Below are 132655 nucleotides of genomic sequence, written 5' to 3'. Positions count from 1 at the left end.
TAAATGAAGGGGCAAAAGATTACAGCTATTATTCCAAGACCCATAAAGTATATTCCAGGTTGGACTTAATTATGGTAGTACAGTACTATCTGGAACACATGAGGGCCGTCAAAATCGTACCCATAACAATCTCTGACCATGCACCAGTGGTGATGAAGTTCTTTCCGGTATCTGCGGGTCAAAGGGAGCGAATATGGTGATTAAATGAGTCGCTGCTAGATGACGAACAGATAGCGGAGGACTTACGGTATAAACTGACAAAATACTTTGAAGAAAATACATTAGAAGGAATTTCAGAACAAACGATATGGGAGACCCATAAGGCAGTTATCAGGGGGGAATTAATAGCTCATGGATCCCGAGTTAAAAGAAAAAAAAGGGAGGAGATAGAAGATATATTAAGAAAAATACACAAGCTAGAGATCAAACATAAGAGTAAACTTGACGCTAATGACGCCAAACAGCTGAGAATGCTTAGAGCAAAACTTTTAAGAAACTTAGATAGAAGGACCAAAGACAAATATAGATTTTTTGCACACAGATTTTATGAACATGGGAATAAGAGTGGCAAGTTATTAGCCAGATAACTAAAAAAACAACAGGAAATTTCCCATGTTCATAATATCCGAGCAAACAATAAACAGATAATAGACACAAAATCCATAGCTGTAGAATTTCAACATTTCTATAGGGACCTGTATAACATCCAATCAACCGTATCAGGAGTAGAAGAAGGGAGCAAGATAAAGGAAATAAAAGACTATATTAAGAAGACCACATTACCAGCTCTTCTGTGGGATATGGTGGAGAGATTGGAGGGGCAGATCACTACAGAAGAAATAAAAAAAGCGATAGAAAATCTACCACCAGGGAAAAGCTCGGGCCCGGATGGCCTAAGAAATGCGTATTCTAAAAAATGTATTAACATTCTGATTACACCACTATACAATTATTTTAACAAAATTACAGCTACCAATCTGTTACCCCCAGAAGCATTACTGGCTTTTGTGACAGTAATACCAAAACCTGGGAAAGACCCACAATATTGTGCAAATTATAGACCTATTTCCCTACTTCCCCACTCAGATACTAAACTACTAGCAAAGATATTAGCAACTAGATTGCAGGATAAAGTAACACAACTATTACATTCTGATCAAACGGGGTTCATGATAGGACGAGAAACAAAAGATAATACCATCCAAGCCCTTCATGTGCTTTATTGGATTCAGAATGGACCCAAAAAGACGCCAAGAGTAGTGCTATCAATGGACGCCGAAAAGGCATTTGATAGAGTGAACTGGACATTTATGATGGAAGTACTAAAGGGAATAGGGCTGGGAGAACGGATCATGGGGTGTGTATCAGCATTATATGAGGGCCCAAGGGCAAGGGTTAAGGTCAATGGGACCCTGTTGGGTTGCTTTGACATATGGAATGGCACGAGACAGGCCTGCCCATTGTCCTCGATTCTCTTTGCCCTTGTGTTGGGACCATTTCTATGTAGAATAAGGGAAAATGAAGGAATATTTAGAGTGGTAATTGGACCTAAAGAGCATAAAGTATCAGCATATGCTGATGACTTACTATTTTTTCTTTCAAAACTGCAAGAATCAATAAAAGTACTGATGCAGGAAATAAGGAGGTATGGGAAATGATCCAACTTTAAAATAAATCTAGAAAAATCGGTAATACTACCCAGTCATGTACCACCCTCACTAGCTACCCTTATGCAAAAAAAAACTACTCATTTATATGGAACAGGGAGTCAATATATTATCTGGGAGTACATATAACTGCAGAGGAAAAGCTCCTATATGAATGAAATTATGGCTCCCTGCGCACTGAAATAACAGACGACTTGCACCGATGGAAGGGGCAAACATTAACACTGTTCGGTAGGATGAATACTCTCAAAATGAACATAATACCCAGACTTATATACATTTTGTATACAGTACCGATACCACTCCCCCAGATCTTTTTTAAAAAGATACGTAAAGTCTTCCTATCCTTTATATGGAAAGAAGGAAATGCTAGAATAGCATACAACATTTTATGCAGAAGTAAAAAAGAGGGAGGAGTTGGGCTACCAGACATTTCTCTGTATTACAGAGCAATGTCGTTAGTACGTATCTTAAACTGGTGTCATGATACTGAAAATAAAGTGTGGGTCGCGATTGAGAAAAATATCGCAGACAGAGATCTAGCAGGAGCACCATGGATACCAACCAAAGATAGGGGGTTATCCAAATGGACATCCCCATTAACGCGAAATACACTGGCAGTATGGGATAGAATAAATAAAAATGGCAAATACACACCGAGAATATCCCCACTGACCCCGTTGGAAGGCTATGCATGGTTCCCTGCTGGAGAGGAAAAGGGAGCATTAGGCCCATGGGAATCAGATGGGAATACTATGTGTTTAAAATATGCCCCTGAGGGCATATTCATTTCCCTAGTAGAATTGGTATCATCAAAGGGGAACATGGGGTTGGCAGGATGGAGATATAAACAAATGCAAAACTTTAAAAAAAAAATAGAATCTCAAGTAAGAACTCAGAACTCCCTAACCATATTTGAGAAAATGTGTATGAAACTATGAAAACCTAGCGATCTATTATCCCAAACATATAAATTAATGTCTAATGAACAGAATTTTACAACACCTTACTTTATCAAAGAATGGGAAAAAGAATTAAACTGTACATTCACTCCATCACAAGTGAAAAAAACTGATAGAAGCAACACACTTAACGTCTGTAAGCTCATCCATCCAGGAAATGTCGTATACGTTTTTAGTGAGATGGTATAGAACCCCAGCGCGATTGGCACAGATATACCCAACTGTAGATAATCGCTGCTGGAAGGGATGTATAGAAAAGGGAATGCCCTTCCACATTTGGTGGTCCTGCCCCAAAATTAGGGTGTTCTGGGAAGAGATAACCCCATGGATAGAGAAGATGTCAAATAAGTTTATAGGACCATCACCAGTAAACTTCCTATTCCATGGGATTACCGGAGTTACAAAATCTTACAAAAATAGTGTAATCCCACACCACTTAAATGCAGCAAAAAGGTTAATACCCAGACACTGGAAACAAGCCATATGCCCAACATTAGGGGAATGGAAAAAAGTGGACGAAATTATGGAGGCAGAAAGATGGGTCTATAAGACCAAAAATCAACTAGGAAAATTTGAAAGAATATGGACAAGATGGAAAGATATTGCTTAAGAATTAGACAGGATAAAGTAGATTAGAAGATATTGCCGAAACCTTAAATAATTTTCAAAGGGAATCCGAGGATAGAAAAATAAAGGAGAAATGATCCACAACATTTTTTTTTATGTAAAAAAAGGCATAAAATAAGTAAGCGACAAAAGGGCATATGTCGGGTGTGAGGGGTGGCACCCCCGCTGGCACTCCTTCGATGTCTACATCCTACTCTCCTGGTATGGTCTCCCCCCACCCCCTCTTCCCCATTTTGGAGAGGGAGGGGAGAATTTTGGGGGGTTTTTCGCCCCCCCTTCTTTTTTTGTAATTTTTTTTTTCTCCCTCTCTTCCTCTTTCTCTTTTATTTTACATCACATTTTTTTTTTCCAACAAGGTAAACAAATAAGTTAAGGCACGAACATTGAGAATAATACTGAATTATATCACTCATTATAACACCAACACATAAAAGACACGAACACAGAAAGATCTCACTAAATATATAACTCATTTTCAAGGTACCAAATTATTTATGGACACTTTATTTGATTATAATTTTAACACAGTGATATTTTATTAACTTTTTTATTACGAATTGATTTTCATTATATATATATTGCGTCTATTTATTTTCTGCTTAAAGCAAGCGGATCCACCTGCTCAGTGGGAGATCTCTCTCCACTGATCCTCCCTCTGAGCAGGCTCTTTACCCATGTGATCAGCTGTGTGCAAGTACAGCTGATCACGTGTAAACAAAGAAATGCTGGTTACCGGCTCTCCTTGCCTCACACTGACAGCGTGTGAGGAGAGGAGAGCCGATCAGCGGCATTTCCTCACAGGGGAGAACTGCACAGATAATCAGTTCCCTGATTATCAGTGCAGCCCCAACAGTGCCCATCAGTGATGCCAGTCAGTGCCCATCAGTGATGCCAGTCAGTAGCCATCAGTGTTGCCAATCACTGCCCATCAGGGATGCCAATCGGTGACCATCCGTGATGCCAATCTGTGCTGCCTATGAGTGCCTGCCTATCAGTGCCACATCTCAGTGCCCAACAGTGCTGCCTATCAATGCTCATCAATGCTGCATATCTGTGCCACCAATCAGTGACCAGCAGTGCTGCATATTAGTGCCTCTTCATCATTGCCACTTCATCAGTGTCCTTCAGTGCCATCTCATCAGTGCCCATCAGTGCAGCTTATCAGTTTTCAACAGTGCAGCCTCATCGGCACACATCAGTGAAGGAGAAAAATTACTTATTTACAAAATTTTCTACCAGAGACTAAAAAAAAAAACTTTTCAAGCTTTTTTAGTTTATTTAGCAAAAAAATCAAAAACCCGGTGGTGATTGAATACCACCAAAAGAAAGCTCTATCTGTCTCAAAAACATGATAAAAAATCATTTGCATGACCGCACAATAGTGATTGAAAGTGTGAGAGCGCTGAAAATTGGCCTGGAAAAAGAAGGGGGTAAAAGTGTCAAGTATTGAAGTGGTTAAAGGGTTTGGTTTTGATTCAGTGTAAATAAAGTACAGATTGGATTGTTGATTTTAAAAAATGTTCTATTTACTTCTGTAGATGGATTGATGTTATTTTGAGGATCTATGTGAAAGCGTGTCCTGAAGAAGCAGAATATCTGCAAAACAGATATACTATCAAATGGTATATTATATGGATGTTAACCTTTAAATGTGTATTATGCAATCCAATGTTTTTAACTTTATGAATAATGGATTTTAATAACCATTTTGCAATAAAAATAATATGGTTTTATATTAAAATATTATTGTGATGTTGAAGCAATACATTCCTGGAGTGCATATCTATAAGTCCCTATCAACACTCTGTACTAATGTTCATATTTGATGATGCTGCCATATACTTTAAAGGCAAAAAAAAGTAAAAAAAATGGAAAACATGCTTGTGTTACTTTGGATACAAAGTACACTTTTTTTAAAGTTGTATATTTATTTTTGTAGATGAAAAAAGAATAGTTTACAAAACCTTTAAGTAAATAAGAGTCTATAAACAATAATACAGGGTCGTATGAAGTGTTCAATACAATTAGTAACACGGACATAACAATGTGTGTAAGGGTATCTTCAACACTAGTAGCAGGTGCTTTTAGATTAGTTCAGATACTAGGACCCTGTTGATTAGAAAGGCAAAAAGAAGACCTAAATAGAAATGAGAGTATGAAAGTGGACAGAATGATCTAGTGGAGGGAAGGGAAGGAGGGTGAAAAAGAAAGCAAGGGTGAGCCACTGTGGAGCACTACAACTGGGCCAACTTGCAAGCCCTGCAGAAACCCATCTTCACCCTATTTCTGGATTTGACTACTGAGATAGCATGGAGTGATAATCTGAAGAAAAAGTAAAATTAAAATTGAACCAGTAAAACCATGGTTTACGAAATAGTTCCTCTTTCCCATTGGCAGACACCACAATATCTTCCATAAGTTGGATCTCTTCACAAAACCACAGGCTTATAGGACGAGCGATCGTCTGTTACCAGTATAGAGGGATACAAGCTTTTGCAGCATTTATTAGGTAAAGCAACAGAGATCGTTTGTACTGTTTTGTTGCAAGATGCAGGAGAAATGCAGCCAAATCATCTCCCAAAATGACACCTGTCAATCTAAAAGCTGTCTATGCCCCTGGCTGGGCAGAGGTTATTGATAATGAATCTAAACAGTTTTTGGGTTGACTACACTTTGGAATTTTATAGTATTTAATTGATGAACTATGGCTTGAGAGCAAGAAAGGGGTGCTAATATTATATACATATTAGAGGTGCTGTACAAATGTCTGTTTTTCATGATTACCTCTCGTTCATATGTGATGCTGCTGCCGTGTATCCTCTTGTGACTAGTATGAAGGAATGAAATCATCACATGATTATTAATAGGATGTCTCTGACCTGCAGAGCTGCACAGGAATGCATCTTGTTTCATTTCCTGGCCATAGTTCACTGCATACAGTCATGAAAAAAGAGAGGAAAGCATTGCGCCAATAGAAGTGGAGCAAATATAGGGATTTAAAACAGTCAATGTTAAAAGTTCTAAAGTGTTCATGGACGAAGGGGAGATAGTCCACATGGGCTGCCGATCCATGAGTAGAAGCAAGCTCTGCGCAACTGGAAACAATAGAAGGAACAGGCGCCTCTGTAGTATCTCACAATTCATTTTTAGTAGGCAAAACAAAATCCACTCACATGGTGGAAGAGTAGTATCAGGCACATCAAAGGTACATGGGAACTTCCACGGTGCTGGTGAGGTGTATGCAGGGCTCGTGCTCTTGGCGGACCATTAAGTGAGGCTGGGGGATGGCCAGAACCTCAGGCTAGAGTAGGAGGAAGCCAATGGCTGTGTAGAGTGTTGGAGCACAGCACCGACCGGAAGCAGTCTAGTGACTGCTTCCAGTAGGCCCTGCATACCATGCTGCACTCCAACGCTCTACACAGCTATTGGCTTCCTCCTACTCTGGCCCTGAGATTCCGGCTGTTCTCAAGCCTCACTGGATGGTCCGCCGAGAGCACGAGCCCTGCATACACCTCACCAGCACCGTGGAAGTTCCCATGTGCCTTTGATGTACCTGATACTACTCTTTCACAATGTGAGTGGACATTATTGTGCATACTAATAAATGATTTGTGAGATATTACACTTAGCCTGTTCCTTCTTCTCTTATATGCAGTTAGTCATGGCTGAGCAACAAACAAAATATTTACCCACTGTTATAATTTTTTTTGAGGGTTCTGATTAATTTATAAATGTGATAAATAACAAAAGTGCAACAACTAAAGGTAATATGACAATTTTGTTTCCTCTGGAAATGATTTCCTGCACTTGGCCTATTCTCCTTTGTCAGCTTACTTTCAGCAAATACATGATGTGAAAGGTTTGCAACTTTTTTTGCTTTTAATACTAAAAAAGTGAACATAAATAAACATATGCAACACGAGTAATATATTAATTTATGCAACTGATCACATTTTATTAATTTTATTAGGATATATTATATCATAGATTTACATTGTCTTTTATATTACACATGTACAGTTCAAAGATATGACATATTTATTAAAACATAGTATCTTACTCCAAAGAGTAAATTTAGAGGCAACTATTTTTGGCACATGATTTAAAGCTTCAGAACCAAACTGAATTAACAATTGCTATATACTCCTCTGTTTAATGTGTTACATTATAATATTCATTCAGTTTTGAATATTTGTTCATTTGCTCGATGTTACTTTAGAGGCAATTTGAAAATTCTCACATTTACAATGCTCTGAAAGCTTTTTTAATAATAAATTAGGCTATTTGTGTAATTATATTTAGGCACATATCCACTGCAAATTACTTTAAGTAAATCTTTATTACTGTATTTAATCTTGCATACAGCTTTCTAATGTTATCTCAGTCTGGTCCTGAGAGAGGCGCTGCCCCATTCAACACTGAAAAGATTCCGCAACCATTTAGCATGTAGTGTCTTGTTATGCAATTCATAACTAGATACAATAAACTTTTTTTTTTAATCAGCAAAGGGACAGAGCGTCTGCACCCACAAGTCCTGAGCCCAAACTGTCACACTGGAAACTACTGATCCAAAGCAGCTCCATAGTAAATTCACAGAGATTACTGGCACAGCACAACAATAAATACTTGATGTATCTGTGGTTGCTTCAACTTTTCAGTGTTGGTATAAGTGCTATGTTGTTATCTCAAGGCTGTATTCCTTTTTTTTGACACAGTGTATTTCACAGTGAGTGTTAATAAAACTGAGAAATATTGAGCGACTTTTCCTTGTCTCTTCATTTTATTCCATCCCACGTTTGTCATTCATAACCCAGAAATTATTGGGACAATCACAGTTAAAATACAATATCTTACTAAAAATGCACAGAGAGCATTTACTAAAGCAGCAAGTTTCCCTTTGATTTACAAATTCCTGTTGATATTTAAAAGTTAGGCTGGGAATAACATACAGTACATAAAAAAATGGTAGAATCCAATACTCAAAACAAATGAAAATATAAAATATTTTTTGTTTTCTTTGCTGTTTGATTTGAAGCGTATTTCCATTGTTGCAGCCAAATTTGAGGAACACCCACTATATGTTTGTCCATCCACCTTTAAAAGGTAACTCCACTTTCAATAAATAAAAAATATAACAAATAAAAAAATCATATAGTATATACAATTTCTTTTCAACATAACTTTCCTTTTCAATTTGCAGCACTAACATTTCCTTTAAAGTGGTTGTAAACTCTCCCCCACAACTTTGTCCCATGTAAATCAGCATAAAAAACCCTAATAAACACTGCTTGTAGATACCTCCTTACTTGCTTAGTATTGTTGTAATCCTTTTTGTTCTTTAGAATAACGTCACTGAGCATGCCCATATCTCCCCTGATTTACGGCACACTCTGTGTGCTTGTTTGTCTATTATCAGGACTTCCTACGGCACAACACTGAAATCCCACGAGACTGCATAATCACTCAGAGCTTCCTACTACACCCCATGTGACCATGTCCTGGGCATCGGACAGCATTACTGCAGTCTTATCAGCTGAAGCTGATAAGACTGACATAGGCAAACACTAGATAATCGGCACAAGTAAATACTATGAAATAATGAAACAAGTCAGCTATGAGCAGGGAAGCAGGGTTGCCATAGAAACATTGGATTGAGAAGGAGTTGTACAGGAAACAGTACAGGAAGTGCTCAATGTAAGGGCGGAAATACACTCTACTGTGGACTCAGAAAACAATACTTAAGATGGCACTGCCTTACCCCTGAAATGTGCATTTATTCTTTTTTCATTGGGTACAATGCAGGGCTCTTGCAGATTCTGTGTGTTAGCTGTCTGGCTGGACATAGTACGGCCAAGAAGTTACACACTAGCAGAAAGCATCAATGAACTGCCACAGGGCTCAACAGCGCTATGGTAGTTCATTGAGAACTACAAGCTGACAGCCGCAAAGGCTGGACCTTGTAGTTTTCTATTGACAGAATTCTGTGAATGAGTGATGTGGCAGGCGGGTGGAGTCCCGCATTGTCACATTCTTTGCAGAGAATGACAAAGCGTCGGGGAAGAAGATTGCCTGTCACCTCAATCAGGGTTAATGATATGGTAAATCTAATTTTCCAGGCCCTTTCTTAACATTACATAGAAGGGGAAAACTAAGATTGTATACATTTTGGAGTTTTTCAAAGGCGAGCAAAAAAGAAAAAAATGTAAGCAGCAATTTTTAGATTTTTTAAAAAAGTGGTTGTAAACCCTTTCATATACCCAGTGAAGTGAATAGCTTCAGGTGATATACAGAAATGAAACAAATACTCCTACATACGTTGTACATGTTTATCTGCAATCTTCTCTTCAAAGGTGCAGATTTGTGATAAAATCCTTCTGCATTTGTGAGGAACAGATAGGAGGGGCGGAGAGCTGCAGTTACAGTGTTGAGCTGGAGGGACACACCCCTCTTCACACACTGCACAGGAACAAAGGAAGGATACAGATCTGTGTTCTGAATAGACAAGCTATGTGCTGAGCTCCCTCCCCCGTCACAAATTTATCTCATGTGTCAGGAAAACTTCTCAGAAGTGACTCATGCTCATAACAGAGGAACGAACCCCCAGAGAGAAACGACACTTAGAGCTTTGGAGATAGATAAGTAAACACTACAGATATATGCGCTTTGTTCATATTTCATTACTGAGGTTTACAACCACTTTAAGTTATGCTATGTGCATGGGGTCATGTAACAATTATAAAACAGTTGTTACCCCAATTTGGCTGCAAAGATAGAAATACACTTTCAAGGTCTGCACTGGTCTAATTTAAAGTGCACCCCCACCCTTTTTATTTATAGTCTTGAATTGGGTTGGGAAGAGTTAGAACCTCTATCAGATTTTTACTGCTGTCTGGGACACCACTTGGGAGATTTCCACATTTTGTTGACAATATTATCATTATCACTAGGACAGGAAGTGGGAGGAAATCTTCAGCAGTGACACACATATCAATAAGAGCACTTCTTTAGTAGTGTGGGGTAAGTCTAGAACCCCCATCAGCTTATTCCTGTTGCAGGTTTTCCAACACTTCCTGTCTGGTGGTAACATTGTCACCTGAAAAGAACTTAGAGAAAATCTTCTCAGAAAAAAAACCAAAAAACTGAAAGAGTTTCTAATCTTTCGCTACTCCATTCAACGCTAGATATTTTAGGAGCATTTACACTTAACATGCTTGAAAGCAATTTAGAACATAATAAACCAAAGAGGGAAAGGCTATGGTAGCCAAATATCCCTGTTGATATAACATTTTCCCAGTTTCAAGTAATTTGTGGGTATTTTACCCAGTGTAGTTTTCTACTTTAATGTGACTACTAAAATAAACTGAACTAATTCAAAACAAACAACTTATTTTCAGTTTTTTTTTCTAATTACTTAAAGTGGAACAACATTTTTTTTCATTTTTCATTTTGGATAAGGAGTGAGAGGATTGATTTTATGTCTTTGTTCCCATTTAACCAGTTGTCGCCGTTATACGGCGGCAGGATGGCTCCCCTGGGCGAGCCGTCGTAGCTGTACGTCGGCTCTTTAAGACCCTGTAGGAGGTGCGCAGCATGTCCCCGGAGCCGATGCGAGTGCCCGCCGGACACCCGTGATCGCTAATGACAGAGGGAGAACCTGGATCTGTGTATGTAAACACACAAATCCTGTTTCTGTCAGGGGAGAAAAGACAGATCATGTGTTCCTACTAAGTAGGAACACCGATTGGTCTCCTCCACTAGTCAGTCCCATCCCCCCACAGTTAGAACACACCAAGGAAACACAGTTAAGCCCTTGATCGCCCCCTAGTGTTAACCCCTTCCCTGCCAGTGACATTTATACAGCAATCAGTGCATTTTTATAGCACTGATCGCTGTATAAATGTCACTGGTCCCAAAAATGTGTCAAAAGTGTCCGATCTGTCTGCCACAATATCTCACTCCAGATAAAAATTGCTGATCGCCGCCATTACTAGTAAAAAATTAAAATAATAGAAATGCCATAAATCTATTCCCTATTCGGTAGATGCTATAACTTTTGTGCAAACAAATCAAAATACGCTTATTGTGATTTTTTTTTTACCAAAAATATGTAGAAGAATACATATCAGCCTAAACTGAGGAATTTTTTTTTTTATTATTGGGGATATTTATTATAGCAAAAAGTAAAAGATACTGGGGTTGATTTACTAAAGGGAAATCCACTCTGCACTACAACTTGAAAGTGCACTTATCATCCAATCATGTGCAAGCAAAAATGCTGTTTTTTATTTTCCTTGCATGTCCCCCTCAGATCTACAGTGACTTCACTTGAAAGTGCACTGTCAGTGCACTTTCAAGTGCACTGACAGTGCACTTGTAGTGCAAAGTGTATTTGCCTTTCGTAAATAACCCCCATTGTGTTCTTTTCAAAATTGTCGCTCTTCTTTTGTTTATAGCGCAAAAAATTAAAGCCGCAGAGGTGATCAAATACCACCAAAAGAAAGCTCTATTTGTGGGAAAAAAAGGACGTAAATTTTGTTTGGGTGCAACATTGCACGACCACGCAATTGTCAGTAAAGCGACGCAGTGCCGTATCGCAAAAAATGGCCTGGTCAGGAAGGGGGTAAATTCTTCCGGGGCTGAAGTGATTTTATTGCTCATTCCCTATATCTGAGATTTCCCTCTTTCCCCACCCTGGAGACTACCAGGACAGGAAATAAGAGGTTGTTTCCTTAATAGGGACACAGCGAGCAATAAAAATATATACATATAATATTACAGCATTTAAAATTTTTCCCACTCTGTAAAGTACAGAAAAATTACTTTGACTGATTGACACCTCTGGGGCCATTTATAATTTTTATTTAACAGAAGATTTACACAACTTTCACCAATGATTCACACGTTTCCTGTTGAGTCCAACAGAAAAACATTTGTGAAAACTGGGCTAATGTAATGTGAATCTTGAGTGAAAAAAATATTTAAATAGACATTCTAGTGACTCCCATTTCCTAACTTCACTGAATATTTTTTCAGTAGATTTAAACTGCTCAGAAGAACTCATTTGTAATTGCTACCCATATAGATTATCACAGGAGCCACTAACATTTTGTCATATTGGACAGTCAACCTGTCTATGCCCAGCATAAAACATGTGTGACTCCATTTAAAGAAGAAAAAAAGGTTAACACTAAAAGGTATAGACCAGCTATTAAAATTATATAGATTCAAATCTTCCATAAAAAAAAAAAAAACTTCAGTGATACAGCTTAGCACAAGCTAACACATGGGCAGAGGTCAACAAATACCCAAAGTAGCAATTAATAGAAAAGATTAAATATGTATGCATTCAACTGAGATATACTAAATAATTCAGTGTTGCATTTCACATGAGTTGTCTATTGCTTATAATGAGCAAATATGTTTGTACCAATTTATTAGTCTATGAAAATACTTAATTCTCAGCATCAATTCAATTTTATTTGGAAAATTATGTCTATTGAACCTCTTGCTAATGACAAAGAATGGCACATTGATATATCAAGAGAACACTGCTCCTCGAAGAATAGGAATACCTCCTAACCCTTTGGCTACCAAAATGGTATGCTCTGCAATGGTAACAATGCTTACATGCTTCATATATAGAGCTGCATTATACATATCCTTTATTGCATGAGTCCAGAACTAAGGCAAGCTGAAACATCATCTTACTATGCAGAAGTCCTCTGGAAGACTTGAAAAAGTAATTTTCTTTCATTTTGACAATAACATGGAAAATAGTAGGTTTTTTGGAAATAGATTTGGCACAATATACAGATAAATCCTGCTGTACACAGAAATTTACAATGTATGATTTGTTTAAAGGACCACTAAGCCATGAAAAATGATCCAATACAAATGTTATACTGTAAAAAGGACCACCAATCCATGAAAAATGATCCAATACAAATGTTATACTGTAAAAAGGATCACTAAGCCATGAAATACGACCCAATACAAATATTATACTGTATAACTAACACTGAAAAAAATTCTTATACTGATGATTACAAATCACTGCTCTTTGTTATATGTAGGCTTTAACCTCTGTTGTGGTAGTAAGTCCTGTCATTAGTAAGGGCCTACAGCTTTTGTGTCAGAACTGCTTCTCTCCATACAAGTCTATGGAAATGCAAAAGCAGACTGAAAGTGGTCAAATGCAGCTTGGTAGGAGACCAAGTGTATCTTTCAATGATTTTAGAAGCTACTCAATCTGATGTTTGAGCACATTGCATTTTCCCATCGATGCAAGTCCCAAATTTGTCAACATATACGCTAATAATGCCTCACCTATGAAAAAATATCAACTCTGTTAACTGTGACTCCTGCAAAGCTTACATTCCCAATGCGAGTAAATGTTAACACCAGCTCCTTTTATATAAGGCAACTTCCATTTCAAGTTTAATGGTCCTTTAACCAAAGAGAGAGAACGTGCAGGCTTTTTCAGTTAAACAAGACAGAGCTGTGACAATGTGGAAATAGCATTAATCCCTAGGATCAAATCAGACTTCAGCTATTTTAGTCAAACCAATAAAAGAAAGACATTGACTGCTTGCGATGGGTGGCTGCACATTTCACTTTGCTCTTTGCATGATTGAATAAGCCTAGTAATGCGTTGCTGTGCTTCAGAAGAGCTTATCCAAGATTCACATTGGCCAGGATAAGAAAACCCACAGGCAATGAACATGCTAAGTCTGATAATACATTCCAAATGTTGGTATTTAGATACCATAAGACAGTATTATAAAAGTGAAGTATTCTCAACTCTTCTTTATGCTTAAATTGCTCACAGTGAGCAAATCCCCCCCCCCCAAAAAAACAAAAAACAAACAAAAAACAAAAAAAAGCTCCTCTGTCCAAATGTAAAAAAAAACCCCTCATCTTGCTGTTTTTACTTTATATGTCAATCAATTCAACGTTCCTTGAAGTCCCACAACAGCTGGCATTCCCAATGTTTTTAGAACTGTGATGTCTGGGTGAAAGATATGGCATCTGACTTATCTACAGCAAATCCTCCATTCACATAGGACTTCTTCCCTTCATCGTCTTCGTCTTCGTTTGAAAGTATACCTTGATCAATGGCAAAGGGATTGGCAATGTTCACTTGTGATGAGACGTCCATTTGTTCCAGTTCTTTCTTTGAGAGCTTCTCTACTATCCCAGTTCCATAAGCATCACCAAGAACATTTACCATGGTTCTAAATCGGTCCCTGGAAAAGATAATGAGTTTTCTTAAAATCCCTTTCTGTTGTTTTTACCCATATATAGAAAAGCACATATTAAATATAATTGTAATTTACCCATATAAAAATAAGTACATATTAAATATAATATTAAAAGTAACGTTAAACTGCAGCTGGCAGTTAGGTAGTGTTCATTACAAATGTTTTACACATTGTTTGTACAGTTTGATGTTATTGCTGTACTATTAATGTGGTGATAGCCCGCTGTATAATCTTAATTTTGATAACAAGTTTTTTTATCTTTATAATAACAGAAGTAGGGGTTAGGTTAACTTGAAAGATTAGGCAAGAAAGCAAGAAAGTAAGTTTAAGGAAGTAGGTTAATGCAGATAAAAGGTTAGGTTTAGGCAGTAGTCTAAGATTAAATTGTATATACACCCAAAATCTAATTAAAATGAATATAGTTAGACAACATACTCAACATAAAGGTCAAGTTCACTGATTTAGGCACTAACTTCAAGTGTTCCACTACCACTTTTTTCACAAACATTGCAGCTTCAATATGTATTTTATAAACTGTGGGGGAATTTAATAAAACTGTAGCAAACAGAATCTGAAGCAGCTATGCAACGTAACCAATCAGCTTCTAACCTAAGCTTTGAAAATGAAAGCTAGAAGCTGATTGGTTGCCATGCACAGTTGCTACATATTCTGTGTGTTCCAGTCTTAGTAAACTCCTGTGTTTTTAGAGAGCCATAAAGCTAACTATAGATAATATTAGTGTGTTTTTCCACAAAAATAAAATAAATATAATTTGAGATTGTTAAAATAATAACTAAAAAGAAAATTCTAAAGCTGCAAGACAAGTTATGGGTAAAGCTGGAGAAACTCTGGGCAACTTACATGTTACTGCTGTGATTAAATCTACATATTAAAGAGAACTTGTTTGCCGAATCAGAGAAAAGTGACATTTTTTTTGACAGGCCACCCTCCTCCAACAAGTGAGGTTTCTAGGGTGCCCCTGCTATTATATTTGTCTTTTGGAGCTCTGAATGGGTAAAGTGACAGATTCTCTTTAATTGCATTATCCATACTTAAAAAAAGTTTGCACACATAGAAGAAAGCAGAGCTTTCTTTATGAAATCTAGACACTTGGTAATCCTAATCACTCATCAAACTTGACTTTCCATTCTGCAAAGCTAAAAAGAACATCATTAGGTATACAGTGTTTTGTGTAATTATGTCACTGTGCTCTAACAAGCAAAATGTGTTCACACCTTGCCCATAGGCAGAGGTGATTTCACAAAAAAATCCAAGGTGTACATATACTGAGCAGTCTTTGCATACTATTTTTGCAAGGTTGTCTCCTGTTGACACTCCTACATATGTCGCCCTCTATCACTCAAGTCATTAAAATAGCAAGTATAGAACTAAAATGTTAATTTTGTGTGGGGGCATTTTTATTGCATGGTTATAAATAAGCCTTTTTATGGGTTACTTCATATGTTTTTTTTTTATTTTCTCATATCTATACAATTAAATTACTTGAACAGTGCTCCTAAAAGTCCTATCTGTCCTAAAGTCAAAAATCAAACTTAACCAATATAGCAGCACAAATTTCAAGGGTAAAGCGAAAAAACTAGTCACATATATCACCAATCAATAATGTTACAGCTCTTTTGTATCTATGACTTTGGTAAACTGATTCATTGTTAAGGGGTATTACTGCATATGCACATCATGATGCCATGATGCCTCAAAAAGTGATTCTAAACACAACATTTTTATTTTAAAAAATAGCAAACATGTCATACTTACCTGCTCTGTGCAAAACAATTGTCCTAGTTCTCCTCTTCTAGGGTCCCCCAATGATGCTCTTGGCCCCCTCCCCCCTGCCGACTGCCCCCATAGCAAGCTGTTTGCTTTGGGGGCACTTGTGCATCCTCGTTCCCGAGCTAGCTCTGTGTGTCCAATGACACAGCATGCTGCTCGGCCCTGCCCCTTGCTCTCTCCTCACTGGCTGTGATTAACAGCAGCATGCAGCCAATGGGCCAATGGCTACTGTCCAATGAAGAGAGAGCGCCAAGAGAGCTGCTCTCATGCCCATCGCTGGATTGAGATCAAGGTCAGATAAGTATTGAGGGGGAGGGGGCTGCATGCAGAAAGTTTTTAACCTTAATGCAGAGAAAGCAAGCATTAAGGTGAAAAACCTTCTGCCTTTAAAACCACTTAAGGAACCTGTATGATTTACATTGTGAATAAGGTAAAAAAAAATAGTTAATTAAAACCGTGAAAGTAGCCGGGTAACTCAGCTAAGAACACTTTTGCATATACAAGACAGCATCTAGACCACGTAAGATAAAATGTTTTAAAATTTTTAGTATACAAAAATTGCTAAAAGACATTTTGGTGAAAGCTAATCAGGATTTAGAAATTGTTACTGGTTTACCAGACAAAGGTTTTTCAGTCCTGAGATTTAAACAGCAACCTAAAGCTGACCATACATTATACATATTTTCTATTCAATTTCCTTTAGATTTGCCTTAAAGGGGGTTTCCGGCCACAATTTTTTTTTTTAAAGTCAGCAGCTACAAACACTGTAGCTGCTGACTTTTAATAAGGACACTTACCTGTCCAGTGAGCCCACGATGTCGGCCCCACGAGGCAGATCCGTCCATCGCCGGCGCCTCCATCTTAACGAAGGGAAACAGGCAGTGAAGCCTTGCGGCTTCACTGCCCGTTTCCTACTGCGCTTTGTGAATGGCCCCATGGTTTTCTGGGACACACACAGTTCCCAGAGGGCAACGGGGCCGCTCGCCGAAGAGGAGGAAGCGCCGCGGAATAGGAAGAGGCAGATTAGGAAGACTGCCTAGCGACAAGGGTTTCAGGTAATTTTTTTTTTCAAATGTTTTTTTTTTTATTTTTTTAAGATTTGTGATGCAATTTTTTATTTTAGGGTGGCCCTCCACTTTAAACTATGTGTTGCAAGGGCCTGCTTGATTGCATACAAATTGAAAGTGTTTAGGTTTAACCTCATATTATAAGGTTATGGTAAATCCAAAGAAAAATTGCACAAAAAATTTTATGACCAGCCTTACACAGGACAGCCTGGTGAATTATACCACTTCAGTTTAGAGATACAGTGATGTCCTCTCTCCACTGCCAACCTTTGCTATCCTCTCCTATTAGCATGATTTTTATCAACGCATTTGCAAGCAGCAAGCCCAGTTGTCTCTCAGTCCTGCCCATCCCTCTCCCAGTCTATGTGCTGCTTTATAGGGGATTGCATGAGACTAAAGAAAATCATATTCTGAAACTTCTATTAGTCGAACTATAAAAGAATACATTTAATGATTCATTAACTATTACAGAGCTGCATTAATTTATGTATGTATGTACATCTGAATGGAGTTCAGCTTTAAGTATTCTGAAATATATTAAATGTGCTAGTATTTTCAAGAACAGTGTAGGTTAATAAATTCCTTGTACTGTCTACACTACTTGTGTCACTGTGTTCCTTAACTTTCCTTTAATCTATTTTTACTACATGTACAAAGCTTCAATTACAATGTTTAATCAGCTGGTTTATAAACCACATGGCAATACACCAGGTGCAGGCCAGAGGTCAAGGATGTATGGTAATGGCGATTAAAAAGGAATGATCTGTTATGGGTATTATCCTTTTCAGTGAGATAAGCTACAAATGACGTTGTTTTAAAAAGCGACTTACAATTGGGCGACTGTGCTGCAGTACTGGCATTTTGTTAACATTGCGTAATTGGAAAGGAAAGATGCAGAATAGAGTAAGTAATCGTAAGTAAGTAATTGATGGGTGGGAACTGTTTGTTAAAGTTCATTCCTTTAAACATATGCAATTATTAGAGATCATTGTTGCTTTGAAATATGGGCCGAAAAATGATTTTTTTTTAAAAGGTCTTATTTTACTTCCCATCTTTTCATATCTATGGTTGGCAGGGACTGGCCTTTCATGGTTCATTAATCCTGTAATTTGGTGTGGTAGCTGTCCGAGAGGGAAGAGGCAACCCTCCCCAATTATGGCCTTTGGCATTCAAAAACCCTGAAAGTTATAGATAAGATAATACCACCCATTTAATCATCAATCTTTCTAGAACAGACTTGTAAAACCTAGTTTATGATGACAGATACTCATTATAAACATCCAGCTGGTATGGATAATTACAGTTATATCAGACAACTCTATTTCAGAAAGCTCTGTTTAATTGTGGTTCTGCTTTCCACCTTTCAGATTGGGAAAGGTCAGGCTATAGGCATACAAATCTGATTAGATCAACCTATTATTATGTGTTTATTAAAGGAATCACAGATCATTATTTAGGATGAATCTACAGTCTGTAGTTTGTTTAGATACACATTAAGTGCCGATTTACACTACAGCGACTTGGAATCCGACTTGTAAGTCCTCTAGTTGCCCCAAGTTGCTGGACATAAGAAATGCCATAGAAGTAAATGAGAGCCGTCTTAATGTACACTACTGAAGTCGCTCCGACTTCAGAAAAGGTTCCTGTACTACTTCAAGGTGACTTCTAGGCAACTTGTACCCATAGATTTCAATGAAACTCGCCTCCAAGTCAGATCTCCATCTATATTGAAGTGACTTTACAGGAAAAATAAAAGAATTTACCCAGGTATTCCCTATGTTTACCCAGGCAACCCCCTCCCTCCCACAGAGCTGATTATTCTGTGATTGGCCACAGCCAAAGTCGCCTGTCCTGGAGACAACTTTAAGTCGCATTGTTAGTTGCGCAAAGTCGCGCTGAAGTCGCCTCCAAATTGCCTTGCAAAGTCGCTCTGAAGTCGGGTTGCCCCTGTGTGAACCGGCACTAACTGTAATCAAAGAAAAAAATAACCTTATCCATGAGCATGCATGGCTTAAAAATACTTCTTTGTATGTGTCCCCTATGTATATTTATGGGAAGCAGCAATACTTACGCATTTCATATGCGCGGTTATTGGACTTTCCTATTCTGCTGTGTAATTGCAATTTTATCAATTTTACTCTGCTAAGACAGAGTGGCCAACAGAGCAGTCCCTATGTGGTTTATTTATTTTGTCTAATAAGTCTTTCTAATAGGATGGGACCTACAACTATTAAAATGGCAAAGCATTCACAAAAAGACATTCAGCATATGTCATATCATAAAAATAATTAGGGAAAAAGGTTTACAAAGATAAATCGAAATGTGTATTTAATAAATAAATATATGCTAGAGTATTACTTAAGGTTTGACAAAGAAATTCCACCTATGTTCCAAGATTCCCAGTGACTAATTAAAATGTAACATGGCAAGAAAATTAAGTCTTATGATGTTGCTTTTTAGGAGCTTTTCATCTAAATATTACAGGTAAGAAGGTGAAGTGTTGGACAAAGTGAGCAGCCAGATGCAGGGGCGTTGCTAGGTCTGCAAAAGATCTGTGGCTAGAGCCCATAGCAGCGGTCACCAACCTTTTTGCATGCCAGCAGGGGGGGAGGCACGCAACGCTAAGGAATTTTTCACGGGCGATGGCTGGTGTTGGCGCTTCAATCATCATGGCACCATGGTTGATATGGTGTCAGGGTCATTGAAGTGCATTATTTCTATTGTTACATTCTAATATACATTCTCATTCTAATATATAATGAAGTGGTTCAACTCACCATAATGCAGAATCAGTGGGCGTGTCATTTGCCACATCTCCTGCCACCAGATGCAGCGTGTCACTTGCCCCCGTTGCCTGTCACCAGATGCAACATGTTACCTGCCATCGTCACCTGCCACTAAATGTGGATTGTCACTTGCCATGTCGCCTGCCACCAAATGTGGGTTGTCATTTGCCAACCGGCAATTTTCACCTGGCAGCAGATGTGGATTGCTACTTGCCACATCACCTGCCACCATTTGCAGATTGTCAATTGCCACGTCACCTGCCACCATTTGCATATTGTCACTTGCCACGTCTCCTGCCACCATTTGCAGATTGTCACTTGCCATGTCTCTTGTCACCATTTGCAGATTACCACATCTCCTGCTACCATTTGCAGATTGTCACTTGCCATGTCACCGGCCACCAGATGTGGGTTGTCATTTGCCAACTGATGTGGATTGTCACTTGCCATGCCAGCCAGTGCCACCAAATGTGCATTGACACTGCATTGGTGGCAGACTGGCAGCACTGGTCCATTTGGTGAGAGCAGGAGAGCGGTGATGCGGGGCAGGCAGTGAGAGATGATGTCATCTCGCTGCTCCCCGCCGCACCTCCGACAGTGAAGCAAGGGGGTCTGGCTGCAAAGTGGAGCTCCACCGATGACAGGAAGCACGTGACTTCCACTCCACCGCACAGTGAGGGCGGAAGAGCGCTGATGTGTGGCAGGCAGTGAGAGATGATGGCATCTCTCTGCTGCTCGCCGCACCTCGCTCCCAAATTGAAGAGGCCTGGTTGTGAAGAGCACTGATGTGGAGCGGGCGGAGAGAGATGTCTGCTCGCTTCTCTCCTTTCCTCCGCCTCTCTCATGCAGCCAGCCCGCCACAGCAGCCATGATCCGCTGGTTAGGCAGGGACCCTGCGGCAAGAGACTCGGGGCTATGGGCCCCAGATTCGGGGCTATAGCCCCAATAGCCACCCCCTAACAACGCCCCTGGCCAGATGTAATTTTTACCTAACAGAAAAAAAAGTGAAATCTGACTGCTGTCGCATCCACTTCTTTTTCCATGAGCTTTTTTTGATTTGGAAATTCTTCAACTTCTTCAGCTTCAACTGCACCATTTCCAATTAATACAAAAACTAGTTATTACTAGCTATAAACTAGCTGCGCAACTAGCTACTTGTAATGTATAGTTATAAGTAAACCTATAAAACTAAAAGGTGATACAAGATAAATGGTACAGAAGGGATATACTTGTTACTTTCAAGGCATTCATCTCTATTATTCTTTCTAAAGGCATAAACGTCAGCAACCAAAGTTTGAATGATTTATTGCAATCAGGTCAAATTATGATAATATACAAGTTTAGGGTGGCCATAGACAGGCAGATATCTACTAAAAATAATCAACCTAATTTTAAATTAATTGCATGAGCTCGGCATTCAGCTTGTCTCCTGCCAAGGTACACCCCCTGATGCATTTCACCTTCCCATGGGCTTAGCCACTAAGCCTGTGGGAGGATAAAATGCAACAGAGGGGCGTGGCTTGGGAGGAGACAAGCTGAAGTGTTTTTTTCCGCACATGGTGATTGGGATGGCAACTGGTATGCGGTTCCATAATCTCTTTGATATTTAGTTTCGGCAGGCTGGATAAGCCCTGTTGGATGCCGACACCCAGCAAGATTGAAGTCACTGGATTGTTTCATGTTTGTGTTTGGAGCGGTGCTCTTCATTATTTCTTAGGGTCACAATTCTGTGTTATGACAAGATAAATGGCCCATTTTGAAATCATCCAAACTGACATGGTTAGCTAAACTAATTTAGGCTAATTAATATGCTCTGCTCTGCTTATTTTCATGGATTATAATAGCACAAAGCTGTTTATATTTATAAATAGAGCCTATTAGTTTTTGACTTGAGTTTCTGAAACCAAAAGGCAAATAAACCAATCTTCACCACTAGATATCCGGACTAATTTTCTGTGGCCACTGTACTAAAGTGGAACTATAGGCAAAACTTTTTTTTTCATTTTGGATAGCGTAAGGGGAGACAACACCTGTAAGTTTTATTTTTGCCATCTTTGTTGGGGAGATTTGCCTTTACTTCCTGTCTTATAGTCAAACCGGAAGTGAGAGGAAATCCATGCAAATTAAGGGAATCTCTCGGGGACCCCTAGGTCACCAGAACTAGTGTCCCCACCTGGATATTTCCCCTCTATTACTTTTCTGGGGACAACCCAAAATATGGGATTTTCTTTTATTTTCAATTTCAAAGATAATGGTAAATGGGACAAATAGAGAGGGTGAATCTCCCTAACAGGAGCACAGACAGCAATAAAAACAGACAGGTATTCTAATCCATCTCTCCTCTATCCAAAACTAAAAAAAAAGTTTTGCTTAGTTATACTTTAAGGATTCTGTCATCATATTCTGTATCAGCAATTGTTAATTGGTTCATTGGGGCATACCAGAGTGAAGATTAGGGGAATCAATTGGTATGGCTGTAAAATATTTGTGAGCCTGTGTTTCTGGAGAACTTTGGAGGTGTGTGAACTGGGACTGCAGATAAGTAAAAAAGGCCTACCATGTTGACCATCTAAGCCCAGGCATGGTCATTAGGCTATTGACAGCTGCAATATAGGAACAGGAACATCCATAGGTCACATATCATAGAACAATAGAACCTGTACAGCGAAAATAGAGGACCCGTGTTTCGGGACTGACCCTTTTGCCTGGATGTGAGTAGACTGCAGAGAGTGGTGAGCTCTCCTATGGTCCTTTATTGCCTTACAGAAGCTGTGCAACTATTTTTTTTTTTTTTTGGTCCAATCTCATTCACCTATCTCTACAGTTGGTGTATGCAATACAGCATTTAAAAAGTAGTTTCAAGTGATTGTTTTTCTATTTTGTTACCATGTTATGCTGACAACTCACCCTCTGTTGGGAGGCTTGAAAAATGGAACTTGAACTGTTGTAATGAAAGTGAGGGGGGCTGTTTTAAGGCCCCCCGAGCTCATGGGACTGTGACAGCAAGGGAGTTTCGAGGCCCCCCTTTAGTTTAACTGGTCAGTTAGGTAGGTGGGTGGAGTTAGGCTTCAGTTAAGGTGGTAGCCTTTGGTGATTCCTGAGGTAAGGTGAGGTGACCAGTAGAAGGTCAGGTGGCTAGGGATAGGTCAGCTGATCATTAGGAATATTCCAGAAGTTCAGCTGACCTTTGGGAACATTCCAAAAGGTTATTCTAGAAGGGGAAAAAACCCTATTTTAGGCAGCTTCATCAAGCCCGCGCTGCCAGTCCTCAAGACCTCTGCCTGTGAGCTCCTAGGGCTATAATACAGGCTATAATACCGGAGCTCATAGGTGAGGTGCTTGGGTCACATGAAGAGTCTCGTTCAGCGCCTGATTGAAAGAGCCGGGGCAGAAGACGGAGAAGAATGGATGAGAAGATGCCTCTCCTTACCACAGCCTCCGGAACATTAGGCTTCAGCATCCACCTCTGCAGACCCAGCCATCGCCACCGCCTCCACCATCGATGCCGCCCCCCCTTGGATCCTGCTGTGTCTGTCCCATGGAGGGATGAAGAAGCTCCGTGTGTCCCAGGAGGAAGTGATCTCGGCAGTGAACAGGAAGAGGAAGACGCACTTGAAGGGTCAGCGGTGTGTGGAGAAGCGGGCGTGCTTCTGGCCAAATGAAGGAGGGCTTGGAGGAGGAGGTTTTCCCCTTCATCGCCCAGCTGAACTGATGGCTCCAATAGCTGGGGGTATGTCAGCATAGCTCCAGGGGGCGGAGCCTCCTCCAAAGTGGGCGGTGAGGCTCCAAGCAAGAAAAACAGAGAAACGCCAAGCAGAATTACATCAGCAGGCCGGTCTCCACGGCAACTGGAAGTGTCGGCGTCTCAGGCAGTCCTCTCAGCTATTAACCCCCAATGTGACAGCCTGGCTACGGCAACTAGCAGCAGCATCAGCCAGTCCAGCAGCAGAAGACCTGGGGAAGACTCTTCTGGGTCCAGCATTGCTAATCCTTTAGAGGCACCACAGATTCCTGTTGTGTGCTCTTCAGCAGCTTCAAACATAATTCCAGGGAATGGTGTGTTGTCTCAATTGCAATTGTTAAACTCTTTGACTGCTTCTTTGTCACCTCTAATAGATAATGTTAAAGCTAATCCAGCTTTTATCAATCAGAATGTTCCAAATTCCGCTGCAGCTTTGGTCTAGCTCAGCTATGTCAAATGGCAGCAATAGTGCAGATTCCTTCCCACCAGCACCTGTTATTACAGGGGCAGTGTTTCCATCACTTTCCTCTTCTGATAGTGTATCTCCAGTGCTGTCTGTTCCTGATGGTTCTAATGTTGCGGCCAATGTTCCTGAAATTTATGTTAAAGAAGCCACGCCTTGTACACTGTCCCTGTTAAGTTTTCATCTGTCATCCTTTATCAAAGAAAAAATTATTCGAGGAGATTTTTTTGGATCTACTGTCTCTTCTTCCTTCCTCAAAAGAGTTTTTATTTAAAAGGGACAAAAAAAGAAGATAAAGCAGAAGAGGATAGGTGCAGACCTGTGGCTAGGAATTTCAACAATTAGTTACAGGCATTCTGCATCTATTTCAGTATCATTTGCGAAAAGACTCCAGAAAAAAAGTATAGGCTTATTTCAACATCTTGACATTGTTTTAGAAGCCTACAAGAATTTTAGAGGAATATCCTGGTATGTTTACGATGAATCATTTAGGTAGAAGCTATCAGTGCATCCCAGTTTAAAATGAGGTTGTAAAGACATTGGGCTTTGGCTCAATCTTTTTCTGCCTCAGAGATCGTTTATTAGTAAACAACAACACCCTGTTCCAACAACATCGAACGCATACAGAAAGGGCATGTTTTGCATTCAATGACACCCAATGCAAATGGCCAGGTTCTTGCAGGTACAGACATGAATACGCATTTTGCACGGGAGCTCATCCCCGTTTCAAAATGTTTTTAAAAAATGGCTATTACCATTCAATCACAAATTAGGGAGCCTTTTTCTAAAAGCTCAGATTCCAATGAAGTTGCGAAAAATGTTGCCTTGGCTTCAATGGTATGGTGGTTTCAGTGGTTATCCCACCTAAACTCACTTGGTGAACTTCAGTCTGCTTTTTCCGAAACTATAGTTTTATCCTTTTTAAATATTTTAATGTCCCAATCGTTGTCCCGGTCTCATATCAATAAAAATTTAGGGGGCATTCCTTTTTTCTTAAAATTAAAAAATTATCCATCGTGCACTACTTTCTTTTCGGTTAGACAGGCACTGAAAGGTTACAAAAAGGCCTCAATTCATCCGGATACTAGAATGGCTATAACACCAGTTATTCTTACCCAATTATGTACGGCAGTGGATATAGCCTGTTTTACCTCCTATGAGGCAATTCTCTTCTGGTCTGTTTTTTCACTACTCTTTTCGGGCCAAATAAAAAATTCCAATCTCGGTCTTCTTTTGTTGCATGTTTTATTAGATGACATGAACATTAAGATTTTTATTCCCAAATCAAAAACGGACCAATCTGGTAGAGGTATTTGGTTACATTTAAATTCTTTTCCAGGTTCACCTATTTGCCCTGTTGTCTTGTTACAGAGATTTTTGCAGGTCAGATCTCCTAATAGTAATTTATTGTTCATCCATCTTAATGGCTCGCCCCTGACTAAATTTCAGTTCAATGCCATTTTTTATAAATGTTTGTCTATTCTGAATCTGAACAAACTATCTCTATCATTGCATTAAATTTGTATCGGTGCAGCTACTGAAGCCAACAGATTGGGTTTAGATGTTGGCAGTATAAAACGGATTGGGAGATGGCGGTCAGATGTGTATAAGTTATACATTGTCCTAACTATCTATTCTAAATTACAGGTCAGTTTTTGTCCGTATGGATCCTGGGACACTCTTTAATATTCTGGGCTGAAAGGAGAGCTTTGCAAAGAATATATTCCGAAAGCTTGAATTTTAAACCCTATTTGGTCAATATTTGCTGGCATGGTAGAAGTGGTATGAGTTGGCAAGATTTCTTTGTTGAATTAAGTTTAATGTTTCAATCATTACCTGTTCCTCATGTATTAATTTTGCACCTAGGAGGAAATGACATAGAGCTAATAAAAACACTTGACTTAATTTTTCAAATTAGGAATGACCTCCATCATTTTTGGATGTCATTTCCGAATACGGTTTTGTTTTTTTCCAAAATTATCCCAAGGTTAGTGTGGTTAAACTCTCGTTTTGTCAAAGTTGAAAACCACATTAATAGGGCAATTGCAAAGTTCCTACCTACTATTGATGGTTTTTCTTTCAGGCATTTAGATTTGGAAGAGGGTATAGTTATACTTTTTAGAGAAGATGGAGTTCACTTGTCAGACATTGGTCTAGACATTTTTAACAATAATTTACAAACTATAGTGTAGTTGGCTACGATGCGGTGTGGTTGGGCCAGGCTTGTTTAAAAAAAAAAAAAAATCCTGGCTTGTGGGGACAGTTAATAAAAATGGTTCTACTTTTATGTCAACCTGAGTCGTAGTGGCTCAGTTACTTACCGGAATGTTGTGTTGAGTTAATAAGTTATTTGAAAATTAATATATTTAACTGCAAATTGTTACATGTTTATAAATTTGAATACCAATAATAAAGGCTGTGGCCATTTTAACTCCACTATTTGTTTGATTGTATTCATTTCTGGGTACTATTGCTGTCTATAGTCACATTTTCAATGCTGGCACTCTTGGTAACACTAATGTTAATTAAAAATGGAATCAAATATAAACCCCTCAAAGACTTCTGCATTCTGTTTGGACTTGTTAGGATGTTAGGACTACATCCCTTTATTAGGTCGCATACCTGCATCAGAAGGGTGCCACAACAGCAGTTTATTGAGGATAGTTTGTGAATATGCTGCGATGGCAATGTCAGGGTTGTATTAACTATAGGTCTGCTATAGGTAATATAGATGGCATAACATGTCATGATATGTTAGATATATGGAGAAATAACTGTAGCTAGAACCTATTCATAACAAACATTTCCCTCTACCAAATGAAAACGTGTTCTCCCCCACAACAACTACTTACAAAAGCCAGTCAACAGCAATTATAAGAGTGACATCCTCAGCTGGAAGACCCACAGCGCTCAGAACAATCACCATGGTAACCAGGCCTGCCTGAGGTACTCCTGCAGCTCCCACACTGGCTGCTGTTGCAGTTACACTGTAAAGTATGAGACAAGAGTTAATAAAGAATACAAGCTAACATATCATAGCACATTTTAGTTTTTTTTTTTTTCCATTACACTTTCTTGCATTCTTTTTAGATCAGCAACGAACCTTGTAATTAAATTGCTATACTGTGGATAATGCAGATGCAGAAGGCAACAGAAAAAAGTACAGTATAGTATTAACAACTGTAGTTCGAAGTTCGAAGTTCACTGTATGTGTTTAAAAAGTTATACTGTATTCAAATGTTTACTTTGGGAATTAGTGATTAAGCTAAATATAAGTTGATTCATTTGTAAGCACCAACAAAGGTAATGAACGTTCGATAAATACATGCAAAAAAAATGGAACTAGAATAACTCACATTCATAGCGGACCAGGCAACTGCTAAAAGTCCAACATTACCCAACACTGGGTTTAGTATTGTCTGCCCTCATAATGATTTATGACATGTAAGAAGAGTTCAAGTGCCTCTATAAAAGTGCTATGGAAGTGATTAACATGTTGATGTATGTTCATTTGACAGCTCCACTAATTTCAGTGGTAGGATTGCTGCAAGATAGAAAGCCAGGGGCCCTCAATGGTTTTGGTATGGGGAATCGGCTTATATTCCTAAAATGTACAGTAAAATATGACCGATTGTCTCCTCATTACATTGTGTAATGTAACAAACCTCAAATTACAGCTCAAACCTCTTTAAACTGCCCTGTATGGGCCTCTGTGCATGTGCAGTTCGAAAAAGAGATACCAGGAAGTTGAGCCATGTGAATCCTGTCATGCCCTCCACAAGTTGCAGCAGTCTTAAGAGGGTCAAATTAGCATCTTAGGTCAGTACTATAATTACGCATCGGATTCAGAAAATGAATAGGCTGGATTAGGGAAAATTGTGTAAAGAAAACCTGTGCTGACAAAAATTAAATAAAAAAAAACACAAAAAAAAAAAAAGCTAGCTGCCCTGCTTTGATAGTCTTTGATTCGCTAACCCAGAACATGCAAGCAAAAAAACTAGCTGCCCTGCTTTAATAGTTTTTTTATCCACTGACCCAGAACATGCAAGCAAATTAGAAAGTCAAGAATAAAGTCAACACTCCTGATCTGAATACTTGTGCGAGGTCATTGCCTCAGAAAGCATTAAAAGCTTTTAAGTTCCAATCACTATTCAATCACTTCAATTGCTAATGATGGGATGTCTTGTAATGCTATATTTAGTCTTTTATTAAATTTAATCATTTGCATATTTACCTTATTGTGACAATTTGACCAACATCTAAATTCATATCATTCAACTGTGCGATAAAAACTGCAGCTACTGCCTCATACAGAGCTGTGCCATCCATGTTGATTGTGGCTCCTACTGGTAAAACAAATCTTGTGATCCTCTTGTCCACCCTATTATTTTCTTCAGCGCAACGGAAAGTTACAGGTAATGTTGCCGAGCTGTCAAAAACAAAACAAAATATTATTAATAAGGTGTGCCAAAGTCTGAGATCTCTGCCCAACAATCTGATTTTTAACTGAAACTTCAGAGCAGAGGCTTAGCACTATACGATCAGAAGACATGACTGTCCGATTAGAATTTTACTCTACCAATTGGTTTTTTTCTTTTTGACTTTTACATAACAATTTCTGATTACTTCTTTTATGATTAACCTCATGTAGTTATAAAATATTGTAATTCAAACTTTCCATGGCTCAGGCCAGATCAGAGTTTCCAAAGTTCAATTGTGTGTAATCCTTTTGTTCATAGAACAGAGAAAGATCTCTGCACACCATCTCTCCATTCTGTGACAACTATCTCTAACTTTGTTGTTGGCCCTCTAAACTTATATAAATGATGTTTCATGTCCCTTGGGTTCTATGTAGATTTCTTTCTTTACAAAATACATCCCACCCTCCATAGACATCAAGACATCATTGTTTCCAAAATGGTAGCCCAGACACTTAATTCTCCTTACCCCTTACTTCCTGTTAAGCCCCGTTCATCACTAAGCACCACATTTTATATAGACTCAGGCAAAATACATATATTGGAACAGATTTACCTACTAAAGGATTTGTAACTCTCTGTAGCTTGTTTTGTAATCCAGGAACACTTGCCAGACAGCAAAGCTGATTTCTGAGCTCCACTGCAGCACAGATTGGTAAAGAACACAGGTAAATACATACCTACAACATGCTGACTTCGTAGTTAAGGGGCAGCAGCACTCTAATGAAGACTCCTCCTGTTAGCATATTTACTGTTATCAGAAGTGCATGTAGCACTCCCACTGTTTATGGGGTTGCAGCAGGCTGATATTAAAGTGTTACTAAACCCACAACAGTAAAATCAGTTCTGCATATACAGTAAAGTATGCTTGTTATACTCACTGTGGAACCTAAGGGGTTAATCCTCTTCATTGTGTGAAAAAGCGGTTTTATCCTGTCTTCTCTTAACCTCCCCTTCTTCCATTGTCCCCAATCTATCTGCTGTTAGAACAGAGCCTTGCCCAGTTTGGTGTGTATTTCTACAGAGTTTTTTTTTTTTTCTTGGGAGAATGCATATAATCAGCACAGGGCCAATCAGCACTGTCCAGACAGAGGATCAGGGGTCCTGCAGCTTCATAGGTCAATCAGGGGAGAATGAAAACTCCTCCTATAAGCTTTAACCAGACACTGATAAAAGTCACAAGGCTGCTCTAACTGCTGATGAGAAAAGGTATTTAGCAGTTTATATTTACTAAAATAATTGCATTTCCATGTTCTGTGTACTGTGGGAGACCAGATATAGTGAATGCAGGCTTCTGGGTTTAGCAACAGTTTAATATACGGGTGCAGAGATGTGTAATGCAAAGAATATGCACGGCTGGAGAAAACAATCCTGAAACAAGCAGTGATTTTTAGGCAAGCTGTAACACAAGCATGTGCTCATTTTTGCAGTTTATTTTAATGTTGAAATGCTTTGAAATAGTAAAAGGAGACTAATACTTACCTAGATGATATCATGAGTGCTGTCAGTAGAGCCTGAGCCATACCCATTGCAAATTTGAAAGGATTTCTTCGGACTATCACAAGATATATTAATGGCAAAATAACAATAGAATGGATGGCAAGTCTAGAAAAGAGATCCACTTGTTAAAATGTTTGTTTCATTATAAAAGTATTAAGGTACTCAAGCGCTAAAGTGAATATATAAAACTGTAAAATAGTGTACAAAGTAGTGTAAAAAATAAATAAATAAATTTCACTGATGTATGGTCAGTAGAAATCACTTCCTGAATAGCAGCAGCACGGAGGAACACGAAGGCAGTGATTTCTACTGACCATACATCAGTGAAATGCCATCTAGATCTTTTACATCATGTGAGTGGATCTATTGGGCTCTTTGTTAACTTTATATAGTAGAAGTTATGTGCGCAATCGTCTTGTCCCACTTTTGTATTTCATGTGGGGGAAAGCATATGAACAGGAGAAGTGGAGATTAGATGATCCTAGCGGGTGGATGTAAGCCTATCCTCTGCTGATTAACCCAGACTCAGTAAGCCTTGTTTAAACACAGATAAGAGGTATCTTCTAACCTGCAAAGGAATCACCTTTTCAAGAAAGGTGTATGGGAATCTACACAATTGTAATCCTTTTATAATTGTTACCAACTACATATTTATTTAATATATCTGTTTTAATATATTTTTCACTCTATTTTTTCACCACCTTTTTCCACATATTTTTGTTTGTTTATTATTTCACAACAACAAATGGTGAACTAACTTTTGGATTTGTATTCCGGGAGGTCTCCAATTAGACTTTCACAGCAGACTTTTCAACACATTGTATTTATATTTATTTATATTATGCTAATCATTGTTCAAGTTTTTGTATAGTTTGTAACAAAGTATCCACAAGTAGAATGTGACCTGTCAGCACATTGAATAGTAGGATATCCTATAGATATTACGAGCGCATCACTTTATCTATTTAACTATTTGTTTAATTATAATAAAGGATATATTCTTCTTCTACTTTAATATTATTCTACTTTTTAATGCTTTGTTAAATCTATGCAGGAGAGCACTAACTGAGACTCTTTTTAATCCACTAATATTTTTCTTATCAGCTTATTCTACTGTTTATTTATTTTTGTTTTCATCTTAAAGGCAAATTCCTCAAACTTTGGGAGATTTTCTGTAATTTTCAGTTGTTCCTCCAATACATGAGATCATGGGAAATCTCCCTGAAGGGACACCTATAGCTAAAGATAAACCATTAAGGGTTTTAACTCTTTACTGATCTGTCTTAAAAAAATGGTTTATACATACACATTTTTTTTTAGATTAGGATAGAGAAAGGAATGGTAGGTAATGTCAGTTTTTTGTTTGGCTTATTGTGGGGATTTTCCCTAACTTCATGTCTCAAGGACACAACAAAAAGTAAAGCTGCCTACACACGAGCGGAATGCCCGACAGAAAAAGTCAGACGGAGGCTTTTCATCGTCTATTCCGATCGTGTGTGTGCCTCATCAGACTTTGTTTTTCGAAAATTCTGACGGACCTAGAAATAGAACATGTTCTAAATATTTCAGACGGAACCAATTTCTATCGGGAAAACCGCTCGTCTGTATGCTGTTCCGACGGACCAAAAACGACACTTGCTCTGAAGCAAGTACGAGACGGAAGCCATTGGCTACTGGCTATTGAACTTCCTTTTTCTAGTCCTGTTGTACGTGCTGTACGTTACTGCGTTCTGGATGGTCGGACTTTGGTTTGACCGTGTGTAGGCAAGACCGATTGAATGAAATTCCGTTGGAGTTCCGTCGGAGAAACCTTCGGAGTTTATTCCGATGGCAAAACCGGTTGTGTGTATGTGGCATAAGAAGAGATCTATTGAAAGTGAGATAAAAACCCCTATTAGGCAGTTGTTATCAGAGCTAGCTTCCCCATTAGAAGATTCCTTTTCTGGTGACAACTCAAAAAATGTTAGAATTCCCCTCTCTTTCAGTAATGGATCACCAGGACAAATGAAGGTAAGTCCTCCTAGTGAGGGACACAAGCAGGCAAGAGAATGAGGTTCTAACCCTTCCACATTATATAGAAAAAGGGTTTAGGCTTTACATACACAATAACCTTTTGTTTTTTGTCACTAAACTATGTCAAACATTACACAGAAATCCTACATACTGTATATTCAATCTAGTATTTTAATTTACTGGTGCATTAATAATGAAATGTGATATTATATTTTCAAAGAGATACATACCCGCTTATTACGGTTGCCATGTAAAGTCCTAGCTTGCGGAATATTTCCCAGTCATTAACTTCAATGATCTTCCCCGCAATTAAAAACAAGATACCAAGCGGCATGTACCTAGTAAGTATTTAAGAGTAGCATTAAAAATTTGACTTTTAGGCAGGAAAATGGCTACACATATGACACAGACAGTAGAGTATGACTACAGAATTATGAGAAACTTCTCAGGTTGATTTATAGTCTTCTTGCTAAGAGCAGCCAGGGTTACCTTTCCAGCAATGGTAGTAAGATTTTATTAGCATACAAAAAAAAAAGATGTAAAAAGCATTTTGTGCAAAGCAAAAGCACTGTCTAACCTCCTTTCCTTGAGATTGACCTCATTTATCAAATCTGCTATCTGCTATATAGCTATACGCTAATCAAAACACCAAACAGAAAGATTCACTTAACTCTAGTAAAACATTTGACCATTTTCATACAGTATATACAAGACTGTATACTTTTCTCCTACGTGTCTACATGTAACCGTGCATTTATTATGCATTTTTTTGTTTTGTACAGAATATTTTGTTTCGTAAAGTAGAAAGTTGGCCAATTTTTTTCAAGGGTTACGGCCTCTGTTGCATATTTTTCATAGTGGCCACTGTCACTACGCAAAAAGTTAAGAGAAAGTAGTACATTTTCTGAAAGCCATCAGAACTGGAATAGCCAGAAAGTCTTCTAATGGAAACATTCGGGTGACAGCTGTGAAAGCTTAGATTTACTGTGTCTTTGACATTTGAGACAGTAAATCAAGGGAATTTGAGATTGAAGTGTCACACCAAAGTTTATTTGTTCAGATACAGATAGATTTCAAGGTGAGATAAACTTTGAAACAAAACCAACACATTTCAGAGGCTCAACACTCCTCCTTCATCAGGGCTAGAATGCTGACAATGATTTCACAGAGATACTGGAAAATGTTTACAATGTAACAAGGATTTTGACTAAAACAAAGTGTCTAGATGATTACGTTTTTTTAAAATCAAATAATTTTTTTATTGCTTTTATACACAAACAGCACAAACAACCTGCAACCCATGTACGTATTAAAATACATAACACAACCCCCCCCAAAAAAAAACACAAGAAATCACGTCCCCCCACCCAGAATCAACCCCAAATTCCCCCCTTTTTCTCTCTCGCTATTGCTCATAGGTTTATCTACTCCCATCTTGTCATCCATCCGAAATATCAGACCACATTCTTCATATCTTTTCAAATTTTCCTAATCAGCCTCTATGTAGAAAAGTATATTTTTCCATTAGGTTTCCCTTATTTGTGTTTTCCATTCTGCTACTGTTGGTGGATATGGAGATACCCATTTTTGTGCTATAAGCTTACGGGCCTGAAATAGGCTCCTTGATATTGATACTGTGATGTTTTCCAGGATCCCGGGTTCATCCAGGATACCCAGAAGACATCCACCCAGCTTTGGAGACAACCCAGTCCCAAAAAACATTGGTAATCATTGACAAAACATCATGCCAATAGCGATGGAGTTTAGGGCATCTTCATAGCATATGTATTAAATTAGCAGGACTCCCTTTACATCTAGGGCATTGGGCTGTATCTCTATGCTTCAATTTAAATCATTTCTCTGGTGTGTAATAAGCCCTGTGTAAAATAAATAAATGTATTAAATTTTGCATTGGGTATAAGGAAGCCTGGGCTATTGCCAATGCCAATGCCCACTGTTCATTTTCAGACTGCAATCAGATAAAGTACAGCAGGGCACTTAAGGCAATAACAAATTTGTTGTGCTGCAGCAAATTTCTAAATGGTCTACTATGACAAGGAGGGAGAAGCAGTAGGCAAGGAAACAAATAAAACCAAATGTATTTCATTACCCTTTATTCCTATAGGATTCTAACAAGTTGCAACTTGTACTGCAGTGTGAAAAATTTCCACAGGTATTACCTGTTTCCATTTCAAATCATGAATAAAATACTTACCACATGATAATCTGAACTATTTGCATTGTCGCGTCATTCAATGCATTGAAAAAGTCCACCAAAACTTGCCCTTTTTCTCCCATTTTCCCAATGACAATTCCAAATACAATGCAGAAGACAATAAGACCCAAGACATTCACTCCATCGGTGTAGACTCCAACAAGTTTGAATTCCTTTGTTTTGTTCTGTGGAATACATCAAGAAAGTTTCAATATACACAGATTAATGTAATGATTTTTAATTTATACATATTTATGATTTACAGAATATCGATTAGTAAATCTTTCTGTTCCCAAAAAAAACCTCACAGAATTGCTTCTTAATTTTGCATACATCAACACTGTCGCGCAAATAGTTTTATTGAATGTTTTCACAGAATTTAGAATAAAAACAATGTCATAACCCAAGAACAAAATGTAATGTGCTGCAGCTTACTAGTTATTTGATGGTGGTGGCTACATTCATTTTCTATTTTTAGGCTTTTATTAACCTTATTTTCACTTGATGATCCTGCCAATGACATACTGTCTGACTTAGCGTGACAATGCTCAATTACTGTAATGTATCCATGGACCATCAGCGTTGTCACCCTAGGACAGGGGGTGTGTTAACACTGCAAAACACCCACCCCCCTCTCCTCATCTCTCTGTATAGGGGTTGATTTACTAAAACTGCAGAGTGCAAAATCAGATGCAGCTGTGCATGGTAGCCAATCAGCTTCTAACTGACCAGGGTTGACAACATTGCTTGGGGTTTCAATGCAACAAAGGCACTGTGTTGTCAGCTTTAACAAGTAAGGGCTCACTGGATATCTTGTAAAACAGGTATTTTTTCTGTATATGTGGCATATGAGCAAGAGGCAAAACATGGAAATACAATGATATACTTATATATTTTTTTATTTTATATATATATATATATTTTTTTTTTCCTCATTCATATACTTAAATGGAATGCTGGCTTAAAATTGAATGATAATACATGTATCCGCCTAGTGCTGAACCAGTTTTCTTTATGAAGGTCTATGTTTATTTCAATAATATAATACTTTAGATCATCATATCACCTGTTGTTCTGTCGCAAACAGATCTAGAGTGTTGTTCTTCTCAATTGTACCGTTCTTGTCAGGATCTTTGGTTGGTACCACCTCTTCTCTCTTGGTCTTGTACTGTAATACAAATGTTATTTTATAACAGTTATTATGGCTGATGCATTGAACAGAGTTTAAACTGTACTATAACATCCAGCTGCAAGTACTTTTCCTTGTACAATATTATATAGGTGGCTTTCACCAACATAGTATCTATTTTGGAAAGCTTATTCGTTTCAGCTTTAATCCCTCAAACAAAAGGGGCCAAAAAAAAAAAAAACAGTAGACCTTTTATAAATCTTATTAAGTCATTGCTGATCCAGAGGCTCTATAAAGTTTATACATCTGTATGTTACATTGTCCATGAAATAAAAGTAGATAGTTTAAACTCAGTAACCACACTCATATAAGCATCAATAGAAGAAAGCAGATGTTTTACCTGCTGGAAGCATGCCTGGACCAGGTTTTCTGGAAACATGTTCCTAGAAAGAAAGTAATAGGGTAAGGCAAGGGCAAGGAAGTCATTCACTTTCCAATTTATCATAATAAATATAATTTGGGTACAAAGCTTGTTTAGTGCAGTTGCCCACAAGGAAAATTGGTAGGCACACAGGAGCAGTTATACAGGGGTCAGAGTGGTCATAATGGAGCATCCTTTCACTGATGATTATGACATTAGATAGAGAACAAAACTCGATAGCTCAGTCTGAAGACTGAGAAGTTACATTCAGCCCATTGAGGCTGGTATTATCACAGAAAGTGACATCAGAGTTGCAGGTGATGCCGGTGGGCATATTACTGGGACAAACCAGATAATAAATGGTTATATATTCCCGGAAAACAAAACACTGCTCTTGAGCCTTGTGAGTTCATGATGCATTCCAGATATCACCATTACAAAAGGAGTAACAATGATGGGAGAAATATTTATACAGAGATCTTCAGAAATTTAAAGCTGAGGTGTCATCTGCTTATATTTTGCCTTCCCTGGTTCTTCTATTTTTATTACACACCTTATTTCAGACCCAGTGATGTCATCACTGTATCTCTGTGCTTCTCTATGCAATGCAGGCAGATCATGACTGATGGGTGGGGCTAACACATCGCTCTAAATAGTTTCCTGAAAATATCACAGCACCTTTCCTCTGCACAAGAATCTTTACCCCAGATGCAAGCAGTAGTCCGGCTCTTGGGAGGAGTTATGCACTTATTAGAATGCATTGAGGGGCAGATGTCAGTCTGGAGGAGTGGGTGGTCCAAGGCAGTCTACATTTGCATGCAGATTGTCCTAAGTAGCACCCAAATATGATGCGGAGTCTCCATGCTTGAAAGAGCTGAGATCCAATGAATGAAATGGGTGGGCCATGGACAGTAAAGTTGGGGGTGAAAAGGGTTAATGCCTGACTTGGCTGCAGCTTCTACTGCATATTGTGAGGATCTTGCAGTGTGCAGTGAAATCATAGTAAGCTATTTAAGTACAAGGAGGAGCCTTTACAACTGTGCAAGACTGAAAGAAAGGCTGGCGTTCAACTTTAATTCCACAACTGCTTATGAGACTAAAGGTGACCATAGATGAATCGACATTCAGCCGGTTCAGCGGGGACCAGCCAAATTTCAATCCATGAGTGGCCAATGCAGTTGAACAAGAGACGATCTACTGATCAACCGCCCTGTCGGATAAAAGACACATGATTGCAGAGGTTGCAGAGCTGATCTGTGTGTTCTGACAGCTTGGGAGTCTCCCCACTATCAGAATAAAATAGTGCAGCAGAGAAGATTCCCCCGCCTACCACGAATGTGTACATGGTGGAATGGATTTCGTTTTTTCATTCCAGCTCATTGGCTGAATAAAAAAAAAAAAAAAACGGGACAAGAAAAACAGCTTTATGGTAACACGCTTTGTCACAGAGTTACAGTATCTCTAAGAAGAGGATATCTGCTAAGGTTAACCACTTCAGCCCAGGAAGGATTTATACCCCTTCCTGACTGGGCCATTTTTTGCGATACCGCACTGCGTTGCTTTAACTGACAAATGCGCGGTCGTGTGACATTGTACCCAAATAAAATCGACGTCCTTTTTTTCCCACAAATAGAGCTTTCTTTTGGTGGTATTTGATCACCTCTGCGATTTTTATTTTTTGGGCTATAAACAAAAAAGAGCGTAAATTTTGAAAAAAAACAAAACAATATTTTTTACTTTTTGCTATAACAAATACCCGAAATTTTTTTTAAAAAACAAATTTCTTCATCAGTTTAGGCCGATATGTATTCTTCTACATATTTTTGGTTAAAAAAAAAAAATTCGCAATAAGCGTATATTGATTGGTTTGTGCAAAAGTTATAGTGTCTACAAAGTAGGTAATAGATTTATGGCATTTTTATAATTTTTTTTTTCTTTTTACTAGTAATGGTGGCGATCAGCGATTTTTATTGGTAATGCGACATTGCGGGTGACAGATCGGACACTTTTGACCGTTGACATTTATACAGCGATCAGTGCTAAAAAAATGCACCGATTACTGTGTAAATGTCACTGGCAGGGCAGTGAAGGGGTTAACACTAGGGGGCGATCAAGAGGTTAAATGTGTTCCCTAGGTGTGTTTCTAACTGTGAGGGGATGGGACTGACTAGAGGAGGAGCCAGATCGTTGTTTCTACTTAGTAGGAACAAACAATCTGTCTCTCCTCCCCTGTCAGAACAGGGATTTGTGTGTTTACACGTTCTGGCTCTCGTGCCTGTGATCGCAGGTGGCCGGCAGCGTGTGCCTGCTATGGCTCTTAAAGGAGCCGCTGTTCATATATGGTGATTCACGCAGCGGTGCCATTCTGCTGACGTATATTGGCCAGTCGGCAAGTCGTTAAGATATGCAGTACAAGGGAAATAGTGTTACCTTCACTTGCATAGCATAATATACTGTACAAAATGAGGATTTATCAATATTTTCACAGACTTTAGACTAAATATTGGATGATAGTCCCTTCCATTTGGCTCACTACCATTTAAACAACCATATTTTTTGTATAGAAATAGTATTTATATGGATGAAGTTGTTAAATTGTAGATGCCTACAAAAATGTGTTGGATGTAAAATTGAAATCCAATAAACATGGATAACTCTTGGGGCCCCTGAAACACTCTGTCTTTAGAGGTGTCAATACAATATAACATAAGTCAAAATTATCCAATGAGAATTATACACCGGTAGGGCTAGTAGTATTCAGTTTTGCTAGGAAAAAACTATAATCTATATTTAGCAAATTATTTCACACTATGTTATTTTTATCCTAATAAAAATTATGTACGTGTCCTTAAGCTGTATGTAAAAACTCTTGAATAACCCATTACAGGTGATGTTTCACACAACATAATTTATCACAAATTCCCTGTTATTCATCAACAGTTAAAGTCATAAAGTTGAGCAATATCTCTAGATGTTGCAGATAATCTTTTGAGAAATAGCTCAATCTTCAAAGATCAAATGAGTACATTGGTTTATGATGCATACCTTTTATTCTAAGAAAAGCAATTTAGGATGGACGTTGTCTATAATAAAATTTCATATTATTATAGTGATTTCATGTAATTAAAACACTGACAATAATTCTATTTACTTGTTTAATAATGGTTATGAAATATTTTTTTAAGCAACAACACACAACTACATCCAGAGGTTTTTATGTTGCATAAGGAAGAAATGGAGGGGTTTATTTACTAAAGCAGTGGTTCTCAACCTTTCTAGTGCTGTGACCCATTGATAAAATTCCCCAAGTCGTGGAGACCCCTAACAGTAAAATTATTTTCGTAGCGTGGGTTGTCGGCACCCAAGGCAAGACAAGTGATTTGTGCCCCTAACCCACAGACATTTAGCGCTCCCTGGGTCCCTTCCACTCGTACAGTTTTAAAACCCCTTATGGTACATTTTAGGATGTAGCACTCTTTCTCTTTGTTCTCCTTTCTTTCCCTTTTATCTCTTTCTATCCCAATGTCTTGTTTTTTTCCCTTTCCCTCTCTCTAGCCGTCGTTCTTGTTCTCTTATTCTATCCTTTTTCTTTGCTCCTCCCCCTCTTTTCCTCTCCCTTCCATGTATTCTCTATTTTTATTCCTTCCCTTACTCCTTGGTGGGGGGAATGGGATGAGTGGCAGTGCTGGGGAGAGTTCTGATCATCCAACTTAGGTGCTCTTGATGAAGGTCATCTGCTGATCTGAGAACTGTAGTGGGAACTTTTTAATGGCAACTATAATCACAGGTAGTGTTATTCACCGTGTCTCCGACTTTGTGGTTACTCGCAGCAGTGACACCTATGCCAAAATCAGGAGATAGGGTCTCCTCCAGCCCCTCCCACTTCACATTCCTCACCAGTCAGCTGACCTCTAGTCTCTGCCCCCCAGCCATGCTGTGAACTGAATGGGCGGCCGCGGGCTCCAGGAACTGCCTAGCGGGCGGCCACAGGCTCTAGCGACAGCCCTGCTGGGTGGCCACAAAAAGGCTGGGAGAGCGGAGCGGGATTCAGTAACAGCCCAGGATTCGGTGACCCCTGGCAAATGGTCATTTGACCCCCGGGGGGGTCCCGACCCCCAGGTTGAGAACCACTGTACTAAAGGCAAATCCACTTTGCACTACAAGTGCACTTAGAAGTGCAGTCGCTTTAGATCGAAGGGGAAGATCTGAAATAAGGGGAAGCTCTGCTGATTTTATCATCCAATCATATACAAGCAAAATGCTGTTTTTTATTTTTCTTGCATGTCCCCCTCAGATCTACAGTGACTGCACTTCCAACTGCACTTGTAGTGCAAAGTGGATTTGCCTTTAGCAAATAAACCCCAGAGTGTCAGATTTTTATTGCTATCCGTGACCTTACTGGGGAGATTTACCCTCACACTTCATCCCTAAAGAAAATAAAAATAAAGAGTTTATTCATACAGGTGTTTAGCAGCATACCATGTGAAAAGCCCTTTGTTTATTTTATTTTTTATTTATTACAAGTACTTAGCGTCTCCAATTTACACAGCCCTTTACACGTATATTGTATATTCACATCAGTCCCTGACCTCAAGGAGCTTACAATCTAAGGTCCTTAACTGATATTCATACTATAGCCAATTTAGAGAGAATCCAATTAACCTACCAGCATGTCTTAGGAGTGTGGGAGGAGACCGGAGTACCCAGAGGAAACCCACACAGGCACAGGGAGAACATGCAAACTCCAGGCAAGTAGTGCTGTGGTTGGGATTTGAACCGACGACCCTAGTGCTGCTGGTCAGAAGTGCCAAGTTTACTTTTTCTGTCCTAGAAATGTCCCAATACAAAACCTGTGCATCCAGGGCCACGCACCAGTCCCTGTCAAAATGGCTGTGCAGGTGAGTCCATACAGTCAATGCTTGTCCAGCTCAATGCTAGGACAGAAAAGTAAACAAAGAACCCTTCGTATTGTATGGGGCTGAGTGCCTGTGTGAATGAGCCCTAAGAACAAAGGGTGTAATCAGGACAATAAGGCATTGCTTAGTTGCCCAGCTTTCATGGTGATCCCCTTCTTCCTTACCGAGTTATGACCCAGAACCAGTCATTTTAAAACCAGCAACTAGATAATTGTTCTGGGTCAATGAAATTTTAGAATCAACTAGATGATTAGTACCATAAAGATGGGAAAGCAGTGCAGATACTGTATTTCTCTGTGAGATGTTTCAGTGACTTTAAACTTAAAGTGGTTGTAAAGGCAGAAGTTTTTTTTATCCTAATGCATTCTATGCATTAATATAAAAAGTTGTCTGTGTGCAGCAGCCCACTAATACTTGATCCTCCACTCTATCCAGTGATGTTGCATGAGAAACTGTCTGGAATTCTCCCTCCTCATTGGCTGAGACAGCTGCACGGTGCCAATGGCTCCCGCTGCTGTCAATCAAAGTCAGTGAGCCAATGAGCAGAGAAAGGAGGCAGGGCCAGACTGCAGCTCTGTGTCTGAATGGACACAGGAAGTTGTGGCTTGGGTCGGGTGCCCCCATAGCAAACTGCTCGCTTTAGGGGCACTCAACAGAAGGGAGGGGTCAGGAGCTTCCAAAGAGGGACCCGAGAAGAGGAGGATCTGGGCTGCTCTGTGCAAAATCACTGCACAGAGCAGGTAAGTATGACATGTTTGTTATTTTTAACTAAACAAATCAACCCACCCCATTAAATTTGACTTTACAGTGGACCTATATTCTAAATGTAAATGGCCCTTGGAAAAAATCAGCTGCTAACTGATGATATAAAAGACACAAATGAATGCAGCTCTATAATCGTTAAATACAGTGTAAGTACTTGAATTTGAACTGGTATCCACCTCTTGGTATCCGATTCGTGAAATCCCTGTACAGCAGGGCTGGAGGGGGAGAGAAAGAAGCAGCACAAGGAGCCAATCAATTCATATGCCCACAAGTGAGCATGCTGGTAGGAAAGGAAAGCAGAGTGATATAGATTTAAACTAATCACTGTGCTGCTTCTTTTTTTACTGTCCAGTCACAGGTTGGGCAAAGGGGGGGGAGGGAATCTTCAGATTGTTGGTGGACATTGCAGCAAAAACTTGTATTATTTTATCTTTTAATGAGCTATTCATTGTTATCTTGTTTTTTTGTTTTGGGTGGAGTTCTGCTATAATGTGTGACTTTTATATGTTCCTGGACTTCTGCTTTAGACTAATACCTGGTGGCAGTCATATGACTGAATGCTAGTAGCCGTCAAGGAAACTTAGCTGGAGGTTCTTGAGCAGGGCTGTTGTTAGAAATCACGGGCCCTGTACAGCCTACCTGACAGGGCCCCCTCCCCCACCTTCCCCCAAAAATATTGAATTAAATTTTTGCTAAAATATCACGGCCACAATGCTATGCTTTGCAGCCATGGCAGAAATTTTACCTCCATCAAACAAGACCCATTCAAGTGATTAGCACTGCTCTGCAAGCGCCCCATCAGTCCCTTTCTTTGCAGCTTCAGCTGAACTGGAGATGAATGAATAGGAAGCAATCTGAGGCTTCCGGTTCATTCACAAACTGAAGCATAGTAAACACAGTTTACTATGCTTCAGTGAAGAATGAACACAGGGGTGATGAGTACTGATTGTTCACTGTGTTCATTCAGGAAATGAAAGAGCCAGTACATATGACATATTTACTGCCCCCCCAGCTGTCCATCCTGAAACGATAACCCTGTGTGCCCTCAGCAACAGCTGGTGGAAGAAGAATAGAGGAGGGAAGCCAGCAGTGCTGCTGGGGAGAGGAGCACTCAGGAAGGCCGGCGCAGTGGGCAAAAGGGGATGCAGATTCTAGAACTCATCCGCCTGCAGTACAGCCAGTGGGAGAAAGCTGGCAACACTGCAGGGAGATCCACAAGATTAACAAGGCAATACCGCCGGCCCTCCTGCTTGGCAGATGCTTGGGCCCCCCTTTGAACTGATGGGTCCTGGGCCCAGTACAGAAAGGCTGGCTGTACTGCCTTATCAGAAGCCCTGGTCTTGGGGCAGTGATGTTCAGTCAAAGCTGCATTGTCTGTGGCTTGCTAAGGGAATTTTCCCCAGAGCTTAGTGAATGTGTTGGAACTTTACTGTGCAAAGAATACCCAATTACGTACAAATAAATAAAACAAATAAAAGAAACATATTTTTTGCTTGCACATGACTGGATGATGAAATTTAGCAGTTTCATCTTGTTTACTAAGCTCCAGGGAAAATGTCCTTGCAAAGTGAACAGCCTATTTGCCTTTAGTAAATCAATCCCATTGCCACCAAGGCTATAGATGCTCTTTAAATATAGATAGTACGATATGCCCATTGTTTGAACACAGGGGCTTACCCATAATGCTATGTTTTGGTGGCAGGGGAATAAAAAATGAACTCAGGTCAGCATAACAGTGCATCAATATGCACAAATCTTTATTCAAATAAGAAGGGATTAATATAACTCACATGTATCCATTTACTGTAATTGTTGCAGTTGAGCAACAGTAAACAGGACTGGTACCCGATATGAAGCAATTCTACCATGATTTGTAACTGAAATCTTGTTTTTGTTCTCCGCAAAGCAGAGTAGATGACAATAAGGAAGTGTACATGTTGTTGCAAAACAAATGATAAATAGCTTTCTTCAGTGAAAGTGTACATAAACAAAGACTGTACAAAGTAGGTTTGTTCCTTACAGCTCACAATAGTGAAATCCAAGCATGACAGGATCTTATTGCTAAGAAACCCTAACTGATCTTCCTGCAACTCTGGTTAAAAAAAGGGATCATTTTTCAGGGGTCAGACCACTCAAAGTACATCAGTTTTTGGTAGATACCGAAGAGCTAAAACCCCACTGGACTTTCACAAACACCACCCACCCAATACAGGGCTCAGTTACACCAGCGGGTTAAGGTACGTGTTATGCACATGTTTTGCAATGCATTGTTAAGTAAATCACAGTGCTTGTTTTTTTTTTTTTTTAACTTTTTTAAATTTATTCAACTTTAAACTCTGTGTAACCCTCTGCGTGGCATATCGTGATGCATTGTGAAAATGCAACATGTCCTATTCTTTCATTTATTTATACACCAACTCAATGCATTGGTGTGAACTGAAGTGATAAGACATAAGGCAAACTGCCTTGTCTATGCTCTGGAACTGCACTGGGCCAGCCCAACGAGGCTGGTGTGAATGAGCCCACACAAATCCTAACAACACAGTTCTTGCAAGGTAAAAAGCTAAACTGAATTCACCAACATCTACCAAAAATCGAAATGCCAATTCTGAGTGGACTATTTCTCACTTTGAGAGATTTTAAACATGCTAAAAAGTCTTTGTGATGGATGAACGTGTATCTAAGGTTAACATTTCGCTGTTGGGTTTTTACTATTGTATGTTTACCCAATGTCTTGGTGACCCCTGGGATTGAAAATAAGAGAAAAGCCCAAATTTTAAATTGTCACCAGAACAACAATAGTGGGGAAATCTTTCAATGGAGTCACTTTTTATGGGAGAAATTAACATTCATGTCCCATATGCTGTTGTGTCTACAGGACAGCAGGTAAAGAGAAATCCCTCAATAGGACACAGATAGTAACAAATGGCAGGAATTTAAACCATTTCTCACTCTAATAAAAAAAAATATAAAAACAACAAGTCTTGCCTTTATATACACTTTAAAAATGATTTCTGTTTTCCCCAGAAAAATGGTCCTTTCACTTCGCATGTGCTGAAATAAATATACTAATACAACACATTACTATTCCATTCAAACTTAGAACAAGGATAATCAGGATGAAATAAAAACTTAAAAATAAATATCACCCCTGAGCACACAATACAGATTTTTAACTCACTTAATCAGATCAAGTAGTGCATCAACTGTAGTTACTTCTGGAGTACTTCCTGTTCTGTCAATATCGTCAGCATTTTGAGACACCCCTGGTTTGATGCTCACCACTAGTACAATTCCTGTATAAATATACATGTTGATTTTAAGGTGTAAGTATAAAATAAAAATAATCTTCTAGTGCATTAAATGAAAAATGTATATTCATAACAGCAATCTGTCACATTGTTAAAACTGTTGTCTTTTTGTTTAATATATTGCTTCCATGTAGATGAAAAATGTATTCTCTTAAATATAGACTATAGTCACAATTTAACTAAAGTCATATCAATATAAATATATGGCCAAAGGTTTGTGTATACCAAAACACCTATATACAAGATTATTGGACATCATCCCATTTCAAAACCATGAGCTTAATATGGAGTTCATACCCCCTTTCAGCTATAACAGTCTCCCCTCTTCTGGAAAGATTTTCCACAAGAGTGTATCTGCAGAAAATTTGTACCTATTCAGCCAAAAAAATTATTCTGATGTCAGGCACTGATGTTGGATGAGAAAATATGGCTTGCATTCTGAGTTACAATTAATTCCAAAGGGGTTCAATAGGGTTGAGGTTAGGACTCCATGCAGTCTACTCGGTTTTCTCCACACTAGACTTGTCAAACCATGTCTTTATTGACCTGACTTTGTGCACAGAGGCACAGTCATGCTGAAACAAGGAAAGGGCTTTTCTATCCACTCTAGGGCCACTCTATTCTATACACAGTGTATACCAAACATATACCTTTAGAATCTATTTGTTTAGCAAATGGCTCAACACACAATTTCCAAGAACAAAACCTGGCCCCTAAGGCTTTTTTCAGATCCTGATGCCAGTGACCAAAAATCAATTTTGCTTATACATCGTCAGAATTATTAGACCAGCTATCTCAGATGCAGTCTGTTGCTGCAGAGCAAGTCTTCAAAATCTTCTCAGTCCTACACCTCATTCCTGGCATATGTGTGGCCCAAATCAATTCACATCAGTGGGAAAGCCTGTCAATAGCTTGAAAAGGTGGGGACACGCTTCCTGATTAATGGAATGGTGTGTGGGCTATTGTATGTAGCAGGGAAAAGGTGCAAGACTTTGAAGACTTTCTGGCTGGTTAAAAAGCAATTTTTTGCACTTGTGAAACAGATATAATAAAAAGCTCTCAATGGTATATTTAATAGACCAAAATCGAGCAAATAAGAGAAATGTAATTTTAGAGTTGACATACATTTTAAGGTGCACTTATCTTTTAAGATAAAGTTGCGGAAAAGACCACATATGTAACAATTAAACATGGTTACCTAAAATAACTGCTATGACTGTGGTGCAAAAGTAATACACAATAGCTCGAAGACCGATTTTTCCGGATACGCTTGAGTCCAGAGCTGCAATGCCTGTGGATGTAAACAGATGATGATTTAATTAATTTAAACACCTTAAGATGTAAGACTGTTTTTAGAAACTATTCTGTGAACAAACTTTCATCACTTTTATTCAGTTTTCCATTTTTCACACACTTGCTAACATGTATATCATTGACAAGAAAATTTACCAATGACCCCCATAATGTATAAAACCAGATGACCTAAAAAATAAAAAAGATGGTAGTCCTATTTTTTATGTAGCATGATATTTGCACAAATGTTTATAAAATGTATGCCCATCAATGCCCATTTAGTTTGTGACATCATAAGTAACTGGCACACAAATAGTTCATCAAGTGGGTCTTAACACATTGGGGTATGAAGACATCAGTGTGGAATGGAATAATGTGAAGACACAAGTGGTTACTTAGAGTAACGGAAACTGAAAAGCAGCCTGTTGGTAGTGTGTACCTGTTATAGGTGGCACGGCTTCTTGCAGGGGGGGGGGGGGGCGTTGTTGGCGCTCCTTCCACCAACAGTCTGTCTCCCATAGCAATGGGAGCTGATTGCACTGTGGAGGTTCCCCATCCTGTATAGATACGGAGGGTTCAGGAGTTGGGTCAGGTGCACATGTGGGTCCCGCTCTGAGTGCACGGCGGGGCCAAATCCGCTGCTGGGGATTAGGAGTGGAGGAAGTTGAATAGGTGAATGTGGACATTGGTTCAGCGTGTCCCTCCAAAATGCACATTACAGAGAGGGTGTACATTGTCACAGGGAACCAAGAGTTAACCAGAGAACAGTTGCAGTGTAGTGTACATGGTGTACGTTCATCTCTAAAGAGTGGAGGCCCACCTTAAGGTTAAGTATTCACTCACAGCAGCCTCGGCCTTTTCCCAGGGCATCGATGAAGATAGCACAAAGTAACGGTACCCCGTGTGTGTGTGTGTGTAAAGTGACCCTGTAACAAAGGGCCTAACGTAGCCCAGAAGAACCCACATGGGGTATGCCTTCTATGTGACCCAGTACTTGGCGCCCAATGAATTAATGGTCAAACATGGAGGACGTGACAAACAACCAAACTACTGCATCACCTGCCCACAAGCAGTCATAGGTACAGCTAATGCAGACTGGCGGCAAAGAGTGTCAGCTTAGTCAGCCACTGTCACTGGCACACTGAAAAATGTGAACCTGGAAGTGCTCATTGCTGAATATTTCTAGGGGTACTCAAATCAGTGAAGAGTGATAAATGGAAGATTGGAAGGACTGAGGCTATACCTTCCAAAATGACAGGGTTTACAAGCTGATCACAGCAAAATGAAAGGTAAAAAGTTCAAAACACAAAGCAGAAGTAGCAAACAAAAATATATGACACAGTTTTTAAATTTTTAGAGGAATTTGAAGTTAGGTTTAGCAATTCCTTGATATGTGGGTAGAAGAGGTCAGATATACCAAAATGCCTAAAAAAAAAGCAAAAGTTGGAAGAGCAACTTCCCTCACACTTTATGTTTTCTTTTTTGATGACATAGTGACATCATTTGTAAACAAAAAAGTTCTTCTGCTCTCTAGCTCCCTCATCACCTCCTCCCATATCCGCCTCCAGGACTTCTCCCGAGCCTCGCCCATCCTCTGGAATTCGCTACCCCAATCTGTCAGACTGTCTCCAAATTTATCCACCTTTAGGCGATCCCTGAAAACTTTCCTCTTCAGAGAAGCCTATCCTGCCTCCATCTAACAACTGCACTATTTTCTCCATTAGCTCATCCCCCACAGCTATTACCCTCTTGTATAACTTGACCTTCCCTCCTAGATTGTAAGCTCTAACAAGCAGGGCCCTCTGATTCCTCCTGTATTGAATTGTATTGTACTTGTATTGTCTGCCCTAATGTTGTAAAGCGCTGCGTAAACTGTTGGCGCTATATAAATCCTGTATAATAATAATCATAATAATAATAAATGTTTATAGGGCAATTAAAGACGAGGTCAGCTTACATGAGCAAGTTAATATATAAAAGTCTGCCAGCATATCTTGTTTTTTTTGTAATATTCTGTTTATTGAGTTTAATATAACATACAGTAGAAAAGTGACTCAGCACATCACCGAGCCACACATATGGCCAACGTGGCTAACAGTTACAATAACATACAGACTGACTAACAGAAGTACTATCTAGACATTTACGACTGTTTTTTACCCTCCATCCCTCCCCCCACCCCCCAAAAACTTAAGGTTCAGTTCTCCATACTCCTCTCAGAGACCTTGCATCCGGACCTTAGTGCACCTGGTATTCAATACACATCTCCAGGTGTATTTGTGCAGTGTCCAATTATCTCTAGTGTTTAAACATAAAGATCAATTATGGCTGAACTCCCCAACCATATAAGCAAACTAGAGTACAATGAGCCTCAGATACCTTCCATCCCCGACTAGGTCATTAAGAGGATGTACACTTAATAGTGTTTAGGTCACTAGGACTCTTACCCCACCATGACATCTGAGTTATACCACGCCTGCCACACCTTATCAAATTTCTTTCTACATCCCCTTGACAGATATATCACTTTATAATATGGCATCATTGAATTGACCAACCCCTTCCAAAAGGGCAAGGATGGGGCCTCCGGTTTCTTCCAGTGTAGTAATATGGCCTTCCTACCATAAAACAGTAGGATATTGATCAGAGTTCTATGAGCCCGAGATGGGACCACCTCTTCCACCAATCCCAGGAGACACACTCTAATTGACTGAGGGACAGGGACCACCAGGACCTCTGCTATGCAGGATGTAACCTCAGTCCAAAACTGTTGAACTCGAGGGCACCCCCAGAAAATATGGTTGGCAGCTGTCGGCGAAAAGGTACACCGCCAACATTCCGCTGCAACATTCGGGTATATGGCCGCTAGTCTAGCCAGTGTATAATAAATTTTAGGCAAAAATTTTATTTGGATCAGCCTGTCCCTCGCCACTACCAAGTGCTGAAAGGGGTGACTCCACATGTCATCCCACTCCTCACCCTGGATGTCAGAGACCTCTGCTTCCCATCTTTCCCTTACATTTAACCATTGCCAATGGACCTTTTTTAAATAACTCCTTGTATGTAACTGATAGTGTTTTGGGAAGTTCGTCAGATGTGAGCAGGTTTTCTAAGTCTGAGGGAAAGGACTCGATGGCACTATCTGTAAACTGGGCCTGGAAGGCGTGACGCAGCTGGAGTAATCTGAAGTAGTGTGAATTGGGAAGGTCATGTCTACTTTTGAGCTGGTCAAAGGTCAATAATTCACCCTCTCTAGTGATGTCTTTAAAAAGTTTAATCCCCCTAGATACCCACGCCATGGGGTCCTCGAAAGAGTAGAAATGAGGCAGTTTGGGATTCATCCACAAGGGGGTTGTGGGAGAGAAGCCTAAATGATTAGGACAGGCCAGTCTAACCGCCTCTTCCCATGCCTTGATGGTGGCTTTCATAGACATTGTAAGGGGAAGATCTGACTTAGAATCTCTGTGAATGGCCAATCTTAAAGACTCATACAATCCCAGGTGCTCCGCCTCTAATACCGTGGCCGAGTCCCCAGCATCAGAGACAAACACCATCTGGCTCGCTATGTAGTATCTCCTCCAATCTGGCAAGGCTAAACCTCCCTGACCCCAGGGTTCCTGAAGTACTTCAGTCCTATCCTGGGTGACTTGAACCACAGAAACGAACTGGTGATGCTATCCAACTTTTTAAAGAATGATTTAGGTATCCATATGGGTGCGTGTCTTAGAAAATATAATACAACAGGGAGAATATTCATCTTAAGCAGGTTAATCCTCCCTATTAATAATAATGGAAGTTTTTGCCACGCTTGGGCCATCTGTTTAAAGAGAGTCAATAAGGGTGTCAGATTGAGGGGCAGATAATCAGCAGTATTTGCTGTGACTTTGACTCCTAAATATGTAATTGTGCACACCCATTTCAATGGCAGATTGGGGTCCACCGCCTCCTTTGCACCTGAATCCAGTGGCATGGATAGATTTCTTCCAGTTAACCCTCAAACCTGAGAAATTAGTGATGTTGTTCATAATCTGTAAAGCCGCTGTCAGCGACTCGGGTCTCACAAGAACAGCAATAAATCATGGGCATAGAGCTCCAGGCATTCCTCAATGGTGCCCACTCTGATCTCCCCAACCTTCGGTGACAATCATAGAGCAATCGCCAATGGCTCCATTATGAGAGCAAATAGGAAGGGGCGACAGAGGGCAACCCTGCCTTGTGGGTGCCTCTACCCACCAAAAAGAAAGGGGATGTATTGATGCCCAACCATATCGCCACCTTAGGGTTGCTGTAGAGAAGTGAAATCCATGTTCTGAAGACTGGGCTGAAGCCCATTTTCTCCAGAACTGTGAGCATATATTGCCAGTCTATAGAATCGAAGGCCTTTTTTAATATCGATAGAAACTATGATTCTAGTAGGGGAGTCAAGGTTAGACTTGCCAGGCATAATATCTATCAGAGAGGAAATAGCCCCAGCAAGTCTATTAGCCAACACTTTCATTAGAATTTTCAGGTCCATATTTAGTAAGGCTATAGGCCTGTAGGAAGAGCATTCTACTTTAAATCCCATTACCTTTTTAAAAAAACCTTCTATTAAATTTCCTCCTCCCAACATTAATCCGAATGTAGCGATCTTTCCCAAACAAACCATCAGGGATATTTGTAAACTACCACTGCAGAAGAAATATCCTAGTAATTTAACTGTTGAAGAAAACCAGGCTTCGGAAAGCCTGTGTAAAAATAAGTCTATCACAATAAAGACCTCAGATTAAGGGTGGGAATGTTGTCATAATGAACAACACCCACTATAAACTTATGTGCCAGAGAATTTTGAATAATTCTTCATGGTACAAACGCATCCCAATGGCGTGAATTGATAGATTTAATAAAGAATTCTATGCGCTTGTAGACCAAGCGGATGGCAAAGGAACAATTTTGAAGGACCTCTGGGAGTTTATTAGAACTAAACAACCTAGGGTGGCTATGTTCTACAGCCTCCCAAAGATCCACAAAAATTCTGCTGACCCAATAGGACGTCCAATAGTCTCTGGGAATGGTAGCATCTCTGAAAATCTAAGTAGAGTAACAGATGCTTTTTTACAACCGTATGTCCTCACCATGCCCTCTTTCATCAAAGACACAATCCATTTTCTACAAAAAATCGATGAATTGACCCTTACAGATGAATCCATTTTGGTCGCCATAGACATAGAAGCCCTGTATAGCTCTACCCCCAATGAAAAAGATTTGGCTGTCATACTTACGGTCCTTCAACAGGGCTCTCGCCATGACAAGACATTAAATGAATTCATCCTGACAGGCATAGAGTTCATTCTTAATCATAATTTATTTTTGTTTGATGGCTCCCACTACCTCCAGGTGAAGGGCGTGGCGATGGGGACATGTTGTGCCCCATCCTACGCCAACCTGTACCTGGGGAATGGGAACAGTCCCTTCTCGGCGGTGAGGACCTCGTTGAGTACACGAGCCACATTACAACTTGGCTCAGGTACATCAACGATGTCTTCATCATCTGGGAGGGTTCGGAGGCAATGTTGATGGAATTCTTCAATTTAATCAACATCAACAATCTAAACTTAAAATTTACGACACATGATAAAAGCACCATCACTTTTCTCGATGTTTGGGACTTCTAGAAAGGGGCTACAGTCGGTCCTGCCTACACAAGGCTTTTAACAAAGTTGCCGCCAAGTCCCGTATTGACCTTCTTTTTAAACCTCAGTCGAAACAGACCTCAGTTTGCGATACAACCAGGATAATCCGCTTCTCTAAGCAACACAAAGAAATTAGAGACATCCTCCAACGTCACTGGTCAATTTTGAATTTGTTCCCAATGTCCCCTCGATTACCTTTAGAAGGGCCACGTCAATTAAGGACAGACTTGTCCAAAGTGAATTCAGAGGGGAATCTGTTAGAGAGCACTCTCCGGCATGAGGGTCTTTCCCCTGTGGCCACTGCTCTCATTGTCCTCTCATTATAAAGAAAAAGACATTCATAGTTCCATAGTCATGTTGAATAAAGACTCAAGTCCATCCAGTTCAACCATAAAAAATAAGTAAATAAAATAAAAAATATCATACAATTCCATATACCCAATCCTATACCCACAGTTGATCCAGAGGAAGGCAAAACCCCCCCCCCCCAGAAAAGCAGGATCCAATTTGCTACAGCTGGGGAAAAATTCCTTCCTGCTCCCAGAGAGGCAATCGAATTTTCACTGGATCAACTTTACCTATAAATGTTAGTACCCAGTTATTTTATGTACATTTAGGAAATGATCCAGGCCTTTCTTAAAGCAATCTACTGAGCTGGCCAGAACCACCTCTGGAGGGAGTCTATTCCACATTTTCACAGCTCTTATGCCCTGTACACACGGTCGGACTTTGTTCGGTCATTCCGACAAAAAAATCCTATGATTTTTTCAGACGGATGTTGGCTCAAACTTGTCTTGCATACACAAGGTCACACAAAGTTGGCGGAAAATCCGATCGTTCTAAACTCAGTGACGTAAAACACGTACGTCGGGACTATAAATGGGGCAGTGGCCAATAGCTTTCATCTCTTTATTTATTCTGAGCATGCGTGGCACTTTGTCCGTCGGATTTGTGTACACACGATCGGAATTTCCGACAACGGATTTTGTTGTCGGAAAATTTTATATCCTGCTCTCAAACTTTGTGTGTCGGAAAATCCGATGGAAAATGTGTGATGGAGCCTACACACGGTCGGAATTTCCGACAACAAGGTCCTATCACATATTTTCCGTCGGAAAATCCGACCGTGTGTACGGGGCATAAGTGTGTGAAGAAACCTTTGCGTATTTGGAGATTAAATCTCTTTTCCTCTAGACATAAAGAGTGCCCCCTTGTCCTCAGTGTTGACCGTAAAGTGAATAACTCAACACCAAGGCTAGTCTACTCAGCTGTTAGTGGTAAATATATCTTAATTACAATAATTGTCTGTATCAGTATCAACATGTAATGTCTTTGATAGTATTGTTTTTAATGATTCCATTGTTACAATGCATCTCTCATCTCTCTTTAGATTTCCTCCCTCTTTTTCCCCAGAAGACCTCTACTGACAAGGTCGAAATGCGTCGGGGTAGGGTTTTCTAGTATGATTATAACACTTATATCATGCTATGTGTTCCTAGGTGTACCCACACGGCTGTATTATCATGTATATGTTTTAGCTTCATGCTCAGAGCTCAAGTTTTAAAACAAATATGTGTCCTATTTGTGTATTTTTATCTAATAAAATTTATATATTTCAAAGAAAGTAGAATAAACGTTTTGAATTTTTGCTGCTAACAACCCCATGGTGAAACCTTTCCATTCCATGTTTATTCGGGGTGTACAGCACCTACGATCTCACTATTAGTATCGCCTTCCATTTCTTCCGAGCATTCAAGGGGGTCCTTACCCGTTTCAATAAGAGAATCATGTATGCCTCAAGCATTGAGTCAGGGAGCCTCTGTTGTTGCAAGCAGTAATCTAAAAGTGCAGTAAGTCTGGGGGGCCAACTGGTCCACGTACTTCTTATAAAAGTCAGCAGGAAACCCATCTGGCCCGGGAGCCTTGTGGGGTGGAAAGGCAAAGATGGCTGAAACTACCTCTTTGGTAGTGATCTTGGCATCCAGAGCCAGACGGTCTGAGTCTGACAAACTTGGGAGTACAAGACCCTCAAACAGTCTAGTCAGGGCATTCTGATCATATTTCGGAATGGGTGCATATAGATTGGAAAAAAATTCCCTAAATTCATCCATAATACCAGAAGGGTCATTAGCCAGGTTACCATTCCTATGTCTGATGACAGGAATATTTGCAATCTGGCTATAGTCAGCCACCAACATAGCTAACAATTTACAACTTTTATCACCCTCCGCAAAAAGAGAATTAGCTCTGTGACCAGCCTCAATATGTGCCAAGTTACTGAAATGTAGTGAGAGCAGACGCCTGGCCTCCAGTAGGGCAGAATAGGAGGAGTCCGATGGATTACTAGCATTGCTCTCCGCACATTCCCTTTCTTTTTCCTGCAGTAAAAGAATCTCAGCATTCTGCTCCACCCGCACCATCATTATAGCAGATATACATTCCCCTCTGGCTACTGCCTTAAATGTGTCCCATACTATGAGAGGGTCTGCCGACTCATCGTTAGCCTCCCAGTATGTTGTGATCGAGTTCAACACATGAGAGGACACACCATCATTCTGTAACCAACCAGGAGAGAGTTTCCAGCTCTGACCCGCTCCCAGCTGGAAATGCTAAGGAGAGGGAAAGCGGATTATGGTCTGATATGTCCCTTGCTAAATATTCAACCCCCTGCAGAAATGGCAGCAAGACTGGGTTGCCAAATGCCAGGTCTATCCTGGCCGACGAGCGATGGGACTGTAACAGATGCGAGTAGCATCTATCTGTGGGATTTTTATAATGCCATAGTTCAGTCAGCCCAGTCACCGAGGCCCAGGATAGAAGCTCCACAATCCCCATTCTACCCGGATTGGACGAGTCCAATGCATCCAAAGTGGCATTGAAGCCCCCCATCAGCAGCAATGGGAGATGGTCATGAGGAACTAGCTTAACAAACAAGTCATACAACAATTGCACAGTACACGGGGGAGGTAAGTAAATATTCACCACCAACAGCTTATAGTAGCAAATATCTAAGACCATTGCCACATAACGTCCCCTGAGAACACCTGGTGGATAGTGCACGGAACAGCCCTACTGACTAGAATGGACACTCCCCTAGCAAAAGTGGAGTAAGTTGCATGAAATGCCCTTTGTATCCAGGGCCTTCATAAGGCAAGAACCCTGTTCCCATCCAGGTGTGTCTTCTGCAGAAGGGCGACATGTGGCCTAGACTTCTTTAGATACTGAAACACCGTGGCCCGTTTGAATTTGTTATTTAGCTCCTGTACATTTCAAGATACTATTTTAACTTGGTTAGACATGACAATAGAGTCCAAAAACTGTGTTGCAGGAACCCGGGAGCCCAAGCAAAAACATTGTCACAACGTGAACTAAAATAGGAGGACACCACCACCCCATATAGGTGCCAAAATACCCGTGAGAGCTGGGAACTGAGCTTAAACTGAAACAACCCCCGCCCTTATACCAGAACCAAAAGATAAAAGGAAAAAATAGAAAAAGAAAAAAAAGAAAAACAAAGAAAAACACAGTCTGGTATGTAGCTTTAGTCCCAAACATAACTATCAAAAATTTCTTGGACGTTCAACCGATGTTCAAATGTTCGACAGATCAAGTCGTTTTCCTGTGTGTACCAGAAGGTTCCACTTACAACAGGACTAGGAGCATTGCATAGCAAAAAACAACTGCATGTTGTAACATAAAGAAAAAAATGAGAAGAAAGGGCAGTAGTAGGAGTCCTGATCACCTGGCGTATCTATTGACATTTAGCAAGACATGTAATTAAGGGAGATTCAAAATATATATCTCCAACAAGACTTTCTTGAGGACCTGGATAAAGGCACAACAGGTGCAACAAGGTAGAAAGACAATACTTATCAGAGCCCAGGCAAGCTTCATGGGATCCTGTCCAGCCATTCACAGGCAGCTAGTGGGTTGTCAAAAAATGTCACCGCTCCGTTGTGCTGTACTCGCAGTATCCTGGGCTATAGCATGCTGTATTGTATATCCTTAGCTCTCAGTCTTTTCCAGATATCGCTGAATGAGTGTCTCCTTTTCTGGGTTTCTGTAGAGAAGTCAGGGAACAACATCAAACAGGCATTTTCTTGCTTCCTGGATTCTGCTAAAATCATGTCCCGGTCCCTGTAGTTCAGGAATCTGACCAAGAAAGGCCTGGGGAATTCTCCTGGGGGACGTCTGCCCATGGGGACTCTGTGAGCCTGTTCAACCACATAAGTGGGGGGGAGTTCCCCCAGTACTAGGAGCTGTTTGAAGAATTGTTCTGCAAATGTGGCTGGTTTAGCCCCTTCTGCCCCCTCAGGCAACCCCACCACTCTTACATTGTTCCTTCTCCAGCTGTCTTCTGCGTCATCAGTCCTGTTTTGCAGCAATTTCACCATTTCTTGCAACTCAGTTAATTGCCTTGGGAATGAGAGGCATGCTCTACCTCAGAAATCCTGTCCTCAGCTACTGTAAGCCTACCCTGGATTTTGTCCAAGTCATGCCTTATCAGTGTGCACTCAGTGGCCAGATGGTCTATGCTTACCATCACTGCAGCCTTACTTGCACCGATTGCCTCCAGAATGGGTCGAGTAATGGCATCCCGTGGGTTTTCCTGCTCTTGAGAGGCAGACAGGGAGACTCCAGGGTCCGGATTCTGCATAGCCGCCCCCTGTGCCATCCTCTTGGCTTGCTTTTTGGCTCTCTTTCCTGTGTGAGGAGAAGGCAAGATGGCGGGGGCGGGCCTACCTCCGGGCCGTGTGTGGAGCGAGTCTGGCGCTGACACTTCTGCACCTGGTGCCCTGTTTTAGGAGCCCCTATTCTCATGTCCTTGAGTACAGCGGTAGAACCCGGTACCTCTGGTACTAGATAGCGGGCAGGAAAGCTCCTAAAAACTGATCTATTTGCAGAAGTGTGGAGCTCTAGTGAAACACGTCCTGCCTGGTTCACACACGGTCGTGCCACCCTGCCAGCATATCTTATCATAAAGCTTGTGCAGAAAGATATGTGTTAGGAGTATTGCGCTCTCAAGGTTAAGTGTTTATACACTATTGAATGAACTTATCTGTACTTTTCCATGGTAGAATAGCTGAGGATTCACATCCTTGATATGGTGAAGGAAAATTGTAATTTTTCATTTATTGCTTTGTGACTTTTAAGATTACAGTTGATTTATTATTGCTATTAAAAAAAAGTACATAATATAGTAAGCCTCAAAATAATTATGGAAATGTACAGGTCAATGCCTCCTAATACCTTTAAAATGTAGTGCAGGATGATTACATTTTTTTTTCCAAACACACTGGACGCCTCTGCTGCTACTGCTGGGTGTCCAGTGTGTGTCCTGTCCCTTTAAGGGGGCTAGGGCGGCCTCCTGGCTCACCTGTCTCACACCTATCCATTCAATGCATGTGCTTCCACTGTGGAGACACTTATAAATTTAGTGTTAGGACTGCAAGTAATACAGGGTGCCTTGACGAGGCCTTGCAGCTTTCACATGCGTTTGCAAATGTGTGCTAACTAAACCCCTGCTTTTAACATACGGTTAGACAGGTAAATTTGGTTGGTCAGCAGACTGGTTGGTGAGTTGAGCTATGGAATTGTCTTTTTCTTGTATGTATCCTGCCTTCGGCCAACCTGTAACAGCACTTATGGATCTATTACCCATTTTGGAACTGTACCTGTACTCCTTGTTATAGAGTGTAGCATATACACTCACTGACCACTGTTAGGTACACCTTGCTAGTACCGGTTTGGACCCCCTTTTGCCTTCAGAACTGCCTTAATTCTTCATGGCATAGATTCACCAAGGTGTTGTAAACATTCCTCTGAGATTTTGGTCCATATTGACATGATAACATCATTCAGTTGTTGCAGATTTGTCGGCTGCACATCCATGATGTGAATCTCCCGTTCCACCACATCCCAAAGGTGCTCTATTGGATTGATATCTGGTGACTGTGGAGGCCATTGGAGTACAGTGACCTCATTGTCACGTTCAAGAAACCAGTTTGAGATGATTGGAGCTCTGTGACATGGTATATTATCCTGCTGGAAGTAGCCATCAGAAGATGGGTACACTGTAGTCATAAAGGGGTGGACATGGTCAGCAACAATACTCAGGTAGGCCGTGGTGTTTAAACTATGCTCAATATGTACTAAGGGGCCCAAAGTATGCCAATAAATCATCCCTCACATCATTACACCACCAGCCTGAACCGTTGATACAAGGCAGGATGGATCCACGCTTTCATGTTGTTTAAGCCAAATTCTGACCCTACCATCTCAATGTCACAGCTGAAATTGAGACTGATCAGACCAGGAAAAATGTTTCCAATCCTCTATTGTTCAATTTTGGTGAGCCTGTGCTAATTATAGCCTCAGTTTTCTGTTCTTAGCTGACAGGAGTGGTACCCGGTGTGGTCATCTGCTTCAAGGTTCGATGCGTCGTGCATTCAGAGATGGTATTTTGCAGACATTTCTGGCTGTATCTTGCTACCCTTCTGTCTCATGGCAGGTCTACCTGACAAGGTTTGTCTGATTAAAAAACATTTTAGGTCATGAGCTGAAAGAGTTTTTTAAATTAATGACAAAAAAGAGGTTGTTTCTTACTCAAAGTTATGTGATTTAATAATAATGGCACATTATTTTGATTCATGTGAAGTGTGAATTTTAATGACAGGTCATAGAGAGAAAGCTTACAATTAATTAAATATAGCACAACATAAAAATTGTTTGAAAATGTTTCATATAAATCTCAAAAGGTGACACCATGAACTGTTCAATCTCTGTTCAACCTTGCCAAAGTAGAATTTTTAAGCTGCACCCTTTTAGCTCTTTTAAATTTGACATTACTTACAGTAGGGACAGCTTAGAATGTATGTATGTATCTTTAAAAAGAAGGGTTGCATGTACTGCAGTATCTAATGGAAGAATGCCCTGCTCCCACAGGCCAGTCCAGAACGCAGTGACGTACAACACGTAGGACGGGACTAGAAAACGGAAGTTCAATAGCCAGTAGCCAATAGCTTCTGTCTCGTACTTGCTTCAGAGCATGCGTTGCTTTTGGTACTTCGGAACAGCATACAGACGATCGGTTTTCCCGATAGGAATTAGTTCCGTCGGAAAAATTAAGAACATGTTCCCTTTCTAGGTCCGTCAGAATTTTCGACGCAAAAAGTCCAATGGGGCATACACACGATCGGAATATACGATGAAAAGCTCCCGTCTGACTTTTTCTATCGGACATTCCGCTCGTGTGTACGCGGCATTAGTCTTGAAAAAAACTTCTCTTGGCTTCACCTAGAAGCTAGAGAAAAAACTTCTCTTGGCTTTACCCAGACATCTGTCCCTTCTGTGTGGTAAGAGAACATTTAATTTAACCAGTGTACTAACCCCTATATGGCAAAAAAACAACCAGCTCATCATATGCTCAATCATGAGCAATTTTTTTGTAACATAACAAACAGCGTGACATTATGAAGCTCTAACCAGCAACTTCCTCAGGAAAAAAAGGTCATCACTACTTACCTTAGGAAGGGACTGGTTAGGGCTCTTTTAAGTGCATCCCTCATAAAAGCCTGCTTGGAGAAATGGAGGGTTCTTCTATAGCAGGCCAGTGGTAATAAGCATTTTGTAGTATGCTAGGATCCTATTTTGAAATGGTTGGTTATCTATCACAGACTTCTGAGATGAAATGTAATCTGTGCGAGAGGGTACTGAAACGCCCATCCGGCCCAGTACGAGCCAAGCGGGTCGCAGCGTGATCCCATTGGGGTGACCTGCAAGGCCCTCTGGAGCAGCTGTGGTATGTCTCTTCCGATCTATTCAGAACCATCTCTTTACTGACCCAAACCCTAGTCCTCTGGATAAAATTTTTCCTTTTTGTCCGTTTTTATTTAGGTTGGACACACTGTTTTTAATGAGAGACTCCTAATGCATCTATATTGACAAATATTAAAGTTCATACTCTGTTCTTTTGAAACATTTAGGGTTGATGGTACATTGTGTATGCTTTTGTCCTTTCTGATAGGGCCATGTTGGCCCTAGTTATGAGCTACCACTTGTAATATTATATTCTGAACCTTTTATTGCAAAGATCTCAATAAACTGAAATATTGAAACAGAAATGTAATCAATGCTATAAATAATCAGTAATATGTTAAATAAATAATGATGCACAAATAGCCTTTGCAACAGCAGCATGTAGGAAGACCAATTTACAAAGTTTAAAAGAAAAAGCTTCTATGACAAACTTCTGTACATAAAGGGTGAATTCATGTAAAGGTTATACAGTCTTAGTTATTCAGTTACACATTGGCAAAGAGTAATAAGGATGTATAAATTCAATAACCCATAGTTATGGATTTAGATTTCACCTCCTAACTGATCTGATTACAGTAAATTCAAAGTTTACCTTGGTTTCTGAAATGTACATGTCACTAGGGCTCTCTAACCTGGACATATAATCACAATCACAATCATATCAAGAAGTTCCACCTAGTTATTTAAGAAAGCAGAGTATGCAGAAATGATAAAAGTATGTATACCTGTGATCATGCTGGATACTATCAATGGTAAAATGATGAGTTTTAACATTCGCATCAGAATCTCTCCAGGAAAAGCAAAATAAACTTTGTCCAAGTTTGAAAGATTTCCATATTCACGTACCAGAACACCAAGACCGATACCTGTAATTTTAGAAGAAATACATCATTATCTGTTCTAAAATACATTAACTTTGCACAAGAAACATATACTGTATATAAAGAAGTAAAAGTAGAAAGCTGATTGTTTACATGAGAAAAAAAAACCTTAAAAACTTGCTATTAAAAGCTACTACTAGAGATGGGCTCGATGTTCGAGTCGAACATCGGCTGTTCGGTTGTTCTTAGAACAAGCGAACATATGGGGCGCTCGCGGCAAGCGCCCCAAAATGCACTGCGAGGTCGCCTGCCGCGGAGCGCCCCAAAATGCACTGCGAGATCGGAGTGCAACGATCGCAGTGCATTGATGGCGCGATGTGCTGTGAGAGCCATGATTGGCCAAAGGCAGGTTGCCTTTGGCCAATCATGGCTCAGGGGCTATGTCCACGCCCCACACTATATAAGGCTGCTGCTTACACAGCGGCAGTGTATAGTGAATGAATAGAGATTAGCCAGGTAGTTAGTGTATAGTGCAGTCAGCGTAGTATATATAATACAGTTCAGAGTATATAGTGCAGTGCGTGTACTATATATAATATAGTGGAGAGTATATAGTGAAGTCCGTGTAGTATATATAATACAGTGCAAAGTATATAGTGCAGTCCGTGTAGTATATATGATACAGTTCAGAGTATATAGTGTAGTCCGTGTAGTATATATAATACAGTTCAGAGTATATAATGCAGTCCGTGTAGTACATATAATACAGTGCAGCAAATATAGTGCAGTCAGTGTAGTATATATAATACAGTTCACAGTATATACTGCATTCAGTGTAGTATATATAATACAGTGCAGAGTATATAGTGCAGTCCATGTAGTATATATAATACAGATCCCCTTAAAATCTAGACTGGGGGGGCCAGTTTTTTTCATTGATTTTTCATCTGTATTGCTGGGATCCGGCAATACATTACAGCCGCGAGCAAGTTTAAATGAATTTTTTTCCTTTAGAAATGCCATTGTTATTGCAGCATGTTCTACACATCACACATATGCGCCACTTTACAGGCAGACTAAGAGGACCCCCCAGGCACAATATTTAAAGGAATATTTCATTTTTATTGTTTTAATTTAAGCATCATTAAAATCACTGAAAAAACGATTTTTTTTTAATTTTTAAATTCACTGAAAAAAACTTTTTTTGCATTGATACATGTCCCCCAGGGCAGTACCTGGGTCCCCATACACTTTTTATGGCAATAACTTGCATATAAGCCTTTACAATGAGGACTTTTGATTTTTCATGTTCGTGTCCCATAGACTTTAATAGGATTCGCATGTTCGCTAGAACTTTTGGCCTGTTCAAGGTGTTCTGGTGTGAACCAAACCGGGGGGTGTTCGCCCCATCCCTAGCTACTACACACAGCGGGAGATGTACACAAACTGAAGCACTCAGAATCTGGTGCATCTGTGCATAGTAACCAATCTGCTTCTATCTTCAGCTTGTTCAATTAGGCTTTGACAATAAAACCTATAAGCTGATTGGTGACTGTGCACACCTGCACCACTGTGCACAGCTGATTCTGTATGCACCAGTTTTAGTAACTCTCCCCCCATAGCATCCACTTAAAAAGCAAATACCTTCTGTAAAATTCAACAAAGTGGCATTTATAAAACTGGTAAATACACACATGACCATTTTTTCCACCTAATATAATTACTGTTTTTTATTTTCTGGCATTGTTATTAAATAGTATTTAGCAAAATGCCCAGCTTTCATTGATTCTTTCCAACCATTAGATCTGCTAGTAGGTTAGCTTGGTATCTAATTAACTGAGAATTTCATTAAAGGTAATATATAGTGGGTTTGTAAATATTTTCTTGCTTGATTTAGGCTCTACCATTGCTTCTTTGATGAGACTCTGGCTTCTTTTGATACACACAAGGGAATATTGTTTGTTAGAAAAGTGACTCAATCCTTATCAGATAGCTCAGTCTAAAGTTTCAGTTAAACAACCAAAGCCTCAACCAAAGCCTGAAGGAGTCTGCATCTACTCGTTTTTTTTCTTAAACTAACCCTCTGGAAAAACCTTTGTCATGCATTAAATATTTATATGTAAAATGTGTATATAAATTTATTTACAATTTACCACTTACTAGAAATTTAGATAAAATAACCCTCTAATTTTGCCTAAATCAGACAAAAATAATCTGCAAGATTAATTAAAGCTGCTGAAAAATAGGTTTAAAAAAAAAGCCATGCACCGCTAATGTCCCAGCTGTTGCTCTATGAGAAACCTATGTCAAGCAGGCAAAAGCTTCTGGCTCCAACAGGTTCAGTGAATGTTTTTTTTTTTTTGTTTTTTTTTTGTTTTTTATCAACAAGGCCACTTATTGAACTTGTAAATTTAAAAAAAAAAAAGAAAAAAGTGTAAAAAGTGAAAAAGTGTAAAAATACAACATGGTAAATCATCACCATGTCCTCATTTTACCTAGTCATAGTTTCCTTAATGAGTTCTGTTTACTATACAGCTCATTGATACATACTAACAAAGATTGTATCAAAGGATTGGAATTTTATACTTCAATGATTTTATTGAAAGATTTTAGGAATGACAAAATCAGTAGATACATTTAGATCAATCTTCAGATTTTTGCTATGACAAAATTAGAAATATCTAAAATATAAATAACCCCTTCCCACCGAGCGTACGCAGCTGCAGGCATCATCCCGGTACTGTTTTTTAAAGCTGGCGATCGGCTTTCCAGATATAACAACCGATGCGGCTAAAAGCCGCTCAGCTGTTATACCGGAGGAGCGGGTAGCCGCCTCCAGCGGCTAGTGACAGTCTGGAACGAAGCCGCTTACGGCTTCGTTCCAGCCTCCTAATTGTAAACGCGGAAGCGACATTTACTCTGCAGTTTACTCAAAAATATACAGTATTCAGAATCGCAGAAAATGGCGATCTGAATACTTTGAAGTGCAAAGTATTAGAGTTTAGACCCCCAATCCCTCCATAAGGAGTACCTGTCACCAACTATTACTGTCACAAGGGATGTTTACATTCCTTGTGACAGCAATAAAAGTGATCAAAATTTTTTTTTTATTAATTAATTTATTAATAGAAAATAATATAAAAATAAATAAAATAAATAAGAAAAAAATGTTTTTAAAGCGCCCCCGTCCCCGCGAGCTCGCGCAGCAAAGAAAACGCATACGGAAGTCGCGCCCGCATATGTAAACGGTGTTCAAATCACACATGTGAGGTATCACCGCGATTGTCAGAGCGAGAGCAATAATTCTAGCACTAGACCCCCTCTGTAACTTTAACCTGGTAACTGTAAAAAAAATTTAAAGCGTCGCCTATGGAGATTTTTAGGTACCGTAGTTTGTCGCCATTCCACAAGTGCTTGCAATTATGAAGCGTGACATGTTCGGTATCTATTTACTCGGCGTAACATCATCTTTCACATTATAGAAAAAAATTGGGGTAACTTTACTGTTTGTTTTTTTTTTAATTCATGAAAGTGTCCCTTTTCCCAAAAAGTTGTCTTTAAAACACCGCTGCACAAATACCGTGTGATATAAAATATTGCAACAATCACCATTTTATTCTCTAGATTCTCTGCTAAAAAGTATATATATAATATTTGGGGGCTCTAAGTAATTTTCTAGCAAAAAATATGGATTTTAACTTGTAAACACCAAATTTCAAAAATAGGCTTAGTCGTGAAAGGGATAACCAAAGTATTGCATGGTCTATTATTATAAAAGAACAGACAGTACTCATGAGATGTCTTCGGATAAATCTGCTAGGCAAAAAGGCCCAGTATGTAACATCAAACAGTATTAGATATATAATTAACTTAAAGCGGAGGTCTGCTGAAAAAAAAATATTAAAAGCCAGCAGCTACAAATACTGCAGCTGCTGACTTTTAATATATGGACACTTACCTGTCCAGGGAGCCCCGCGATGTTGGCAGCCGATCCATCCATCGGCTCTCGCCTGCTGCCGCCGTCATCCTCTGTAAGGGAATAAGGAAGTGAAGCCGTGCGCCTTCACTTCCTGGTTCCCTACTGCGCATGCGTGAGTCGTGCTGCGCGTCCTCTCTGGTCCCTTTGTCTCACAGAATACAGCGGTGGAGGAGAGTGTAGGAGCCGGAAGTGGTGTAGGTCACCGCAAGTGCCGCAGTGATCTATGCCATGAAGTGGGAGCAAATACCTGTATTAGACAGGTATCTGCTCCCTCCTGCCCCCTGGAAGGTGCCAAATGTGACACCGGAGGGGGGGAGGAATCCAAAAAGTGGAAGTTCCATTTTTGGGTGGAACTCCACTTTAACCTTTAAATTCAAGCAGTGTTCAACGTCATGGCCACATAAAGTGACTTCAAAAACCTGAGTAAAGCATAGTTAGATAAATGAAGGGAAGGGAAAGGTTGAGGAGGGATAATGGATAAGATATAGTAGGGAATTATTTATCATTTCCCCATAATGTCAGTATCATAAACTTAGTGGACTTTTAAGACAACCCAATAAGTATTGGGTTAAAATACAAATGGAAAAGTAGAGAGGAAGAAAGAAAACAAAGATAGGAAAGAAGATAGAGGAAGAAGAGGAATGCAAGAGGGTCGATCCAGAGCTCATTAGGGAACCAAAATGTAACTGATCCATGGGTCCCATATTTTATCAAATTTTTTGGAATCATTATGGAGCGTATGAGTAAGTTTGTCATTTACCATAATCCAGTTGATTTTATTTTTAACGTAATCTAGCGGGATATTCGTTTCCAATGCGTTTCCAATGCGGGGCCACTGTAATCCTTGCAGCTAACAGTATACAGTGGGGACGGAAAGTATTCAGACCCCCTTAAATTTTTCACTCTTTGTTATATTGTAGCCATTTGCTAAAATCATTTAGGTTCATTTTTTTCCTCATTAATGTACACACAGCACCCCATATTGACAGAAAAACACAGAATTGTTGACATTTTTGCAGATTTATTAAAAAAGAAAAACTGAAATATAACATGGTCCTAAGTATTCAGACCCTTTACTGTGACACTCATATATTTAACTCCGGTGCTGTCCATTTATTCTGATCATCCTTGAGATGATTCTACACCTTCATTTGAGTCCAGCTGTGTTTGATTATACTGATTGGACTTGATTAGGAAAGCCACACACCAGTCTATATAAGACCTTACAGCTCACAGTGCATGTCAGAGCAAATGAAAATCATGAGGTCAAAGGAAATGCCTGAAGAGCTTAGAGACAGAATTGTGGCAAGGCACAGATCTGGCCAAGGTTACAAAAAATTTCTGCTGCACTTAATGTTCCTAAGAGCACTGTGGCCTCCATAATCCTTAAATGGAAGACGTTTGGGACAACCAGAACCCTTCCTAGAGCTGGCTGAGCTATTGGGGGAGAAGAGCCTTGGTGAGAGAGGTAAAGAAGAACCCAAAGATCACTGTGGCTGAGCTCCAGAGATGCATTTGGGAGATTGGAGAAAGTTGTAGAAAGTCAACCATCACTGCAGCCCTCCACCAGTCGGGGCTTTATGGCAGAGCGGCCCGACGGAAGCCTCTCCTCAGTGCAAGACACATAAAAGCCCGCATGGAGTTTGCTAAAAGACACCTGAAGGACTCCAAGATGGTGAGAAGTAAGATTCTTTTGTCTGATGAGACCAAGATAGAACTTTTTGGCCTTAATTCTAAGTGGTATGTGTGGAGAAAACCAGACACTGCTCATCACCTGTCCAATACAGTCCTAACATTGAAGCATGGTGGTGGCAACATCATGCTGAGGGGGTGTTTTTCAGCTGCAGGGACAGAACGACTGGTTGCAATTGAGGGAAAGATGAATGCGGCCAAGTACAGGGAAATCCTGGACGAAACCTTCTCCAGAGTGCTCAGGACCTCAGACTGGGCCGAAGGTTTAACAAGACAATGACCCTAAGCACACAGCTAAAATAACAAAGGAGTGGCTTCATAACAACTCCGTGACTGTTCTTGAATGGCCCAGCCAGAGCCCTGACTTAAACCCAATTGAGCATCTCTGGAGAGACCTAAAAATGGCTGAGGATCTGCAAGGAAGAATGGCAGAGGATCCCCAAATCCAGGTGTGAAAAACTTGTTGCATCTTTCTCAAAAAGACTCATGGCTGTATTAGATCAAAAGGGTGCTTCTACTAAATACTGAGCAAAGGGTCTGAATACTTAGGACCATGTGATATTTCAGTTTTTCTTTTTTAATAAATCTGCAAAAATGTCAACAATTCTGTGTTTTTCTGTCAATATGGGGTGATGTGTGTACATTAATGAGGAAAAAACTTAAATGATTTTAGCAAATGGCTGCAATATAACAAAGAGTGAAAAATTTAAGGGGGTCTGAATACTTTCCATCCCCACTGTATATGTGATTAGTTTAGGTAATTTCCTGGGTATCTCTTCGGGTAGTCTATAGAATAAGGCTACTTCTGGGGATCTATGGATGTTCACCCCTGTCGCTGGATTTATTAAATTAAATACCCTAATCCAAAACCTAGTTACCAGGGGGCAGGATTGGATTTTTAAGTTGCTATTTGATTTATTTCTAGATGTCTGAAAAAAGAAAAAAAAAGTAACACACAAAAAAGTGAAAAAACAGCACTCAAAAACAAACACACTCAAAAGCCATTTAAAGCCCCTTAAAACCTTAAAGAAAAAAAAAAATCTAAAACCATCATCACTTAGCCTTTCCCTTTGAATCCAGTGCATATAGGTAACATTTTTCTTAGTAAAAAAGTTAAAGAGAGCTGTGTGTACACTCCTCACAACAGGTATAACGTGGCACACCAGGAAAGCAGCAGAGTTATTTATTATGGAACTTTCAGCTGTGCAGCTAGACTTTGTTATATACAATATTGGAGTAACTGGAAAGATCATGGAAGATTTCTACTGTCCACTTTCCACACTTATGCCCCGTACACACGGTCGGATTTTCCAACGGAAAATGTGTGATAGGACCTTGTTGTTGGAAATTCCGACCGTGTGTGGGCTCCAGCACACATTTTACATCGGATTTTCCGACACACAAAGTTTGAGAGCAGGATATAAAATTTTCCGACAACAAAATCCGTTGTCGGAAATTCCGATTGTGTGTACACAAATCCGATGGACAAAGTGCCACGCATGCTCAGAATAAATAAAGAGATGAAAGCTATTGGCCACTGCCCCGTTTATAGTCCCGACGTACGTGTTTTACGTCACCGCGTTTAGAACGATCATATTTTCCGACAACTTTGGGTGGCCGTGTGTATGCAAGACAAGTTTGAGCCAACATCCGTCAGAAAAAATCCTAGGATTTTGTTGTCGGAATGTCCGAACAAAGTCCGACCGTGTGTACGGGGCATAACACTGTTAAAGTGTTTGTTATCCCAAAACTTCATATTCTTGATATGTGCCTGCTGTACCATGTACTTGTATGAGAAAGTATCCTGTTCTCTTTGTATTTCGTCCTTTATGTGAACTCACTGGTCTTCCTGCTAATCCTTCTGATTTCCTTTTAAAAACTGACCACACCAAGCAGCAGAGCAAACCGTGGTCAGTTCTCTAGCTATGCTGAAAACTCAGTGTGCTCTCCTCTAATGATTAGACTTGTCCTGACAGGCTCCCATTGCACAGCCTTTCACTGGGAATCTCAGTGTGCTGCTGCTTCTCCTCCCTCCAGCTATTATGCAATTGAGAACAGAGGGAATGTGATCACTTATAAAAAAAGGTATTTATAATATATTTTTATATCTATACAAACATGTTTTTCCTTTCATTGCTAGTTTAAACTGAATGGGTTGTTTTACAAGGAGATTGTTTACAATAGCTTTAATGACTTCATTTGTTCAACATTATTAATTATGGTTACAATGTAACTGCATTTATTTTCATTTAATGAACTGACCAGTTAGTGTGTAGAAAATGGAATGTGGGAATCTTCCATTACCCTTCTGTCCAGTTATTATGTCACTCCATATTAGAAAGACACATTCTGCAACTGAAATCTTATAGCTTAATAGTACATATGTGAGATAGCTTTACTTCCCAGCAATAGACAATCTGTGGGATTTTGCAAGAAATTATAGACAGAGAATGTATCTTTCCTTGTTTAATTAACTGATGAGCAGTGTAAGGATGGGAAACATTTTCCTAATAAAGATTTTAATATATGAGGCTTGTGTGTCTTTTTAACCCTTTTTTGTGGCTGGCAAACTAATTTTTTAAAGCATCCTCATAGTGCTGAAGGTCACATGTGGGCACAGCCCTCTAGGCGTAAGAATAAGGCTATAAGGGGAAGAATCCTTTTTTTAGATTAATACAAATCCAAAATCCAACAAAATACTAAGCATCCATTTTACAGTTGTTTACAATTATTTTATATATTTCTGTAATTTGCCATTAACTGTGAAACTGTTGATTTATATGCAGAACAATACTTGTCAAGCTCAGCTTAAAGTATATCCCTAGGTAAAACCTTTTTTTTTTTGGCCTTGGATAGAGTGTGTCAGGTTTTTTTTTTGCTGTCTGTGTTTATATTAAGGGGATCTATTTTTACTAGTGAGCATTTTCATCCAGAATAAAAGTGAGGGGAAATTCAAAATGTTAAACTTGTCCTCAGAACAATGGGTAAGATGAAATCTTGAAATGGAGACACCAGTTCTGGGGACAACTGTCGAAGAGAGCAATTCCCCACGCTTAGGGAGATTTTCTCTAACTTGCTGTTGCACCACTGGGACAGGAAATACATAATAAATACATTTCCCCAATAGTACACGGACACTAAAAAATAAGCTGGCAGGGGTTTAAACCCTTCCCTTACCCTACCCAAAACAAAAAATGTCTGTTAAATGTCTGCAGAACAAAGTCACAGATTTACAAATAGCGATAAAGTTTCCTAATTGTCTTGAATGGAGATGAGGCTCTATGTTGTGTAATCTGTAAATACACAATTCACTATAAATGTACCAATGTACCAATCTGACAAACTTGATTTACAATTTTTTAACAGGTAAACATTTTTGGAACATTTGTAACAGCTTCTATTATATTACAGTAGCCGAGCAACCCTCCCTGACATCTGTCCAACTATTACATAAAGTAATGATTACAACACCTTTAACATTGAATACAATATGCTTATTTTCTGATGCCTAACTAAATATGCTGGCATCATTTCTATTTTCTCAAATTAAACTGATATTTAAAATTTCCATACTTTTCTGTTTTTATTATATGGGCTACTTAGATCCATTTTGAATCTACTTGATTGGTCCACTATCCTGATCACTTGGTATATCTACTGTAGATAAATTAGTGGTAAGAGTTTTGGCCCTACTTTGTGCTGCTCTGGATTTAGTTGTTAGGGTATTTGACCTCAGACCATACTCCCTTCCTTTTTTTTTGTTTGTTTTATTGCTCTTTTTCTCACCCTTACTCTGTGTTAACTTTAAGAATAACTCTAGCTTTTCCTCCCCAAAACAACAAATGCATTGTGGCTTGTAAATGAATCACAACCCCACAGTCAGTTTGTGTTTAACTTACCATCTTCAGCTGCATACAGTAGGTTTCTGTGTCTGTAATGTCACTTCTCTTGGCTGAATTTCTAAGTTCTCTGACTTCTTGTTTCCTTTCCTGTCCAGTCCTGATACTACATGTCCCATGATCCTTTGAGACTCTGTAGCTTCAGGGTGGGCCATGGGAGTCACTAGTACCAGTTCTGGGGGTTGATGTGGATGATGTGGATGGGTTGTAGGGTTACTGTGGGTGTTTCTGTGCCTTCATGTGGGTGGTGAAAGGTGTAAATATGTCATACCTCCTCCTGTGTCATTCCTGTTTTGCAGCATGCCAAAGAATAATGGTTTACTGCAAGGCTACAGAAGAAGGGCTATGGGAGGGTATTGTGCAGAAGTTTCCTTCATCTGTAAATTAATCAATTCACAGAGAGCAGGGCTCTGGGAGGGTATGATCTGAGGGGTGGGATTCTCCCTGTTCACACTGGTCGGCATATTTGACCGAGCAGGATTGACTGGGCGTGATTGAATTTGTGTATTTCATCCCACCCACCATCAGAGCTGTGAAGGAAGTTACATCATTTGCAGAGTCTGACAGACTACAAAGGGAAGTGTTGTAGACTCCGGGCACTGCAGGAATTAGCTTTGGAAGGGACAGAGTCTATCAGCGGGATATAAAGTGTGTCACATGATACAAAGCCACAACTAAACCCAGAATATCAGGGGATCTGCAGACAACAGCGCAAAATGGTACATAGGTATGATCTATACTGGAACTGATCATTCCAGTTTTATTGACAAGAATGTTATAATTCAGCTTTAGGCAGCCCATAGATAATTCATTTTTCTTTGTTGGCTGAAGGAAAAGAAAATGACTCAATTCCCTCATCCACACATTCGAAGTCTGACAGTTCCTGCTGAACCTGATGAATTTTGTTCCATGTATGGCCGGCTTTATTCTTTCCCTTAGTGGGTAGTTTAAACTTAGGTTACTTAGTGTAAATGTATTCTCTCTCTCTCTCTCTCTCTCTCTCTCTCTCTCTCTCTCTCTCTCTCTCTCTCTCTCTCTCTCTCTCAAAGCACACTGACATAAGAGTCAAAAGGTGTTACAATTCTTACAGCTGGCATAACTGTTATCATAGAGAGAATTTTAGGACCATTGGAGGGGATTTACTAAACCTAAACCTAGAGCATTCAGAATCTGGTGCAGCTGTGCATAGTGGCCAGTCAGCTTCTGACTTCAGCTTGTTCAGTTAATGTGTTACTAAACCCAGGACCCTGCATTCACTATACCTGGTCTCCCACAGAACATGGAAATGCAATTATTTTAGTAAATATAGATTGCTAAATACCCTTTCTCATCAGCAGTATATAGCAGGCTTGTGACTTGTGTCCTATGAGTCTGTATGACCCCTGATCCTCTGTCTGGACACTGCTGATTTCCTTGTCCCGATCACATGCACCCTCACAAAAAAGACAACTCAACTCTCTAGCAATACACAACAAACTGAGCACGTGCAGAGTGCATCCAAGGCTCTGTGCTATCAGCAGATGGATTGGGGACAGTAAAAGTAGGGGTGGATCAGAGAAGACAGGATCGAACAGCCTTTTTACACAATGCAGAGGATTACCACTTGTGTTTTACAGTGAGTATAACAAGCATGTTTCACTGCATATACAGACTGATTTTACTGTTGTGGGTTTAGTAACACTTTAAGCTTTGACAATAAAACATGGAAGCTGATTTCTATTCAGGGCTGCACCAAAATCTGCATACTCCATTTTTAGTAAATCCCCCCCATAATGTGCATGTAATTCCTTTTGACAAGAGGATGCCGTTCAATAGACATGTCTTATCACTACATGATTTCTCGCTGGACTTAAAATGAGGCCATGACCGAGATCTTCACATTCTGTGCTCCCTGAACATTTGAAAATGCTGATTTAATCATAACTTTTTAATTCATTAGTAGGGGGATATGATATATTACAAATTCATTACAAATACATTTTTTACATACTGGCAAACCTCAAGCACAAGCTATCCTGTCCTTGCCATTTCTATATGTATTAAGACAAATAAAGAGATGTGAGAGCAACTCAATTTCTTTTCTTGCTTTGTATGTGAACACCAACTAAGGCAAGAGCAGGAATGGGCTTGCAAAGCAAGCAGATCATGCCTAGCTGTCAGCCTAAGACACTCCATAGCATAGTTGCCAACATTGTAAAAAAAAAATGTGGGACACTTTTGTGGCTGTAGGCGGAGCTGTCCAATAATTAGGGGGCGGGGCATTCACCAGCAGGCGTGGCCTATCAAAAACAGACAAGTGCGGCGCGCGAAAAATGGGCGTGGTTTACGCGAAATTGTGGGCGTGGCTTAAATGGGCGTGGCTCTAGAGGGTGTGGTTAGAGTCTGAAATGAATGAGGGATGGAGAGGGGGGGAGAGGGGGAGAGAGAGGGAAATGACGGGACAGCAGCCCCAGATCCTACACAATAAAAATATGTGTATTCTAGAAAGTTTAACAATCAGCAGATAAAGATACTCCAAACACCTGGTGTTAATGCTTCAATCATCCCGGCACCATGGTTGTTATGGTGTCAGGATGATTGAAGCGCATTATTTCTATTATTACATTGTAATATAAAATGAAATCATTCAACTCACCATAATGCAGAATCAGTGGGATCCCTGAGCGTGTCACCTGCCACGTCGCCTGCCACCAGCCGTCCGTCCTTGCTTCAGATGTCCGAGCAGAGTCCGTCCTTGCATCAGGTGCCCCCAGCGGAGCCCCCCTCACACCAGGAGTCCCCGGCGGAGCCCCCCTCACATCAGAAGTCCCCAGCGGAGCCCCCCTCACATCAAGAGTCCCCAGCGGAGCCCCCCTCACATCAGGAGTCCCCGGCGGAGCCCCCCTCACATCAGGTGTCCCCGGCGGAGCCCCCCTCACACCAGGAGTCCCCAGCGGAGCCCCCCTCACACCAGGAGTCCCCGGCGGAGCCCCCCCTCACACCAGGAGTCCCCGGCGGAGCCCCCCCTCACATCAGGAGTCCCCGGCGGAGCCCCCCCTCACATCAGGAGTCCCCGGCGGAGCCCCCCCTCACATCAGGAGTCCCCGGCGGAGCTCCCCCTCACATCAGGTGTCCCCAGTGCCCCCGCCTCACATCAGGTGTCCCCAGTGCCCCCCCACTCACATCAGGTGTCCCCAGTGCCCCCCCCACTCACATCAGGTGTCCCCAGTGCCCCCCCCCTCACATCAGGTGTCCCCAGTGCCCCCCCCCACTCACATCAGGTGTCCCCCACTCACATCAGGTGTCCCCAGTGCCCCCCCCCACTCACATCAGGTGTCCCCCCTCACATCAGGTGTCCCCAGTGCCCCCCCCCACTCACATCAGGTGTCCCCCCCTCACATCAGGTGTCCCCAGTGCCCCCCCCCACTCACATCAGGTGTCCCCAGTGCCCCCCCCACTCACATCAGGTGTCCCCAGTGCCCCCCCCCACTCACATCAGGTGTCCCCCCCTCACATCAGGTGTCCCCAGTGTCCCCCCCTCACATCAGGTGTCCCCAGTGCCCCCCCCCCTCACATCAGGTGTCCCCAGTGCCCCCCCCCTCACATCAGGTGTCCCCCCCTCACATCAGGTGTCCCCAGTGCCCCCCCTCACATCAGGTGTCCCCAGTGCCCCCCCCTCACATCAGGTGTCCCCAGTGCCCCCCCCTCACATCAGGTGTCCCCCCCTCACATCAGGTGTCCCCAGTGCCCCCCCCCTCACATCAGGTGTCCCCAGTGCCCCCCCCTCACATCAGGTGTCCCCAGTGCCCCCCCCCTCACATCAGGTGTCCCCAGTGCCCCCCCCCCACTCACATCAGGTGTCCCCAATGCCCCCCCCCTCACATCAGGTGTCCCCAGTGCCCCCCCCACTCACATCAGGTGTCCCCAATGCCCCCCCCTCACATCAGGTGTCCCCAGTGCCCCCCCCCTCACATCAGGTGTCCCCAGTGCCCCCCCCCCTCACATCAGGTGTCCCCCCCTCACATCAGGTGTCCCCAGTGCCCCCCCCTCACATCAGGTGTCCCCAGTGCCCCCCCCCTCACATCAGGTGTCCCCAGTGCCCCCCCCCCTCACATCAGGTGTCCCCAGTGCCCCCCCCTCACATCAGGTGTCCCCAGTGCCCCCCCCCACTCACATCAGGTGTCCCCAGTGCCCCCCCCTCACATCAGGTGTCCCCCCCTCACATCAGGTGTCCCCAGTGCCCCCCCCCCACTCACATCAGGTGTCCCCAATGCCCCCCCCCACTCACATCAGGTGTCCCCAGTGCCCCCCCCTCACATCAGGTGTCCCCAGTGCCCCCCCCCACTCACATCAGGTGTCCCCTGTGCCCCCCCCCACTCACATCGTGTCCCACAGCGGTGCGCGCGCTCACCCCCCACCTAGAACCCCCGCCCCTTTCCATAACAGACTGGCAGCGGGGCGGGGGGTAGGCGGGGCAAGGCGGAGCGGGGCGGGCCGAGGCGGGGCGAGGCGGAGCGTGCCGAGGCGGGGCGGGCCGAGGCGGAGCGGGGCGGGCCGAGGCGGAGCGGGGCAGGGGGTGGGCGGCGACGCAGAAGCTTCGTCTAGCCCCCCCCCCCAGCCGTCTTCCTGAACTCCAACAAAATGGCGGCCGGCGGAGACAATGTCTTCGCCGGCCGCCGACCTCTAGCGGCGGCGGCGGCGGCGGCGGTTTCAAAAACCGGAACCGAATTTTTCGGGACATTTTCCGGGACGCCACAAATCCGGGAATGAAGTCCAAGTCCCGGGAATGTCCCGGGAAATTCGGGACAGTTGGCAGCTATGCCATAGGTGGGGCATGCATGGGCAATCTTCATGCATGTTATTCCAAAAATATAGACAAAGTTAAATCAACAGCATGCTAGATTTCTAGCAATGTTTATTGAAATAACATATACAACTGAATTACCACAGAATGATAAACTGCTCCTGAGGCCTAGCTGGTTATAAAAAGGACACCTAAAAATATACAGTATACTAACACTGGACCTCCCGCCTTTCAGAACATAAACGTAAAAATGAAAACATGGGAAAGTAAAGATACACTATATTGTCAAAAGTATTGTGACACCTGTCTTTACATGCACATGAACTTTAATGGCATCCCAGTCTTAGTCCATAGGGTTCAATATTGAGTTGGTCCACCCTTTGCAGCTATAACAGCTTCAACTCTTCTGGAACGGCTGTCCACAAGGTTTAGGAGTGTGTCTATTGGAATGTTTGACCATTCTTTCCGAAGTGCATTTGTGAGGTCAGGCACTAATGTTGGATGAGAAGGCCTGGCTCAACTCTATTTCATCCCAAAGGTGTTCTATCGGGTTGAGGTCAGGACTCTGTATAGGCCAGTCAAGTTCCTTCACCCCAAAATCGCTCATCCATGTCTTTATGGCCCTTGCTTTGTTCACTGGTGCACAGTCATGTTGGAAGAGGAAGGGGCCATCCCCAAACTTGAGTTGGGAGCATGAAATTGTCCAAAATGTCTTAGTATGCTGACGCTTTAAGAGTTTCCTTCACTGGAACTAAGGGGCCAAGCCCAACACCTGAAAAACAACCCCACACCATAACCCCCCCTCCATCAAATGATTTGGACCAGTGCACAAAGCAAGATCCATAAAGACATGGATGAGTGAGTTTGGGGTGGAGGAACTTGACTGGCCTGTGCATAGTCCCAACCTCAACCCGATAGAACACCTTTGAGATGAATTAGAGCAGAGATTGCGAGCCAGGCCTTCTTGTCCAACATCAGTGCCTGATCTCACAAATGCGCTTCTGGAAGAATTGTCAAACATTTTCCATATTGTGTCCATGATGTCATTGCCTCTTTGATCCAGGACTTTCATTTTACTGTCCTCGGGATGGATGTATTTACACAGCGATGTTTTCCGCTGTTTTCCGATGTTTGGTATTCCTTTACATATATCCATGAGATGGGAGCTTGATCTGTAAGTGCAGTGACCACCTATCTGGATCTGGAGCATTGGGAGCCTTCAGTATCCCTTATGGTGTGCTTAAGCCTGATTTTCATCTTTCAACAGCTTTGTTGACTCAATGCCCATGGTATATGAGTCCATCATCTTTGGTAAGCGTGCTGGCTACACATTGTGGTGGTGGATCACAGATTGATTGTTGAGTCTTTAGATATATCATCTTCACACATGGGAATTCACTTATATTCTTTTGGGACTTATTCCACACACTGGTTATCTTAATTTATTTACAAGGTCACCAATTTTGTGTTACTGTCATATTCAGGACTATTTTGATACACTCATTTGTGGAAGTGTATTTATTTCACTTTATTATAATTAATTTAATCTTCTTCACATTACTTTATGTATTGAATTCATAGCATATACCTTTGATTGATTTTGTTATAATATTTTGGGTGTTTATCCACTTCAACTTTAGTGCTACACTATAATGTATGTAAACATTCCCATAGACACACTCCTAAACCTTGTGGACAGCCTTCCCAGAAGAGCTGAAGCTGTTATAGCTGCAAAGGGTGAGCCAACTCAATATTGAACCCCACGGACTAATGCCCCGTACACACGGTCGGACTTTGTTCGGACATTCCGACAACAAAATCCTAGGATTTTTTCCGACGGATGTTGGCTTAAACTTGTCTTGCATACACACGGTCACACAAAGTTGTCAGAAAATCCGATCGTTCTGAACGCGGTGACGTAAAACACGTACGTCGGGACTATAAACGGGGCAGTGGCCAATAGTTTTCATCTCTTTATTTATTCTGAGCATGCGTGGCACTTTGTCCGTCGGATTTGTGTACACACGATAGGAATTTCCGACAACAAGGTCCTATCACACAACGGATTTTGTTGTCGCAAAATTTTATATCCTGCTCTCAAACTTTGTGTGTCGGAAAATCCGATGGAAAATGTGTGATGGAGCCCACACACGGTCGGAATTTCCGACAACAAGGTCCTATCACACATTTTCCGTCGGAAAATCCGACCGTGTGTACGGGGCATAAGACTGGGATGCCATTAACGTTCATGTGCGTGTAAAAGGCAGGCGTCACAATACTTTTGACAATATAGTGTATATTGTATACATCAAATTATAAATAATTTTATAAAAAAGGATTCTAACTGAGTTGTTAGAGTATAAAACACTATGGTCATTTTAAAATAAGTCAGACTATAGGAGACTTATAATGTACATCCTAACCATCAAAATGTAGTGTACTTATAATATAGAAATACAGTATATAGGAGCTCTTCAAAAAATTAGGTTTTATAAATGTATTGGTTATTTTCAAATGATGATAACATTTCCCAAATGAGGAATCCATTTGGAAAGCAATTAGTATTGTCGTGCACATCAACAGATCATTCCTCTTTAGTAAGTGGAAACACAAGCCGGTTTACATCAAGAGTGGGTTGTGGAAGCCAAACTAACATGGGAGATACGGGCTTTCCATACATAGGCTTGGTGTCCTGTACTCCACAAAGGAGGAGCTGTTGTTGTGACATTCGTCAGGTTACTTACAGGACATACACCACCCCCCTGTAGGATCAGGGAAGAAATTGAAGCTGTATGGTCATGTGACTATGGGATTCAGCTTTTTGTTTTGCTTTTTCTTTTTTAAGTAAATGGAATTATGGTTAAAAATGCTTTGTAATATATTAGAGTTGAACATGACAGTAATGTGTTCACAAATACTTTAAATGTAATAATAACCACAGGTGTAATCTGTACACGCAATGATTAACTCATCATAAAAAAAACATTAAATAGATTGTTATCTAAAAGACAGAAGGGTAATACTGTAAAAAGATATTCTAAGACTTCCAATGTAATCCCTGCTTGGAACTAAGGTGTGCCATCTAAAGCAGCTGTTCCAGAAAATATGGAGGATGGCTGCAAATTGTACAGATCTATTCACATAAGTGCAATTTGCATGCATTTTGGAATAGTGAAAGAAACCCCCTTCCCAACAACTAGACAACTTTCTAAAAAATACACATACATTTGCCTGATGCAGAGCTTAGGTCATGGATTGGGGCTAAAAGGTAAGTTTATTCACCACACCCCTATCCACTCTTCTAATACATATCTCTCAATTGTCCCTCTTGTAGAAGCAATTGTTCCTCTTTTTTACTCAGTTGTTGCTATGTTGGTCTAATGTATACAAACTGTACTATTTAACTATCATAAGTGTTATACTTATTGGCGTAACTATAGGGGATGCAGGGGTCGCAATTGCGACCCGGCCCCATGCTCCAGGGGGCCCGTGCGACTCCTTTGTACACCTGGATAGGAGGGACGGTGGGGGTGGCATATAAAGGAACCGATGCCCTCCATTTTCCTTCTGCAGCTGCTTCTTCTCCTTTCCCTCCTGCAGGCATTCAGCGGCTGCAGGAGGAAAATAGAGGCCACCCCCGCCACCCCTCCTATCTAGGTTTCTTGTCTTCTTCTGCCCCCTGGCCCCTGTGTGCTCCCCTGGTCCCCCCTCCCACGCAGCACTGCCAGCTTCTTCCCATTGACTGCTGCAGGGGATGTGTCAGGATGGAGAGTTGGGAAGGGGCTGGTAAATGTAATTTACCAGTCCTGTCCTTTTCTGAATAGATACAGTAAGTGATCGGTACTAATCACTACTGTGTACATTCATGACTGAAGCATAGTCAACTGTGTTTACTGTGCTTCAGTTTGTGAAAGAAGGGGAAGCTCTGTACAGAGCTATTCCTGTCCATTCATTCTGTGAAGCTGAGGCTGTGTCCTCATTCTCCTTTCTCTATCTGAAAGGTGAAACATCAGAGGTCTGTTTAGATCCCTGATATTTCACCAATGCCCCCAACGGAGCTCTAAAAAAAATTGTAAAATATATTAAAAAAATTAATTGTAAAAAAAAAAAACGAGTGATGGGCCCCGACCAGTGGTCAGGGGTTCTTGCACCGGGGCCCTGAATATTCTAGTTATGCCTCTGGCTATACTACATTAAACATTTCATCCAATGGAAGGCTTAAGCAATCATATTTTTGTATTAGATTTACGTAGTCTATGTAACTCGGGACATGGAAGGGATGTTTTCTTTGTCTGCATACTTTGTGCTCATCTCAGAAAGTTGGGAGGTATGCTAATGCTCCCCTAATTGTTTAAAATAGACCTAAACCTTAAGTTTGAGTATGATTTAAAGTTGTGAAAGCATTAAGTATTTTTAATACTTTAAATGGAAACTGGTTAAGACCACTTAAAGTCTAATGCCCCGTACACACGGTCGGACTTTGATCGGACATTCCGACAACAAAATCCTAGGATTTTTTCCAACGGATGTTGGCTCAAACTTGTCTTGCATACACACGGTCACACAAAGTTGTCGGAAAATCCGATTGTTCTAAACACGGTGACGTAAAACACGTACGTCAGGACTATAAACGGGGCAGTGGCCAATAGCTTTCATCTCTTTATTTATTCTGAGCATGCGTGACACTTTGTCCGTCGGATTTGTGTACACACGATCGGAATTTCCGACAACGGATTTTGTTGTCGGAAAATTTTATATCCTGCTCTCAAACTTTGTGTGTCGGAAAATCCGATGGAAAATGTGTGATGGAGCCTACACACGGTCAGAATTTCCGACAACAAGGTCCTATCACACATTTTCCATCGGAAAATCCGACCGTGTGTACAGGGCATTACTCTGGGAAAAGGAAATATGCTCCCTTACAGTGGGTGGACCAAGCACTGCAAGGTAGATTTAGAAGGTCCCAAAAAGCAGTTTTGCTCGCCCAATGCCTTCTCCCCTGGAATTCCAATGTTCTTCTCTCCTCTCCTATGCTTCAGATGTTGACTTTCTCTTGGCATTCTCATGTCCAATGCAGGGCTATGGCCTCTGCAATGTACTTAATGACATCAGTGGACTTGTAAGACTGATTTTTTTTAGTGTGACTTATCTGCTATCTATAGGCATGGCACAAACATACCCATACCTCCCTCTCTCCTTCTAGATCAGGTCCGAGCATTATTTTTCTTTTACCTTGTTTCTCAACAGAGAAACAGCTTTTATTATTCCCTGTGACATCATCATCAGCAAAAAGCTTATAAAATCTTGCAGAATCATCAGGTATTTTTCTGTACTTGTAGTGTTCTCTTTGTATTGCTTCCTTTGTGTGAAATCTTTGGTGTTCCTGCCAGTCTCTCTGCTTTCCTATGAAAAACTGATAACACGAGTCATGAGAGCACAGCACGGTCAGTTCTAGCTGTGCTGAGAAGTCAGCCTGCTCTCCTCCAATGATCCGACTTCTGCTGACATGCCCCCCTGCACAGCCATTCACTGGAAAGACCAGTGTGATGCTGTTTCTCCTCCCCAGCTCTCTGCGCTCCTTATACAGCTAAAACAGAGGGTATGTGATCATCTATAGAAAAGGAGAAAAAAGTATTTATAATGTGTATATATATATATATATATATATATATATATATATATATACACATACATATATACAAATGTTTTGCTTTTCATTTTTGTTTTAAACTGAATGGGTTATTTTACAAGGTGAAGGTTCACATATACCATAATTTTCTTAAAGATGATGCAATATTAGTTTTGCAATTTTTGAGCCTTAAACACATCTACAAAACAAAAGGTACTGAAACATATAAGATATGTGCATTGGTGATGATGGTTATGTCTATAGATAGCAGCATACTTTTTAATAGGCCCACAGTTTTCAAGCACACAAGTAATATACTGAAATAGACATTTTTTGGCCATAAATCCACTGATTTCTCCAAAATGGGGTTAAAATGACATCCCCTTTTGCCCTTTTTAGGTATATGTGCATGCTTAACTACTTGCCGACTAGTCGCCGCAGTTGTACTGCGGCAAGTTGGCACAGCTGCATGAATCGCCGTCATTGGATGTCGGCTGCTTTACAAAGTTATAGGGGGTGTGCGCACGCTGCCGAGGGCACGCCGGAGCTGATGTACGTGGCCTGCGGCCACGATGTCTGGTGGCCACCCGCGATCGCTCCACAGAGAGCCAGAATGGGGATCTGTGTGAGTAAACACACATATCCCCGTTCTGACAGGGAAGTAGAGAGAGATCTGCTGTTCCTAGTGATTAGGAACAGCGATCTCTCTCCTCCAGTCACTACAATCCTCCCACAGTTAGAAACACCTCCCTAGGGAACACTTAACCCCTTGATCGCTCCCTAGTGTGAACCCCTTCCCTGCCAGTGACATTTATACAGTAATCAGAGTGTCCAATTTGTCCGCCGCCGCAGTCCCGATAAAAATCGCAGATCACTGCTATTACTAGAAAAAAAAAAATACAAATGCCATAAATATGTCCCCTATTTTGTAGATGCTGTCACCAATCAATATACGCTTATTGCAATTTTTTTACCAAAAATATGCAGAAAACTATATATTGGCCTGAACTGATGAAGAAATTTTTTATTTTTTATTTATTTTTGGGATATTTATTATAGCAAAAAGTAAAAAGATTAGCCTTTTCTCAATGAGCCAGGACACATACTCTGCTCTTTCCTTTTTATCTTTCCCCTGCTTACACTCTCCAGTTTTCTTTCCAGAGACTCCTCGCTCTGCAGTCTCACACTCTCAGCACACAAATTGCAAAATAAGATGACAAATACAGGCACTGTGGGGTTAATATGGGATGATCGAACAGGATGTTAGAGCATTTTTTGGGGTTTTTGGTGTGCATTATCTTCCTCTGCCTCTAGGAGTCATGCCTGTGATTGTCAGGGTCTTGCAATGTCTCATGAGACTTGTAGTTTCAAAACAACTGGAGGGCCAAGGTTGCCTACCCCTGCTCTAAAGTAAGTGCTAGCAGCAGGTGGATTTTATAAGATTAAGAGGTATTTTTTCTTTGTTTTTAATAAAGAGTTGTTTTTAAAGTTCAAACCAGGAACCCTAACTATTCTCCTTTGCATTGGGGCTTGACCCGCACTGCAAGGGTTAACTACTTGTTTAGTCTAGGGGACAGTAAAAGCACTTTTACTTACCTGTTCCTTCACTCCTCTGGCAGATGGAGCACCCTCATGCTCCGGTGGTGGATTGTCCCTCAGCATCCTCATATCCAGTGGAGGGCTGTGGATCCTACATTGGTCTTGATGATATCAGAGGACCTTAGACTGCTGGAGTGCAAGGAAGAAGTGGCTGTGGGGACTAGGCTATTGCAGCCCCACTGCAAGGCTTCTTGGAATTCAACTTTAAACAATATCACAATATCTGGAAACCTTTCATTCTAACGTTTTTTAGGTCACTCCTGATATGATTACTTAGGGCCCTTTCACACTGGGGCGGGCGGCGTCGGCGGTAAAGCTCCGATATTGTAAGTGGCGCTTTACCGTCGGTATGCAGCCGCTAGCGGGGTGGTTTTACCCCCCGCTAGCGGCCGAGAAATGGTTAAAAACCACCGCAAAGCGCCTCTGCAGAGGCGCTTTGCCGGCGGTATAGCCGCGCCGTCCCATTGATTTCAATGGGCAGGAGCGGTGAAGGAGCGGTATATACTCCGCTCCTTCACCACTCCGAAGATGCTGCTAGCAGGACTTTTTTTACCGTCCTGCTAGCGTACCGCTCGGGGCTTTCACACTGGAATGAAAGCAGCGGCACTTTCGGGCCGGTTTGCAGGCGCTATTATTAGCGCAATAGCGCCTGCAAACCGCCCCAGTGTGAAAGGACCCTTAGTTGCGGAGATGGTGGAACAGATTCAGGGGCTTCAGACCTTTCTTATTACTAAGGCCATTTACTTTTGGTGAGTCAACAAATTGAAAAAGACTTGTTTTTAAACTGGTTTTTATCTGTTATTTATTACACAGTACATCATTTATTGCCATATTGAATTAGAATTTATTGAAATTAAGTATGTTTATTTATGCATTTTATATAATAGCATTCTGGCATGCACTATTAGCACTAAGTGGTTCTAAAGACAATTTTTTTTTTTTTTACCATAGTGTGTTCTGTGCAATAAGGTAAAAAAACATTCTGTGTCACAGAATCCAATGACTCCCGCTCCTGTCAATCAAATCCTGTGAAAGCGGGGGCGGGGGTCGAGCTGTGCTGTCTGTGTCAATAGACGCAGACAGGGTAGCTCAGGAGTGAGCTTGCATGAGTACCCTCATAGAAAGGGGGACTCAGCAAGGGGAGGAGCCAGGAACACTGGCTGAGGACTCCAGAAGAAGAGGATTGGGGCTGCTCTGTGCAAAACCATTGCACAGAGCAAGTAAGTATAACATGTTTATTATTTTAATAAAAAAAATATTCAAAGCTTTACAACTCCTTTAATTGCCAAGTGTCATTGTTGTTTGGGTGTTTTTATAGACTTTGAGCAGCTTCTGTGGTTTTTTGCACACTTGTTTTTTCCAGATAGCGAAAAATATTTATTCTGTTTATACACATTTATTCAATGCTGACAAATGTGTATCCTGAATTTACAGTATACAGTGCATCCGCAAAGTATTCACAACGCTTCACTTTTTCCACATTTTGTTATGTTACAGCCTTATTCCAAAATTGATTAAATTCATTATTTTACTCAAAATTCTACAAACAATACCCCATAATGACAACGTGAAAGAAGTTGTTTGAAATCTTTGCAAATTCATTAAAAATAAAAAATGAAAAAATCAGATGTACAATACATAAGTATTCACAGCCTTTGCCATGACACTCAAAATTGACTTGAGGTGCATCCTGTTTCCACTAATCATCCTTGAGATGTTTCTACAACTTGATTGGAGTCCACCTGTGGTAAATTAAGTTGATTGGACATGATTTGGAAAGGCACACACCTGTCTATATAAGGTCCCACAGTTAACAGTGCATGTCAGGGCACAAACCAAGCCATGAAGTCCAAGGAATTGTCTGTAGACCTCTGAGGCAGGATTGCATTCAGGCACAGATCTGGGGAAGGGTACAGAAAAATTTCTGCAGCACTGAAGGTCACAATGAGCACAGTGGCCTTCATCGTCCGTAAATGGAAGAAGTATGGAACCACCAGGACTCTTCATAGAGCGTGCTGCCTGGCCAAACTGAGCCATCAGGAAGAAGGGCCTTAGTCATGGAGGTGACCAAGAACCCAATGGTCACTGTGACAGAGCTCCGGAATTTCTCTGTGGAGAGAGGAGAACCTTCCAGAAGAACAATCATCTCTTCAGCACTCCACCAATCAGGCCTATGGTAGAGTGGCCAGACAGAAGCCACTCTTCAGTAAAAGGCACATGACAGTCCACCTGGAGTTTGCCAAAAGGCACATGAAGGACTCTCAGACCATGAGAAACAAAATTCTCTGGTCTCATGAAACAAAAATTGAACTCTTTGGCCTGAATGGCAAGTGTCATGTCTGGAGGAAACCAGGCACCGTTCATCACCTGGCCAATACCATCCCTACAGTGAAGCATGGTGGTGGCAGCATCATGCTGTGTGGATGTTTTTCAGTGGCAGGATCAAGGGAAAGATGAATGCAGCAATGTACAGAGACATCCTTGATGAAAACCTGCTCCAGAGTGCTCTGGACCTCAGACTGAGGCAAAGGTTCATCTCCCAACAGGTCAATGACCCTGAGCACACAGCCAAGATAACAAAGGAGTGGCTACTCTGTGAATGTCCTTGAGTGGCCCAGCCAGAGCCCAGACTTGAACCTGATTGAACATGTCTAGAGAGATCTGAAGATGGCTGTGCACCGACATTCCCCATCCAAACTGATGGAACTTGGGAGGTCCTGTAAAGAATATTGGGAAAAACTGCTCAAAAATAGGTGTGCCAAGCTTGTAGCATCATACTCAAAAATACTTGAGGCTGTAATTGGTGCCAAAGGTGCTTTAACAAAGTATTGAGCAAAGGTTGAACAGTATGTACAGTGCCTTGCAAAAATATTCACCCCCTTGGCATTTTTCGTGTTTTGTTGCCTCACAACCTGGAATTAACATGGATTGTCTGAGGATTTGCATCATTTAATTTACAGAACATGCCCACAACTTTGAAGATGTTTTTTTTTTTTTATTGTGAAGCAAAAAATAAATAGGACAAAATAACAGAAAAAGTCAATGTGCATAACTATTCACCCCCCTAAAGTCAATACTTTGTAGAGCCACCTTTTGTGGCTATCACAGCTCCAAATCGCTTTGGATAAGTCTCTATGGGCTTGCCATATCTTACCACTGGGATTTTTGCCCATTCCTCCTTGCAAAACTGCTCCAGCTCCTTCAAGTTGGATGGTTTGCGCTTGTGAACAGCAATCTTTAAGTCTGACCACAGATTTTCTATTGGATTGAGGTCTGGGCTTTGTCTAGACCATTCCAACACATTTACATGTTTACCCTTAAACCACTCAAGTGCTGGAAGGTGAACCTCCGTCCTAGCCTCAAATCACACACAAAGTGGTACAGGTTATGTTCAAGAATATCCCTGTATTTAGCACCATCCATCTTTCCCTCAACTTGGACCAGTTTCCCAGTCCCGACTGCTGAAAAACAGCCCCATAGCATGATGCTGCAACCACCATGTTTCACTGTGGGGATGGTGTTCTTTGGGTGATGTGATGGATTGTTTGCGCCAGACATAGCTTTTTCTTTGATGGCCAAAAAGTAAAATTTTAGTCTCATCAGACCAGAGCACCTTCCTCCATACATTTTGGGAGTCTCCCACATGCCTTTTCACAAACTCAAAACGTGTTTTTTGCTGAAAGTAATGACTTTCTTCTGGCCACTTTGCCATAAAGCCCAACTCTATGGAGCATACTGCTTATTGTCGTTCTATGTACAGATACTCCAGTCTCTGCTGTGGAACTCTGCAGCTCCTCCAGAGTTACCTTAGGTCTCTGTGCTGCCTCTCTGAGTAATGCCCTCCTTGCCCGGTCTGTGAGTTTTGGTGTGCGGCCGTCTCTTTGCAGGTTTGCTGTTGTACCATGTTCTTTCCATTTGGTTATGATAAATTTGATGGTGCTCTTAGGTCTCATCAAAGATTTGGATATTTTTTTATAACCTAACCCTGATTTGTACTTTTCAACAACATTGTCCCTTACTTATTTAGAGAGTTCTTTGGTCTTCATGGCAGTGTTTGGTTGGTGGTGCCTCTTGCTTAGGTGTTGCAGCCTCTGGGGCCTTTCAAAAAGGTGTGTATATGTAATGACAGATCATATGACACTTAGATTGCACACAGGTGGACATCATTTCACTAATTATGTGACTTCTGAATGTAATTGGTTGCACCAGAGCTTTTTATGGGCTTCATAACAAAGGGGGTGAATACATACGCACATGGCAATTATCATTTTTTTATTTCTGAAAAATAGTTTTATGTATATATATATTTCTAATTTTACTTCACCAACTTGGACTATTGTGTTCTGATCCATCACATATAATTCAGATTAAAAAAACATTGAAATAAAGGCTGTAATGTAACAAAATAGGTAAAAAGACAAGGGGGTGAATACTTTTGCAAGGCACTGTACATGTGATTTTTTTGTTTTTTTTATTTTTAATAAATTTGCAAAGATTTCAAACAAACTTGTTTCACGTTGCCATGATGGGGTATTGTTTGTAGAAGTTTGAGGAGAATAATGAATTTAATCCATTTAAAATAAGGCTGTAACATAACAATATGTGGAAAAAGGGAAGCGCTGTAAATACTTTCCGGATGCACTGTATATAAGGCATATAGATGGGATTTTTTGTTTTTGTTTCCCACGTACTCTGCAGAACAAGTATTCTGCACACCAGCTGGTGTAGAACAGATGGGTTTACTCCCCGGCTGCTTGCAGTGACTGCACTTTACAGGTGGTAATAGCCAGTACAGTGCCACGTTATTAGGGTAATAATTAGAACATCAGCTTTTGTGTATGTCACATACTTGGAATTGCTGGGCAGCATCCCCATTGAGTCTTACATTTAGAGAGTTCAGTAATGAAACCATAAGAAATACTCATAAAATGTAATATTTTAAAGCCCTTTGTAACATTTCCTAAGCATGGTGTTGCCTTATGAGTTTCTGTGAAATCTCCATTAGCAACTGAGAATATGCTAGTTAATGCTAATGATAGGGTCAGAGGTATATTTCTGATTTCTGATTCTTTAGCACTGCAATATTAGTTTTGTAGCAACAGGACCTATTGTTAAGCTCCCCTTGAATGCATAAAATTGTTGACAGTTTATGTTTTTAACACATCTGAGCACCTAGCCAACACAGAACTACTTAGATTAGCATAATAAAATCATAAAGCATTACAGTTGCATTTATAGTACTAAGTAATAATTAATAATGCCTAAAGATTCATATTATTGACACAGATAAAGTATTGCGTTTTATCTGTGATCTCAGTATAATATTGTGTGACTATAGCCAAAGCAAACATTGCCCAGAAAACGCAAGTTTCAGCACACTTACACAGACATTACTGACTGATAAGCTGCAATATATTACAAAAATGAGGCTGCATTGAGTAAATAGATAGCAAATAAAACTGTGACAAACTACAGTACCCCAAATCATCCATAGGTGATATTTTAAAAACCTTTACAGGTCATCAGTCTAGAATTAACCAGGCAGGATGGCCCTAGGATTATTGCTTTCACTAAGGCATGCATGGCGATACCTAATACATAGTTGCTAACAGCCCCGATTTTCCCGTGACAATCCCGATTTTGGGACCCTCGTCCTGGAGGCCGTCCCGAATCGGGATTTTGCCCAGGGAAATCGGGAATGTTTGCTTTTTCATTTTTCTCAGCTGGCTTCAGCAAAATGGCCGCCGGCGCCGCCGCTAGATCGTTCCCCCTTGTGTTCAGTGGAGAGGGGAAGGGGGCTCGATCCGTGCAGCCAATAAATCGGCTTCTCCTCTCACAATACTGAAGCTGGGGTTAGCTGCATGGATCGGCCCCTCTCCTCTCCATTGAACACATGGCGCCGGTGCCCAGACACAGCACACAGCCACAAACACAATGACGGCTCCTGAACAGCCCATCAAGAGAGAGGAAATGGCCACAATGGAGGTGGACGGGTAGAGCGAGTATCTGCAGCACGGCAACAAAAAAAAATGTACAAGTTCCTCCCAGGGGCCGTAGTGCTGCCAGTCAGTCCCGCTGCATTATCACATAGTGCTCCATTCTGCTCTAATGGACATGTGCTGGGGTGCGTTATGGGAGGGGAGGGTCTGCACTGGCACTGATAGAGTGGGGGGCCTGCACTGAGGGGGGTCTGCACTGAGGGGATCTGTACTGATGGAGGGGGGTCTGCACTGAGGGGGTCTGCACTGATGGAGGGGGGTCTGCACAGAGGGGGTCTGCACTGAGGGGATCTGCACTGATGGAGGGGGGTCTGCACTGAGGGAATCTGCACTGAGGGGGGTCTGCACTGAGGGGGGTCTGCACTGAGGGGGTCTGCACTGATGGAGGGGGGTCTGCACTGAGGGGGTCTGCACTGAGGGGGTCTGCACTGAGGGGGGTCAGCACTGATGGGGTCTGCACTGATGGAGGGGGGTCTGCACTGAGGGGGTCTATACTGATAGATGGGGGGACTGCACTGAGGGGGTCTGTATTGAGGGAGAGGGGACTGTACTGAGTGGGTCTATACTGATGAGGGGGGTCTACACTGAGGGGGTCTAAACTGATGGAGGGGTCTGTACTTAGTGGGGGGTCTGTACTGAGGGAGGAGGATCTATACTGCTGGAGGGGCGGTCTGTACTTAGTGGGGGGGTCTTTATTGAGGGATGGGGGTCTGTACTGGAGGGGGACCATAGTTGGTGGAGGGGGGGTGACACCAATTTTTTTCCGCACCAAGTGACACCAGCTGTAGTGACGCCACTGGCTCTTGTCTCTGCAGCAGTTTAACTTTAATGTACAGGGGGGTGACTATATACAGGAGGAGGGGGGTTACGTATATACAGGAGGAGTGGGGTTAACTATATATATAGGAGGGGGAGGGTTAACTATATACAGGAGGGGAGTTAACTATATACAGGAGGGGGGTTACCTATATACAGGAGGGGGGAGGGTTAACTATGTACAGGAGAGGGGAGGGTTAACTATATACAGGAAGGGGGTTAACTATATACAGGAGGGGGTTAACTATTTACAGGAGGGGGTTAACTATTTACAGGAGGGGGGGTTAACTATGTACAGGAGGGGTTACTATGTACGGGGGGAACTATGTACGGGTAGGGTAACTATGCACAGGGGGTAATTATGTACAGGGGGGTAACTAGGGGGAGAGGGGAAACTATGTACAGGGGGAGGGGGTATCTATGTACGGGGGGTAACTATGGCTCTGCCTGGGACACTGATTTAAGGACTGAGGCTGGGAGCACTGGTTTATAGACTGACTCTGCTGGGGGCACCTGATGCAAGGAGGGACTCTGCTGGGAGCACTTGATACGAAGACAGACTCTGCCGGGGGCACCTGATACGAAGACAGACTCTGCTGGGGACACCTGATACAAGGCAAGACTCTGCTGGGGACACTTGATGCAAGGACGGACTCTGCTGGGGGTACCTGATGCAAGGACGGACTCTGCTGGGGACACCTGATGCAAGGACAGACTCTGCTGGGGACACCTGATGCAAGGACAGACTCTGCTGGGGACACCTGATGCAAGGACAGACTCTGCTGGGGGCACCTGATGCAAGGAAGGACTCTGCTGGTGGCAGGCGATGTGGCTAGTGACACGCTCAGGGATCCCACTGATTCGGCATTATGGTGAGTTGAATGATTTCATTTTATATTACAATGTAATAATAGAAATAATGTGCTTCAATCATCCTGACACCATAACAATCATGGTGCCAGGATGATTGAAGCACTAACACCAGGTGTTTGGCGTATCTTTATCTGCTGATTGTTAAACTTTCTGGAATACACATATTTCTATTGTTGCGCAGGATCTGGGGCTTCTGCCCCTTCATTCCTCTCTCCCCTTTCCCTCTCCATCCCTCATTCATCTCAGACTCTAACCACACCCTTTGAGCCATGCCCATTTAAGCCACGCCCACCACTTCACGTAAACCACTCCCATTATTCGCACGCTGCAGTGTTAGTTTTTATTGCTATGCCACGCCTACAAACGCATGCCCCCGCCCCCTAATTATTATACAGCTCCGCCTACAGCCAAAAAAGTGTCCCACAAAATTTTTTTTGCAATGTTGGCAACTATGCTAATATGTGTGACCCAGGTACTCTCATCTTCATAATCACCCCTTGTCTCCGCCCCCCCCCCCATCCAGCTTCCAGTACTGTCCCTTGGTTTTACCCCCTTCCCTCCTCCCAGTATCACACCTTTTAGAGAACCAATAATCATTTTGTGTTGCTAACTAATTTGTATGGAATTTGTTAATGATAACAAGAAATACAGTAAAATAGATACCCTGCAGCTAGCAACAATAAATCCCTCCAGCAACAATAGTTAACCCAGCAACAATGGATCTCCCCAGCAAAAATAGATACCTCAGCAATAATAGTTCCCCCCCAGCAAGAATATTTTCCCTCAGCAACAATGGATCTCTTCCAGCAGCAATAGATCCCCCTCAGCAACAATAGACCGCCCAACAACAATAAGTCTGCCGGAAGCCAGCATCAAAATACCAACAACAATAGACGCCCCTGCAACAATAGATTCCCCAGCAACCAGTATCCCCTGCAACTAGCAACAATAAATCTCCCCAGCTACAATAGTTCCCCCAGCAACAATGGATCTCCCCCAGCAACAATGCTGCAGATCCCCCAGCAACAAATTTCCCCCCAGCAAAATTATTTCCCACCTCAGCAACAATGGATCTCTTCCAGCAGCAATAGATCTCCCCCAGCAATAATAGATCCCCCAGCAGCAATAGATCCCCTGCAATAATATACCCCTAGCCAGGGGCGTTGCTAGGAGGTGGCTTTTGGGGCTATAGCCCCGAATCTGAGGCAAATAGCCCCGAGTCTCTGCAGGGGTCCCCAAGGGGAGGGGAGGCTCTCTGGGGACCCTTATGTAAGTAGGGGGGGCTCTCTGGGGACCCTGATGTAAGGGAGAGGCTCTCTAGGGACCCTGATTTTAAGGCCTAGGCTCTCTAGGAACCCAGATTTAAGGGGGAGGCTCTCTGGGGACCCTAATGTGAGGTGGCCTCTCTGGGAACCCTGATGTAAGTGGGGGGGGGCTCTGGGTACCCTGATAGAAGGGGGAGGTTCTCTGAGGACTCTGATGTAAGGAGGAGGCTCTCTAGGGACCCTGATGTAAGGTGATGTAAGGGGGGGCTCTCTGGGGACCCTGATGTAAGCGGGGGGCTCTCTGGGGATATATATACGCCCACATGTATATTACTGTATATACATGTGTATGCCTGCCCAAGCGTATGACTTTCTTTACTACGCTGCTATGGGCTCTAGCCCCAGATCTTTTGTAGACCTAGCAACGCCCCTGCCCCTAGCAACAATAAATCTCCCCCTCAGCAACAATAGACTCCCCAACAACAATAAATCTGCCAGCAGCCAGCATCAGTAGACCCCTTCTTCAACAGGAGATCCCTCCCAGCAACAATTGAACCCCCAACAACATTAGACTTGTAACAATAGATCTCCCCTAGGGACAATAGATTCCTCAGCAGTCAGTATCAACTGACTCTCCAGCACACCACACCACTCGTTGTCATTACATACATTAATTGCTGGAGGTGCTGGAACTGTGTTCCCACCTCGTTCCTGCTGAAAAAAGCCCTGGTGTGACCCAATGTTTTTTTCATACATGGGTGCACCTGACGCATTTGTTTATGTTAGTATGTGCATGCACAACGCACATGGGGGCGGTTAGGTTTAAACATTTCTTGGGAGTGTTTTTGTATTGATTTTATTTAACAATCATTTTTTTTAAACTCAAAGTGTTACTAAACCCACAACAGTAAAATCAGTCTGTATTTGCAGCATAGCATGCTTGTTATACTCACTGTGGAATTTAAGGGTTTAATCCTCTGCATTGTGTAAAAAGACTGTTTTATCCTGTATGCACAGATCCCCCCCCTTCATGCACTGCCTAACTGGGGAAGGCCAGCTAACAAAGGCAGGGTAGCTGACCTGCAAATGGTCAGTTGTGTCTTTTATGCTGGAGAGAACATTTACCTGTTCTCAGAGCTAGCCAGGTCACATGATATTGGCATCACACATGTGGGCGTGTATACAGGCTGTAGTGGAAATCTCCTCCTACCTGAACTTTCAGCACTGGAGGAACTGTGCAGTTTATCATGTAGCCGTGGTATACAGATCGACCAAAAAGGTATATAGTGGCAGTATTTTAATGTAAAAAGAAGATTTATAAGCTGTGGGCACTGTGTGTGTGTGTGGGGGGATGAACTATTTTCATATTACAGGGTTTAGTAAAACTTTAACTTTATTACCATCACATAGGGAGTTGACAAGCCCCCTATATGATAGCACAGTGAATTCTTTTTAAGGAGACATTAGGGATTTTTTGGACCCCTAATGTAACCTACCTCTGTACTCTACTGAAACTAATCAAGCACATAACATGCTTGATTGGCTTCTTCCCTGGCCACAGCAGCTGGGGAATGACAGCGCTGAAATCAGAAATCACTTCAGCGTCTTCCGCTCTCCTCACTGACACCAACAATGGATGTCCTGAGCATCCATGAGGGTCTCCAGGGGGTGCAGCACCTTCTGCACCTTTGCAGCTGCCTGAATTATTTCTATTAAAATGTTGACAGCCGTGCAGAAGAAATGTAAACAGGTCCCTGCAGCCGCAGACATAAGTCTTATGTTGGTGACAGCAAAAGGCTTAAAGCAGTACTGTCTCAGCAAATATGCTACTGCTAACAATTACAGGGATTCGATTATTCTGAAATCATTTATTTTTGCCCAACAGTACGTAAAAAAAACAAAAACAAGAATACATTCATCTAGGTTATTTATGGCTGAATTGTATGATTAGTTCTGTTTTTATAACCATATAACATGCAAGGAGTTTAGGAATGATGTAGTGTTTTCAGCCGAATTCCTAATCCCTGATTACTTAGGTGAGTCATTAGAATATCACAAGAACAATAAAGGTTGCAAAACATCAGTTTCTGATCTGGGGCGGGCTGAAATATCTGTTTGTGTCCTTCAAAACAAGCTTTAATAATTAATTAATCCCAAGTCATTATTCACCACTAGTGAGAAGATTCACACTCGCAAGCATCCTGCATTTTTGTTCCGGGTTTAGGTTTATAATTTATGAAAGTGTTCTGTCTTCCCTGCATGGACTTTCCCTAGGACTAAACGAGTTAAATTTTACCTTTTTAGGTGCTAGAAAATGATGCGTTTTTGTTAATGTTTGTCATTCAAGAGCTAACTGCTTTGACAAAGAACATATATTGATCCACACAAATCAGCCTTTGGACTCAGAATTCCATTCTGAAAATGCTACCTGGACACTCTGAATGGGTGACGGTTTCACAGTGTATAACATTTTCCCACAGATTACATTTTCTGAAGAATCAATTTATGTTCCACTGACATTACAATGTTCAAGCCTCATTCATAGATGGGAAATATTTCTTGATTTCAGCTAGAACAGATCATATCTTATATATCAATTTTGTGTAGTAGTTCACTGGAACAACAGATGGAAAAATAAAAATGAAAAAATAAATATATTTAACCACTTCAATACCGGGCACTTATACACCTTCCTGCCCAGACCAATTTTCAGCTTTCACCACTGTCGCACTTTGAATGACAATTGCGCGGTCACGCTACACTGTACCCAAACAAAATTTTTATCATTTTGTTCCCACAAATAGAGCTTTCTTTTGGTGGTATTTGATCATCTCTGCGGTTTTTATTTTCTGCTAAACAAATAAAAAAAGACCAAAAATTTTGTTCAGTTACAAAACTTTGTAAATAAGTAAGTTTTCTCCTTCACTGATGAGCACTGATAAGGCGGCACTGATGGGCCCCGATGAGGTGGCACCAATGAGGTGGCACTGATGAGGTGGCATTGATGGGCACTGATGATGGGCCCTAATATGCGGCACTGATAGGTGGCACTGATGGGCACTGATAGGTGGCACTGATATGCGTCAAGGATGGGCACGGATAGGCGGCACGGATGGGCACTGATGATGGGCACTAATATGCGTCACTGATGGGGCACTGATAGGTGGCACTGATGGGCACTGATATGCGGCACGGATAGACGGCACGGATGGGCACGGATAGGCGGCATGGATGGGCACTGATAGGCGGCATGGATGGGCACTGATAGGCGGTACGGATGGGCACTGATAGGTGGCACAGATGGGCACTGATAGGCGGCACGGATGGGCACTGATAGGCGGCATGGATGGGCATGGATGGGCACTGATAGGTGGCACTGATGTACTGTTATGTATGGTATTGATGGATGCCAATCAGTGCCAAACAATAATGCCTGCCAATCAGTGATGCCCATTATAGGCACTGATTGGCATCCATTGTGGGCACTGATTGGTATCCCTGGTGGTCTAGGATGGCATACCTTGTGGTGACATCCCTGGTGGTCCTAGTGGCACCCCTGGTGGTCCAGTGTGGGCATCCTCGGGGGGGCTGTGCTGATAATCGATCAGAACAGACCCCCCTGTCAGAGGAGCAGTCGATCCGCTCTCCTCTACTCGCGTCTGACAGACACGAGTGAGGAAAAGCCGATCACCGACTCTTCCTGTTTACATCGTGATCAGCCGTGATTGGACACGGCTGATCACGTGGTAAAGAGTCTCCGTCAGAGACTCTTTACAGAGGTCGTAGTTGCGGTGTGTCAGACTGACACACTGCAACAGCGATCGCCGCGATGCGCGCCCCCAGGGGCGTGCAGTGGCTTAATATCCTGGGAACGTCATATGACGCCCAGTCAGGATATTGAAAACACTTTGCTGCTGTAATTTTGCTATATGGCGGGCGGCAAGTGGTTAAAGAAATTCCTCTAATGTTGTGGTCTTTCCCTACAGAGGTTGGTGACTATATCTCCAGCTCACCTTATTCTGTGCTTTTAATATGTTGCCACATTCAAAAATGGCAAATGTTTGTGAGTCACATTAAATTGATCGTAAAGCTAAATCTTTTTTTAAAATAAAATAATGAACATGGTATACTTACGTGCTCTGTGCAACAGATCGGTCCCGAACCTTCTCTTCTGGGGTCCCCCACCTGCTCCTCCTCTTCTCTGAGTGCCCCTATAGCAAGCTGCTTGCAATGGGGGCACTTGTGCAGAAGCGATCCCAAGCCGGCTATGTGTGTCCATAGATACAAACACCACTGCATAGCCCCGTCCAATCTCACAGAATTTGACTGACAGCAGCGGGAGCCAATGACTCCCGCTGCTCTCAGTAAAGCCTGTGAATACAGGAAGAGAGCAGAACGAGGCTGCTGGTAAAGGTGGTGTCAGGTAAGTGTTTAGGGAGGGGGAAGGCACGGACAGTGGAAGGTTTTTTTTTTACCTTAAAGCAGAGAATACATTAGGATAAAAAAAAGTTCTGCCTTTAGAATCATTTTTAACTCAAGACAAAAATGTTAAATATTGCATTGTGCATCACTTATGTGAGTTCTCCTGCCTCAGAAAGAGGACCTGACAGCTGAAAGTATTATACCACCACCAATAAGAGGTGTCCACATCAGGCGGGCACACAAAAAAGTACCCCAGGAAGTAAACAGAAGAAGAGAGAAGGATTGTGGTGACCAGGGCTATGGATAAGTAAAATGAGCATTTTGATTTTTTTTTATACTAGCGACTAGTTGGAGGGGGGTGAGAGGAGGGGTTGCTAACATCCTGGAGTTGGGCTTAACATACAGCGTTAAAGACCCTGTTATCAACTTATAAAATGCAGGTAACAGCACAAATCAAGTATTTTAAATATTTACTTTACTTTCCATTAATGATTCTCACTTTCAGTGTGCCTTGACCTTTCTTTAAAAAAATGTGACTACTGGTGAATCAGAAGCACAGACCTTCCACTTCTTTCACATCATAGCCTTCTCCTCTTCTGGAAGTGTCTAATTACAGTTTTTTCAAAAAGTATTCACACCCCTTGACATTTTCCACATTTTGTCATGTTACAACCAAAAACGTAAAAAAAAAACAAAAAAAAAAAAAAAAACGTAAATGTATTTTATTGGGATTTTATGAGATAGACCAACAAAAAGTGGCAAATTATTGTGAAGTGGAAGGAAATGATAAATGGTTTTCAAGATTTTTTAAAAATAAATATATGAAAAAAATCTAGTGGAACCAACTGAGAAGTCACCTAATTAGTAAATAGAGTCCACCTGTGTTTAATTTAATCTCAGTATAAATGCAGTTGTTCTGTGAAGCTCTTGCAGGTTTGTTAGAGAACCTTAGTGACCAAACAGCATCATGAAGGCCAAGGAACACACCAGAAAAGTGAAGGATAAAGTTGTGAAGAAGTTTAAAGCAGGGTTAGGGTATAAAAAAATCTCCCAAGCTTTTAACATCTCACTGTTCAATCCATCATCCAAAAATGAAAAGAGTATGGCACAACTGCAAACCTACCAAGACACGGCCGTCCACCTAAACTGACAGGCTGGGCTATTAACCAGGGAAGCAGCCAAGAGGCCCATGGTAACTCTGGAGGAGCTGCAGAGATCCACAGCTCAGGTGGGAGAATCTGTCCACAGGACAACTATTAGTTGTGTACTCCACAAATCTGGCCTTTATGGAAGAGTGGCAAGAAGAAAGCCATTATTGAAAGAAAGTCATAAGAAGTCCTGTTTGCAGTTTGTGAGAAGCCATGTGGGGGACACAGCAAACATGTGGAAGAAGGTGCTCTGGTCAGACCAAAGTTGAACTTTTTGGCTTAAAAGCAAAACGCTATGTGTGGAGGAAAACTAATACTGCACATCACCTTGAACACACCATTCCAACTGTGAAACATGGTGGTGGCAGCATCATGTTGTGGAGTTGCTTTTCTTCAACAGGGACAGGGAAGCTTGTCAGAATTGATGGAAAGATGGATGGAGCCAAATACAGAGCAATCTTAGAAGAAAACCTGTTAGAGTCTGCAAAAGACTTGAGACTGGGGCGGAGGTTCACCTTCCAGCAGGACAACGACCCTAAACATATACCCAGAGCTACAATGGAATGGTTTAGATCAGGGGTGTCCAAACTTTTTTCAAAGAGGGCCAGATTTACTGAAGTGAACGTGCGTGAGGGCCGACCATTTTGCATGACATTCTTTAAACCATTAAAATTCGGTCTAAGTGTGTTCGTCTGAGAACTAATACACTGCCCAACAAGAATTCTCTTGCCTTTGTGGCTGTGGGTGATGAAGAGATGAGCTTGGGTGTGTTATTTGGATATACCGTATTTATCGGCTTACAACACGCACCTTCAGTTTAAAAGGAAGTTTCAGGAAAAAATCTTACATTTTAAATAAAGAACTGTGAAGCAAAATAAGGGTCAGTGCCCATCAATGCAACTTAATCAGTGCCCATCTGCAGCCTCACAAGTGCCATGAATGCAGCCCCACCATTACATTGAATGCAGCACCCACATTTACATGAATGCAGCACCCCCATTGAAATGAATGAAGACTCACCGTTGCCATGAATGCAGCACCCCCGTTGCCATGAATGCAGCGCCCACGTTGCCATGAATGCAGCACCCACGTTGCCATGAATGCAGCATCCACGTTTCCATGAATGCAGCAAACCCCGTTACCGTGAATGCAGCAAACCCCGTTGCCATGAATGCAGCACCCCCATTGCCATGAATGCAGCACCCACATTGCCATGAATGCACCACCCACATTGACATGAATGCAGCACCCCCATTGACATGAATGAAGACTCACCGTTGCCATGAATGCAGCACCCACATTGCCAAGAATGCAGCACCCCCATTGCCATGAATGCAACACCCACATTGCCATGAATGCAGCACCCACATTGCCATGAATGAAGCACCCACGTTACCATGAATGCAGCACCGACATTACCATGAATGGAGCAAACCCTGTTGCCATGAATGCAGCAAACCCCGTTGCCATGAATGCAGTACCCCCATTGCCATGAATGCAGCACCCCCATTGCCATGAATGCAGCACCCACATTGCCATGAATGCAGCACCCACATTGTTATGAATGCAGCACCCACATTGTCATGAATGCAGCACCCACTTTGTCATGAATGCAGCACCCACATTGTTATGAATGCAGCACCCTCATTGCCATGAATGCAGCACCCACATTGTCATGAATGCAGCACCCATGTTGCCATGAATGTAGCACCCATGTTGCCATGAATGCAGCAAACCCATTTGCCATGAATACAGCAAACCCTGTTGCCATGAAAGCAGTACCCCCATTGCCATGAATGCAGCACCCCCATTGCCATGAATGCAGCACCCACATTGTCATGAATGCAGCACCCACATTGTCATGAATGCAGCACCCACATTGTCATGAATGCAGCACCCACATTGTCATGAATGCAGCACCCACGTTTCCATGAATGCAGCACCCACATTGTTATGAATGCAGCACCCACATTGTTATGAATGCAGCACCCACATTGTCATGAATGCAGCACCCCTATTGACATGAATGCAGACTCACCATTGCCATCAGTGCAGCCTGATTCATGCCCATCTGCAGCCTTGGAGTAGACAGGGAGGGGGCGGGACGAGCGCCAACAGACATACAGGAGAAACTCCTGTTTTCTCGGCGGCCACTTTAATAGAAAGTCCGGCCTTCTATGATGGACAGAACAGTCGTCCAATGGTATCAGTAACAGTCCTGCCTGTTCAAGCACTAAGCATGAAGCAGTCATGTAAAACCCACATACAGGCAAAGAAGGTGGCAAGCACAGAGTGTACAGTATCAATTGCTTTTATTGCAACATATCTGAATTTTGACAAACTACGTTACAAAACACAACTAATTATGTGATACAGCTGAATTATACAAACATGTAAATTGATATTTAGGACCTTCAAGTGAGAAAAGTGGAAGCTAGAGAGCTTGGACTATGAAAACAACTATATACAGTGAGAAAAGTCATGACCATAAATTACTGTTTCATGTTTGCAATATGTGTCCAAAGGTGCTGATATGGTAATATTAAATCCATACATACATAAGTACCAGACTAAATAAAATGTATCTTTGGTGTCTTTATCGGTATGGGTTACGCATTGATTAACCGTTAATTTTGTTTTCTAGAAATAGCAAGCAAGTGAGAAAGCTTAGCAGACAATGAAAGAAATTCATAAATTGATAAATACATTGAGTACATGAACATAAAATATTTTTGAATGTACCTAAGTTTCCAATATCATGGAAACGGAGGTAAACTATCCGAGAAGGGTTTATCCAAAAGAAGAACGTAAAAACAAACCTCTCGTCTCTCTGCATGAGATTCTGAATGCCACTAGGAGACCTCATCTGCTGAGGTGTGTTCATAAACTGACACTTCTGGGAGTGTCGATTTCCTGGTGTCTTGATGTACACATGGGATTATCTCTCTGATTTCCATGTCTCTAAAGGACACATCAGTGATGTGGAGGTCAGTGAGAGGAACAATTAAGTGCAGTGGGAGACCAGGTGACCAACCTTCCTAGAAGTGGTTATTTCTTAACACACTATAAAGCGCGATTCTGCTTTAACAGAATAACACTTGTCAGTGGGAGAGGTAAGTATATACTCTTTTTTTGCAGGGTCAACTTTTTGGGCAGTGTAATTTTTGTGACAAGATTACATTTAAGAGCAATAGTTAGTAGGACTTTGGGGAAAGAGTGTGTGTAGATGAAATTTAGGGGTGACACCATGTTTTACTGCACCAGGTGACACCAACCCTTGTCATGCTGCTACTCACTAGTTGCTTAAGCCTAGTACACATGGGCTGAATATCGGGCAGCATCGGCTTGTTCAATAGAAACTGGCCGACATTCAGCACGTGTGTACTACAGCCGGCTTCTGTCGAATGGGCGTGATGAAAAAAGGTCTGTCTAATGGCTCCCAATCAGGGAGCTAATGGCTGAGAGCACTGACTGGAGTGTTCTGGTGGGGGAGGCCTTCCGCCCAGTCAGAACACAATAGCACAGCAGGGGAGATCACTGTACTAACATCAGATCATTAGTACATGGACTCCTCCTAAGCTGTCATTTTTTTTTCCCCTTCAGCCCCTGGGGGTGGAATGGAGTGGAGTGGAGAGAACTGAAGAAGGAAGCAAAAGAATGTTAATTAACTGGTACAAGTCACACCCTTTCATCCCACTGCTGGGGACACAGTTCCTGGAATTCAAAAAGACATGCGGCGACAGATTTTGCGAAAGTGTCTCTCAAGCATTCTAAAAGTGGTAAAGAATACGCCAATTTCATATACCTGTCTAGACCTTCTACTCGAATTTGGCTTGTGCTGCGCCAATTTTAGAATGCACAAGAAACACTTTTGCGAAATCTGTCAGAGACAGTTTTTCTCTATGTATGCTAAAATAGAATTAGTCTTAAATAGCTCCACGTTTACATCTGGCACATTCAATGCGACACAATGTAAAAGTAGTGCATTCTAGAACTACCTAAATTTGGTGCACAAGTCTATGTCAGAACCAAAAGTGTCGCAAATGCTTCATGACATTGGTGCAATACAAGAGGGATTAACGCCAAAAAAGTGGCACACTACATACATTATTTTTCTATGAAGTTCTCCTTTAAAATGTAATCACCTTATTGCTGTATAGTTTAGCATGATTCATTTACTTAACACTTACATAAAGCAGTAGGCATTGCAAAAGATAATAAAACCACACGGGCATATTGTATACAAATCCTTTGGCAAAAGGCCCAGGTTTGTAGGAAACAAAAGGAAGAGCTTAAGTCAAAATTCTAAAATTGGCCTACATGAAATTCATGGAGATTATTACAGATCATTTCACAGATCTTGTTTTACAGGGAAATTAACTAGGAGTGGCCAAGCATGGAATATACATTATTTAACATGAAAGATATGTAAAAAGTTTTCCAAGCTTAACCCAACAAACAGGCAGGTGTCATAGTATAAGAAATGATTACTTCTTTACCAAAACTGGGTAATCTACACAATTTGCATATGAACACTTCCTCCTTAAACACAAGATAAATTAGAACTTTGATCTCTTCTGTACAAAATCCTATATAAATAGCAATCAGACTGTGAAAATGTTTTTTAGCTTTGCAGAGTGATTATTACTATTTAATAAGGACAATCTATATTTAATTAAAAAACTCAGCGGCAAACACTTTTGTGTTTAGGGGAGACAAATCCCATCCCCATTTTTTAGGGAAAAAATAGCCTTTGGGAAATAGCAAGTGGGCCTGTTATCTGTTATCACCTGCTATTTTATAGTGGCTGCTTTTTATAATAAATGAGGTGTGTATCCTAAAATGGGCTGATTTGTTGTGCTATTCAGGTGTATTATAATTTTTCATTTGATATATCTTTGCTAGGGCGTGTCAAGAAGTCCCTATCTGCTTTAGACGTATTGAGCATTAATGCACTCTCTCCTGATACATTGTGCATTCAACACCTGCATTGATTCTTTATTGCTTTTCATGTACATATTATGACAGATATATATTAGCAGAATACTGTAAATGTAGATTCTAGACTGTAGGATAATTTAAAAAAAAATGGCACTTTACTGCAGTTATGTATGCATTAATAAATGGTTATGAGCAAAATATGTAAGGGTTGCCGGTAACAGACTGCAAAAATAGATGCAATAGCATTGAATGATAGTAAATAATGGAGAGAACTTTTAGTGGCAGTTTCACCAAAGTTGTAACATTTAATTTGACTCTCTGAGCTGCTTGGGTGAAATCTGCCTGGGAAAAAAAAAAAAATCTACATTTTTATTCTTTATTTATTTGGAAGGTGGGATGTATTTAATGACGTTTGGTTCATTTCACCAATTGCTCTTTGATTTTTTTTTTTTCATTTTGTATTTGATCATCACTTGTTTACTGTTGCTAAAAGTTTTTCATTTTTTGTCTCACTCAGATTTTTTACCTGTGAAAAACAAGGAAAATAATGAAGTTAATGAAAGGCCTCTTTTTTTGACAAAAGAACAGATCCATGATAATGAAAACCCTCAGGAGACATTTAACCTTTTCCTACTCACAATCTGTATCCTAATGCCCTGTGCTGAGCATAGGTAATTACATGTCCTTCCTTTGACAGATACCAGCCAAAACTTTATGTGACTTCTATTTGTCAAACCCAGCTGTCACTAACAGCTATGGTCTCTAATAAGGACTGGGAACCAATCAATGTAGTTATCACTATGACACAGTGATCAGTGCAAGCTGAACATTTTATTTAGACAAATGTGGTTTAATCTTGAAGAGTTAAATGAAAAGTTAAAGAGTATGAAAGGGTATTACGCTGACAAAATGAGAGTTCACCAATATCTTATTTTCACTGACATTTCAGGGAAAATAAAACTCTTATATTTTGTCATCCTCTTGTAAAGCCCTGAAAATCACAGATATTTCACAGTGAAATTATATTATATATGGGGTATCGTTATAGTGAATTTGGGAAATTGTTAAAAAGAAGCCACACATGATGTTGTAAATCATGCATCATGCATATCGTGATACTGTGAGTTAATCCTAGGTGTGGATAAATAGACATGATGCACATACAGACAGTAAGTTTAATTTTTAAGTGATATAAAGTATGTTGTAAACTGCCTTTCCTATTTAATAACAACGGAGGGGTGTTGACTTTCCCATATACATGCTGCCAAGAATATTAAATGGCAGATATAAATAGCAGGATAATGCCTAAATATTAGACCCAGTAATATTACCTATTAATACAGGAAATTAATAATACGTGCACAGTGATTGAACTTGTGTCTATAACCCTAGCTGGCAACACATTTAACAATTTAGCTACACAATCTCCTTTTGATTTAACAGCAGCTATGTAGTGTGAAGGTATACCTGAATGGATTAGATTGTAAGCTCTAACGAGCAGTGCTCTCTGATTCCTACTGTATTAAAGGAGTTGTAAAGGCAGAAGGTTTTTTATCCTAATGCATTCTATGCATTAAGATAAAAAAAAAACCTTCTGTGTGTAGCACCTCCTAATTGTTGTGCAGAGTATTGAAATTATGCGCTGGAAGCTTCTTGGCTACAGCAAACGGCTTTACTTTTATGGAGGATATAAGATTATTTCTTTACAGCATGAGAAACAGGAACTGAATACAAACAAGTGCACTGAATATAGATAGACAATACATCCAGTAATCACATTACCATAGAATAACACACTATAACCCTGCAGTGCCCCCTGCTGGATCGATAGGTATAATGCATACAGTATTGTTCAGTTTATTAGCAACTATGCTGTTGTACTTCCAATACCCCTTCTCAACAACATGAGCTTTGTCAAATTATATTCAGCTTCTTCTGGAAATAACTATGATGTTCCTTCAATAAAGGCTTGGTGAGTGCATCCGCAGTCATCTCGTCTGACAGGCAGTATTGAATGTCAATAACACCTTGCTCTTGATTGTCCCTCAGTAGGTGATACTTGACGTCGATGTGTTTGGTCCTAGGATTGACCCTTTCTGATTGTGTAAGCTTTATTCAACCCTGGTTGTCTTCAAAAATGGAAATGGGTTTTGACATGTCTATCCCAATGTCTACAAAAAGTTGACAAATCCATATTGCTTCTTGACAAGCATGTGCTGCTGCAATGTACACTGCTTCAGTTGAAGATAGAGCGACGGTTACTTGCTTTCGACTAGACCAACTTATGGTTCCTTCCCCATATTGGAAAATTAATCCACTTGTGGATTTGCGGTCTGTACCAGGGGTGGATCCAGGGAGGGGGCAACAGGGCAATTGCCCCCTCTGAGAATGTGGGTGAGTGAGTGGGCGGGCAGGCGTCGCTGCGGGTGAGAGAGCCGGCGGGCAGCTCCGCGGCTGAGAGCAAGGGCGGCTCCGTTGGTGAGCAGCTCAGTGACAGTGTGTGAACGGCTACTGGCCAATCAGGGACCCGGCGGGCAGGGGAGCAGAGAGATAACATCATCTCTCACTGCCCAGCGCCCGCCCTGCATCCCTGCAGTTCCGCCCTCACTGTGCAGTGTGCTGGCAGCCACAGCAGCAGAGAGATTAAATCATTTCTCTGCTGCCCCTGGGGCGGGATGCAGTGCTGACACGTCCGCTCAGGATAAGCCCTTTGTGCGCTCTGCTCTCTCTTTCTGTTCTCCCAGCGGCAGCAGCCAGCCCATTCCTCCCTGCCCAGCACTGATGTCAGCGCAGGCTGGGAGGGGCGGGGCCGACACTCAGCGCTCAGCCCTTGGAGGCTCGGGTAGGTGGTGCTTGTCAAAGGGGCGGGTGTGGCTTGCGTTCAGCGCTGTCCTGGGAGATGAGTTCATTCACTATCACAGGACACATGGGGCAGCGGGCAGCCAATCAGAGCGCGATCTGGGCACAAGGGGAGCAGCGGGCAGCCAATCAGAGCGTGATTTGGACACAGGGGGGTCACCAGTTGAATAAGCCTGACTCTGGGACACAGCAAGAGACAATTATAGCAGGCAAGTAACAATCCACAACGTGTGGCATGGGACATGGCAAGTGACAATCTGCAACGTGTGGCGTAGGACGTGGCAAGTGACAATCCGCATCTAGTGACAGGTGACGTGGCAAGTGACAATCTGCAACGTGTGGCAGGTGACAGTGGCAAGCGACACGCTCGGGGCTCCCACTAATTCTATGGTGAGTTGAACCATTTCATTTTTTATAACAATAAAATAATAGTAATAATGCGCTTCAATTATCCTGACACCATAACAACCATGATGCCATGATGATTGAAGCGCTAACACCAGCCATTTCCCCGTTAAATTTACCCCAAAAAAAGTATTTTCTGGCAGTGCCCCTCCAGAGACTAGGCTCTGGATCCGCCCCTGGTCTGTACAGACCCCAACCCAATCGGCATCCACATATCTGACCAGTTTTGGATTTGATGTTGCTGATAAATGTAATTTCTTCTAAATTGTCCCTTTGAGGTACTGCATCTCTCTTTTTACTACATTCCAGTCACACTGACTGGGAGCTATGACTTTCCTGTATAGTATGCCCACTACTGTGGCTATGTCTGGTCTTGTCACAGTGGCAACATATAGCAGCTTATAGATTGCTCTGCGATGCATGTCATTGTTGGATAGCAAGCTTTTTGTTCCTTCGCATCTTGCATATGGAATTGTTCCAAGATTTCGGAGATTTTCTGAGATTGGTTGAGAAGATAACTTCCATCTTCTTCTCGCTCTATTTGGATTCCTAGATAGTAACTAATGTTCCCTAGCTCTTTGATTTCAAAATTTCCTTTCAGCTTGTGAACTATCTGATTGTAATCCCCTTCTTGTTCATCAGGTTATAATGTCATCGACATAGATAAGTATGTATATCCATCTGTCTCCTTCATTCCTGGAGTAAAGACAGGGGTCTGCTTTACTTCTTGAGAATCCCTCTCTAGTAAGCACTCCAGTAAGCACTTTGTTCACTTTCTCATTCCACATCCTTGCAGATTGCTTAAGACTGTAGATGCTCTTCTGAAGTTTACACACAAGGTTGTCTCCTTGCTCAAACCATGGTGGTTGCTCCATGTAGAGATCTTCCTTAATGTCTCCATATAGGAAAGCAGTTTTAATGTCTAGGTGTTAGACTTGCATGTCCTTCCCGGCTGCAACACTAAGAAGTGCTCTAATGGTGGATGGTTTTACGATGGGAGCGAATGTTTTCATCGCAATCTTCACCAAATTAGATTAACCCTGGGCAACTAGTCTGGCTTTGTATTTGTGGATATTCCCTTCTGCATCTGACTATTTTGAAAGTCCACTTACTTCCTATAGTTTTGCGGTTAGGAGGATGAGTGTCCAGGTTCTGTTTTCTTGAAGTGACTTTAATTCTTCTTCTGCTGCTCTTCTCCATTTATTGGATTCATGTTTTGGCAGTTTTTCTATGTCTTCCCAGGATGTTGGTTCAAATGTGCTGTGTGTTTTGACAGTGTATGACAGCTTGCGGTGTGGTATCCCCTTTGTAGCCTGAGTGGATCTTCTGACTTCAGGCAGTTCAGCAGGATCTGGTGGGGAACTTGATTTAGGCAATGTGAATTCCACCTCTTGTTCTGACTCCTGCATAGGTTCGCTTTGGTTGACCTTTTCTTCTGGTTTGTTGGGCATATTCACTTCACAGCTTTCAGGGATCTGTGTTTCTGGTGATGGGATCTCATCAAAATAAACACTTGGAATATAGGCATATGCTTTACATCCATACACTCTGATGTGCCCTATGCTGGGTTTTGATCCATGCCACATTTCGAATGGAGTACTTTAATGGCTCTTGAGGGTAGTTTGTTCTGTAGGTAAGTTTCAGTCATGACTGCTTCTTCCCAGTACTTGTGAGGTAGGTTGGCATCCGACAACATGCATCTGGCCATTTCTATAAGAGTGCGATTTTTCCTTTCTGCTACACCATTTTGTTCAGGAGTGTATGGTGTGGTTGCCTGGTGTACTATTCTTTGTCTCTGCAGATATGAGGCTACTTCTTTGCTTATATATTCTCCCCCATTGTTGGTGCGTATTATTTCTGATTTCTGTCGGAATTTGTTGCTAGACAAGGCAGTGAACTCTTGAAGTTTCTCTGATGTTTCATTCTTGTGTTTCAACAGATAAGTAGTTGCCACAAGTCATCCTTGGTGAAAAACACTTCCAGTTTAAACTTGCACAACTGGTAATTGGCATTGTTCAGCTTTGCAATTTCAAACTTCACATCTGAACCGCTTGCCATGTTTCATCAGCTTGTATACAGTATTCACTGACTTGCTGAATTCTTTTTCCAGTGCCTGGGTGCTGCTAGGGCTGCCTGGGTTTGCTGGGTGTGACTGGGACCCATAACCTATTAGCAGAATATTGAAATTATGCACTGGAAGCTTCTTGGATGGAGAAAACGGCTTTACTTTTATGGAGGATATTAGATTATGTCTTTACAGCATGAGGAACAGCAACTGAATACAAACAAGTGCACTGAACATAGATAGACAATATATCCTGGGATCACATTACCATAGAATACCACACTATAACACTGCAGTGCCACCTGCTGGATAGATAATGCATGGATAGATAATGGATGGATAATCTTGGATAGATAATATATACAGTATTGTTCAATTGATTGGCAACTATACTGTTGGACTTCCAACACTAATTACTTGCCTGAGCCCCATCTCTCTCCAGCGATGTCCACGAATGTCTAAGCTATCCGGGACACTCCTCCTGATTGACTGAGACACAGCAGCGGCACAATTGGCTCCCGCTGCTGTCAAAGTCAGTCAGCCAATCAGGGGAGATATGGGGCGGGGCCGGGTCGGGCTCTGAATGGACACACGGAGCTCTGACTCCAGTGCCCCCATAGGAAGCTGCTGGCTATGGGAGCTCTCGGTAAGTATAAAATGTTTGTTTTTTTTTAAACGAGCCATTACAATCACTTTAAATTGTATTGTAATTATACTATCTGTCCTTAAGTTGTAAAGTGCTGTGTAAACTGTCGGCGCTATATAAATTCTGTATATTAATAATAATAATAATTCTAATATTAATTCTGTGGATTTCTGGGTTGGCTTTCACGCAACATATTCATTGGTGAATCTAATAGAGATTGTTCAGAGATTGTATAATCAGATTGTATGAGGTGTGATTTTGTAGTCAGACTGTATGATATGTGCTTTAAAAATAAACTTAGCTTGTTAGGTATTGTATAAACTGTATATACAGTTTCTACCTTTGAGATCTTTCTAAATCTTGACAGGACTAGTACTGCAATCATGTGATTAGCCTAATTAACTTTCTAACTATGTAATGATAGCCAATTCCAAAAGTATATGTAAGGCAATGTTGAAGCTGCCTGTCTGACCACAAATGGCACGAAGCAATCTTATGCCAAACTACTGCTTTGGCCTTGCTGCAGTTATTAAATTTACTAGGATAACATCTCCTGTCTTTGAGTAACAAAGATACCCAGCATCCTCTTATCAAATTCATATATATGAGCAGTGTGATATGATCTGCAAATTATAGGGGTTAAGACAACAATGTATCTACAATGGTGTCATTAGGGCTGTGCATGGAAAACTAATAATGTTATGCAGGGTGAATGAGCTTGCATTATTGCTGGATTTATTGCATATGAACAATATAATAAAATAATTATTGTAACAATGACAGATTGCATGCTGTATTTTTGGTTTCCACGGTGCTTTCTAAACAATGCAATTACAGCTTGGCTTACACACATATATGCTTATCCTGGCAATTCAATCAAAAAATGCAATGCAAGCCAAGGGTACCTGCCTATGTTTTTTTATTTACAACAGCTGTCTAGGGCTCCCTAGGTCATTTGTCACCATGTTTTCATGAAAATGTTTTTCAGTGGAGGTTTACAATGCTCAATCCATCAAAGATTACTAGCCTCCTAGATTTGGTTTATTTAAATGTAGGATAAATTATTTAAACAACGTTTATGCTTTCCAGATCAAGATATCGGTTTCTAATGCACTTGATTCTGTGTGCACCAGTTTTAGTAAATCTCCCCTATGTGTACCTAAATTCAGTGTCCCCTTCCAAAAACAAAAAAAAAAGTTGATCAAAGCAACTAGTTGTGGTAAAGACTACACAAAATAGCTGTTTTATACTATGTCACATATCCATGCAAGGCTGCCATATTTTTTTCTTCTCCAAGTGTATACATTATTATAATAAAGCGTAAGGCAGGCCATACATGGTGAAAATTTCTTTCCTGCAACCACGGGTTGTAGGAAAGAAATTTGCACGGTTCTCCCATCAACACGGACAGTGCTGACAGGGGAATCCTTCCTGCCGAGCAATTGAAGCCGTCCCCGCCAGGAGAAGACAGTAATTATTGCCAGCAGCTATAGCAGCTGCTAGCGATCACTGCCAGGGAACCCGGCAGACTGGTTATACCCAAGTTGATTGATCAATCAACTTGGTACATTCAGCCTGCCCATTAACAGTTCAAATCTTGGGCGGTTCCTCCTAAACTGGCCTAGATTCGAACTGCGTATGGCTGGCCTTTGTATTTCCTATGACAAATTTGGATCTAGGATGGAGTTTTGAGATACAATTCCTCATTTACAGGAAAGCTTCACATAAGACAAATAGACACATAAGACAAAAAGTGTTAGGTCCCACACAACCCAATAAAACAGCAAGCAAGGACTTGGGTTCAAACTGCAACAACCAGAGGGTAAAGGCAAAAAGTGCTTCTGTGCTTCAGAAGGACTTGCCATCATGAAAAGAGAATTTTGAGCATTGGAGAAACTGTTTACTGAATAAGCAATTATTTTCTGAGTACCAGAAGAGGAAATACACACCTAACATGAGCCACATCCCAAACTCAGGTGAAATGGCTAGTCATACTCTATGCTGGTGTTTCCAGACTAGCAGGTTTTTTCCATGGTGCCTGCACCTCCTAGACATAGCGATGTACCTAAGCAAAATGAAATCTTGCATACTGTACAGTACATACAGTTCCCCTTCTGCTCATCTTCGATATATAGGGAGAAGGAGTACTGTAGTTCAAAGAAGATAGCATTGTTTTTAGATATGAGTTTAGTATACAGGAAGTTACAGGGACCAGGATCAGCATATATTTTCTGTACTTGCAGCCTGAGAAAAAGAATCCTAACGCAGCCACCACTTTATAAGACTGGTGAACTGACTGCAATATGTTATATTTTTGTTCTTGGAACTATATGTATTTTTCAGTTGCATTGAGGTTTAAAAAGAAAAACTGTAACTTATATATAGTTACTTTTTGTCAGGCAGTCACATATTAAGTAACATTTTAAACATCTGGAGTTTATATAAAATGGCTTTAGCATATAAACATTCAATTGCTGCCTTTTCTCATGTAGAAATATTTTTTTTTTTTTGATTCACTACTAGTTTCCTTTTATTTTCCAATAACATGCCTTCTAATGCAAAAAGGTTAAAGTGCCCTTATGTCCAAAAGATCAACATTAAAGAGGAAGTAAACACTGACGGATTTACTTCTTCTTTATTCACCTGCAAAGTAAAAGCATAATAGACTAGTATGCATCGCATACTAGCCCATTATGTGGCACTTACCTGGAAACGAAGCCCACGATGTCCGCGATGTCCCTGCTGGTGGAAGCATCCATCTTCGCGCCTCTTCCTTCCGGGGCTGCAGACTCCGGCTCTGTGACTGGCCGGAGCCACGTGACGTCACTCCCGTGCAAGCGTGCGGGAGCTGCCAGTCACACCACACGCTGGGGAAGAAACGTCACGGAGGGCCGTTTCTTCACTGCGCATGTGCCGATGATGTCAAGGTAAATATCTCTTAAACTGCGCACATACATATAGGTAAGAATTATTATAGGCTATAAAAATGTCTCAGGGGGGTTTACAACTACTTTAAACTGTTTACATATTCTTATAAAGCAGAGCTTTTAAACAAGTAACCCCCAACTTACCTATGTGTTTTTAAATTGAAGTTCTCAAAGATGCTCAGAAATCACAACTAAGACTCAGTTTCAGTCCACGTCTAACAGCTTAGTACGGATCCTTTCAAACGACCCTCCTCTGTTTTGGGTCAGTAGGGAATATATAGACAGAACCCTGCTAAATTGGATCACAACAGGACAGATGTCATTTGTGACATCCGTATCTGTCCCAATATTTTCTCCATCTTGTGATGGAGATAAAACTGACTTACGCAGTCTCCATGAGCGGTAGGACATGGGGGGATATGTGTTTGATAGCATCAGCGTTCACCTTAAACATAGAGAAACAAAAAAGGACGCTAACCTTTTGTGTTTGTTTTTGCTGACCTAATGGGACTCGGTTGTGTTGTTGTATAGAGATACATTGCTCTCCTTCTATATTGGTATAAAAATTGGAAAGATCGAGCACTTGTCGGAAAGGGGCCAAATATTTGCTGGTTGTTAACACTAGAGGGATGGTAGTCGGCCAACATTCTGTTTTCAAAAGCAGAGATTTTACTGCCTGTGTTGGGAAAGTAAATTTTTCCTGCAATGCTTATAGATACAGACATGAGTGAGGGCTTATTTTAAAGTCAAGTACTGCTTGTTCAAGATGTGTGAATAACTACATATTCTATGAGTGATCTGGGCACAAGTTCACTTTAAAATTGATGACAAAGGCAACTATTGACATAGGATGATAGATACCCACTCTGTTTTTATTACAGCAAACCTATGTCAATCGGTGCCTTGCAACTTATCTCAAACACTAGGTAACAAATGATTGTCTGGGCTGGATTTTCCTAGAGATCATTACCATTCCATACAGATAAAGCTGACTATACATGGATCGAAATTCGGTCGGTTCAGCAGGGACTGGCCAAATTTCGGTCCATGTCTGGCCACTGTGATTAAACAAAAGTCAATGTACTGATCGACTTCTGTTCAACCACCCTGTTGAATTTTAGCCTCTCAATCTATGCATTCTGTTGGTGGAGAAGGCTCCCCACTGTCAAAATACAAAGACACAGCGGGTAGGATTCTCTCATCCACCTCAAATGTGTGGATGGGGGACTTAGGTAAAACTTTTTCCCATTAAATCCACTGATTGAACCAAAACAACAGACTGCTCTATGGCCATCTTAAGCCCACCACCAGTGTTTTTTGCACAGTGTATAATGATGCACACATGTCTTATAAAAGTATCTTAAAGGAGTATCAATCTGATTTTTCACCATCATCCAATGTTTATTTACTCCATTAGGTGCACTATAAAAAAAATGTACTGACTACATCAAACTTCTCTACCTGTATACCTGTCAGTGGTTAGTAAATGGCTACCTGAACTGTCAAAGTATATTGGAATGTGTTAAAATGCCTGATTTTTGAATGAGGGAAGAATTTCCGGTCAGTCCCACAACAAGCAGACCAACCATTCTTTTCTTAAATACTTTTACTGATATAGCACACAATATATAACTTTATTCTAAAATGTGAAAAAATACCTCCATGCCATAATACTAGCTTAGAACAGATCAGTTCTTGGGAATTAGTATGGTATGAGTGTATGAACCTATTTAATATTGATTTATAAAAACTGGAGCAAAGGAAAAACTGGGTTGCTGTGAACAAAGTTTTAAGCTTTTACTTGATTTAAAATAACCATGGAATCCATTTGATTATTATAAACAGTAACTCCTCTTCCATTACTTCAGATTCATAACTTAGCCCGAGTGTAGGCCATAGGGGGCTGCATCCAAAATGTTACCTGAGACACCAAAGAGATCTAACAAACAGGCAACTTAAGGAAAATGGCAATACATGCTTCTACTTTAAACCAATTTTTTATAAAAAGATGGATATTTTAAAACATGTCTTAAGACAACAAAACGCAAGTCTGTTCACATTACTGTTAAGAGTTCATGTATTGCCATCTACAGTTCTACTACATATATGTTGGATCTATCATTGATTGTTAAGGAGTTGTGGTATGCAGACCCTATAAATCTTCCAAGATGCTGCCTCAGGATTAAAAATTCTCTTCTCACTAAAAGGATACTAGTCATTTTTCCAGTTGCACATCATGACCCATGAATCTTTGAGTCTAGGGCAGGATATCTAGATGAGTAATTATCACACAATATATATCCAATATTAGTGTTAATATGATTCATAGTTGGATAAAATAGTAAAAACCAGTTCTTTATATCTTTTTATTACTAAATACGTTGCATCTGTCAGATTAGAACGGGTATTTTCAACTAGGGCGCTTCCAGAGGGTTGTCAAAGGTTCCTTGTGCCCTGATAGATAGACCTGGTAGTTTTAGGTCCAATGCCACTTGGCAGAGCCAGCATCATGACACCAATGATCTTTTTACCTGTGTGTATGGGTGGCATTATGACCACCAATCTAAAGGGGCATTCTTCTTACTAACCCCCAATTTTAGCATGGGATCCCTGAAAATCATTCCAAGCATTCCTCTGGGGTGCAAAGGTTGAAAACGGCTGGGTTTGAAGCACAAAGAAATAGATATAGAAACGTCTTGCCAGCACAGAGCACTATAAACACCATACACTCATATAAACATTGAGTGGTTTTTAATGTTTTTTCCTATTAGCAACCATAGCACACCTGCTAGAATGTATATGATAGCTATCTCTATAATGAAAACAATTGGGAATTTTGTGCTGCAGCACAATTTGCATTTTACAGTCCATTTGATGACATTTTAAGCAGATAAAGTAGCTGCAACAGAACCAGCAGTCAAATAGATGTAGTGTAACCTAATTGGAATGATATGATGCCCATCCATCCTGTATCTGTTGCCAAGGCACCAGCATCCGTACCACTCATTATTAAGGCGATACCTCCCCTCCCCCTACATTAGGTCAGCTTTGGTTTTGATCTAACCCAAGAGACATGTATTTTACTGCTAGCTGCAAGCGATATACTGAATAGGAATAGCAAAATATCATTCCTGTGCTGGATGTGACCCTAGACTGTCAATTTTACGACAGCAAATACGCATATTTAAAAATAAAGCCAGATGCAATACATAGGTTTGGAAAAGGCAATCACTGACCTAAAACCACTGCCACCACGGTGACGATGAGCAGCCAGTTGTTCTTAAGGATCCTCTTGCAATCACAGCCTTTCTTCATCTTCTTCCCCATGTTGCAGTACTCCGTCTATGGGGAATGTGTGTAGGAAGAATAGACAGGGGAGATCTGGATGGAGACAATGCAGAGAGGTGTAAGAATGTCAGTATGTCACAATGCAGGCATCTGCTCCAGCATGAGAAAGATCAGTGCAGTCTCCTTCTTTTCCCTGAGCCTCTGTTACTGCAGCAGCCTTTGTGCCAGTGTGCCCTGATCTGTCTCTTGTCTGTGCTGCAGATTACAGGCAGCTCGCCCTCCCTCTTACTAGTGATAGCAAGCAGTATTGTTTGCATACCTATCTGCATGCACTGGTTCAGATCTGCTGCTGGCTGACTGGCTAAAAGGCACATGAACCTGCTAGATTGTCCCTGCCTCCCTCCTCCCACCCCTCCCTGTCTTTTCAGTCCTACCCATTACTGTCAGGAAAAGTGGGTGCTGTGCTCTAGTCCGCCTTACTGTTTACATACGCAGGGGTGATTAACTAAGATTATTTCCTCATCGGCTGTTGTGTAAAAATCTAAACTCTTGAACCTATTGAGCTTGAGTCACTAAACACTAGAAGATGTTCACTTAAAAGGTTAAGCTGTGCTCACCTATTTCAATTAACCATGTGCAAGACAGAATCGGCTGCACATGATTATTTTAAAGGCTACCTTCACACTGAGGCGCTTTGCAGGCGCTACGGCGCTAAAAATAACTTCTGTATAGTGCCTATAAAGCGCCTCTCCTGTGTCTCCAGTGTGAGAAACAGAGGGCTTTCACACTGGAGCTGTGCGCTTGCTGAGCGGTAAAAAAAGTCCTGCAAGCCGCATCTTTGCAGCGCTATAGGAGCAGTGAATACACCACTTGTAAAGCGCCGCTGCCCAAACCGCTGCTGCAGCTGCGCTTTTAACCATTTTTCGGCTGCTAGTGGGGGTCAAAAGTGCCCCACTAGCGGCCGAATAGCGCCGCTAAAACGACAGTAAAGTGCTGCAAAAAATAGCGGCGCTTTAGCCTAAGGCCCCTTTCACACTGAGGTGCTTTCACTCTAAGGCCCCTTTCACACTGAGGCACTTTCACTCTAAGGCCCCTTTCACACTGAGACACTTTCACTCTAAGGCCCCTTTCACACTGAGGCGCTTTCACTCTAAGGCCCTTTTCACACTGAGTCGCTTTCACTCTAAGGCCCCTTTCACACTGAGGCGCTTTCACTCTAAGGCCCCTTTCACACTGAGGCGCTTTCACTCTAAGGCCCTTTTCACACTGAGGCACTTTCACTCTAAGGCCCCTTTCACACTGAGTCGCTTTCACTCTAAGGCCCCTTTCACACTGAGGCGCTTTCACTCTAAGGCCCCTTTCACACTAAGGTGCTTTCACTCTAAGGCCCCTTTCACACTGAGTCGCTTTCACTCTAAGGCCCCTTTCACACTGAGGCGCTTTCACTCTAAGGCCCCTTTCACACTGAGGCGCTTTCACTCTAAGGCCCTTTTCACACTGAGTCGCTTTCACTCTAAGGCCCCTTTCACACTGAGGCGCTTTCACTCTAAGGCCCCTTTCACCTGAGTCGCTTTCACTCTAAAGCCCCTTTCACACAGAGGTGCTTTCACTCTAAGGCCCCTTTCACACTGAGGCGCTTTCACTCTAAGGCCTCTTTCACACTGAGGTGCTTTCACTCTAAGGCCCCTTTCACACTGAGGCGCTTTCACTCTAAGGCCCCTTTCACACTGAGGCGCTTTCATTCTAAGGCCCCTTTCACACTGAGGCGCTTTCATTCTAAGGCCCCTTTCACACTGATGCGCTTTAATTCTAAGGCCCTTTTCACACTCAGGCGCTTTCACTCTAAGGCCCCTTTCACACTGAGGCGCTTTCATTCTAAGGCCCCTTTCACACTAAGGCGCTTTCACTCTAAGGCCCCTTTCACACTGAGGCGCTTTCATTCTAAGGCCCCTTTCACACTGAGGCACTTTCACTCTAAGGCCTCTTTCACACTGAGGCGCTTTCACTCTAAGGCTTGGTTCACACTAGGGGCGGCACGACTTGCAGGTCGCCTCACCGAGGCGACCTGCACACGACTGCCTGGGCGACTTGCAAAACGACTTCTGTATAGAAGTCTATGCAAGTCGCCCCAAGTTGCCCCCAAAGTAGTACAGGAACCTTTTTCTAAGTTGGAGCGACTTGCGTCGCTCCCCTTAGAACGGTTCCATTGTACAGAACGGGACGCTACTTGTCAGGCCCCTTTCACACTGAGGCACTTTCACTCTAAGGCCCCTTTCACACTGAGGCGCTTTCACTCTAAGGCCCCTTTCACACTGAGGCGCTTTCACTCTAAGGCCCCTTTCACACTGAGGCGCTTTCACTCTAAGGCCCCTTTCACACTGAGGCACTTTCACTCTAAGGCCCCTTTCACACTGAGGCACTTTCACTCTAAGGCCCCTTTCACACTGAGGTGCTTGTAAACTGCCAGTAAAACACTGAGCACTTTTAAAGAGCCTTTCAGGCGCTTTTGAAGCGCTTTCCATTCATTTCAATGGAGAGGGGTTTTTTTCACCACTATGCCAGCGCACTGCCCCAGTGTGAAAGCATTCATTGATTTTAATGAAAATAGGTTTTAATGAGCTTTTCAGGCGCTTTTTTTAGCGTGAAAGTGCCTGAAAAGCACCTCAGTGTGAAAGGGGTGTAAAAAAAAAGCGCCTGAAAAGCTCACAAAAATCTATTTTCATTAAAATCATTGAATGCTTTCACACTGGGGCAGTGCGCTGGCATAGTGGTGAAAAAAACCCCTCTCAATTGAAATGAATGGAAAGCGCTTCAAAAGCGCCTGAAAAGCTCTTCAAAAATGCTCAGTGTTTTAGACCCCTTTCACACTGGGGCGTTTTTCAGGCGCTTAAGGACCCTTTCACACTGGGGCAGTTTGCAGGTGCTATTGCGCTAATAATAGCGCCTGCAAACCGACCCGAAAGTGCCGCTGCTTTGTCTCCAGTGTACTACGTACTGTAGGTGACGTGTGTGCTACAGCACTTAATTAGTTTGTCAATCATAAATTTCTGTTTATTTAAGTTAGTCTCAAAACCTGTTATCTTTCTATCTTCCCTATTGGTGAGTCTGCAAGGCTTGCATTTGCCACATCTAAAAAATCCCTTTTGGCTAAAGAATGTAGACATTTTCTTAAGGGGCTCAGGTACATTCTTTACTATTTAGTCTCTAATTCTGTTTGCCCTTCTATATAAAAATGTCGGTTTCGGTGGTAACACCTTGCTTAACTGTGGGTCATTGCTAACTATAGGCCAATTTCTTTTAATGATTTCTTCCAATGCTTTATACTGTTTGTTAAACCCTGTTATGAATGGTATTTTATCCTTTTGGTTCCGTTCTCTATTTTTATTTTATAATATGGTTTCCCTGTCCATGTTTGCAACTCTTTGGCAGGTGTGCTCTAATTCATGTCTATTATAGCCCTTAGCTACGAATCTTTCAATTAGGAAGTCAGTTTTTGCGAAAAAATCCTCTATCAAATCGCAATTGCGTCTAATCCTGATAAACTGGCCTTTGGGTATGGCCTTCTTCCACTGGGGGTTGTGGCAGCTCCTTATTGGTATATAACCATTACGGTCAGTTTCTTTAATGTGCGTTCTGGTGCTAAGTTTGTTTGAATTTTTGAAAATTTCTAGATCAGGGAAATTAATTCTATTTGACCAACATTAGCGGTAAATTTAATTTAATTTTTTTTTTATATTTTTTTAATTTTTTTTTTTATATTTTTTTTTATATATTTTTTTGATACATTTTTTAAGGGTCTTTGTAATAATGAATAAAGGTTTCATTTGTAAGTAAGTCTAATAAATGTTAAGGTTTTAAAAATAATATTTTAGATTTATATAAAAACATTTAAAGTATAATCTTGTTGTTTATGCATTTGTACAAGCTTTTCCAGCCGTTTTAGATGGGTAACCCCGGCGAGGAAATGGAATTAATTACACCTCAGTGAAATTACTAATGTAACTTGAGAGAGGGGTAATCGTAATAAACAAGTGGGCAAATAACCATAGTTAAAATGGCGGCGGACTGACTTCCGGGGGAATGTGTACTAAAAACACATAGAAATAAGTGTGGGCAAAGTACCTCAGTCAAAATGGCGGCTAATACACTTCCGGTAAAATAAAAACAACAAGCTTAGGGTATAAATAGGATAACACACCAATCACAAGCAGCTTCCTGATGACGCATACTATGATGCGAAATGTGTAGAGGCTGCTGGGAGATTTTCGCCACGTCATACATCATTTCCGGCTAGGCGAGAGCGAGGGTTGAAGCGCAAGCCGGGTGTAGACAAGGCTTGCATCGCACGTTGGCACGGGAATCACATGGCGCCATCTCTACACCCATTACTAACCGCTGGAATAGCTTGGGGCCGGCTCACATGCACCTGGAAATGTGAGTGTAACATCTTTTATAAATTAGCACAAATAAATAGTTTTTACATACTGCGCAATGATCGCTGTCTGTTTCTTATGAGGAGAACATGGTCCATACATAACGCATTGGGGTCAGCAGAGATATGGTGGAGTGGATATCCTTATTAAATGAACCAAAGGCGCAGTGTTCATTGGCATCTGGTGAGAGGCTAATCCAGGTGGTGGTGGTCTTGTCACGAAAGTGGTGAAGGTGTCACGAAGAGTCACGAAATATACACGTTGTAAAGAAAGGTTTTCTAGATACCTACTACTACTGCACATTGCACTTTGCACATGAATTTGGACATTATAGTTTGGTTATAAATGTCATACATCAATTTTTGTGTAAACATCCCTTGTAATAGAAATAAGCATGAGCCTCTTTATTGCAAGATCTGGGGTCAAAAAGACCTCAGATCTCACATTTACACTTAAAAGAAAAAAAAATGCTGAATGCGGGAGTGACGTCGGGCCTTGCTCTGTTCCTCCAAGGTCATAGAGCTGAGTGGGGGCTATCTTGCCCTCACTCAGCTTCCTGACCAGCCACGGAGAGCATTGGATTGGCTCCAGGCTAAACAAAAGCTCCGATAGGCCCGGAGATGACCGGGAAGTGGCGGGGCCACCGTGCCGAATCCGCCTCCGGGATCACTTTTATGTGAAAGAGAATCGCCCACTGTATAAAAAAATACCAGAGTTATGGCAGCTAGCTGCTGCCATTAAAATGGTATATAATGTCAAACTAATGGCGTATATATACAGTGGGCTGTCCGGAAGTTGTTAACCCACTGCAATCTGTACCTACTATGAAAAGGTTAGCTGGATTTGTTTGCCACCAATGCCAAGATTACCAGTCTTTCCTCAATCTCTACAGGGAAAAAATAGGGCAACTTTGGGATGAAGTAAATCAATGTACAAGCATGATTTGTCCTGTTATGCCCTGTACACAAGGTCGGACCTTCCGACGGAATATGTGCGATCGGAGCTTGTTGTCGGAAATTCTGACCGTGTGTGGGCTCCATCTGACTTTTTCCATAGGAATTTCCGACACACAAAGTTTGAGAGCAGGCTATAAAATTTTCCCACAACAAAATATGTTCGCGTAAATTCCAAAGATGTGTGGACAATTCCGACGCACAAAGTCCCACGCATGCTCAGAATGAATTAAGAGGCGAAAGCTATTGGATACTGCCCCATTTATAGTCCGAACGTATGTGTTTTACGTCACTGCGTTCAGAACGATCAGATTTTCCGACAGCTTTGTGTGACCGTGTGTATGCAAGACAAGTTTGAGCCAACATCTGTCGGAAAAAATCCATGGATTTTGTTGTCGTAATGTCCGATCAATGTCCGACCGTGTGTACAGGGCATTAGAGGAAGAAAAATCACCCGGGGGAAACCCACACAAACACTGGGAGAATGTACAGGTAGTGTCTCAGGTGGGATGGTCTATAACAGTGACCCAACCATAAGCCAAATGTAGTCATAAACATGAGGTCAGTGGTAGACAGTTTTGAAGAGGTGGAAATCTATTTTTGGTACGCTGAAGTGTGTAAAATGTGGGAACAATGATGTCTGAGTTCACATATGTAAAGTGAATAATCGTTAGCAGGAAAGAGGTGTTTGTTTGGAAAATATGTCTAGCTTTGGGGCTACCACAAGTAAGCTGTTCACATTCCTAAACCAAGGTGTAGTCATCCCATATAACAAATAAATTGTTCAGGTTCAAAGTTGTAGCCGATCTGACAACCTTGCAATTGTATACCTCCCAACCATCCCTGAGTCCTGGAACGCCTGGGGCTTGTGCAGAGTGGAGCACTCTTCCTGAGCAGAGCTGATCTGAGGTCTGTAATTACGTATGTGTAATTATTTGTATCTATGTGTAATTTGTAATTAATTACTTGAGACTTGCAGAGGAGGGGGGCATGGAGAAGAGGATGAGGGTGAGCAAGCCTACAAAGTTCACTTGGAGTGTTTTTTTGGGGGGGGCGGGGAGAATATGTGAGACACTGAGCACTTTAGGATTGTAGAGGACTTGTGCTAGAAGGGGGAGTTGAATATGAAATTTATCCCCCTTCACCCCTCCAGCACAAGTCTTCTCCCCTCTCAAAGCGCCCCCTAGCACATACCCCCCCCCCAAATTAAAGAGATGCTGACTGCCACAGAGGGCATGGCCCCAGGCACCCCACAAGAATTGCCCAAACTAGTGCCCCCCTGCCAGGCTAGTTAGTGGAGTCAAGTGTGGGCTCCAGGATACAGGGCTGGTTCACACCATGAATCACACAGGAACGTGCTGTACGTTCTGTGCGATTCACATGTGACCCAAGTGCAGTGCGATTTCAGCCCATTCATTTGAATAGGCTGAAATCACGCCAGACCACACCAAAGTAGTGCATGCACCACTTTAAAAAATGCATAGCAACTGGATTGCATGGTATTACTGTACCATGAGAGCAAATGCACTGCATTTGCAACCGGCATTTGGGTTGTTGTTAAGTTAACATTGACACCCACTGCAGATCACAACTGCAGTGCGTTATCAATGCGGTGCGGGAAACAAGCATAGAGGGGGGATTGGGGTGGGGGTGGAAGAAGATTTGTGCTGGGAAGTGGTAAAAGGATTTAAGCTGGAAGGAGAAGGATCTGGCTAGAAGAGGGATTTGGGGGGGGGAATTTGTGCTTGAGGGCGGAGAGAATTTTTGCTGGGACAATACATTTGGGGGATTTGTTGTGCTGAGAAGAAGGATTGGGGGGAAAAAGGACTTGTGCTGTGAGGGGGAGCTGAGTAACATGGGGAAGAAGGGGGAATGGTGCTGGGACTGGGGATTTGGGGAGGGTGGAGGAGGACTTGTGCTGAGGAAGGGAGAAGAAGATTTGCATTGGAGGATTTGTTCTGGGAGGGGGAGTGTCATGTACCTGGTCGGAGGCCGAAGTACTGAGAGGGCTTCCCTAGCGGCTAAGCGCAGAGCACCCCTGAAGGTGGTAACAGAGAAGCAGGGGTTGCCAGCTGTGGCAGGCTGAGGTGATGAAAAGATGCCCGCTGAATGGCAGCTGGTGAACAGGATGCACTGCTGGGCAGGAGTCCCTCAGGAGTACCGGGTGAGACTTGGCAGCAGGAAGAGCCAGGAGCAGAGTCAGGAGCCAGGCCAGAAGTCATGCACAGAAGATCAGCCAGGAGTAAGCAGCAAGTAGGGTCAGGAGTCAGCCGGGGTCATTCACTGGGAATAAGGCAGTAGCAGAGTAAGAGGAGCAAGCCAGGGGTCAAGCACTGATCAGCAGGCAGAAGCGGGTTAACTCGAACAAGCCAAGGGTCAAAGCCAGGAATGGAGAGACAAGACGGGTCAAAGGCAAGCCAGGTCAGTAACAGGATATTCAATAGTAACAAGAACAGGAACAAAGGAGCATACAGGGGGACCTGAAGATTATCCAGCAACTAATGGCTCATACTGCTGGCTTTAAATAATCCACTAGGTGCCAGAATCTGTCACCCATTGTGTGCGCTTTGGCGTACGCGTGTACATGGATCCCCGCAGCCGTTCCTGCCCGTGCGGGAATGCGCATTCACGTTGGCGAATTCTGCCATTGGCAGACAGTACTCTGGGGGAGAGTGCTGCTTGTGGGGGGGGGGATTTTATACTCTCCTTGCTCCTTCACTGTGTGTTACACACCCTTGACTCCTGCACTGTTTGTTTTGTACTTCTGACTCTTACTGTGCATTACACTTCTGTTCCCTGCATTTTGTGCATTACTTACTTTTGGACCCTGCATTCTGTGCATTATGTACTCCTGGACCCTACACTGACTACAGCCCTCTGTGCGTTACAGATTGAGCTATTTGTACCAACCTCTATATCATTTATGACTAAGTTCAAAAATACACATAGTAAAATAGGGAAAATAACAACGCTGAGAATTTAGAGAATATGTATATTACCGACTCAACTTAATAGGTTGGGGTTCCCAATGCCAAACAAAGTATACAGAAAAAAAGAAACAAGCCCAGAAGGTTTGCAAAGGGGCTTCAGTATGGAACTCTCAGCAGTATAAATACAACATTTATTTATTGAGAAAAGAAACAATTTCAATAACACGTGGCTAGTAGCCAAAAGACAGTAAAAAACTTTACCATTATTAAAACATCATGACAATGTTGTCACAATAAAAATTTTAAAATAGCAGCCTGGGCTTATCTGCGCGCACACACACAGACACTCTTCACACATACGGGGGAGAGGTGGGTGTGAGACGCAATGTTGAAAGTCTAAAATCAGCCTCCAGTGACAACAGGTATGGATATACCAAAAAATCAGGTGTCCCCTGAGTATAGATAAAGTAATGGTGTCACAGTGTGAAAGACAGAAATGTCAATCTGGAAAATCAGCAGTATGATTAGGTCAGCAGTGAAGAGAATACTCCAGTGTAAGGATCCAAGTTACTGACACATGCACATATGTGTAGATGAGCTTAAAGATATAAACGGCATCTGGACTTGGCTATAAAGGGGCATGTAATATAGATATATTGTCCTTTGTTACATGAAGCTGCCACAGCCGGATGATACAGGACTTAGCATATATAATGCATAAAAATTGATTTAGGTAATGGGACTGCAGCATCCCTGAAACAATCTCACCCGCCGGGCTGCTTGATTCCTTGATCCAATACCGATTAGCTCCTCAGATGGCCAAAAAAGCCAGTCTTTAGGATGGTTCAGGTGGTTGAAACAAACATCCTTTGCCTGACTAGAGATGTAAATGCACGCAGATTCTCCATAGTTGCCCAGCTTCGTGCAGTGATGAGTGGAGCAGATGGAAGCTGCATTTGTGTGGCCCCAAGGCCGGGCTACTAAACACTGTGCAATGGACTGGTCATTGGGCTTATAATGGGGATACTCCTCCCTTTTCAAAGTTACGCCCTTAAAGGGCCACTGCCTTTCTATTTAGGTATTACAATCTTAAAGAAGTCAATGTATCAAAACAGCACAGTCACATTTCAGGAGGCTAAGAAAAATAGATTTTTAAATTTTGGCCGAGTGGTTGATAAAATAAAAAACATTCATTCCAAAACACAGTTATAAAATATGATGTAAGTCTGAAAATGGATGGAAATTTTTGGAAGCGAGGAGGAGAGAGAACAGAGGGAGTAGATCATAGACATTATTTTGATGAAGTAGAGTGGGGTATATTTCTCATAGTGAGTATTTGAGTACCAATTAATCAAGTACCAGCACACCTATGATAATATAAAAAAGAAGAAAAGAGAAGTAATGAAGATGGTATATTTCTCCTAAGTGAAAAGAAAAGATCAAGGAAAGGCTGTAGGCTTAATTTAGAATTTAACCCCTTCGGGATCATAGTTCGGAGACTAAATATCCACTCCTTTTCCTTTCGCAGAAGGATAGTGTCGTAATTCCCTCTGTGTTTAGGTAAAGATTGGGCAATGAAGCCTTTTACTTTTAGTCCCTCAGTGGAGGATTTATGGAACCTCTCAAAGTGCTGCGCTATTGGGGCCCATTTTGGATTATCTTTATCCCTGCTTTTTTGAATATTTCTAATACTACAAAGGGGTTTGCCTATAAGTGTATGCAGCTGTCGCTTCCTTTTGCACACGTAGAGCTTTTGACAAGGACATTCCAAGATGTATAAAACTTCTTCTGTGCCACAGTTAATGAACCTTTTAATCTGGTAGATTCTTTCACTATACATGTCGGTAAATTTGGAAACATACTTTTAGAGCAAGGCATTTCCGTCAGCCAATTCTTAGATGGGGTGCGTGTAAACTGCGTGTAAACTTTGGGCCCACAATATTAGAGTGGTCGGGAGACCTTGTCAAGATGGACCAATGTTTGGTCAAAATTGACCAAACTTCCTTCCATTGGACCCCATAGCGAGTGATGATGTGTACAGGGGAAGGTTGAGATATTGTAATTTGGGAATGGGAATCTTGTATCTGTTTAGGGACAAGAAGGTCCCTACGTTCAGATGAGGAGGCTTGCCTACATGCATATTTGATATTTTAGTGTGAATAGCCTCGTTGCCTGAACCTAGCATATAGTTTGTTTGACTCAGATTGATATGTAATTTCACTTGAACAGCTCCTTCGGATTCGAAGGAACTGCCCTATTGGGATCCCTTTGTTAAGCAACGGTGGATGATGACTGGAGGCTTGAAGAAGGGTATTGGCTGCAGTAGTCTTTCTATATGTTTTAGTCTCCAATTTGCCACCTTCAATGTTCATCAAAAGGTCAAGAAAAGGTAAACAGTAGGGATTGTAAGTGTAGGTGAGCCTGTTATTCTTATAATTGATATTGAGTTCGGACAAAAATTCATGCAGTTCCTGTATCCCACCATTCCAAATCATCAAATATGATGTCTTCGATGTGCCTTAGCCACAAGGAGGCGTGGCCAAGGTACATCAATGAGTGATCTACAATGGACTTTTCCCACCATCCAAGATGGAGGAAGGCATATGCTGGTGCCCAAGGTGCCCCCATTGAGGTTCCCCTTATTTGTTGGTAATTTACCCCCAGAAACTGAAAACAGTTATGTGAGAGGGCAAACTCCAACAGCTCTAGAATGAATTAATGCTGTGATGCCATTGAGGGGTACTTAGTTGTGAGAAAATGGGCCACCGCCGCTATCCCTTGATGATGGGGGATAAAGGTGTAAAGGGATTCCACATCAATGCTGACAAGAATTGCTCCTTCCCTCACCTCCACCCCATCTAGTCTTGTTAGGACATCTCGCATGTCCTGAACATAGGAAGGCAACTCTGTCACCGTTTCCTTGATCAGGTTATCTAAATATTTCCCAACTCGTTCCAGGGGTCCCCCTATATCCGTAATTATGGGGTGTCCAGGTGGATTGGTGATACTTTTATGAACTTTGGGGATAATATATTTAGTGGGAGCATTAAAATTGGCCACACTTATATAGTCAAATTTTTAGTAAGTAGAGATGCCTCAAAAGCAAGCAAGAGTTTATAGGTAAGAAAGCCAATGACTAGGGGAAAGGGATTAGTTTGAAGTTTAGAGTAAATTGATTCATCTGATAATTGTCTCAAGAGTTCGTTCTCATAATATTGTTCGGACAAGAGTACGACATTGCCTCCCTTATCACTGGGTTTTATGATCAAATTACAAGCCTCTGTAAGTTCCCTAAGGGCAATTCTCTCATCTGGAGAGAGATTTTCCCCAGGGATACCATCCTATCTGACTTTGGTTAGGTCCTCCTCTACCAAATCTAAAAATATCCCTAACTAACGTTTTTTTCTAAATTGTGGCATCTTAATGGATCCAATAGTGAGATTAGTCTGTCTCCTCCCAGGGTCATTAGGTATATTCTCTATTTTGTTATTGCTGGGATTTTCCTCAAGAAGTGAAAGTAGCTCTTCCTCTGCCTGTTTATTTCTGGCATTTTCCAAAAAACCGTGAGTCCCCTAAAGTGGCTGAGTCTTAATGAATATCAGGAATTGGTAAGACCAGACTGTGTGGACTGCACAGAGAGAACCAAAAACGCATGCAAGTGAAATAGAAACGTTTATTAAGGTAAGTCAATAATATGAATACAACCACCTCCAATGTGACACAGTGCAATAACCAACCAACCAAACAGAGACCCACAAATAACAACAGACAGATATGTACAATAAATGGGAAATACCATCATAAACAAGGCCAGGCCGGGGTCATCAACGAGAGATCAGCAGCTGGGGCAAAGGAAACAAACAGGACAAGGAGAGGATGGATGGATCACAGGAGGGATGGGTACAGGTACAAGGCTCAGGTTTCAGGTAACAGACAGGAACAGGATCAGGAACAGAGCTACTCAGGGTCAGGGCGCAAGGAAAGATACCAAGGCGATGAGAGCAATCATCAGCTGGGTATTTATGTGAATGCCTGTGATAGATTTCAAGCGACACCTGGACGCAGGAGGTGTTGTCTGCTCCACACTGCCAGGATCCATCCGCTGGTGGACACCAGTACTGTGGCCCAACAATGACATAACACCAGCAAGGACAGCAGGGAAAGCTCCCCTGACAGTTCCAAACTTCCAGGAGACACCTGCTGGTGGACCTCAGTACTGCACGCCAAATGATAGATATTACCAGCGGATGGAACTTTCTTGACAGTACCCTTCCTCAAAGGAGCGGTCTCTGGCCCTGGCTCCAACTAGTTGAAATTGTCCATAGTCTATGACGTCAGGCAGAACGACGGATGGGGGTACGTCAGACCAGGCAACAGGCACTTCAGGCTGGTCATCAGATACTTCAGGCAGGGCAACAGGAACATCAAATTCGGCAATGGTTACTTCAGGGCAAACAGCGGGAACATCAGGGCAGACCGTGGGCTCCGGGTCATCGAGCTGGGCAGCAGGCATGGGCACTTCAAGCTGGGCAGCAGACAGTGGCACATCAGGCTGGCAGCAGACAGTGGCACATCAGGCTGGGCAGCAGACGGAGGCTTATCAGGCTCGGCAGCAGGCTCCCGGTTGTCGAGCTGGGCAGCAGGCTCCGGGTTGTCGAGCTGGGCAGCAGGCTTCGGGTCGTCGAGCTGGGCAGCAGGCTCCAAGTCGTCGAGCACCATCAGTGGTGCTTTTGACTCCTGGTGACTGTTTTCTATTGATCTCTTGTGGTAGTCCTGCTACCTGCTTTAATCAGTGGGGTCCTTTTAAGATATTGAATCACTGCTGATCCATTTGTCATTCCTTCATCTTTTACACCTGAGGGTAAGCACAGCTATTATTTCCTTTGAAGTGGATATCTTGCTACCTATAAAGTGTTTGAAATGGTTGAAATGGATTCTTATATAAACTATTTCCTTGTGAATGTAGCTTGATGAACTCTTCCATCTTGGACCATGCACTTAAACCTGCTTGGACACCACCCCATGGGCCGGCAGGCTATCTGAGATCACTGACCTTTACTTACCCAAGATGCAGTATAATATGCTCAATGTTTGTGGAAGGAATCTTTGTTTCCCAAATGATGGATTAATATGCAATATTTAAGACATAAATTTGTTTTTCATGAGGAATGTAATGAATTTTGTATGATTATATTTGGATAAAATGTGATAATATGACCTGTACCAATCATTCATGAATATGTTGTATTGTTTGCTGTTATTTGTGGTTCTTTCTCCTTTTGTTATAGATTTGTTTTTAACTATCTGTGATTTGCCCATTTCAATGTGCTTAATTCTGTTTGTCCTAATGAAGCGGATGATCCGCGAAATGCATTGACCTTCTCAGATGATTACTGCACCTATCTTTGTAATGTATTATACAGTCAGTAATATGTGTTTTTATATTGTATGAAATAAAAGACAAAATTCTTTTAGATAAATTATAAGAAAAAGTCTTTATGTTAGATGTGTACAGGGGGTATATTTAAAGTCCCAAATACCCATTTTTCCCTTTTGCAGTTTTCTATCCAGGTATTCACCTTATGGTCCATGCCTACAGATCTCAGTTTCTAGAGTAAAAGTTTGTGGGAAATGTATCAAATACCTTTGCAAAATCCTGGTATACCATGTTCACAGGCCTACCCTTATCTAGATGGCAGCTCACTTCCTCAAAGAATCTTAACAGATTGGTTTGGCAAGAACTATCCTTCATTAATCCATGCTGGTTACTACTAATGATACAGTTTTCATCTGCAAATTATTGGATATGGTCCCTTACCATCCTCTTCAATAATTTACAAATTATCAATGTTAGGCTGACTGGCCTGTAGTTACCAGGGCTATATCTTGGCTACTTTTTAAATATTTGTACCAAGTTGGCTTTTCCAATCAGTTGACACCATTCCAGTTAGTAAACTGTCCACATTTTATGACGTTCTTCTTTAATGTAGGCTGAGACAAAGCAATCAAAGCATATTTTATAGGTACAAGGAAGCACAGGTTTTGTTTAACCATATCCCTTAAGCCCCTCCCACTGCTTAGCGTTTGGCCACGCTCGCATTTTTCCACATTGCGCTAAGCGTGCCACAGGTCTTAGCCCTCCTCCAGTGTCCCTCATTTTGAAGTTCAAAAGTTGGGCATGAGACATAAACCAGACACTAAGCAAAATTCAGTAACAGTGGGGTAAATAGAGTATACCATTTGGTAGCAGAAGGTATTAACCGCATATCAGGTTATCGGTTGGTGACAGCTGGGTAGTCATTCTGTACAGTTTGGTAGGCATGTTGCATGGACAACATATTAACTGCTTGCCGACCAGCCGCCGTCATTATACTGTGGCAGGTCGGCACGATCCTGCGAACCGTCGTAGCTTTAAGCAGGTTAGCAGGCGTGCGCGCTGCACTAAGGGGGTGCCAATGCACGTGGCTGCCTCTGCCGGTCGCGATGACCGCCAGCCACACACAATCGTGGGCACGAGAGGCAGAACAGGGACGTGTGTGTGTAAACACACAAATCCCTGTTCTGTGAGGAGAGAAGAGACAGATCATGAGTTCCTACTAGCTAGGAACCATGATCTGTCATTTCCTCCAGTCACTCCCATCCCCCTACAGTTAGAATACACCCATTGATCGCCCCCTAGTGTTAACCCCTTCCCTGCCAGTGACATTTACACAGTAATCATACGAAACAGAAACACACTCACAAGGAGTGTAGCTCCTCTAATGGGACTTTAAAGAGGGTCACTCACGGTATAAGTACAAGAGTAGTGGAAGGTTTTTTAAAAAATGTAAACATATGACCCTACATTTCGAGGTAAAAAGGGGGTTGACCTCTTCTTCAGGGGTAGCGACAATTGGTCAGGATGAATTTTTACATCACTTAAGTTCATAGAGAAGTTTCCAGGGCATTCTCAGCATCAAATAAGAACGGTTCGACCCGTCACAGCTCCACAGGGGCCCAAGACCAAAGAACAGGAGAAAGTACGAAAGGAAGAGGAAGATACTGATGTGGGGCACAGAGGCTGAATCCCAGAATGGGCAGAATACACCAAAGGCTGCAGTAACTCCACAAAGGGCACCCCCGAAGAGGAACACAGCCACCCCTCAAGAATGGGACATGCCAGAGGCTCAGAGCCCATTGAAGGGGGCTAACTGGTCATAAGCCCAAAGTCACTCAAAAGCTTAGCTTGTAGTATGTGAGATCATAGACTCCAGAACCTTAAAGCCAGGGAGGAGAGGACAGACCAATGATGTCAGTCCCAAAACTACTTGTAAAAAACGTAATGTTCCCACAAATTGTATCACCAGAGGGTCATCTTCTAGCCTGTCATTCCTCAGCATCAATCTGTGGAGCATCAAAGACCCAGCGGGGAAACTAGATACATTTATAAACAAAAGTACATGTGCAAATTGTTGCGAAGCAACCTTTAATAGTAAAACCGTGTTTATAAATAATGTCTAAAAATCTACCAAAACATGTTGGAACGTACCATGTTTATATGTAGGAACTTCAGTTCATGGGGTGCCACTAAGGAATAAGGGCACAAATACAAAGTGACGGTGTGATGATGTCTAGTAAATAGTTAAAAAAACTCTATTAATTAATCGCTGATCACCGCCATTACTAGTAAAAAAAATAATAATAAAAAAAAGATGCCATAAATCTTTCCCCTATTTTGTAGACATTATAACTTTTGCGCAAACCAATCAATGTACGCTTATTTTGATTTTTATTACCAAAAATATATAGAAGAATACAAACTGAGGAAAAAAAATATTTAAAAAAATATATATATTATAGCAAAAAGTACAAAATATTGTGTTTTTTTTTAAATTGCCGCTCTTTTTTTGTTTATAGTGCAAAAAATGAAAACGCAGAGCTGATCAAATACCACCAAAAGAAAGCTCTATTTGTGGGAAAAAAAGGACGTCAGTTTTGTTTGGTTACAGCGATTGTCAGTTAAAGCGACGCAGTGCCGTATCCCAAAAAATGGCCTGGTCATTGAGCAGCCAAATCTTCTGGGGCTGAAGTGGTTAAGCAACAGTCAACGGCAGCCAGGGCCAGACTGGCAATAAAAACCAGCCCTGGAAAAAATGTCAAACCAGCCCCATAGCATTATTATATCAGCCCAACATCATTATGTCATTTTCTTATTCATAAAAGGGAAAACCATGAATTTTAAAGCACATTTGAAGAGTGTATTATATACAGTTGCTCAAAAGTTTGCATACCCTGGCAGAAATTGTGAAATTTTGGCATTTATATTGAAAATATAACTAATCATGCCAAAAAACTGTGTCTTTTATTCAAAGATAGTGATCACATGAAGCCATTTAATATCACATACTTTTTTTGGCTCCTTTTAAAATCAGAATGATAACAGAAAGCACCCAAATGGCCCTGATCAAAATTTACATACCCTGGAATGTTTGACCTTGGTACAGACACAGAAGGTGGCAGAAAATGGCGATTAAAGGTTTAATTTTCCAATTTAAATCGCAATTAGTGTCTGTGTATAAATAGTCAATGAGTTTCTTAGCTCTCACATGGATGCACTAAGCAGGCAAGATACTAAGCCATGGGGAGCAGAAAAGAACAGTCAAAAGACCTGCGTAACAAGGTAATGAGACTTTACAAAGATGGAAAAGGATTTAAAAAGATAACCAAAGCCTTGAATATGCCAGTCAGTACTGTTCAATCATTTAATAAGAAGTGGAAAATATGGGAATCTCTTGATACCAAGCCAAGGTCAGGTAGATCCAGAAAGATTTTAGCCACAACTGCCACAGGAATTGTTCGGGATCCAAAGAAAAACCCACAGGTAACCTCAGGAGAAATACAGGCTGCTCTGGAAAAAGATGATGTGGTTGTTTTTTAAGGAGCACAATACGATGATACTTGAAAAAAGAGAGCTGCATGGTCAGAAAGAAGCCTTTACTGCACAAGTTAAACAAAAAAGCCAGGTTACAATATGCCCAACAACACCTTGACATGCCTCATTGGCTTTTTTGTGGGATTGGCGCAGTAAAGGCTTCCTTCTGGCAGCTCAACTGTGCAGCTCTTTTTTGTTCAAGCATCGTTGAATTGTGTTCCTTTAAAAACAACCACACCGTCTTTTTGGAGAGCAGCCTGTATTTCTCCTGAGGTTACCTGTGGATTTTTCTTTGTATCCTGGGCAACTCTTCCGTCAGTTGTGGCTGCAATCTTTCTTGGTCTACCTGACTTTGGCTTGGTATCAAAAGACCCCCGAATTTTCCATTTCTTAATAAGGGGTTAAACCGTACTGACTGGCATATTCAAAGCTTTGGGTATCTTTTTATATCCTTTTCCATCATTATAAAGTTCCATTACTTTGTTACTCAGGTCTTTTGACTGTTCTTTTCTACCTCCTCATGGATCAGTGTCTAGCCTGCTTAGGGCATCCAAGTGAGAGCTAACAAATTCATTGACTATTTATACACAAACACTAATTGCGATTTAAAAAGCCACAAATGTGGGAAATTAACCTTTAATAGCCATTTTAACCTGTGTGTGCCACCTTCTACCAAGGCCAAACATTTCAAGGTATGTAAACGTTTGATCAGGGCCATTTGGGTGAATTCTGTTATCATTTTGATTTTAAAAAGAGCCTAAAAAACATGTAATGATAAATGGCTTCATGTGATCACTATCTTTGAATAAAAGACAGTTTTTTGGCATGATCAGTCATATTTTAAATATAAATGCCAAAATTTCACAATTTCTGCCAGGTTATGCAAACTTTTAAGCACAACTGTATAGATAAGACAGATATAAAAGCACATAGGGCTTTACACAATATATATATAATGTTGTAAAGTTGGGGGTTGTTTAGTGTAAGGGTAGAGATACCAGTGAGCTGAGTCCACGCCAGTTGTGTCGTTTAAGGGCTTGTTGGCCCACGTTTATTAAAGGAAAAGGAAAACAAGCCCAATAACAGAAGAGATGCAAACAACTTTCCACAGCTTTCCACAGCAACAAAGTAAGTTACAAATGGTAAATACCGAGCCACCAGGCTCTCTTTCGCAGCATTGCTGCTCAGGCTTTATGCTTCAGCCCTCTTGGCCATATAACAGAGCCCCTGTACAAACACTGTACCTCTTCTCCAGCTTTTTGTGCTGCTCAGCCCACAGGGTCAGGCCCTCTGTCTAACTATATCATGCAGACATGCATGTTTCTGCCTTGCATGCCTGGACTCCTCGGGAGGGTGGAGCCCAGAACCTTGGTCCTGACTCTACTATCAGGCCCACACACACTTGAACAGTCAGTGTGCTGGTGAGTCTCAAAACCCAGACCCAGGACTGGGGATTTCATCCCCGGGCTCCAGGG

At 41.6% G+C, this 132655-nt stretch overlaps 1 protein-coding gene across 1 annotated transcript; it reads right to left on the bottom strand.

The window, feature by feature from the left end:
* Positions 1–11396: 11396 nt before the first annotated feature.
* On the bottom strand, positions 11397–114365 carry SLC1A1 (solute carrier family 1 member 1). Its single transcript, XM_073634955.1, has 13 exons — positions 114273–114365; positions 113902–114046; positions 60623–60763; positions 46313–46405; positions 44985–45099; positions 36102–36144; positions 35639–35740; positions 34573–34757; positions 32588–32695; positions 30327–30449; positions 28601–28795; positions 27219–27353; positions 11397–14502 (listed from the first exon to the last, which is right to left on the bottom strand). The coding sequence occupies exons 2-13, from the start codon at positions 113990–113992 to the stop codon at positions 14250–14252; spliced, it is 1584 nt and encodes a 527-aa protein (XP_073491056.1). The 5' UTR covers positions 113993–114046; positions 114273–114365; the 3' UTR covers positions 11397–14249.
* Positions 114366–132655: the final 18290 nt, after the last annotated feature.

This window comes from Aquarana catesbeiana, linkage group LG01 (genome assembly GCF_042186555.1).
Source record: "Aquarana catesbeiana isolate 2022-GZ linkage group LG01, ASM4218655v1, whole genome shotgun sequence".
In the NCBI taxonomy this organism is placed as follows: domain Eukaryota; kingdom Metazoa; phylum Chordata; class Amphibia; order Anura; family Ranidae; genus Aquarana; species Aquarana catesbeiana.
This window is presented reverse-complemented; position numbering and strand designations above follow the sequence as displayed.

What these genes read in the sequence shown, in the direction of transcription:
- SLC1A1 (XM_073634955.1), bottom strand. Translation starts at nt 113,992, where the DNA reads ATGGGGAAGAAGATGAAGAAAGGCTGTGATTGCAAGAGGATCCTTAAG. An exon ending in CGTGGTGGCAGTGGTTTTAG is followed by an intron (nt 60,764 to 113,901) that starts GTCAGTGATTGC and finishes CTAAAATTACAG; the next exon opens with GTATCGGTCTTGGTGTTCTG. An exon ending in TGTTTGCGACAGAACAACAG is followed by an intron (nt 34,758 to 35,638) that starts GTGATATGATGA and finishes TGTATTCCACAG; the next exon opens with AACAAAACAAAGGAATTCAA.